A 144,179-nucleotide genomic window follows, 5' to 3' on the forward strand; every position below is an offset into this window, starting at 1 on the left:
ATTGTTTGGAGTGTATCCAAATTCATGATATATATATATATATATATATATATATATATATATATATATATATATATATATATTATTATAGCACTTTTATATCACAATTTTGTAGCCTATTATCCAAGTATACAATTATTCCTTTCCTCCATAATGGCAAGATTGCAAATTGCCATTTCAAACCCATCATCTGAAAACCATCAAACGTAGCTCTGGTTGAATGGAATCAAAATTATAAGAAAAGGAAATAAAAGGATGGAAACAACAACACAAACGACACCCAAGCAGAATGGATGCAGATCTGTTTTGTGTGTCATTCTGTGCCCCACAGAAACAGTGCAAGATGGCCTAGGTGCTTTGGCTCCTTGTCTCTCCCCTGTCAGTGTGCCAGGCCTGAGATGTGCTTGCCAGGCCTCAACAGCAGGCTTTAATTCATCCATCTGCGGCGAGCAGTTTGTAGCCCCTTTCCCTTGCAGCTCTCCGCTTGCACAAAACAGGCTCTCTAATTATACAAACTCAATCTGCAGGCTCTGGCCAGAATCTAATCTACCGTTTTTTAATCAAACAAATTTGTAACAGAAGATGGTGCCAGTACAGAGGCTACTAATTACCAGCCATTCTAGTGAATAAACACCTTCTCCCTCCATTTATCACCAAACCCTTTCAAAACACCCTCCACTTCCCATCAAAAGCACTGACAACACTTTCAATACTACTGAGATATAAAAGGCAGCTCTCATTTACACACGGTTTTGTTTGTTTCTTCTTAAAACAAAGATGAAAATAAATAAATAAATGAAAGCAAATGAGGTTGGGAAGCTTTTCCTTTCTGCCAGTGTGAGAATATAACTAGTTGTCTAATAGTGCAGTGAACATTTTTCAAGTTTAAATGTTTAAATGTCTCGGAATAAAATCAATGCTGTGAAATTCCAGTGAAATTGTTGTGTGTTTACTACTATGTTACTACAGTAGAATTGTAATAGAGTCATCAGAATATGGAGACAAACAATAGATGCATGCTTTTGTCAGTTTTCTCTGACCAAATATCCCAATCTTTACATTTGACTTGTCTTCATTCCGGTCTTACTGAAAACATTCACATTTTAGAACCCGCATGCCAGTATTATTAATAATAAACTTAAAAAAAAAGTCTTTACTGACTTTACTGTGTAGATATTGAATTTACATTCTTCCTTTTTGGTGAGAACCAGGTAATGTTTACATTGCAATTTAGTTAGCTATGCTGGTAACCATGAATGTGCCAGCAGGGCATTTAGTAATTTATAGTCTTCTTCACGCCTTTAATTTAACAGGTATATATTAAAATGCCAGCTGTACTAATACCAATTTTAAAAATATAACCATCATACCCTCTGGATACCTATAATGTTTTGTTGAGATGATAAACACGTCTGAGTTGATTAATTTGTAGCTTGTAACTTACCCTGTAATTAATTTGTACCCTGTAAAAAAACAATATATATATATATATATATATATATATATATATATATATATATATATATATATATATATAGAGAGAGAGAGAGAGAGAGAGAGAGAGAGATACAAATACATGTTTTTCATTAGTATTTCTTTAAACATATTGAGAGCTTTTATGATTCCATTATAAAATAGCTGATGAATTCTAATTGTGGCCATGACAGCAAGCTGCTTTAATAGACAAGTCTAACACCAGTACTTCTAGCCACTTCATGGTGCTAATTAGTTCCTACAATTAATGGAGAAAGGGTGGCAGTGATTGTGGTTTCCCTTTGAGACACATTTCACATTCCATTTCCACGGCCCACCGCCTTCCTGCACCTCACACAATATTCCAGGTGGATTCATTATATCGGCATGCCTGAGATCAGCTCCGTTTGCTTATTTCCTCCCAGCAGTGTCTTTTGTGTGTCGGAAGCGGTGGAGCCATGGTTAAATTCTTTTATATGTTTTGGGTTTGTTTTGTTATTTCTCTTTATTGCTTTTTCTTTTTCAACGCATCCCTCACACCATTCTCTTGACAGATTTCATCCCGCTGCTTCAATTTGTCATCTAGAGAAACAAATGAAGAAAGACAGCGAGCGGCATCTTTCTCATTAACTCTGATGCATTTAACTTGTGAAATCTGCACTGGGGAGGAATGCATTGACATACAGACATGCATATTATTATATCACACATCACAACATATCATAGAAACTGCCACAGAATAAAATTATTATCTTTAAATTCTTATGTATTGGATTATGTATCTTATTCTTCTTATTCTTTACAGTTATCAAATTAACTTTCAAATTTGGGTGGCACACCAAACCCTCTCCCCTTTTCTTAACTTGAGAATAACACATTGGTTGAATTATAGACTTTTTAAATGTTCTTTGTATAGAATTACTGACTTGATCACCCATGGACCCATAGGATCGCCTATGAATGTTAGTCTGTTCATTTATTTGTTTATGCCATTTGTATGAACCATAGAGTTAAACAATCAAACACAGCATGTACTCATAGTATTTTGTTACAGTAATTCACAACAACATCACAATATTTCTCATAGCTTTTGGGGTGTTTTGAAGATGGGCAGTCAAATGAGCTGCTTAAAGATAAAATCCCTTACTTACTGAACAGAACGGATGGAATAGAATGGTCTTCTCTATCAAACTCTTTGTTTTCTGAGCAAATCTGTAAATCTTGTTGGGCTCTTTCAATGATTTCTTACATGTTCGGTATCTAAATCAATAATTGTTGAGCTGGAAACTACGGCGGGGGATCTGTTATTATTAGTGAATTCAGGTGTACTGGCTGGTAGATTGCCATTTTCTATTTTTTTTTTCTTTTGCATGTGGTAATAATCATCATGGCTGTGAAAGATGTTTGATAAGGGGGCTTGTGTGAGCAGGCAAGATGCTGCTTGTGACTCTTTCAGTTTGACAATGTTATGATGTTGCCTTAATGACGAGGTGAGATCAGGAGCCACAAAGTCTGTTTTCTGACTGCAGACAACCCCAAACATGCTGCAGGTACAATGCTAGATACCAGCAGTGCACTCACACAGTAAAAAGAAATGGTTCCCAGAATGTAAAAGATCACAATTGACATCTCACGCAGATTTGAAAATAGATTTAGTATAATGTAGTTAATTGTTTTCCAAGTATTTTGTCATGGTCTTTCAAACTAAGCTTTTCATTTTTCTTTTTTTTTTTTTAATTCACACTTCATTTACTGTGGTTTCATTTACACTATACTGGAACATAAAACTTTCTGACCATATTGAACAGCTGATGATAGAAATACAGAGCAAAGCAGTTCGCATAGTGCAGCATTTCCTTTGCACATTGCTGTCCGTAGCTACACTTCGCTTCCTCTTTCTCACTAAAAAGTCACCTTTGTTTTCACAGTAATTTACCTTTATTGGCACACATCTCCTTTACATACCATTACCAAATGATGCATGCTGAAGCCCCGCCCCCACAGAATCTATTTCAATTGTTAAACTACACGTGTGTCATCCATTTTGTTCCTTGAGGAAAAGAAAGAATGGGATAATGTTTAGTAGTCAATCTAAAGGGAGATTGATAGGATACCTAAATAAATTGCCATAAGACAATGGCAGATGAATAAGTGCATATAAATGTTTAGAAATTGATAAAAAAAAATGCTCAGCTGCCACTTTACCTTGGACAAAACTCTCCTTAATCTTATTAGCATAATGAAACGTGTGCTCGGGCCTTTTTCTGTGTACCATTACCGCACTCCCCTAAATTGTTGGAAGGATACCACTTGTCCTTGAGCATTGGGAATGAGGAGCTTGGTTAGCTGCCACAGTTTCCATTAGCGAGGGCCTGCTGGTTAGGTCCCGGGAGTGTATCTCTATCAGCGAGGCGAGCTGTGAGAGCAGGGTGGGCCTTGTCTCCTCACAACAGCATTAGAAATGGGTTCACTTCTTAGCTGCTCCCTTTTCACAAGAACACCACCTGAACAAAACTACCAAACAATGGGAGACGAGAGAGCATCATCTGAAAAGTGGAGGGAATTAAGGTTGGCGATGGAGGGGGGAGACGCCAGCGATGACTCTCACATGCCACCTGCTGGCACAGTTCTTCCTGGCCAGCGCCATTGTTCTGCACCAATCGGAACAGCACAAAAATCACAACTACTACTGACTACATTCTGCATATCTATAACAGTAACAGTATAATCGGCTTGGGACCTCTTCTTAATCCCATGCATGGGAGAGGGAAAAGAGACGTGCGACATATTACCACTAACCTCCCTATCGCTCTGTGACCCCAACTGTGAAACAAAACAATAGCGACTGTAGTACTAAGAGCTCAGCTTCCCTGTTTGTTTTTAGTTTATTTTTTAAACTCAAATAGGAAGAGTTAACAAACAATATAAACACAGAAAGATGAGGAGACAAGTACATTTTATCATCAATATTCAGATGAGCTACTTCAGCGCAAATCTGTTTTGAAGTGATGTGAAAAAAACCTAAAACTGTATTCGTACAATACTCCAGTACAAAATGGAAGTATGCTATTATTACACTCATTGACATGACTGCGTTTTATTTTCTGCCTCTGTACTCCAGCAGGGAGACACAGCGAACACGCAGATCAGGGCAATTACACGTCTGTCTCTCAAAAACATGCCAGTGTCATCTGTTTGATTTTTTTGCACATGTAGTTCGGCCGTCACCTGTCACACAATCTGTCGGCACAAATGTCTGATCCTATTCAATTTGGTTTTTAATTAAAATATGTCAGTTTACTGTTGTGTGGGGCTTGTGTTCCAAACTGTTGGCTGTGCCTGACTTCTTTACTTATTCAAATCACAGGGGGTACCACTAGACACACACACACTCGACACTTCTATCCTGGCATGGTATTTTAACGAATGTTGATTATTTTGTGGTAGCATACTGTGTAGTGTCTTCCTTGAAGGAAAATGGGAATTCATCCATACAGAAAGTCGACTACCGTCAATGCCGATAGAATAGGTGGGTAAAGGGTAATCACAGCTTGTGAGACAATCTATTAGACAGTGCAGCGAAAACCTGCTAGTTGAACCAACCCTGTTTCGTCCCCTGTGAATAATGTGCAGAGGGAATTGGGATGAGTCGCTTCCAACGAACGCGTTGCGCGACTGGCGTGTGTGAGTTCAGTGTGTCACTCCTGTGCTGTCTGTCTCCAGATGTCAGGCATGCTGGCGTACCACTGATCGGAGGCCCACTCACTCCAACCTGTTTGACTGCTGTTTAATATGCAAATGGGGAGATGTTATCTTTTGCACTCATTATGTCGAGTGCTTCGTGCCATCTGTCAGCGTGGCAGTAACAAATATTCATCCACTAGATTAATAGTTTATTAGGAATTCTGTCCTTACTCATAGACATAGTGCATGCTGGGAGAGGAAGGCCGCCACAACGAGCACACTCCGAGCTCATGCAACTAGACTTTTTATTCTTGGATGGATTTACAGTAAAGTACTGTCTTGGGAAAACTCAGAAATAAATAATAAAAAAAAAGCAAAGAATAAGACAATCCCTGTCCAGGCTACACTATTGTCACTACATTTTGACTACCCTCCTTTGAATTCTGAATCCCATTGTTGTGCATATGAATACACTCAGAAAAGCCCCATTGCCCATTCTTTTTAGGCCACAACATGACAAAAGCGCATTTATCTCAGCACTGACAACAAATTAAGAACAATGCAACGCTGGGGAAATGCTAGATTCTATCTGTAATGTATAGCTGGGAATAATTTTGCATTTCCTCAATTTTCTAAACTTTGGCATGAGTAAGACCATGGATTTGACTAAGGATTTTATATATATATATATATATATATATATATATATATATATATATATATTACAAATTTAAAAAGGAAAACTGGGAAGGTGGAAGGGTGGAATTGTGGTTTATTTTCAGCTAAGCAGCCTGTTGCCTATACAGTCTCAACAGACTGCTTTGTAATTACTCTTTATGTCTATCTATTAACAGCGAAATAACTGATTGAGATAGCGACTAACAGACAGTTGTCTGGAGAGTTTTAATTTAGGTATAATCACAGAAGTGCTTTGGTGGCTTATACAAAGTAAGGACCAACTAAACGCCAGGCTCACATGCATGCTATAATTATGTCAGGGTAAAGCAGAGAAATCTTCGTATATCTTAGTCAAGGCCTTGGCGATTGTTCCTGAGTTGAACCAAAGATGAAGATGAAGATGAAGCTTTCCATAAAAAATAGACAGAATATCTCAAATTTTGTGATACCGTCTGTTGAAAAATCTCACTCTGCCAGCATTTTTCATAAATCTTTTGGAATGATGTCAAAATTGGCTGCACATATTTGATATGACATAAGGCTCTGGACAACTGAAATCTCAGGCAGCTTTACGATCTGTTTGGCTTGCGCTGACAGATTGCGACAGTGCGTTCTGGTAACTGTAAATGCTAGGTTAAGCCAGCGGCTCAAATGTTGTTAATGTGTTAACAATTTGTTTGTATCCAGATATCACAGCAGCACTCCCCCACCCCTCCGCTTCCTATCCCGTTGTCTCTAAAGCCTTGAAGCAGGTTCAGTGAATGCTATGCTTCTGGGTTTCATTTAAATCCACTTGATATGAAATGAAGTATCACTGTAGGGGTTGGCCTAAGAACTGTATTGCAACATGTCATCTCTAAAATGGTGAACACGGGAGCACACTGTAAACGTCGCAGTGAAACCATTCTTGGGACACAACGGTTTTCCCTTTTCTACTCCTTCTAAATCTGTCCTGCAGCCAATTTTCACACTATGCTATGCAAACCATTAAATCGCCGTAGAGCAGCTCCAACCAGATTCACTGCGGTTTGCATTCACATTTGCCTTACAATCTCCCATTGAGTTTCTCACCGGATTGAGCACTTCTTTCCTGGTCGATGTGAATGGAGCGACCAAGAGGACTCTGGGGTCACCCTGGGGTGAGGAACCCAGTGAAAAGCCCAGTAGATGAAGTGAATAATTATCATATTCCAACAGGCATTCATTGACGGTGGGCTTCCAAGCTGCTCTTGCCAAAATTGTGCAGAATATTCTCACCTATTATAATGCACTTGCTGTAACAGGATAACAGCTGGTTATCATTGCAGACTTTGAGGGGCCTTCCTATGTGAGGTTTGCTTCCCCCCCACCCTCCGCCAAGCTCCAGTCGTCTTGTTTTGTTAATAGCGAGTTTGTTCTGCACACTCTGATGTCAGCATATCCTACCCAGATGAGATCATATCCCTAAAGACTGCTTTTCTTTCTCATCCTATTCCCTGTGCAGATTACACCTTGCCCTGTCCTTTAGCACGGCAGCCCTGTGCCGATTCCCCGAGCATCACTGCATGGATAGGCAGCATGTGCTACTGCAGGAGAACGAGGATGTTTATTCAGGTATATCCTCCTGCAGGTCGTCGGCTAGTAAATTAGTGCAAGATCATCACAGGGATAGATATTTAATTTAATTCACTTCATAAAAGCCTGTAACTTGCTGACCTGTGAGTTTGTATTTTGATTTTAGAGCATATTCAGTTTGTAAGTGTAGCGAATGTGGACAGGAAAAAGGTATTGAAACGCCTTACTGAAAGTGAGACCTCAACCGAGCCATTAAAGTAGAACGATATCTAATACAAATGATCATATTATTACAAATGTCAGTTCAAGCAAAGGGATGTCGGTAAAGCGAGCTTCTGCTGATAGGGGCCAGACATGCTTGGCAGCGTGCAGTTTTTGTACACAAGGATATTAAACCAACAGAGTAGCTAGGAATTCATTGTAGTTGAAAAAATAAAAAAAGTAGTAATCTACCAATAATATGTTCCCTTGCTATACAAATTTGCAAGCTGTTGCTTATGTATAAAAGGCTCTCAATCTGTGTTGAATCAAAATTCCAAGGCAGAGAAATAAGCATGTTTATACAAGTTGGGTCCAAATCACGATGTGTTGATCTCCGGCGAGATTTTGCTCTTTCAAAGTCATTTTAGAATGTATTGTCAGTCACACAATCTGTAAAAGCACGAAGAAGTGTTTTGGGGGTTTTACGGTTTGCCATGTGTGTTTTCACTGACATTCCTGCCAGTCCCAGCTACTCCTATGTGTCTTATTTTGGTTGTTACACAATATTGGACTGAATAAATTACAGTTTACATAGACCAGCAGTTGCCAAAGTCGCACCATACTTCCAAAGCTCGGTTGATGGTGATTGGTTCATTTTAGAGGAGGCAGTTAAGGAAGATTCCTGACACCCAGATCATGTTTTCACTCATTCATATGGATGTGCCTGTGATGGTGAATAACATTTCCTGTCCTTTTCTCTCTGTGGGTCCTCCCCCTCGTTGTTATTCATTTTTCTCCTAGCTCCCTGTCACTTGTTTTTTTCTATTCATACTGCTTGGCTGTCGTCCTTTTTTTGTTTTTTTCTTTCTTTTTTTACAAAACTGAACAGTGGTTCTCAATGGCTGCCTAATGTTGATTGATGTCTTATTGTGCTATGGAGCCATTTACAACCATTCACTTATTTCATCTCTCTCTCTGCCTGTTGTCACTGTTATTAACATTACTTCATTTAATGCTTTTAGATACTGGTTCTAAGATTACTAAGATTAGTTTTACACAAGCTAGAGGAATGGTTAGTCCCTCAACATTTAATTGCTCTGCTCACCAATTTCCATCAGAGTACAAGCTGTCTTTGAGTAAGCAGTGAATCGTTCCCCATCTTTTTTCATTCATATGTCTCCTGATTAGTGGATGTACTTTCAGCATTCAATCATGTTCTTCAGACAAAGCACCCAGCTCTCAACAGCTCATATGTTGAAACAAATTGATATTCGTCTTCATGAGACAGTTGATTGAAGAGGTAGTCTCCATTTTATTTCCCCACTAATTGACCTTTCTAACATCTTGACCATAACTGTCTTCCAGCGGGTTAAATTATTTACCGAAATTAGCATTCAATAATCAAGGGATGACAAGCCTCTCATTTTATTGAAAGCCTTGTGCTTACTCACGAGGCTGTTCAATTTCTTCGGGCCTCATGAAACCCAACCTTTGGCATCTGCATTCGCAACAAGCATACCTTTACTTGTGCTTAATCAAATATTCATGGCTGTATTTTGTGCTAATTTTTTCGCTACCTGAATGGGGCCATCTGGACCCGTTAGTCTTGCTCCCATATTAAATATTAATACTCTGCTGAATATGACAAGCAGCGTATCGAACGCTAATCTCATTATAGCGCAGGGACAGGAGAGCTGGACAGAGGCGTTGTAAAAGCATGGTGGTAATTAATAGGTTATGAAAACAGATGGAAGATGTGGAAAGTTGGGGTCATTACACCACCCCACCACCCCCTTTAGTTTTCCCTAAATGCTTCTGAGAGGTAACAGGGCTACTACCTGTAGATTTGAATGCCAACAATGTGTACCTTTTGTTTGCTATTTAACCTGCCAAAACTGTGGAGAGAGAAACACTTTTTTTTAATGTTATCTGGTGCTGAATGATTTTTATAATTTCTTACAAACATATATATATATATATATATATATACACAGCATGTAATGGTGTGATGCAAACATTCTCAATTTTATAATGCCAACATTTTGATACATATAGACAATACTATACTAAAGTATACTAAAGTGCTATACTAAATTTGATAATCATAAGACCATAATATACAAATACATAAACTTATTTTTTGTCATTATTTGTTGCCACCTGTCCTATGTATTCTACTTTAAGAAGGATTTATTTAAATTTAGCCTATTGAAATTCAATTATTTTTTGTGTCATGTTACATAATTGATTATGGCACCATAATATCTACCACGTCGATGAACCTGAGACAAGGGAATTATTGAGGGTAAGTGGGGTTACGCTGATACAACGCAGGTTCCATTGTGTTTTAAGGGAAATTAAATTTCCGAGAACTATAGTGAAGCTCAGTTTTGTAACACTCTGAATGCTATCCTCCTATCGAGTTTCGAACCCCATCCTCCTCACACGTTCTTCTCTTCCTACACAGTCATCTCCACAACGCTGTTCACTTCAAGTGAACACGGCAGGGAAGTCGAATGTGTTTTTCCAGTGAAGTCCCCCGGATAGCTGTTGACCCCTGCTGGCAGAAAGCGGAACCAAAGTCAACAGAAAGGGGTCACTCAGTTTCACCTAAGCTGGTGTTATTAATGTTTCATCTGTCTTGTAAAAAGCAGAAACCGGATGCTAAAGAAAGACTTACACCCTGAGTCAGGCTGCCACAGGTTCTTCCTGTCACATTCTTTTGCAACTTGCAGCTCTAAACTTTTACCACCAGTGAAATATAAAGCGGGACACTGAAAACACCCTGGTAACATCACTGGGTGCCAAGGAGCTGAAGTCAGTTCTGTCAGAGATACAGAATTGGCTTATAGTTAGAATCTGACAATTAAATTATATCAAACTAATATAATATTAGTAGTAATAAATTTAATAAATTCTGCATAGATAATCTTGTGTTGATTGTACATGTTTTGTGGATTTAAATACATGCGGTATGACAGGATAAAATCAGGATATTTTCCTTAAGCCTTCAGTATCCACAGGCTGCACTACTTTGAATGATCCATATCACATTTGCCTTCTACCTGCTGTTGATTTGCAAACCAGAAAAACGGAGAGTAGAGCACACTTCAAATTATGGCAATTATTATTCCACTGTGGTAAGTGGGCAGCCTGTAAGGACGATGATCTGATTGCCCATAAGGCTCAGATAGATTTTATTTGTTTTAACAGTAGACACGGGCACAAACAAGTCTTTTGATTATTACAGGTTGATAACCCAAAATGTAACTACTCAAAACTGCAATCAGCGAGCTGTGCATTTTTTTTTCCCCCTTCTTCTTCTTCTGCTGCGCAATCAATTTAATGAGTTCTCACAACACAGACGAGAGCACAAGCGCATACCTCGCCAACTGGAGTGTGAATATTTATGATGATCCTTGCATAAATGCGTAGAAGAGTAAAACCCATGAACTGGATGGCAGTTGACACTGCTAATAAGGAGGGGACTCAGTGGTGCAAGCCATCCTTCTCTTTAATTAATAATTTATATCTTCCCATTAATTATAAACTGATCTGTAACCTAATACTGGTCAAGTAGGTTTCTGGTTGCTAGGGAACCATGACCCATTGTAAATGCCACCCCATGTGTTCAATTGTTGTTGGTAACTAGAGACCGCATCCCTCTGGGTGTCAGACTCTGGGTATTGTTGTAGAAAGTAAATAAACTGGGACCATATAATAACATTTGTTTTGGACTCGATCACAATGGATAAACAAGCTCGGCTGGTTAATAATGCAGTACTTCTCCTGTTGAGAGACTTTCTTTGTATAATAAATGCAAGTATTGGACATGAAGGGTACTCTAATGCTAATCAGCAATTGTATTACATTTCTGCAGCTGAAGGTGTTATCTGTGCAAACCTGTTGTCTTTCAAAAACATTTTTTTTTTGCAGATGAGACCACTGGCTTTGTTTTACTTGCATCTTTGTCACCACAGTATTACAGTTCTCTATGATATGCATTTCAAAAAGGAGACGGAAGCTTTCGTATTGAGAAGAGAAGTGACGTGTTTAAGGGTGACTCAGCGAAGAGGTTGGCTGTGCTGCTTCCTCACAGATCTAGGGTCCTGGGTTTGAGTCTCTGGTTCCACTGGTTTTCTCCCACCCCACAAAGGCATGCTGGGTAGGCAGACTGGCCACTCGAAATAATCCCTTTGCCCGTTGCTTAGCGAAGGCCTGGCTTCCCATCCAGTGTGGGAGCCATAGTGTGCTCCTGATCTCACTTTGTGGCCCAAGGTTCCCAGGATTTGGCTTCACCTCAAGCCCTATTGGGATACCATGCTCAGTGATGTTACCCTGGGTTTCTTCATGTACTTGCTTGTCTAGCAGTGCAGCGTGAGATATGCAATTTCGATGGTGTAGAAGAAAAATAAGCAAAGCTTTAATGCAGAGTGACTTTTGGAATGATTTGAAAAGATGTCTAGGCGTTTTGGAGGGCAGACAGCCCAGTAGCCTTGGCTATGCATGTACTTTTCAAGACCACAATGAGCTGAAGAATATCCTCTGGCCAAGAATGATCAGGTAGAAAGAGAATGATGTTCAGTCATCAGTCTCATTTTGTCAGTCGATAACTACATTTGAATTGGAGATTCCAGACAGACTCACAGCTAACCAAATAACTTGAATATAGATATATTGTAAACGCGGGGTGCACAATTACTCTCACTCAATTTGATTCAAAAAGGAGTACAGCCATTAAGAGCCAGTGATTACACAGTGCCTCTCATCAGCGTGCTTATGTGGGCTCTACACATCTTCTCTGCTGCTTTCACTGCAATGCAAACTGGCCACTCCAACTGCTTAGAAGAGCACTAGAGCGAAGCAATGGGTTAAAAAATAAATAAAGCAATACAATGTCATTGTGTCTCACGAAAATGACAAACATTAGAGAACCCTGATCTAAAATCGTATAATTTTAGAATTTTGTTTATTGTTTTGTATTATCTTCCGATTTCATGTATAAATACAAAATAATGCATCTGGGGCGTTTTTTCCGGCTGCATTCTAAAGGCTAAAGTAATCTTCCCACAGAACGACGCGGTGTGAGTTTATAGGGCTAAAGAGGTAGGAAGCGATGACTACCGTGTGACCAATCTTCTGTTCCTTCCTCGCCAGCCTGAGAAACAGGAAGCCGAGCTCATCGTGCATTATTGTGACTGACAGGAAATGCAAGGTCTTCAAAAAGAGACCCACTTAGCATCAGTCAACAAGCTTAACTGATCACAAACAAGGCGGTACAGCAAAATTAGATTCCTGGACACCTTTCAGTGCTCGTTGGTAGCAGGAAAACAGGGAACACTTTAAAAACAACAACAAGAAACAAACAAACATGATGTCAGTTTTCAACTATGAACCACTGAAATTTCAGTTGAAATGTGAATAGGAAACCCCCCATTGACTGAAAACACAAAATTACTGGCCTAGCGATGAGCAAGATGAGTGATGAGTTATAGTTTCATAACTTCTTTCATCATTATGTGCTGAAGATCATGCGTTTGAGAAATACTAGTACATTTTGAGTAACAGTGAAGCACTATGCTTTACATTTAAATATTATGTTCAATTCAATATCACAAGTCAGTTAAGGTCTCTGAATAGTGTTCAACAATGGTAACTTTGAAAAGCCTTCTTATCAGGTATTCTGTGGAACATGGAAATCTTAGAATGTATTAATTATTTTAAGAAAAATAAATACAATCAAGCCCACTGAATTATATATATACACTCACCTAAAGGATTATTAGGAACACCATACTAATACTGTGTTTGACCCCCTTTCGCCTTCAGAACTGCCTTAATTCTACGTGGCATTGATTCAACAAGGTGCTGAAAGCATTCTTTAGAAATGTTGGCCCATATTGATAGGATAGCATCTTGCAGTTGATGGAGATTTGTGGGATGCACATCCAGGGCACGAAGCTCCCGTTCCACCACATCCCAAAGATGCTCTATTGGGTTGAGATCTGGTGACTGTGGGGGCCAGTTTAGTACAGTGAACTCATTGTCATGTTCAAGAAACCAATTTGAAATGATTCGACCTTTGTGACATGGTGCATTATCCTGCTGGAAGTAGCCATCAGAGGATGGGTACATGGTGGTCATAAAGGGATGGACATGGTCAGAAACAATGCTCAGGTAGGCCGTGCCATTTAAACGATGCCCAATTGGCACTAAGGGGCCTAAAGTGTGCCAAGAAAACATCCCCCACACCATTACACCACCACCACCAGCCTGCACAGTGGTAACAAGGCATGATGGATCCATGTTCTCATTCTGTTTACGCCAAATTCTGACTCTACCATCTGAATGTCTCAACAGAAATCGAGACTCATCAGACCAGGCAACATTTTTCCAGTCTTCAACTGTCCAATTTTGGTGAGCTTGTGCAAATTGTAGCCTCTTTTTCCTATTTGTAGTGGAGATGAGTGGTACCCGGTGGGGTCTTCTGCTGTTGTAGCCCATCCGCCTCAAGGTTGTACGTGTTGTGGCTTCACAAATGCTTTGCTGCATACCTCGGTTGTAACGAGTGGTTATTTCAGTCAAAGTTGCTCTTCTATCAGCTTGAATCAGTCGGCCCATTCTCCTCTGACCTCTAGCATCAACAAGGCATTTTCGCCCACAGGACTGCCGCATACTGGATGTTTTTCCCTTTTCACACCATTCTTTGTAAACCCTAGAAATGGTTGTGCGTGAAAATCCCAGTAACTGAGCAGATTGTGAAATACTCAGACCGGCCCGTCTGGCACCAACAACCATGCCACGCTCAAAATTGCTTAAATCACCTTTCTTTCCCATTCAGACATTCAGTTTGGAGTTCAGGAGATTGTCTTGACCAGGACCACACCCCTAAATGCATTGAAGCAACTGCCATGTGATTGGTTGGTTAGATAATTGCATTAATGAGAAATTGAACAGGTGTTCCTAATAATCCTTTAGGTGAGTGTATATAGAAAAGCTGCCAGTTGCTAAGAAAGAGCTTTGTGGTAACCTCCTTCCTAGTTAATTAAAAACCTACTTTATCTATTTCATCCATTCAATTAATGAGACTGGCATTTACCCAACACATCATTCTCTAAACCTGAATATGCTTCTCTAAAGATCAAGATATCCATGGTGATAATATGTGGTAAATGTGGTCCTTCATTCATCTTGGCACGACTGTATTTTTCAGTAAAGGCACAGATCTTGTATTTTATTTTTCGATGCTCAAGATGTCTGATGTTTACGTACCGTGTCATTTGGGCTCGGGTATAATATCCATGTTTAACTTAGTAAATCGTAAAACCGCTGTGAATGTTTTGTTCGGGTCTTGCAAAGAGCATCATCTGTGAACTGGAAATGTACCTGTCTTAGAAGATGGATAAGATTTTAACAAGTGTATTTTTGCCAATCTTCTCAACTACCTATATATAGTTCAGTAGTAAACAGAATTCTCAGTCCATGCTTTTAATGATCTTTAACCAAACTGTATCCATAGCGATTACAACTCGAACCAATAATAAACCCCTCAACCCTCTCTCAGCCCCTCGCCACAGATGGCTCTTCTTCAGCTCATGCTAATGGTTCTTCAATCTTCAGTCTATGGCTTGATTTCAGTTGACTGAATTAATAATTGCCCCCAAAATGAATTGTGAAATGTAGTAGGCAAAGGAATATGCATGGACTTATCCTAATTAAGTTATAACGCCACAAAAAACAGGTTTTTAAAATCCTAAATAACACGACTGCTATAAAATCTTCACTTTTGGAAACTACAAATAGCTTTTACATTTCTCTGCTGTGTCCAGGCTGCTTTAGCTTTAATTATCTGTGTGAAAAATATTAAATTGATTTAACCAATCCAAAACCCATACAGACCATGCAGGATTTTGACCCATGGTGTCATCTGTCAGCCAGCAATATTAACTTAATTAAACCGAGCACTGAATCTCAGTCCCTGGCAGTTCGACACCATCTTATGCATTCGTAATAAAACCAGAGAGCGGCTTTGCGGAGCGCTGGGCGTGCATTAAAGAGAATGAGAGTACAATATGAGGACCTGGGTTTGAAATCAGCGCTATGAAAGCCTGTTGGTAATTTATTCAGAGTCTCATCATCAAGTTAAATTACAGCACTTAACACAGATCCAGTAGGAACAATTATCGTAAAAAACAACACACCTTTATAAGCAAGTGCTTATTGAACAAAAAGAGGAAATAAACATTAGTGAAATGTCAAAACTCATTTTAATTCACAATATTTGTCCGACAGCATTTGAACAGAGAACCTGAACCAAAACAAAGAAATCACAGGTGTGTCTCACTGGTAAGTTCTGAAGAAACCTTTAGGAAATCTGTAATTGAATCTCTTACTTTCTCAAATGTTAAATAAATACATCTGTAGTTTCTATGTTTTAGATCCCCCTTGGCAACAGCACAGAAGAGGAGTGGACCACCGACTGGCTTTCCCCTCCACTGACCAGTGATGGACCCGGATTTCAATTACAATCACCAAATAAGTCACCAGGCTGCTTCAAATCAGGGAGAAACATCAGGCAAAGAATCCACTTACATCTCATTCAAGTGGAAACAACTTGACAACTCCCATATATAAAATATAATGGATATGCATTTTAGAGCTTAACAAAGATCACTATAATAAAAATAATGATAAAGGCAAAAAGGAATTGTCACTATGTTCAAATAACCCCTGAACGACTTGTATCCTGGTCTCCTCATAAGCTTTTTTCAATTTGATGCTCCTTTAACGGAAGTATTTTTAACACTTTACTGCCACCTTCTGGCCACTGCTATGTTTTACACCACATTCACAGTATGAGAAAAGATCAATAGAAAGACAAACCAAGTATTGCAACCAAAATGTGTTCCATTAAGCAAATAAAGTAAACAAAGAAAGCTCTCTGCATCAACACAGAATAACTAAAGACTGCAGACACTAAAAGAAAAGGAAAAAGGCAGGCTTTTCTAGAATGCTTATTGAAGGTTTGATATTAACATTTCCTTAACTAAGAATAACTTATTAATTAATAGTGATGAAAATCCACTAAACGGGATCTAAAAACAAACTGCAGTCTTAGTACAAAACCTCACAGGAATGAGAAAGCTCATCTTTCTTAGGAATGAGCCAAAAAACGATAACGGTAACGGTAAAGAACTGTGTTACGGTTTCTGGAAAAAGAAGCCTCTTCCAAATGAGAGGATATTCGGAGACAAGGTGCCTCTCTCTGCCCCTCGAGGTTTACCTCCCCCTGCATGCTGATTATCTACCCCTTTTCCACTCTCCTCTCTGAGGGAGCCTGGCGCCCCAGCCTCTGCAGCCCCCCCCACCGACTGGGGCTTCCCGACTGCAGGAAATTCTGTAGAGACGCCTGTTGATTTCTGAAGAGATAAGCCTCTTCCTATTGTAAAGTAAGTGAGAGGTAATTTATCTCGCTCTAAAGTGCTTGCCTTCCCAATTTCAACCGGCCTGTCAACAGCAATCTCTATGGCTCGGCTTGCTTCTGAGCGAGAACCCAGACCCTCCTCTGTGTCTTTTTTCCCACGGTCCCCGCATGTCTTTGTTTCAGGGTTTCCTCCGGGAAGATCTGGTTTTGCAGAAGGAGAAATACGCTTCATCGGGTCTGCATTGTCCCTCGTGCTGGCTGCAGCCGGACCACTATCTCTCGCAGCCTGGGCTCCTACAGTCTTGGCATCTGTTTGCTCAGCTGCCTTGGAGATAAAACATCCTTCTCCGACCCGGGTGGACTTGCTCTCTTCCCGACAGCTATCCCTCCCGTCTCTGTTCTGCCGGTTGTTGGCTGACGTCTCCCAGTCTGTTTTGAGGTCCTTGGGCTTGCTCTCTCTGGGAGGCTGTGCGCTACATCCAGAAGGGTTGACAGTTGACTTTGGGCTGGACCTGAGCAGAAGGCCTTCCTCATTTACGTTGTATTTCTCCAGAGCCCGTTCCTGCCTCTCGTGCTGCATGTTTACCAGCTCTCGCAGCTCTTTGGGAAGCTCAGTGCCTGTATTCTGCACAAGGAGTATGTCGCAGTGTTACATTCCCACCCATATGTTGTCTGAAGACCAACACACTCGACTAATAAGTTCTAATATGCTTGGATCTATATGCTTTATATCTAATATGCTTTAGGCTAAATTAAACTGTCCTCACCTCACAGCCTATCTGTAAATCAACAGGTTCTTCTCGCCACAACGCCAGGTATGAGTTCACCAGAGTTACGTAGTCGGACATCAGCGCATCCAGCAGGACCAGGCGAAGGGGCTGCAGGTGGATCACTGACAAGGCCATGACTTTAAGGAAGGACACAGGGCACGGGCGCACATACCACACCTCGCTCTCCTCCTGCGGCCGCACATAGAATTGCAAGTGTGTCAGAACTGCAAGGGTGTGCCGTTCTTTACATTGATGATAATGTATATTATTTTATAACTGAATAACTGTAGAGATCGATTGTCTGTCTGTGTCCTTGCCCTCGCTCTCATACCTTGGTAAGATCCATTTTAATCTTCAGGGAGGCCAGGCGGGACGGGGGGATTTGCAGATGCAGGGCGATGCTCTCCTGAAGTGTGCTAACCTGGTCCGGGAGCATGCCGCCCATTTCTGTATAGAAGAACAAGACGTCTGCAACCTGGGAGGAAAACAGGTAACCACAGCGTAGGTATCCCAATGCTAAATGGAAATCATTTAAAGAATAAGAATAGAAATATATTACTGCTTAAACATGTAATTATTTTTACCTGGGTATCAAAGACATTGGCCAAGTTGACTCCAAACTGATGGTGCAAGGTGCCAGAGATGCCCCGACAATCATGAACAACCTGGGTAACAAATACAAATACAGTCTTCGTTTTAGATTTTCAGCGCTACTGTGGTGTGGGTGTGGTGTCTTTCTAATGATAGAACAAAGTTGCTCATAAGGGTGATTTCTAACCCATATACACATTTATACTCACTACAATGGGAACTGCTTAGAAATGTATTTATGTATTAAGTAGCATACACAGACTGTTTTATATTTTAAAAGAGCTTCACTACACAGAAAACTTAATATACTGTAAAGATTGTTATTGCTTCCAGATAGTATTACCTTTAATATGCGGTTATTTTCCATAATCATCGACAACCCGTTTTTAAACGCTCTCGCTCCAAGCAACAGGATGTCAAAGAGGTAAACCTTATTCTTTGTAGCGATCTGTAGGACATAAACGGTTTGAATCGGACAGAAAAGATTGCGTCTTTCTCTTATCCAACTGAAAAAGGATAGTGACAGTGTTGGACTGTGAACATTACAATGCAAAAAAAAAAAAACTGACAGGCGAAAATATGTAGTAATGTCAGTTACTAGTCCCCCTCCCTAGTATTGTCTTCCCTTTTTTATTTGTGTGGATTCATTGGTTCTCCTAATCTCTCCTAGCTTCTGAATAAGCATTTAGGATGGACTTTTGAGACCAAACCTATTCCGGTGTTTTACCTGCAGCCAACAGAGCCTTTCATGCTGAGAGATGCCGACTCCATCAGCGCCTAGTCCAATAACCTTCTGCGTCTGGATATGCATTATCTAGGGAGAGTGGAAAAGCACACGAGACAACCACACACACTACTTTAATGCTTTGGTGCACAATTGATGCACCACTGTGCTGTCCGCAGTCAGTCGAGCGTTATCTTAACAGACTACTTTTAAACACAAATGACTATTGGCTCTCAATGGGATTCCTTTAATTTGAATTACACAACAGCACACTGAGTTTTTAATTACTCAACAGGTGCAATAGTTCTGTATCAGCTGATTGCAGTTTAACAAGCATAATTTTAATGGAAACAGATTAAAATAAATGCATTATTCATCACCAGAGCTCTGGGATTTAAATGAAGAATGGAAATGGATTAATAACACTGATTACAGCTAGGTAGGGACAGGAGAAATTAGACTGAAAGAAAGCAAAGCCCTGTCTAAGAAACATTTCATTCTCTCAATAAGACCACAAGAAAAAGCTTAAATACTAACACTTAGGCCTACATTACATAGATTGCAACACCGCTATATTAGTGATGAATAAAGTAACTCACCGCAGGTCCGAATTTCTCATGAAACTGGTCGATTACAACATAGTCCACAAATTCACTGTCCTCCTCATCATCTGAGTAACCAAAATATAAAACATGACACTTGAATTCAATCGTATACGGTTTGAAGATTGTATACAGTCTGATATAAGTCAGCTGCTATCAAAATCATTTGGTGACTGTCTCACAAAGTTTCGCAGTAGGAACTGTAGGAGTGATTTTAACAGTGTGTTGTGCCGGGAGGCCAAAAACAAACCAATTACAGACTGTATGGGGTTGTAGCGCTACATGAGTTGATTTTTCAAGGCTAAAGGTTTTTGACTGGAGAGTTGATATCATTTTCCTGGGCAATAGTTATGGGTTATTCCAAGTTTCACAAGCAAGCGCCAAAGGTGACTGAGGTCAGTTTTGCAGATGATTATACAATGTGGGAACACCTGACGTGCGGAACACATTTCCTCTCACTGCTTTCAGGTGAATCAATCTTCTCTCACCGGGCTGATTAAAACAATACAAATTCTTTAAGCTGTTTTTCCATATTCCGCATTAATCATCGCAGCCAATCTAATCCCCTGCTGCAAAACATCCTCTGACTAATGTTTAGATACATCTGAAAACAGTATTACATACAAACACGTGCAAAAGTGTAGATGCGTACAGCATGCTGAGCACACTTACCTAACACCAGGCTCCTTCTGTAGGGCTGGAACTCGGCTACGGTCAACTGTCCTTTGGCTTTTTTGGGTTCCTCCAAATCGGAGCCCTTCTCTTCTGCACTCTCTCTGAACAACCACCGAAAATACAAGGGCATAGCAAGGTAGGTTTACTTTTCACACAATATGTAATCTGGGGTATATGTAAGCTGCCATTCAAAGCTGAAAGTCATGGATAAGACATAATTTGATAGAGCGCTTATACCACCCAGAATGCCATTATATCTCCAAGACAATTAAATCTTATTGAACAATACTTCTACCTGCTGCATCACTTACCCATGCCCACCTGCACTGCTTTGCTTGGCTAACAGGAACTCCACTGTACATAGAAAACACATAGGAGGGCATTAGAGACCTCTCTCTTTTGGTATATAAAGATTTAAAGTGCAATTCCTGGATGAAAGCAATGGAAGAATATAAATATATAATGACTAGATTCTCCTAAGGGCCTGGCAACCCTGATAATGCACCTTATTTTAATACAGCTATTAAAACGAAAAGACCTGCTTTGAAGCTGCATTGCATTAGGTCTCAGTACACCATCAAATGCACGTTAGTTTTGACATTGTGAGAATCAATCTAAAAAAAACAAGTTTAAACTGAAGTCTAGATGATCTTTTGCTTCTTGTTTTGATTATAGCGCCCTGATTATACTCACAAAACATGGCTGTTCCCAGGTATATGATTGTATGTGTAGTGCTTTTAGCAGTACTAGAAAACTTACCAGCCTGAATTTCATGTCCAAAAAACAGTTTGACTCCTGGCAGCTCCCTTCCAGTTTTAACATCTACAACTGAGTAATAATCATAATGAAGTATTATACACACACATCCTACTCAACCAAAGCAGTAGCATGTTTAGCTGTAAAATGTACTATATTTGAATTGATTGAGTTTTCCACAAAATAATGAAAATAATTAACTGAAACACGGTTGAGTGAGACTTGTTTTAGGCCTAGATATAACGAGGAGTAAAAATCACTCACCATCTTCTAAGAGTATGGTTTTGTTGAGGTTGACGCGCTGAATTGTCCCAAAATAAGATGCACACTTCAGAGCTATCTTGACTCGCTTCTTCTTAAAATGATCCAAGAACTGGTAATCACCCATTTCCAATATTAGTGAAGTGTCCGACCCTTATTGAAGGCTGACTGTTGGACCCACCTCTCTTGTCCCGGAGAGATTTTGCGAGTAAACGTGCGGAATCGCGGTGTGCGCAGGCGCTGTTTGGCAGAGACCCGGAAGTGATCGCACTTTGGTAGAACACACGTGGGTCCACACAGGCATTGATGGATGAACAGGTACGTTTGTGTTTTTCGAGATATCTATCGTCTCGATCTGGGTTTGTTGTGATTTCAAGTTTATTCATAATTGATTTGTCAGTAATGCAGTTGATTTTGCATTGGGTCTGTTGACGGACCGTTTCCGAAGTGCCAGTCAGAATAAGTTTGTATTGGGTAGGGACTTTCTTATGTCTGTAACCCGCCATAAAGTTGCGCTCTACAATTTGCTATTAGTTTTGATTTGGTCTAGTCATCATGCAGATGTTTTATATTTGTACATACTGGTAGGTCACCTAACAATATTTGCTGTATGTATGTCGTCTATGTAGATACAATAAGCCTATAGATACCAGATCAAATTATTTGATTTAATTTAAAAATCAGACTACTGGCTACTTGTGGGTTTGTTTAAATGTTTGGTAAATGTCCTTTCGTGTGGGGACAAAAAAAAAAAAAGGAACAACGTTTTCTGGGAATCAAAGTGACAAAGCAGAAGTAGAAACGGTTTAGGAACCGATGTTTAACCGTTTAAACCCCTTTTTGGGGGGAACTGACATATTATGCTCACATTCCTGGCATATTACACATACGGGAGTGATTTATTTTAAAGAAATCCCCATTGATTTCTAGTAAATGTTGTAACTGAAATATAATTGGACAGAATCGGGCGACTTAATAATATACAATGGAACTGATATACACTCACCTAAAGGATTATTAGGAACACCATACTAATACTGTGTTTGACCCCCTTTCGCCTTCAGAACTGCCTTAATTCTACGTGGCATTGATTCAACAAGGTGCTGAAAGCATTCTTTAGAAATGTTGGCCCATATTGATAGGATAGCATCTTGCAGTTGATGGAGATTTGTGGGATGCACATCCAGGGCACGAAGCTCCCGTTCCACCACATCCCAAAGATGCTCTATTGGGTTGAGATCTGGTGACTGTGGGGGCCAGTTTAGTACAGTGAACTCATTGTCATGTTCAAGAAACCAATTTGAAATGATTCGACCTTTGTGACATGGTGCATTATCCTGCTGGAAGTAGCCATCAGAGGATGGGTACATGGTGGTCATAAAGGGATGGACATGGTCAGAAACAATGCTCAGGTAGGCCGTGGCATTTAAACGATGCCCAATTGGCACTAAGGGGCCTAAAGTGTGCCAAGAAAACATCCCCCACACCATTACACCACCACCACCAGCCTGCACAGTGGTAACAAGGCATGATGGATCCATGTTCTCATTCTGTTTACGCCAAATTCTGACTCTACCATCTGAATGTCTCAACAGAAATCGAGACTCATCAGACCAGGCAACATTTTTCCAGTCTTCAGCTGTCCAATTTTGGTGAACTTTATTTCAGTCAAAGTTGCTCTTCTATCAGCTTGAATCAGTCGGCCCATTCTCCTCTGACCTCTAGCATCAACAAGGCATTTTTGCCCACAGGACTGCCGCATACTGGATGTTTTTCCCTTTTCACACCATTCTTTGTAAACCCTAGAAATGGTTGTGCGTGAAAATCCCAGTAACTGAGCAGATTGTGAAATACTCAGACCGGCCCGTCTGGCACCAACAACCATGCCACGCTCAAAATTGCTTAAATCACCTTTCTTTCCCATTCAGACATTGAGTTTGGAGTTCAGGAGATTGTCTTGACCAGGACCACACCCCTAAATGCATTGAAGCAACTGCCATGTGATTGGTTGGTTAGATAATTGCATTAATGAGAAAATGAACAGGTGTTCCTAATAATCCTTTAGGTGAGTTTATATCGAAATGTCATCGTCACACCCAAAAAAACTTCACCCATCCAGCCCTTTAAATGTAATGTAATTTCTTCATTAGGTTGCATTATTGTACTGTACATCATTATACAAGAAAGCTCCCAGTCCACTGACTCAGTTACTTCACCTCATTCACATAACCTTTCTCATGTCTTTATAATGCACTGCTATTGCAGATGACTGTGCAGTTTACAGTAGGTGATTCATAGGTCATAGCTTTGTGAGGTGTTGGGGATATAATCATATACTAACTTAGTTATTAATTGTAATTAAAATTGACTGAAGGTTTCATCTATAGGAAAGGTCAGTAAATAAAACTACTATTACAAATTCAGATTGAGCCTTTAAATATAAAGACAAATATTCATGACAGCCTGTAATGCAAATAACCACAAATATAATTGCCTTTACATGAGTCAGAGATATTCTGTTAAAGGTGCAACTGATGAAAACTAAAACAAACTATCGAGCTCTGTTAGTTATATATAAATGATCGGGTACCCAAGTTGAAGGTGTTCTTACTAAAAAAAAAAAGCCTACTGTGGTTAATGTATTTGCTTCCTTTCTCTTTCAAAGTCTGTATTTGAATGCAAAACATTAAGCTACTACTGTGAAAACAAAATGGCTTCAGCTGCTTGTTCGCTATGATTAAAATTAGAATCTTTAATCATGCTAAGCAAGTAACCTCAAGTAGGGTTTTTCATGCATAGAAAAGGTATGTGTTTTTTTAATCTGTAGAAGGGCTTTTTTTTGCTGACTGTGGTAAGGGAACCTGTGACCACCACTAATTTCCGGCAGCTTTGTAAGACAAGTGTTGTCATTTGACTGAATGGGGAAAGCTGATGTCAGCTTAACATCTGCTTGTTATTATTTATATATGTATATATGCATTTATTTATTTATTTATTTATTTGCCGATGCCCGTATCCAGTTTATTTACAGTTTATACTATCATTACAAAGGTGCAATAATACAATTCAATAACAAATTCAAATCAGTCATTAATACAAAGTACAAAAGTGCAGAAGTGCAAATAATATAAAATATAAAGCATACATCCTAGTTCAAAGAGGTAACAAATGTGGACATGATGCAGTGTGGTCCTGTGTATGAAATAAAGGGAGGTGTCATTGGAGAAATCACAGTGAACAATAGGAGATCTGACAATGTAAGCAGCAACATAATGAATCGTGGATATAGAAATTGAAATATTGTGATTAAGAGTTCAGACAGTCGGTTCAGAATAGGTGTAAAATGTAAACTTTTGTTTATACAGATGATAAAGTTAAACACCATTCCACTGTTAAAGGAATCCGTAAGTTATGGAGCAATAATAATAATAAAGAAAAGATAAAACATTTCATTACATCATACAAGCAAAACCTAAAACCTTGGTATGTTCTAAATATATATCTTGTGTGTTTATTACACAAGACACACAATCTGAAATCTCATACTTTACCTTGATTGCATTATGTAGAAATGCAGCAAGTGCATCATACAGAGGATGCCGCAGCAGAAGAGTTGTGCTGTGAGAAATTGCTCGTTAACAATTTAACTGCTTCAGCCCAATTGAACTGAAAGCCAGCCATTAACTTAGCACCGCCAGTAGTTACTCATATCAACCTACATGTTTCACGACTAGCTCTCCTGACTGTTTCTCTCTCCAGGCACATTTGCAACCCCTAGATCATTGTAAACACGCATGTGTGCATGGTTATGACAAATAAAATCCCACCCAGACAACCAGACAATGCAAGCCTTTACAGGAACAGGCTGCAGCTGCAACAGTGAGTGTCTGTGCTGAGCTTCCTTGTCGGTTCTTTGGAGTTACTCAACACGAGAAATTCGTGCCAAAACATGCCAGCCGTCTTACCTGATGCTTGCACTCAACTAATCTGATAGAGCTCCTTCTAAAACACTTCTGTTACAGGATGCTAGTAATTCATTTAATGTGAATAGGTGTTTTGTGTTTGTGTTCACTTAAGAATCTTAAGAGTTGTCACAAACTGGCATTGTACACTACTTTAGCCAGGCAGCAGGATTTGTTACAGATAAATGTTGACAGTGACGTTTGTACAGTCATATTTCTGTACCAGTAATAATTAAAATAAGAATGAAATAAAGTAATTCTTGTTTCCTGTCTTGGTCCCTAATAAGAATGTACTTTTCTTTTATGAGCATCATGTCTAGCTTCAGGCTACACTTTTGAACTGAATTCAGTGTTTACTGTTTTTGTTGAACTGTTTTTAGCATTTGTATCTGGGTTTCTGGCAGTGGAGAGAAAACAGTTACATGTATGAACTTGTTCAAGCATTACAAGAGTATCTTAGAAAGAGCTTGTTAATTAAATTGTGTGTGTTTTTCTTTCCTTTTTTTTCCCTTCCCCAACTAACACTGCAACATTCACAGACCAAACAGGAGATGGCTATGTTGCAATACGTTTGGCTGATAAATCCCCCGACTGTGCCACAGACTTCAAATAATATAATTTGAGAGGGACAGGAAAAGGTGACTGGGTAATTTCTGACAGGGAAAGGGAACTGCTGTAGCACTGGGGGAACTATTCAGTTTCAATACACTAATCGGGCAGTCACAAGTCTGCAACCGCTAAGCGAAACAGCTGAAAACCGCAGGCACTCCGTTTGCTTCATTGCATTGTGAAATAGTGTAATTGTTACGAGCCAGGTCTGCGAAAGAATGCTCGATGATCTGGAAGGTAAGACTACCATTTCTACGTTGGCTGGGTATGGGGAGCTCTGCAAATGTTGTGGGATCTTTTGATAGCTTGATATGTGATTGTTTTTCTACTAACAATGGTTGGAAGTTAGTATATATGTGAACTGTAAGTTAAACTTTCCTTTTGTTGTTGTTTTCTAGACAGATCAAAAGCCCTTCCAAAAAAAACTCTATGGGTTACTTTGATAGATAGCCAGGAACTTTTATTTTTCAGGTTTTTCACTGTCTTGGCTTTGAAAGTTGTACCCTGGCTTTTGTATTGAGAAAAATGGGTCCACGTTTGAATACAATATAGAATGTGTAAAAGAACTGAGGCAGGGGGTTGCTAACAGGCTTATTTTCCAACATGCTTCTTGTCTGTAAAAAATAGGAAATTATTTCATCTGACAACAATCTATTATTACAAATGCAGTACAAGTCTGAGTGTGAATGTCCAAATTTAACTTGGGAACGTCTGCATCACTTTAGTTGCTTTCTCTAAACTCTTTAATGTTAAAATGAGGAGAAAGAAAGGAGAAAGACGCTAATCAATTGTTTATTATGACTGCTTCATAGTGAACGAATAGTAACTTCCAAATTAGTGTTTCATACCCCCACACAGTTCAAAATTTTAGATGTGGTGAAATGGAAATGGTGCGCAGAAAAGGCTCCTATGATTCTTGTTTGCATCATTGTAAAGGATTATAACAGGAGATGGGTATCTGTTCAGGGAAATTAGTTCAGTAACCCAGGATATGTGTGTGGTGAAATGACAAGGCCAATTCTAATTGAGTTCTTCTGAACATCAGCTATTGCTTCCTATGTGTTAGTTTTGAGGTTTTTGGGTGTTCACTGTATGTGTAGCCAAACTGCTACATGCAGTGCAATATGTCTTTTCATCATAGGAGGGCAGGCTTGGCACAGTACACAATCGATCTGGAAAACCTGGAAACGTTATATCCCCTATACTTAACCCTTTGTATGGCATTTCTAAAGTAATAGATTTCTGAAATAAGCATTAACTACCTAGGCCTTAAAATATTCCTATTTTTAAGTTACAGGCAGGTTTAATCTCTCTCTATCTATCTATCTATCTATCTATATATATATATATATGCCTGACAGATGCTACTGTTTAAAATGGAAACTATTATGAAAACAGACAAATGATGATCACAGATTTGCTGCTTTACAATTGCTGCTTTAATAGACCAAATATTACTTTTAGGATTCATCCATGGTCTCCTCCCAAAGCACTTGCTACATATAAATGCTAGGAATTCAATGCTCATGAGGATTGTTTAGGTTTAACCCACAATGAAACCTCAGCCATGAATTTGTTGAAAATGGCAAGAAATGGAGAATCGGTTTCTACGTGGAAACTCCCCAGTATATATAGAAGTATCATGCTAGAGCGCTAGCTGGTCGATAAAATGGAAATTTTGTCATACAGTATATTACTCTCACTTAACTGTTATATGGTTTATAATATTGTGTGCATGCATTAAAAATATTTAGGAGAATGCAACCCTTTTCTCCACTTTGGGTCTGTGTGTTCTACATCTAATGGCTAATTTAAAGGCCGTGGCTTAGCTTTCTGTTTTCTTTTGCAGTTTTAATTCTAAATTCCGAAAAATGCCCCAGTGAAATTTATTTTTATTTACGTGGGAACACAAAGACAGAATATCAATAAATATGGAGTCTCGACTGATATCTTGCACCCCTCCTAAATGAAGTTACTGCAGCTTTTTGTTACATTATTTTCCTTCAGATGTGCTGAATTATGCATGATCTCAAAAACCTTTCACTTTAAACTCTTTAATTTTCTTTAAAAATCCATTAAGGGAAATTGAATCACACTGAGTAGCTTGCCTGAACTCTTGGCGATCACTTCTCTCCCTCAGACTGCACTTTGAATTTTAATGAGATGGGGTGGGGGGTTAATAGATGCTCTGTTGTATTCTCCTATTCACCTGTATTACTCAAGCTTTTTGGATGAAGAGTAATTTACTCTGTAGCTCCTTGAACGGGCTTAAAAACAGCTAGTGCTGTCCTAAACATCACACAGCACACCACTGGAACCAAATGCTTTCCCTATAGATTAAACGGTTGGCCTCCCATGTATGACAGGTAATCACTGCACATTCATTATCCCCCAGCCGCTGACTGAGGTCGATAAAATCAACCTTTCGCTAAAGTTAATTTGCTTTATCAGACAGTGTGATATTTAATGCTGAAGCGATGTCATTGTGTGTTTTTATTTTTTGCAAATAATTCCTTTCAATAGGGGCATTGTCTTTACATGATGACAAAGTAATCAAGACACTTTAACAAAGCTTTTCGGTGTGGGACTGAAAAGGTCTAATCAGAGAGTGCATGCGTGGGTGTGGTGGGGGTTGGAGGGTGTGTGCAAGTGACTTTTTTTTTTTTCTCTATTTCATGACTTGATTTTTCATTATCTTTCTCCACATGTAGATAACTGGAGTAGCTCTATCATCAGCAGGGTTTGTTTTTAGTTTCTGACAGTTAAAGAGGTTCAATTAATCACACACTGTTTCCAAGATTGTCCTCTGTCATGTGCTGAGCATTTGATATTGGGGAGTAGGGTGTTTTCCCCTGGTGTCCCCTGTAAGAATCAAGCAAACACTTTGGTCTTGATTTCCCTGAAACTTGTAATGACAATAATGACCACTTATTGGTGTTCAATTGAAAAGAAAACCCAAGAAAGTGTTTCATTATTGTTTTGATCTGTCTTCTGGAAAGGGTCAGAGGGGCACACAATGCCCCCAAAACAGAGGGAGGAGTGAGATAGATTCAGATTATGTAACAACAACAAGCATGTTACTGACCTGTAAAACATTGCTAATAATATATGTATTCGTTAAATCTGTTAGTTAATCTTTAATGCTTCAACTGCCATTGTCTAATCATCTAAATTACATAGAATGCTGATAATATGATGGTAAAACCAGCTAAAATATGTTGCCAGCAACAAGACTGATTTGTTTTTAATGTAGGATGGATGTAGCTACCCCCCAGGAAGACAGTCATTTAATCAATCACAACTTAGGTTAAGAAATACCTGACAGTATTCTTTAGGAATTTGTATGCAAAAAGGTGCTTTAAAAAACAAACCAAAAAAATCCCACCAGGGATACAAAGCTACACTTGTGAGTTCTGCCTGAGCATCATTTCGTGTGGAACAGGACAAGGGCCCTTTAAAGTAGAACATGCTGTTGAATAGCACTTTGAGTTAATGGGATTTTTTGTTCTTTCTGTACCAGACATTAAAATTAAAGGAAGGGGCCGATGTGACAGAAATAACAACTAAAATCAGTAGCTCTAGTCACCAGAATCAGGTTTCTAAAATGTAAGTTTTGGGTCTTCAGAAACTCACAAAACAATGTTAAATCTACAAAAGCAAAACCAAGACTGATGCTGGGAAATAAACTGAAGTATAATTGGATCACAGATTGAGATTGAGACATTGCTAGTTAAACAAAAATACCCATTTCCTGTTTGTCATTCCCAGTCCCATCTACATGCAGAGGCAAATACAACAAAGCACAATCTGTGAATGTGTTATTTTATTAGATTTATTTGTTTTTAAAAAAAAATCGAATTTGCTCATGCTAGCCTTGTCACTTTTGATTGAATGAACCCTGATTGGAATTAAACAGTTTTGAAAACCTAAATCGTGAAACCTTTCATTTGCACTGTCTGTCAATGCTGGAAAATGTTTAGTGTTTTTCTTGTGGGATGCTTTTTGCATGCTGGAAATGTCAAGTTGGGACTTGAGCGGTCTGGTCCAAGGAGACAGCGCTATCATGCTGGGCTTTATTTTCACATACTGGGGAACTGATTAACAGGAGGTCTCGAAGTTTTGAAGTGCATTAAAAACATCACTTCTTATGGAAAAGATTTGGAAGGGAAAACTCCACCTTTCCTGGCCTTAAGACTAAGCAATGCAAAGGGTAGTGATGACAGAGCTGATTAAAAACTGCCTGGGAAATCAGTTCTGGGCACTGGAAAAGAACCACACTTTATACTGTGCAGCCTGTGGGTTAAAGATATCAAACAACGCTGCTTTTTGGGGTTTGGTTTGGTTTGGTTAACTTTGCATAGGATGGTACAAATAATAGATCCAACAAATGAAGCTGAAAAACGACAAAGAGAGTCTCCATGGTTGGAAACAAATCAAATAGGGTGACCCAATTAAGCCCACTAAAATCTAAGTTTTACATGTTTTCTTATAGATGTGAATTGCTTCCCAATAAAGTGGGTATTAAATCAAAGATGAATCTCTCATCTAAACAAGATTTTGTCATACATTGACTATTTAAGTCCGGAGTGGGCTTATAAGGTACATATGTACCCTTTAAGCCCACATGTGTCCCAAATAAGCCCACAACAGTTTCAACAGTAAATACTTCAAATTGTAATGATTAAGCACTTCATACTTTATTGAATTCAGACCTCAAATAACCAACCTAACCAATTAAAATATAGTATTTTTATATTATCTGAGACTAGTTTCCATCACATGGACTTGTTGCACTTGTAGAGGCAGTTTGCTATGTTGGTGTGCTGGCTGTTGGGGTTGGGGCTGGGGCTGTTGGGGCTGTGGAAGTCTGCACAGGTGCTTCAGAAAAAGGAGCATGATTTGTGGACACTCGTCTGTCCACCCGGCTCTGGCCCACAGGGGAATATTCCAGTGCTCTCAAAGCCACCAATGATGTTTTCTGGCTTGAGAGCCTTGGAAGCCTTGGAGCCATCAAGTTTTGCAGGGAATTCCTCCTTTCAAATTGTGTCCCTGCTAACACGGGAATGGCAGCGCAGATCTTTCCTCCATTACCTCTTGACTAGGGATGCACCAAATAATCAGCCATCGATCAGTATCAGGCCGATGTGGCAAAAAATTACTATATCAGCCATTGGTAGTCCCATGTCAGAGATCAAAATACTCTTGAAAATTATTCTCTGTCCATCCATGATCTGCACAAACTATACATTTTCTCTGCCTACCCATTTTGTCCCCATAATGGAAATAAGGTAAGTAGTTAAGTTCATGAATGAAAAGGATGTATTCTGAGTAATATTAATTATTTTAAGGCTATTTTAATATGAGGTACAATGGGTTCTGGGCTTAGTGGGCTTATTAAGAATAACAGAGGTCCATGGGAAATTAACCTCAATTTTGTATATAGTTAATGTATACATGTAATATCTTTATACTAAATAAAATACATTATTGTTTACAACTTAGAACATGTTTATTATTGTTGGTAGAACAAATTCAATAATTATTCTGCTTTCAAGCCATGTGCTAATAGGCTTTTCAAGGGTGCTGTTCCTTTTAAGCCCATATGACAAAAACAATTACATTTTAACATAATAATTGATAGAACATGAAATATTGTTTTATCTGAAGAAGCTTATAAAATATTTTGATTTACTATGGTCATCAAAAGTTTCTACATTTTTGTTGTTCTACTGCATCTATCTGTGTGACCATCATTCTGACAGTGTCCCGCGCTCGCCCGGAAACTCATGACATCTATATTTTCATATACAAAATAGTGCTTTTAAATACAAAGCAAATTCATCATATAAGATTTCATTTAATTTATTAATTTCTTTAATTGTATCATTCTTACCAATATTCACCAAGTTTGGTCACCACATTCAAGAAAAATGTCTTCTTGGGAGGGCCCCTCATAAAGCAAAGTTTTGAGAACAAAAAATGTGATTGGCTCCAAATAAAAAGTAACATGACAGTAACAACTTTGTGCATTTGCTTTGTAACAGATCATCCTTCTAATATTTCTTGTCTTTTTTCATTTCAAAATTAGAGCAAGTGGGCTTATATGGTACGTGGGCTTAATTGGGTCACTTCTCATAGAGTAAATAAAGTCCTACTTAATTAAATATTTAGAAACAAAATCTTTTGTGCACAATTATTTATAAATATGCATTTTCCAAATATATATTTTTGTATAAAAAGGATGGTATGTATTATTTTAATAGTCAAGAGGACATACCCTGCAGTTAAATGTACCTTCTGCTATTCTTTCATATCCACATTATGCATTAACTCAATGGATTGACTTCAGGTGGTTGCAACCGCATTGTTATAATGTAAATTATACATTTGAATGCATTTAAAAGGGAACCTGTTTAGCATGATGTTAGGTTACATATTGAAAACCTATTCAGCCTCATTTGTAATACCAGAAGGTTGACAGTGGGGTGGCAGATCTTGGAAAAAGAAAAGGAAAAGAAACTTTGTAATCAAGCCTCCGCGTTTTGTTTTTTAATGATTCACTATACTGATTCATGCGTTGTGTTTTTTTTTCACTAAACCAATAAGTTCCCCTCTGCGCTTACAAAATGTGACATAAAACATAAGTGTGACTCACGTTCATTTTTCAATATAGTGCATTCCTTAAAGGCATGCATGTTAACATGGAAAAGCCGTGAATCAGGCACGGTGTCGTTTGCGCTGAAGAGCACACCGGAGCTACCGCTATATAGCGCAGCGCAGCCGCGTCCGCCCACTCCCCCGCTCGGCGGCTGCTGGCGCTGCTGAAGACGCGCTCAGAGATGAGGAGACGCCGCGGCTGTGCGATGATGTCCGCGGAGTAGCACAGCGCCATGGACAGTCTCGTCGGGCCGCTGGCTGCCCAGTATTTCACAATGGGGTACAAGCCCAAGGGCACCGGGCAGGGCGACCCTGGCAGCGGGGGCTCCGCCGGGAAGGAGAAAGACCATGCGTGAGTAACTAAGTTGTGCAAGCCGGGCTGAGGTGCGCTGTCGCCTCGCTGCACTGGGGTTGGGTTTCATCAGGCGTGTCGTGACGGTTCAAATACTAAAAATAAGTTAACGTGGTTGCCTGTGTTTTTAGAAGCGCTAACATAACGTGAGACTTAAGAAAACCGGATGAAATGATGAGGGTTATGGGCGCAGTGTGTTGTGTTGGTAGTTTGAAAACGCCAAACAAAGTAACACTGTTCAGGAAGAGAAACACTTTCTCAAACGAGCCCAAGCAGCTCACTTTTCACACTTCAAACATCTTAACTTTGTATGTGTCTAATGTTGTATATAATCAGCAGTTTAAAAAGCAGATGTTCACGTCTTCCTAGACCAGTCAGGTCTTCATTTCAGTCCAGATGCTTGAGAAGAAAAGCACCTGAGACACTGGTTAATCTATGTATTGTTGTAAACTATAATAATGCCATTCATAATAATAAAAAGCATTTGAGCCTGTTTATTGTGAGATTAAAACGCACTCTGAGACATGGACGTTGGTTGGACACTACAGTTGAAATGTGTTTGTTTAAGATCTTAAAACATGCGTTTTGAGCTAAATCTGTGCACAGAATAGGATGCATTTTAAAAGTGGATTTCAGAGGCTTGTCTGCTGAAGAAACAAGCTCTTGCAAAATCTTACAGATACTTGGTTTTCATGTTTTCATGTCTTTCCTGTGCACCTTGTTTTGTGTGTTTGAACTTGTAAACAATTATAACTTGAAGTTCGTTACCTCCAGACTAAAAACTCACAATGCACTTTTTTGTTGGTTTGGTTTTTTAACCGACTAACATGATGTATGGCTAACAATACAGTCCTATTGTCATTTCAAATATACTAGATATTAAAATAATAGTGACAGCCATTTCCAAAGTGATGTACCCCAAGGTGCAAAGGAAAACTTCTAGTGTGGGAGGAGTTGGGTACATATTTATATATAGTCCACATCCCTAATAATAAAAACACCAGGAATGCATACAGCTCTGGAAAAAAATTAAGAGACCACTTAACATTGATTTCTGGTCTCTTATTTTTTTCCAGAGCTGTATACTGTTTGAGAAACCATACAGCAAATGGAGTAGCCATACCAAACTAGTAGTTTAAATGCAGGATTTATATCATTAGTATGTAAACAGAGATGTAGGTTAATTAATTTAATTAGACCTCTTATTTTAACCAAGCAGACACTGTCTTCAGATGTTCACGTTGGTGTCCAGCCAACACATGACACTGCCTTACACTGCTGTGTTGTGTGCTTTCTCTAGTGCGGTATGTTGAAGCGTTCAGCTTGCATTGCTTTCCCTGCTGGATCATAAGGCCACAGGACAAGTGTATTTGGCTACCCCACATTTAAATAAAGAGTGAGGACGGGTGCGTACATGCCCTATGCCTGGAGACATCTGAATTTATAAATGGCTTGGCTTTCCTGCACACATTTGTTAACCCTTTCATTAATAAATAAATGAAAACATAAAACTAAGAGATGTTTACATTGGATAACACACACATACAGACCTTTATGTGTATGTGTATTTATTTTAATTGTATAGGTGAGGTGAGCTGAGTCTCACTGTTATGGAAACGTGTCGAAAAACAATTTGTATGAGTGTCGTTAACAAAGATAACACCTGTACATGCTTTTTTGTTGTTACATGAATGCCATGACACAGAAAAGCAATATAAGAACTAGAATAAAGTATTGTAGTCCAATTAATGAACAAATATTATACATTTATCTTAAAGTCTAGGAGTCAAGGCCATCTATTGGGATTAACCTGTCAAGATGTGAATGGGTCAGATTTTAATGTAGCACATGTGACTGCAGAGTAATTACTTTCATAAATACTGTCCTAAAAAAAACAGCAACAACAACACATCTACATATCACCTGTGTAAGTGTGTGTGAAACAGCAGTGTATCATTTCCTTTTGGTAAACTCGCCCGGCCTTACATTGGGTTTCTGTACTTTCCATCCCTGGCTGTATTTGCATAGACCGTGTCCCTTTAACAGAGTCGGTCTTGTGTAGTTGGCTTTGTAGTGGGAGGTGATGGCTCCCACCAGCCCCACTCCCACTGTCTGTTCCCTTTCATCTCCATTCCTGCGGCTGACCCGCCTGTGCTCTCGTGTGAGGCTGTGCCGAGGACCTGCTTTCTCCCTCGCCTCTGACCCATCTACTGCTGCTCTTTCAGGAGGCTCTCGCCAGGATGTCCTGCGATCTCTAAGTTCTCCCCTCACCTGAGGCCTATCCGGCACCGTGTCAATAGGCCCAGCCTGGCCCAGATCACCCAGGTCAAAGTCATGATGTCTCTGGGCCAGCTGGCAAAGGGGGCCAGCTTGGAGGAGCTCATTGAGTCCTGCATCCAGTCCTTTGGTAAGTCAAACGTTTACACCTGCTTTAGGAGGAGGCAATATCACGGACCAGCTCTTGCCTTGTTTGGTTCTCATTTATCTTTGCTTTTTTGGTATCTATTTATCAGTGTCATTAAAAGTTATACTTTTATACTTAATATCACTTTATCTATTTCTAAACAAAAAATATCACTAAAGCAATTTCCCCTCCAAGAGTAAAGCTGTTTGTGGGGCAATTGGATTAGTTATTTATTTACCTTATTTATGGATTAATTAATTTCAGTACAATTCATTACAAACAAAAATCATGTAAAATAAGAAGTTATAATATTAATGATATACAGTAAAATGTGCACAGGACATATTGGGCTCAATGTAACCATGGTTGTGAGTTATCTGGGGTCATTTTCACATTTAAAAACATGAAGTGTGAAGAATAGGTATTTTGCATTTTTAATATACTTGTTTATTCTTGTTCAGTAGTAATATATATAAAAGGCAGTGGGTATATAGGTATTTTAAGTATAGTTGTTTATAATGCAGCATGTATTTATTTTTTTAAGTGGGTAAAATGTAAGTATATTTAAATGTGATTTGATAGGTTAATTTCAGTGCAGCGGCTGAAGAGCTCAATAGGTAAGCAATACCGAAAGTATTTTCAGTAACTGCAGCTGGTATTCTCAGAAAAGACATGGGATTTTGAGATAATGGAGAAAGAGTATAAGCAACGTCACTCTTTATCTGGGTGTTGGTGTACATTGATGTATTTTTCAGTTTTTCAGGTTTTGTTTTCCATAGCTACTGCAACAAAGTGACATTGATGATGTGAACAGTCATTGAATAGGGTTTATTTTACAGTGTGATTCAGTTAGATTACTGTGTAATTATGGATATCATGTTTGGCTCAAAAATAAACAATGTTTTCCTTCTGTTTCTATGTTGGTGCGGCAGTGTTTTCCACAATGGAGCACTTCGTTCATGATGTTTGTGTTTTCTGATGTAGTAAACTAACTCATACTGCACATGGAAGGGTTAACATGGCAGTTTGCCTAGAGCAATGCAATTTGCAGAGAATTTCAAAGAGGAAGAAGCATGTCTGATGTGCAACAAAAGCATACGTTTAGAGAAAAGCAGAAGATAAGTGTGATATGTGTACAGAATCCTTAGCATTTAAAAATGCACAAAATTAACTCAGTTTTGCTATTGTAAACTCAATACACATTCCAGATCAACTAGAGTTGTTGTTGTTGTTGTTGTTGTTGTTTTTTTTTTTTTTTTTTTTAATTTGCTGTGAACTGTTGATCTGTTCCAGGAAACACCTGCAGTAGTTTAGTCATGCTCTTTAGGGCGGCCTCTTTTTGATTTTGTTTCTATTTTGTGCCCTTCAGAGGAAATTGCGACTAAGGTAGTAAAATGTGTATAAAATATTGAAAATATATCCTTCTGCGTCTAATACAAAATGCATCCAAGGGTTTCCAATTCCTTAGGATTTACAACTTGGTCCATTACAACAATGTTACATTATTTTTCTTTCAGTTTGTGAAGTGTGAGTGTCACAGTGTTGAACAAAACAAGCTTTCTACGCTTTTTCATACACAGACATAGTATAACATGGCTTCTGAGTGAAAGTGAGAAGTTATATTACCCAAATCTGCTTGATGTTTGTGGCTAGTCAGAGAAATAACAGAACAATAGTGTCCATGCCTCATGCTAGTTCATCATTTTTTTATTTACCTCGACACATACAAATATGCACGCTAATGCACAAGTGGATAAATCATCCGCTCCGTTATTGTCAAACTTCATTAGTCCACTCGCTCCCCACATTTCTCACAGAAATGTCCTTCTCTGGCAATTCACAGTCAACGCACTCCTTCCAAGTTTTTGATTTGATTTAATCTTTCCATCTTCCAGGAGGTCATTCTTTTGCTCATCGTTTTGTCTCCAGGGATCCGGATAAATCATTTGATCATAGTGCACACCATCCCCTGTTTGACACTGCTTGGGCAGTACAGTACAGTCATTTTGAAAGTAATATCATCTGACTTTTGTGTTGGCTATCTCTATTAGAAGCCTTAGGAATAATGGGGGATGAATGACAAATACATGATTTAATGGTACATTATGTGCCTCATGAAGTGTTGTCAAGAATACTCCTAAACTTAGGGTCTTTGAAAAGCCATGCATTACATTTATGTTGCTAGGAGACAGTAACTGAGTAAAAAGACTTATGAAAAAAGAACCACAAAGGATTAGGATTTGGCCATCAAATTTACAATAATCTCTTATAATTGGACTTATTTGTAAGGGGAGAAAAATATACAGATAATGGTTGTCTGTTCAGTGAGGTAAAAAAGATGGTTACTCAAGAGACTACCAGGTTTGTACCACAGAGTAATGATGCTGCATGTCTTATTGTGTTATTCTATAGATGTGAAATGCTCTGAATTGTGTGTGATATCACTGCTTTTAAAAACAATGCCGAATTATAGGAGAAGAAATGTAAACAAAATCAATGCAATATTATTATGCTATGCATTTAAGTTTACATGAATCCAAATCTCGCTTGAGTGTTGTGGCCTTTGGCCAGTCTCGTCACTTGAACATCTGTCAAATAGTTACAGGTGCTATTGGTAGACTGCTTTATCGAACCTTTATGAAAGCAAGAAATGAAATGAAAACCACCAGCGATTCGATGCTAAAAGAGAGCTCTCCAGCTGCTGCTCGGTACATCAGAGATGTACCTCAGAGGTCCTGGGGTTTAGCAGCTTTTAAATGTTAAAATGTACGCAGGGTCTATTTGAAGGATTATTCAGTGCCCAGTTCAATACATGCAGGGCTAAAATGTCAGATCTCCAAATGAGGTATCTCAGTAGATTGCTGCTCTTTGAAATACAAAATTCTCTAAGGCGTGGATCAATAGGGTTTGACATCACAACTCTTCGTTACATACGTTCTGAACTTTGCTCAGCTTGCATATCTATGGAAAAGGAGAGTGCTGTGTCCTAATATGTTATGTAAATGTGTTTGGTTGGGCAGAAACTCTGGATCTAAATGACAAAATCATCTGCTTATGATTTGTAAAATTGTTACATCATGAAAAAGTGTTTTTCTTCAAATGAATACATGTCAATTTACATGTTTCTTGTTGGAAAAAAGCTATGTTTTTAATAATCACAAGTGCTTTATTTAACACATTGAAACATGTTTGCAATACCTTTTGTATTTCTGGTTCCTCATGAACAAAATTTTCCCTTCTAGGTGCATACTTTATTTTTAGATGTACAGAATTAAACCTCATACTTCCTTTAAAAATGAAATAATAGTTGGAAAGTAATTTTGTGAACAGATATATTGAAAGTATAAATGCTTAAAGCAAAATTCCATTTAGAAAAGCACAAATCAGAAAGCTACCAAAGCGTTTTCCAGGATATGAATACAAACGAGCAAACTTAAATATTGTAAACATATTACTGGTATAAGTTTAAGACCCTTAGCCTAATTCCCCTTTAAAGTAATACTAAAATGATGGGAATCAATTTATGGGAGTCAAAGAAAATGAAAGAAAGAAAAGTTTCAATTAAAGGTTATAGTTGAAGAGCTGGCATCTCTTATGTTTATTGTATGAATTGGGGTGCTGTCTGTTAGTATAAGGTCATCACTATAAATAATTAGGAGAAAATTGTGTCTACCACCCCTATTAAAACCCCTATTAGTTTTGAAGGTGGGAGCTTTGTATTTTAGGTTTTGTATAGCCTATATTACAGTTTCAACTGCAGTTGTGATTTTCATAATGTGCATGAATTGGCAGCATTTTTCTGTTGTGTATTTTGGTTTCCTCTCTCTCTCTTAACATGCAGATGACACCATACTGTTCTACTTATAAGCACATCAAATATCTGGATTGTGGTTTCTAGTTCGTAGAGAATGTGGTTATTGCCAGGTATGGCAGTGAAGATGACATCAATGCTGCATATGTCTAAATTTAGTTGCACTTAGATGTAATTGATTATGTTTAAGGTAAAACTAAAAAATATATCAGCATTGTTACAGCAAATACATAAAGCTGCAAGATCTGATGGAACTTTGAAAAACATTCTTGCAAAATTTCACATGAATAACACTTAATTTCTTATTTTCTTTAACCTACTTTATCCAAAGAACATTATATTGTCTTCTACTCACTGAATTAAAAAAAGAAAACAGAAAAGAAAAAAAGGAATTAGAAAAGTTTATAATTCATGAATTGTAACAGTGTTGAGTTTTTTTCTACATCTTGTTAAGGGAGAAGCTAAACTAAATACTTACTTTGTATATTGGTGCCCCTCTGACCGCCTTTGAAATGAGACCCCACTCCAGAAGGGACCATCAGGTTTTGTGTTTTTACGTTGGATAGATTTGTTCATTACTGCAGTAATGCAATTTATTGTTGTATTATTTAGACTCCCAAAGGACAGTATCATCATGGCAGGATAACACATTTAGTTTATACCACTTTGCTGGTCTAGGCCAGAGGGAGGTAACAGTACCTCACCTCAATACATTTCTTTTTTTAATCCCAAATCAAGAATTAGTTTTTGTTTTGTTACCTTAAATTTGGGCTGAGTAATATCTGTTAAGCACATCCGAGAAGGAAGACTGCTGTTCTGCCTTTGCTAGGCCGCTGCTCTGTATGAGTTTATTTTTCCCTAAGAGCGCATGTGAAGCCCACATATCTCCCTTTGTCATCAAGACGTAGCAGTGGTCAAGAACCCTCATTGTGGTAAATGCTTCATCATTGAAACCATATGTTTATTATCTTTCCTTGCTTGTGGGAGGATATGCACTAGCCTCCAACTGTATTCATACCCGTCTGGAAGTGCAAGATGATTTGGCAAGACAGTGCCATTGCTGGTGCACACAGTTTATTTTTAAATCAAAAAGTAAAATACTGAATCTTTATGAATACTGCATAGAAAAAACATTGGCCATTTAGGGCTGTAAATCCTTTCAGTATTAGCTTTTCTTGTCAATTCTCAACTTCATATTGTTGAATTATATACAAAATTCCATTTGTTTTTTTATTTACATTTATAGGGGAGTATTTTCCCCCTGGTTTACTAGGTCCTGACGCCATGTCATGTCCAGTAATTTGCTTCTGTTCCGATTCCTTGTCATGTGAATTCAGTATTTGTTTCATACTCCCAGGATGCACTATGAAAGCCAACCAGAATGTGTGACTTTCCCAAGACGCCAACCACTGCATTCATGTTCGTGCTTCAGTGAACACTGAACATCCTGCTGAACTCAGGGGGCCTCTGGGGGTCTTTTGATTGGGGTCAGTTCCACTGGTCTGGTGAGGTGAACTTCATACATACGACAAGTAGTGTTTCCACCAGAATTAAATATGTATTTATTAGATTGTGTAATCCTCTTGTGTCCTCTTTGCTTCCAAAACTTAACTCCTCCCACTCCTAGTACAAGTGAGACTAACAAGCCATTTTCGTTCATGACGAGATCATTCTATATTTACTGTGTAGGTAAAGAGGCCCAAATACCTGCCATGACTTTATGTTCATTTCATCAGATTTGTTTAGTGACATAGCTCCACTTTACGATGTAGAAAAGCAGTGTATATTTTCATATTCGTACTTAAGTTACTTAATAAATATTTGATGAAGCTGCATCATAATAGTATTGTACACATTGTTTGTTGTGAAGAACAAAGACACTCCATTCCGAATTAAGATTATCTTTTGTCAGCTAACGCCTGGATTTTTTGGTTAAGTAAGCAGATAGTGTTACAAGCAATCATAGAGCATAAATTGACATTAAAGTACTTTAGACTTTTGTGATTCGCATGGCTTTTGTACTGTATGAATAGAGTGCATTGTGACAACTGATTAAGGTCTGTCGTCAGGATGAATGATTTTTTTCCTACACGCTGTTTACTACACAAACTCACCCTTGTTCTGACAGACTCTTGACAGGCTACAGTACAAGAATTCATCTGCAATTACGTTTAACTAGACAAAGCCTCTGTACAAAGTGTACAGTAATCTGCGTGCGTAATGGCGAGATTGTCTTTTTGAGACCGTCTCTTTGGTTCCCTCTGAAGCTGGATCATTACAGTAGAGATGCACTATCACAAAATAGACATCTGTATTTTTCCATTAGCTTATCTGCCTGCAGTGCTGGGTTGCTGTGCTGTTTGGCTTTGGGGTTGTGTGAATGGCTCAGACTAGTGTCCGTTGCTGAATCACAGAAAGGCTTTTATTTATGTGTGATGTGGTGTTGATAATTCATACTGAACTTATGATTGCTTCATTGCTTTCTCACATGTTCAGTGGTGGACAAAAAATGTCTGTCCTAATTTAGCTAGCCTAAGAAACTGAAGTCTCTTTCAATGTCAAAGTCTCAATAACTGTTCAAAACCAAAATGGGGGTTTGCATTATATAGATGAAATGTTTCAAGTGGAATGGGATAAATAGCAAGCCAAGGAAATGCATATAATGCTGTATTGTGAGATTACTGGACAATAACTTCACTGACAAATGTTTCCAAAATCCATTTAATTCCACTTTTACTCTTCTCGCAAAACATTGGCGACAAAACTTGACAGATTTATTTTTTTCTCCCACAAAAAAGGGACAGAGAAGAGTTGTATACTGACAGTTTTCTAACAGTTCACTCTTTTTTTTTTTTTGACTGGGAGTGTAAATGGAAAGGCTGACAGCTTTCTGTATCACAGTCTAGATTATCAGCCACTGTACTCTGGGGAGTCCCACTGCCAGGGGTGTGAAGAACAGAAAAGCCTTTTATCGCCACAGATAAAAATGGAACCCAGTGATTCACGTTTTCTTTTTGCTTCCTGGTAATTAGGGATTTTGTTGGAGATATATACACATACACACACACACACACACACACACACATATACACAGCTTTTGATTTTAATGACTTGATGTAGGGACTCTTCTATTCCTCGTGCTTCATCGTTCTACAAAGGTACAGATATATTTTTTTAACACACTCTATGCTCTCCAAATCTCCAGTCAGATGCTATAATACATGCACCTGATGGTCTGTATACAATCATTGAGTTCTGGTGGGGGTGACATGTTTGTGTGGCTGTAGCAGGGTGTGCGAGTTGAGTGGAGTTGTAAGGGAAGTGCTGCTCTGAAAGGGAACCTGCCCACTGGTTGGCATCTCAGATTGGTTCTTTGCAGCCTCACACACAATGGCAAGACAAGTGAAAGGTTTGCAGAGGCAGGCAACCTTTGCTCAGATCTGTGTTGTTACAGGATCTAATGTCAGCAGTGATTGAATTACTTTAATGAGACTGCCCAGGGTTTCCTGCAGAAATTGGCTTGCATGACGGTCTGTTTCAGATTTGTTGATGGGGAGCGGAGGGGTGTAGACAAATCGTTGACCAGGGAGGGGGGGGGAGGTGTTTGCAATAGTGGACAAGAGCAGGGGGCACAGCAGTAGCACTTGTATTTCAAAACAGGTTATTGTTGTTGGGTGGTACCATGCTCATCAATAGCACATTTCAGTTTGCACTGTGGTGGGGGGAGTTTTGTTAAATAAAAAATAAATAAATAATTGTTTATAGTTAAATATATAAAATACATTTTTGGATCCATTTTTGTAATTATTATTATTCAGAAAAAAAAAAAATGCTTCTGAGCTACAACGTTTTAGAGACATTTGGTCAGCATGTCAGAGCAAAGCCATTCACATTAATAAATGCCGAAGTAGACAGAATAAAATGCTACTTACTTGGCAGTTTACATGTGATATCTGGGACTTAGCCTATGCTTGTAATTGTAGTGATTTTCAATACAGAATTGTCTAATGCACATCGTATAGATGTTTTAACTGCTGTCCAATTGTTTGTTTCTGATTCCTTTCTGTATTATCTAGTCCAACTCCACTGTTGTAGCATTTAGCAAACTATTGTCAACTTTTAAAAATCTTTTAAAAACTCATCTTTTTAAGAAAGCCTACCTTCTATAGCCCTATGGCTAGATTTTAGCTGATGTTTCCTTTGTAACTGTCAGTCCCTATGTATTTCTCCATCGTAATCTATGTTTATTGTATTCATTTATATAGGTCAACTTTGTGTAAGATGTCCTTGAGTATCTAGAAAGGCGTCCCCCAAATAAAATGTATTATTATTATTATTATTATTATTATTTGGATGTAGAAATCGTTCTGCACTACAGCCAGCATAAGGAGGGTCTCACAAGCACAGTACTGCGCTGTGGACTCAGACAGAACCCACAACATGTTCTCATCTCGGCCTTTAGAAAAGTTGATCTATTCCCATTGATGGTTTTTTTTTTTTTTTTTTTACCAAATCCTTCCCACGCACACATGGCATGTTAATTTAGTTTGAAAGCACATTTGCATAAAAGACAAGGCTTGGCTTCACTGTGAATTCGCTTCTGAAACACTTTTTTTTTTAAGCTAAACATATAGCTTATCATTAAACTTTTATTAGAATATATGCAGTTGTGTCAGAAAATAATCAAAACCTTATATCTAACTGTTATCATATTTGGGTTCAGAATGTGTTTGGCTTTAGGTATATAAAGAGATTTGGCTATTTGATCTGCAGTGCTGAACGTATATATTTCATGCAACATATTTAGCAGTTTTGAGGAAGTAGGAAGCAGTGTGTTTGCGGTTGTTTAATTCCTGTGCTGCATTGATTGAGTGTGGAGATGAAGTTGCATGATTGATTAAAACAGGCTAGAAAGAGGAAATACTGTGTTGTTTTTTTATACTGGGCTGATCTTTTACTTGTTGACTGAAAAATATTTTCAAGTCACATTTTGGGATGTACAGCTGTTTGAATACTACAAACTTTGGACCACATCTGTACAAAAATGTCACATCACTTATATTGTAAGAGAAACACATTCTGTCTGTACCTTTATTGGAGAGTAATACTAAGGGTCTTTGCTATAGTGTTTGACACATGACATGCCTATTTGAAGTAGTGCAATAGGTTTGCTTCAGTAGTATGGTTGTATTGTATGTAAAAGAACCCTATTGTGATGAATTTCAGAGATAAACTCTAGGTAAATTAGGTGGATTATGACACCAAGGGGCTTTTTTTTTATTGTAGAGATGTCGTTACAAATAAAGTTTCCATTGTCAGAAGCATAAGCATTAATGTTCCTTTTCATTGCCACAAACTTCCCTTTGAGCCGGGCACACGCACACAGAATGGAACAATGTTTTAGGTACAAAGTTAGACTTTTCAAAATGATCACGGATTCTGTTCTCTTCCGGGTTCATGAAGGAGAATTGGTATGCGAACTAATAAGCCAGTTTCTACTAGAACTATAGAATCTCACGAGTGACAACCATTGTGCTCGTGTGGAAGAAGGATACTGGGGCAGTGGCCAGAACAAATAGACAGTTGCCTTTGAAATAGGTTCAGCCACTTCCTTTGCAAATTAGTTGTTGATTTGTTCTAAAATTAAATTCTAGAATCCATGCATTGATTCTACAGCCTCGGTCTTCCAAGTAGACTGAATTGTCATCTCTTGGGACAGAACAGCAGGTGCTTCAACCACAGGGTTTCTGATTTTGCTCACAGGTCGTTTTAATCAGCACGTCTCTCTGAAGCCCCTATTTCCTGTTTATGTAGCTAGTCCACTGGAGACCACTTTAAATTCATCCTCCCGTGTTTATCTGTGTTGAAAAACATGTCTCAGTGACCGTGTATCCAAATGGTACATTCCAGTCACTTTCTGGGTGTTTGGGATGGTTTCAAATGAACAACAGAAACCATTGCATCAGATGCCTCTCATTGTGTATTTACTGAAGAAAAAAGTACAAGCAGAACTATTTAAATTTTCAAAATAAACCACAAGCCATTCCATAAACACCAAGCTGAAACCATTTGTGTTAGTGATGCCTTCACAACTCATATTTTATTTTGTTATGTAGTCATTCATTTCAATGACTAGGGTGAGTTAATGCAGATGCCTAATAGATAAATAAGAATGTTTCATAGATGACAGATAATGATACATAGGTTATATTGTGCAATATTAAGTAGGGTGGTTTTAACAAACTGCAGGATACACAGACCTAATGCAGTTACACGGTGAAATGCAAGCATAGTGTAAACAGAATATGGGCAACCACAAAGATTATTATCGGATCTTCTGTAATGGTTGGTATCACGATGAACGTACCTGCTGATACCTGTTTAATGGTTGCACGCATGAGAGGTGGATTGTAGGATCTGAACAGACAGAACAAGTGAGTCTTGAGGATCAGTCGGAAGGTATTCAAAGAGTCTGAAGTAGAGGAGTTACATGGAAAAACAATGCATAGAAAAGACTGATGAGCTTATGACTGTGGTGTCCAGGAGTAATGGAGGGAGCATTTTTCTCATCCTGTGCCTTTTTGTTTCTTTACAGATGCAGAAGGAAGCTTGTGTCGAAGCAGTCACCTGCTCCAGATCACACTGACTATGCACAGGCTCCTCATGTCATCCTCTGAGCTCCTAGAGAAACTTATAACACTATATCCTTTTCCTTCTGAGGCCTACTGCTCAATCTACACTGCAACATGTCTCAGAATATGATTTATGCTCTGTTTTACCTATATATCAGAATGCACAAAATACTGCCTAATTAATAGAGAGTTTGCTTCACACCCAATCTGTTCTGTATAAACTAGACCTTCTTAATCTTAAAGCTGGTCTAGAGCACAGCAGTACAGCAAGATAAGTTGTTTATTGTTTTGTCTTGTTAGGAAAAACTCTAGTTGAAGGTGAGTTCTGGGCCAGGTCTCATCAGCTCTGTTAGTGCACAGTCTGCATTCATGAAGGAGGCATTTTAAGGAAGTCACGCATGCAAATCAAAGCTGCTTTTTTTTTTCTCCCAGTGTGGCTATTTTTATCTTGTTTATAAATAAGAAGTAAAGGGAAAACTGAATATTAAGTATGGTTGAGACGAACAGATAGCACTAAACCCATTAATACCTTGGTTTATTAATATACTTTGTGTCGGGGAGACTGTGGGATGGAGCCACTTCATGTCAGATTACGCAATTTGCCTCTTTATGTGCATCTCATCGTGCTGATTTCGAGCTGTGCGTTAGTGCCGAAAGACTGAAAGAGTGCTGTCATTATTATTTTCTGCTTATAAGATGGGTCAAAAATGTGTAATTCTAATGAGGCACTACAATGTGGGCGAACTCATAACCTTTCAGGTTATCTTTACATGAAATGTAATCCTCTCCTGCACCTCTCCTGCACTGAAGTGATAGCTGTTGATTCACCCTCTCAGTGCATATGAATGTATATTTCTTACACTGTTATTAATAGCTGTGGATTATGGGCACAGTGTTTTTTGAATGTCTATTGGTGTGTCACCCTTTATGTAAGAAATCCTTCAAGAAGATGAAGGCCTGTGAAATAATGGCATCATGGAGGAATGTTTGCTGTCGACATTGATTGAACTCTTTCTAATCAAACCAGAGAATTTATCTGGTTTTAAATTACATTACTTTTTTCTCAAGGATGATTTGCAGAATGTTTAATATTAACATTTTTGGAAGTTTTCACATGTTTCAGTGGAATTAAATTGTTAGCAATATCGATCAGGTAAAAAATCACCATAACAGGCTTATATAATAAACCTTGTGCAGTTAAGACAAGCCAAAAAAATAAGCCAAAGCAGGTTTTTAATATCTGTGCTTTATTTAGTTTTAGTTTTATTGCTATAGGATAAATATTAGCACAGATAAATTACAGAACATCTAAAGCTAGGCATTGTTAGCCATTTGTATTTAAAAATATATCCCAAAGGATACCCATATATTCCTAATATCCTGCCAATAATGAATTTGTCCACAGCACCTTATCTGTATCTTGTAATTTGTAATGTTTTAATATTATTAATCATGTTTCACTTAGATGCATTGGAATCGATAATGCAAATATCACTTCTCTTGGGGTATTAGTCATATTTTCAAATAAAAATGCTATTGGTACCAGAAACTCACAGTAGCTGTGTGTATGAGTCCAGGCTGGTTGTGAATGTGTGGTTTGTGCTGCACCGCCCTCTTCATAACCTGCTCTGTTAGGAACACCTGTATTTCATTCAAATGACCCGACTGATAGATTGACAGACAGAGTTTCTGCACATTTTAGTTTTTGTTTTGTTCTTTCCTCCCACGCCCTCGATGTTAGGTGCGTTTAGTTACTGCTTGTTTTCCTATCTGTGGAAATCCCCATGTTTTGAACCTCGTACGCTCTTTCTTTTTTGCATCTCTGAGGGATTTTTTTTTTGTTTGTTTTGGTGGAAAATGTATTTTTTGAAGGTGCTGCAAAATCCATGCTGCTGAATCAAAATAGTTTCTCTACTTCATCTCAACTGGTACCTTCAGCTCCCTTAAAATTAACAACCTTTTCACACGAGAAGTGTATTGACGAGAGCCAGTCTCCATAACACGATGTCAGTCATCTCCAGGCAGGTTATGTAGAGGTTTATAGCACTCACTGTTGCAGGACTAACAGGAGAACCATAGACCTCTATTATTAATTATTTACTATGTTTATGATCAGAGTATTGAAGTTAATTTAAGCCTTTCCGGAACGTTTTGAATTAACAGCTGAAATGTAATGGTACCATGCAAAGTAGGATTGTTTAAATACTACAGAAGCAAACCTACATTAAACTGCTTATACAAATTAACAAAAAAGAAAAACAAGAGCTTAGCCATTTTTATTACAAAATGCAGAATCGTGGAAAATCCAGACATTTTGATCCTGACAGAAACGGAACCCTGTACTGCAACGAAAGAAACAAAGCTATTTAAGAAATATAACAAGGCTGTCTCTAATTGTTTTGCCAATTAGTAAACGAAACTCTTCCTTAACAGCTGCCTACTTATAAAGATGCTCTAGAAAATGAGAGCTCTGCAGACTGTCTTAAGATCTGCTATCTAATCAGGTAAACATATTTTTTTCTAGTTTCATAGTTTAATCTCATGCACCTAAAACCCTTGAATGGTTCCCTAATTAAACTGCTCTGTAGGAACACTTTTCAGTGCTGAAAATGAAATCCATGGTAACAGTTTGAGTTACCATTTAATGCCCTCATATTTTCAGCTAGTAAGCTTCTGTCCTTCCTAGCAAGAGAGATTCCCACTTTTCAGGGTTAAAAAAATGAACTAAAAAAACGTATCCAATTAAAATGTAATCTAATAGTACTGTAGTTGTTGTTGTTAATAATAATACATGTGGTGTTGTCACTATAATGAAACATCATAATGTTTTTGGACATGAAGTACATTTTCTATTCTAGAAAATGTCACCTGTAATACATTTGAAAAAGCTGCTATGAGTCAGCGTTAGGTACTTGTTAGCTGTGAAGTATTCAAATTGAGCTCTATAGCATCTTGGGCTCTATGAGGACCTGTCCTTTGGACCACATTCGTCCTTCCTGCAATCAGTCATGATCAACAGCAGTTTATGTTCAAAGTTATTTTCAGAAAGCATCACCAAAGTTATCAACAACGGTGTCCTGAGATTTCTTTAAATTGTTGTTTCCAGACACTACAGGGCCCCTTCAGATTCAATTCAATCTATATTTCCCCTCAGTATTAATATGTGAACAGTCAATAGTCTATCCACATATAACCCTTCAGACACATTAATGAAGGTTCACGACAGCTGACAAAGATATATAAAATGTATGAAAAGGCTGATTACAGTGAACCAAAGAGGCTATGTATTGCTTAGGATTCTGTGATTTGAACTGTGTTTTGAAGTATAATTAAATATATTCCAACTCATGATACATGTTCATAGGACTTTTGTTTTAGTTTTTTGACTTTGACTCTTTATATTCAGGTTCTGGATCACAGAGTTGTGGATAATGTTTCGATTAGATACTAGCCTTGCGGACACTATGGAGCGGTTTCAAGAACTGGTGAGAGAGCGTGGACAGGAAAAACACTGCCGACTGGTAGATACAACACAGATGTGAGTATAGGCTTTTCCCCAGTGCACAGTACGGTATTGTGGAATTGAAACAAAGTATAGGAGTATGGTTTGAGAAACAAATATATTCACCATATATACACCTTTTTTTAAAATTATTGAATGTTTTGCATAGTTCTCTGTAGCTCCTGCACACCTGTATTACTGTTTATAATGGTTTATTAACTGGTAACCCAGACTGAGTCATGGAGACGGTGAGATCGCAGGCCCCTCTCTATGCAGGTGGAAGTGTGAATGGTGTAAAATAGGCTGCTATTATCTCACAGATACCCACCCCCCACCCCGTGTCCGTGCAAGTCTGCTGAGAAATGCGGTGAGCTGTGGAAATCACACTTCCCTATTCATTCAACGCACTTGTTTGTTGCTACATTAGTAATGGTGTGGTTAGGTTAGGACACAGCGAGTGAATATTCATCTGATGCTTTTTTAAATTGGTTAAGTCAAACCTGCCTCTTTTCCTGCATGATGAATTCTGCAAAGAAATTAAGTTCCCCCCTTTTAGATTGTCACCTCTTGTGTAATGTGCAGCAAGCTACTACAAGGTCCCAGTGTGGGCACGACTGCCATGCAATCACAGCCCTTAATTACAGCTTCGTTTGCAGGATGTGAATACTTAATGTTGCCCGTGAGTCATGACTATGGAAAGAGATTAATTCTCTCTTTTTTAAAGCTGCTTAAGGAGGAATTCATTTTACTAGCATGCTGTTATTTAGTTTTTTAATTTTTCTTTAACTAGTTTCTTGGCCTGATTAAAGTGTGTGTGTGTGTGTGTGTGTGTATGTGTATCTATTTTTAAAATCATCTGTGATGAGCACAGTGTGTTTTTCAAGTATTTATAACTGTTCAGAATAGCCTTCATCAAAATAATACTGGTTAATATTATTGTTTTACAAAAGACGACACCTGAAGATATCATTATGTCCATACTTTGATAGTAATTAATTTACATTATAATTGGTTAATTATGCAAATTAGTTATGTACTGTAGGGAAAATTTATTGTCTTTTTGTTGGTAATGGTTTACAGCACAATCATAACATATCTTTACTTAACATTTAATGAGATATATAGGGTTCACCCTTTTCAGGATTTCAGATCATCGACCACATTAGCGATTGTAATCTCAGTCTGTCCCAGACTAAAGTGATCAAGAGAAAGACGGACATCCATATTCTATGTCTGCTAGTACTGCAATGGGTCATGTGTGTTAATATTAACACATGCTACACCTAAATGAACAAGGCTTTAACAGATTTACCTATACCTCACTTCTAAACCTCACTATCACTTAATACCTAAAATCTTTCTAGAAAAGGTAACTCAATTTTCCTTGAGACGTTCTTCTTCAATATATTTTTAAGTACACCGCTTGTCAACAGCAGGTGCTCTTGTTATGAGCGACTCTGTGAATATCTTCTCACGCGTGCAGTTGCTTCTTTAGAAATGATCGAGAATGGTCCCGGAAGATCACTCAGAGAATAAAGGCCAACAGCAGTAAGAAGAGGAAAGTGTCCCTGCTCTTTGACCATTTAGAACCCGAGGAACTAGCCGAACATCTCACCTATCTGGAATTCAAGTCCTTCCGCAGGATTTCGGTGAGTACCACGGTGAAGAGAGTTGTCACAAGGTGTATTTAAGGTCTGGATTTCCAAGGATTGGACCGACCTCGGGTCTCGGCTCATTATTCACTCCTTGTTTTGATAGTTTTCAGACTACCAGAATTACATCGTCAACGGCTGCATGAAGGAGAACCCAACGATGGAGCGCTCCATAGCTCTGTGTAACGGCATCTCGCAGTGGGTCCAATTGATGGTTCTGAGCAGGCCTACCCCGCAGCTCCGGGCAGAGGTGTTCACCAAGTTTATCCATGTTGCGCAGGTGGGGAACTGTAATTAATTTCCTCCTTCACAAGCTTTTATTGTCCTAAAAAGTTGAATGGAATTTGAATGTGTTTTTATGTTAGGTTACAATGTTAATGTATGTTTAACCTGCTTATATTTAAAATTTCTCATTAATGCAATTATCTAATCAACCAATCACATGGCAGTTGCTTCAATGCATTTAGGGGTGTGGTCCTGGTCAAGACAATCTCCTGAACTCCAAACTGAATGTCTGAATGGGAAAGAAAGGTGATTTAAGCAATTTTGAGCGTGGCATGGTTGTTGGTGCCAGACGGGCCGGTCTGAGTATTTCACAATCTGCTCAGTTACTGGGATTTTCACGCACAACCATTTCTAGGGTTTACAAAGAATGGTGTGAAAAGGGAAAAACATCCAGTATGCGGCAGTCCTGTGGGCGAAAATGCCTTGTTGATGCTAGAGGTCAGAGGAGAATGGGCCGACTGATTCAAGCTGATAGAAGAGCAACTTTGACTGAAATAACCACTCGTTACAACCGAGGTATGCAGCAAAGCATTTGTGAAGCCACAACACATACAACCTTGAGGCAGATGGGCTACAACAGCAGAAGACCCCACCGGGTACCACTCATCTCCACTACAAATAGGAAAAAGAGGCTACAATTTGCACAAGCTCACCAAAATTGGACAGTTGAAGACTGGAAAAATGTTGCCTGGTCTGATGAGTCTCGATTTCTGTTGAGACATTCAGATGGTAGAGTCAGAATTTGGCGTAAACAGAATGAGAACATGGATCCATCATGCCTTGTTACCACTGTGCAGGCTGGTGGTGGTGGTGTAATGGTGTGGGGGATGTTTTCTTGGCACACTTTAGGCCCCTTAGTGCCAATTGGGCATCGTTTAAATGGCACGGCCTACCTGAGCATTGTTTCTGACCATGTCCATCCCTTTATGACCACCATGTACCCATCCTCTGATGGCTACTTCCAGCAGGATAATGCACCATGTCACAAAGGTCGAATCATTTCAAATTGGTTTCTTGAACATGACAATGAGTTCACTGTACTAAACTGGCCCCCACAGTCACCAGATCTCAACCCAATAGAGCATCTTTGGGATGTGGTGGAACGGGAGCTTCGTGCCCTGGATGTGCATCCCACAAATCTCCATCAACTGCAAGATGCTATCCTATCAATATGGGCCAACATTTCTAAAGAATGCTTTCAGCACCTTGTTGAATCAATGCCACGTAGAATGAAGGCAGTTCTGAAGGCGAAAGGGGGTCAAATACAGTATTAGTATGGTGTTCCTAATAATCCTTTAGGTGAGTGTATGTATATGTGTGTGTATATATATATATATATATATATTTATATTTCAGGTTTCATATATAATACAGCTGTACTATAGAGATTGTTTTTTGTATTGTTATATATTTTACAACGGTGATCTGGCAGTGTTTGTGGAATTGTACGAGGGCCTGATCATCTAAAATAAAAGATTGCCTCATATGTTGGTGCATTAATACTCAACTATTAACTTGGCTTTCAGAATCTAGAACTTTTGCTTTTTTGATAATGACTGTGGCTTGCTGAAAGTGACTCATGTTGTCTATAACAAAATGCAGTATTCAGCTGCTGAGCATTAAGAGCATGCAACACACTCCGAGTGCGACTCTAATGACTTTGAAGTGCTTAGTAATACCCTTTTACAGCATCAAAGAGATCTGTCAGAAGTGAGAGAAGGACAGAAACGGCTGCTGAGAATATTGACAAGGTCAAGACAAATGCTAATGGATGAGGTTGACAACAAAGATACCCAGATAAATGCAAGTTAGCCATGTTCTCCCAGCAGATGGAAAGATTAGAAACCTTTTAATGTTGCAGGTTTGCAAATCTGTATTCAAGTGCTGGAAAAATGCTATTTGTGTACATCTTGTGTCTGGTCTTGAAAGATTCCTGACTCTCAATCAAGAGGGTGTTAATTGTGTCTGCTGTCCTCAGTAGAACTAGCAGAGAGAACATCGTATCTTGAGAGGACCTCTTTCAATTACACTAATGTGTAGACCTGATTGAAAACCCACCAGTCTTTTCTCTCTTTGATCAACAGCCTAATTAGAAAGGAAGTATTTAAGCCTAATGGAACATTTAATTGTTTAGCCAGACATTGCATTAGGTCACAGACACCACTGGAGAGTCATAAGATTAACACCTTATGTCAAACACAAAAAGGTCTTTGGAAAAAGTCACCCACAGCTTCAGCCACAGTGACCCTGAACTGAGTCACAACATTTTAGATATAATTTATTTTGATATAGAACCATCTATATTTAAAGTAAAGCCCTATATAAAGTGAAATATTACAATAAGTTGCAACTCATAATTTAAATAATAGATGTTCTTGTGCACTTTGTGGCTGCTTGCCTTCCACAACAGGAGTAAGACCACATCCTGTAGAGGAGTTTTGTCCCCAAGGTTTTGCGTGCGTCACAGTTTTGTTGTTGTCTTCTCGCACAGAAACTCCTTCAGTTCCAGAACTTTAACACACTAATGGCGGTGGTCGGGGGACTCTGCCACAGCTCCATCTCCAGACTAAAGGAAACCAGCTCACACGTGCCCAGTGAGGTCACTAAGGTAAGTATAAAAAAAGACCTTTAAATTGTTTATTACCTTTTATTAGGAGTTATTTTAGAAGTGAGTGCTTGTGAGGTAAAACGTTCTCAGTCTCTAATTTCCCATTCATGGATTTACTTTTTCTCTGGCACGTCTTTCTGAAGGTACTTAATGAAATGACAGAGCTACTGTCATCATGTAGAAACTACGACAACTACCGACGCATGTACAACGAGTGCACAGGGTTCAAGATCCCTATCCTGGGCGTTCACCTCAAGGATCTTATCTCCGTGTACGAGGCCATGCCCGACTATGTGGAGGACAGGAAGATCAATGTCCAGAAACTGCAGGCACTTTACAACCACATCAATGAGCTCATCCAGCTCCAGCAGATGGCCCCGCGCTTAGACGCCAACAAAGACCTTGTCCATTTACTAACGGTAAGAGAGGGTTGTGGGGCACCAGTGCGGGGTGTCGGGATACATTCAGCTGGATGTATTTCCAGCCTCTTCCCCAGAAAACAACCACACAATGATACTCTCCTCTCCATTCATATTTGTGGTTCCTATGACAATAAAGAGTGGCTATTGTAGGATGGTCTTGCCAGTTATGTGTCTATCGATGCATATCATTCCTGCATTTTGTTACCTTTTCCCATTTTTTAACTGTTTTTAAAAAACACAAGGTTAAACACAATTATTCTTAACTGTATCCTTAAAACAAGTCATGTCCACAATGCAAATCTTCAGTTGTGCCGTCGTGTGTCCTGCAGCTATCTCTTGACCTTTACTACACTGAGGATGACATCTATGAGCTTTCCTATGCACGTGAACCCAGGAACAGTAAAGCACCGGTAAGTGCAATCTCCCTCTCAGGATATATGAAATTATAATTCAGGTGTTAAACTTTGAATACTTCAAAAGCAATAAACTAATCACGATCACACTTACAATTTAAAATGTCTATTAGTTACCTATATTTTTTGTTTTACATAAATATGATCTAGAAATATGTGCAATCAATGCAGATTTCCTGTTTCTTATTTAAAAGCTCTTTGTAAGACTTCATCAGTGAAATCCAGTACCTTTGAGTCTTCAATTTGTGTTTTAATCCCACAGTGTGTCAAATTTACCATAAATGTAACAAGATTAATATTTGAAGAAGAAAGTTGTAAGTTAAATTACATAAAATTTGAATTCTAATCGAAGCGTTGTGCACTTAAGCATGTAAAAAAGTTTCACTAAAATGTTCAGAATTAATTTGTTCTGATAGGTAAGTAGGTAGATTGTTTAATAAAGGCAAAGCATTGAATTGTTGGTTACAAGTTTATATTGTAACCAAGAAGGCACAAAAGTGGAAAAAATAGCACTACTTTTATATAAAGGACTGGTATACCATAGTTTTTTTTAATTTATTGATTAATATTTGGTATTATTTATCTCATATAGTCCATATCAAATGCTTTGACAAAGGTAGACACTTTTGAATTTCAAGTGCCTTGCTGAATATATGTTTCGTATATATTTCCGTGTGGGATTAATTTTCCGATGTTACATTATGCCCTGAACTGCACTGTATTATTGCACATTGTAAGTTTTGGACAAGGGCTTCTGCTAATAAATAAATAATAATAATAATAAATAATACATTGCCCTATGAGTGAGTCCATGTCTCTTTAATATTGTTCTCTCTGGTCTTTGGTCTTCCCATCAGCCAGCAACTCCTTCCCGGCCCCCTGTAGTTGTGGACTGGGCATCTGGGGTCGCCCCGAAACCCGACCCGAAGACCATCAGCAAACATGTTCAGAGGATGGTGGATGTAGGTGTTCTGATTTTTCTGGGTTTTTTTCTTTTTTCATTTTGAGCATTCTTGTTTCTTTGAAAGATATGCAAGTTCACTGTGCCATTTAAAAGCCTGCTGAAGTGATAAACATCTTTTTCACCACTGCTCTGACTGAAACACATCTTCTGAAGAAAGTAAAACCATGAAAAGTCTTACTAAAATCAACAGATATGTATCACTTGTGAAATGCAAATACAGATAAGCATTGTGTTATTCTTTTGTGTTCAATTGTATGCCCTTGTTCCGATCTTTTTCAGTCTGTGTTTAAGAACTACGACCATGACCAGAATGGATACATTTCTCAAGAGGACTTTGAGAAAATTGCTGCTAGCTTCCCATTCTCCTTCTGTGTCATGGATAAAGAGAAGTAAGAACATGTCACCAACTTGATTTCATTTGTGTTGGTTCAGTCCAGTTTGGGAATGTTTTGGGTTGTGAAACCATGCTGTGAACAGAAACACAATTGTGCCGTCATTGCATTTGCATACTTTGTGATCACCTTAAAACACTTTCACTTGTAAGCAAATACTATAAAATAAACTATTTTTAGCAACAAAATCTAAACGCAATCTCAAGATTGAAAGAAATGCAATTGACGTGTTATGAGCAAATGTACCAGAGCAGATTAATCCCAGAACATTAATTTCTGCCTGCACATCTAACTTAAAACAGGCACAGAATGGTGCATTTTATCAGTTATTTATTTTCACTGCTCATGTGTGTGTTCAGAATTGGTCGATGCGTTTGCCATTGCTCTTTGATTCTCGGTCAGTGTGCTAAAATAAAAGCATCTTCACACAGACACCTTAAATTTAGTTCCCACTTGCATATGTAATTCTGAAAACTGACAAATCTATACAAATCTGTACGTCATCAAGAGGTGGTATGATTTGCGTAAATGAATAGTGAGAAAATTAAATGACTTTCACTCCAGTGCATTCACAACATGATGTCAAACAGCGAACAGCCAGACCTGGCCCACACATTAGATGTCAGTCAGCTCACCACTTGTTGATAGCTCTTGCTTTTGGCTCAATATCAGATCACAGACCCAGGAAGCGGCACATGTCTTCACAAATGGTATCAGTCAGGCCTAACCATCATTTAGATTTCTCTAGAAGTCTGAATTTCATGAATTTCTACAAAAAAATTGTCCTTGGCAATGTCTTGAATGTCATATTTTAAGGGCACATATTTAATCTATTATATAAACATTAATTGACTGGAAATTATTCATTATATTATTTTTGTCATAAGTGTCATTGACAGAGTAACATGCTCCAAATATACACTGCTTTTTCAACCTTAATCTTCTCTTTTCTGTAGGGAAGGGCTAATAAGCAGAGAAGAAATCACTGCTTATTTCATGAGGGCCAGTGTCATCTGCTCCAAACTGGGCCTGGGCTTTATTCACAATTTCCAGGAGACGACTTACATGAAACCCACTTTCTGTGACAATTGTGCTGGATTTGTAAGTAGTCCGTGATGGACCTGTGCAATACACTGTACATGAGGCCGGCACGAAGCAGCAAAACATTAATTTCCAGAACTTAATCTCTGAGATTGTTCTTAAATTATGTATAGTTATTCAGACAAAAAAAAGAAACATTATGTATCCAAGAAATGTGCTTTGCATCTTCCTCCTGACCATTACAATGTATTAATCTCCTTTTGGTTTAATATAAAAGTCTTTTATTATGAACATGTAATTTTGATTCTTTTCTCTTTTAGTTGTGGGGAGTTATAAAGCAAGGATACAGATGCAGAGGTATTTATCACATTCATTTCAAGTTTATGAAAAATAAATATGTATAAGAAATAAGCAAGTTTCTTTCAACATACAAACCTGTGTAGAAGGTTTTAATTTCTACAGAAGAAATGTCATGTTTTATGTTCACATTTAATCTGTTAATTATTATTATTATTTTTTTTTTTTTTCTCTTCTCAGATTTGTGGGGGGGGGTTGGTTTTGCTTTCTAAATCTCAAAATTGTCTGGGTAGTGGGGGGGCATTTTCAGTTTACCGAAATTAGCAGCACAATGTGTGTAATCTGGTAGTAGTGACTGTGCTTTACTCACTGGTTACATTAACCCCGCTTAGTGTTTTACACCTTTATCCAGAGTGTAAAGGTAAGTTGTCTTGGGGACACAGCCTGTGGTTTTTGTAGTAGAGACTGCAAGCTGAGCTCTGCAGCGCATGAAAGAGCTGTTCAAAGTGCAAGCCAGTGTGAGCGCCTGCATTTAAAACAGCACACCGAAACCACAGTGATGCAGCCGCCTTTCTCTCTCTCTCTCTCTCAACCGGTTTACAGACTGTGGGATGAACTGTCACAAGCAGTGCAAAGACCAGGTAGCATTCGAGTGTAAGAAGAATGCCAAGAGCAACACCGCAGACAACAGCCCCACGTCAAGCTCCACCCCCACAGCCCTGTGTCCGCCCGGGGTCAGAGGTTACAACCACGGTGAGGGAACTTCACACGTCTCTACTGTTGATGGATGTGTGTGTGGGGGGGGTCTTCGAAAATATACATTAAATGTGAGTAAAGGATGCAGGCTGTGATTATATCTACACTATGAATGAGGAACGCTTGTTTACATGTCTATGCATGTGGATTTCACACAGTGCAAATAAGTGTCTTGTAAGTCCCTTAAGATTGTCTTACTATTTTTATTTCACTAAAGGGTTTAAAACCAATCTTAATGTCAATTTAAACCTCAGGAGAAAAACACCCATTGGTTTGCCTGAGAGTTACTGTAATTGATCTGCAGCAGCAGGCAGAGACTCGCTGGGTAGTTTCCCAGTGTGGGTGGAAGTTAAAGGTCACCAGTACTTCCAGCAAGTTGCCCCAGTCATGCATCTAGGAACTGATTTACTTACCGGACACGCTGTATTCTAAGAACATCTGAGACAGGCTGTTGTAATTGAGGTTGTTCCGCTTGATTGGACCAATTAAGAACGGGTAAAGTGTGTGGCAGGCAAATGTTTACACCCCCAACTGGAATCTTCCCTTAAGAGAGATTGATTTGCTCAACTACACGTGCTTGTTCCATCATAGGCTGTAAATAATAGGTCTTACTTTTAACATCGGCTGCTAAAACACAATTAACTTCTTATTATTTGAAGTGTACATTTAAAATAATACAGAATGGAATAAATGCAGCCCAGCATCTTCTTGAGTGCTGTTCACCGGTGTGTTCCAGGTCCTGAACCTCAGTTCACATACCCGACTGATGACATTCATGAGGACAAGAGCAAGGACTGGGAGCCGGCCACTCCCACCATCTCTCAGCTCATTCTCCCCGGGGAGCTGCGCACGAGGGGGGTGCATAAAAACACTCAGACCGAGTGGCCCCCAACCCCGACCGCGGAGACGACGCTGTCGCTGCCCTCCACGCTTTCGCCCTGCCCCTCTCCTCTCACCCCCTGCCCCAGCCCGGTGCCGGTGCGCAAACGTGCCTACGCCAAGTGGGAGAACCGGGCCTCCACGGTGCAGAAACCAAAGGAACAGGACGAACTGCACAAGCCGACCTACCAGCAGCTGGAGACAGTAAGTCCATGTTGTGTGTGTGTTTGTGTGCAGTTGAAAAGAACTGTGTCACGTGTTACATGCATGTCAGTTGGCAGTAGCAGCGAAGTTCTCATCTGATGTATATTGCTCTTTTTAAATGAAAGTGTAGCATTTGTGGCTTGTGATTGTGGTAAAGGGGTCTTGTGGCCCAGGCAGTAATCTGACAGCCGGACTGGCAGCCCACTTGTTAATTAGGTTACCCACCACTGCTGTATAAGAACTGCATGCTGTTGAACAGGAGGGAAATGTAATCGAATGTTTTAACTCGTGTTGGTGTGTATTTGAATGTGCTCACAGTGTGTCTCTGGCCCTTCCCAGGAGAAGCTAAATCTTCAGAAGACCAACGAGACATTGCGGCGGAAGCTGAAGGAGGCGGAGCGTGAGGTTGACTTCTTGAAGACCCTCCTGAAGAGGCACAGCCTGCATCCCGTGGAGGAGGACTCGTCCTGATGGGCCGCTGGAGCTGCGGTGCTCCCTCAGACACTTGCAGCCGCCTGAAGGTCAGCCTCCGCAGCACTCATTCGCAATGCTGTCTGTAGAGCCAGCGCTCTGTGTCTGTTTACAGTCCTGTAGCGCACGTATGAGCAGCTGTCTTTAAAGTGACATTCATTCATCCCCAGCTCTACTGCAGCAAAGTACAGTTACATCAGGATGACAAATCACTCACACCCTGCGCGGTGCATTTTGTTGTGTCACATAAGCTATATACAGTATGTATATACATATGTAAATCCATAGGGATTTCCGACTGCTGATATTTGCATTCTGTAAGTGTTTTCTTCATGGTAACGACCGACAGAACTGACAGAGAGGAAACGATCGCAAATGACTGGAGGTGATACTTCATTCATGCAAAACAATAGAGCCATCTGGTGGAGAGACGGGATTCAAATATTAACTCAGAATGTACCTTTTCAGTTGAAAAAATGAATCACAGTAAATATACATGAATTCACTGTAAAGTCTCTCTCTCACATCGAGCAAAACAAAGGTGTCAGGAGCGTGTTCATGTCATTCACAGAATACAGCTGGTAACATTGCAGTAACATCTCCTTTCACCCAGAATAAAATCACTTCTGTTTCTACCTTACACTTCAGTGTAATATCTAGCTCTCAGACACTTATTTATTTAAAACTCAACTCATGTAGCAGTCTATGATCTCCCTCTGACTCCTGCAGTAATGGCCAACGATCACCTCACACCCTCCCTGCATTACTTCTGTAAACTGGTGAGAAATGTAACCATGTCATTACTTTATTATCCATATATAAATAGCACCTGTATAAATGTAAAGTTTGTTTGTTCTGAGATGGTGTAATTTATGCTACTGATAACTGTGGTACAGTATGTAAAATATATTGTATGCCATGTAACCAGTGAACCCCCAAACCATCACTGTAAAGTCTTAAATGTATTTTGTATTATTAATATAATGTATATATGTAAATATCTGTATATAGGTTTTATTGTAACGTGTTACAGTTCAGTCCATCTTGTCAATACTGTTCTTGAATTGTATCCTAGCTGTTGAATATCTAAAAATAAAACATTTGAATTATACATTCTGGCTTCAATTAAATAGTTTATTTTCTGTACAACAATCTGCTCATAATTGTGTGAAAGAGGTACAAGTAGAGTGTCTGCTCAGTGTCAGGCCCTCTGGTGGATACAGACTGCATATGCACCCAACAAGAGGGGAAGTGATTTTAGCAGCAGTATATTACAACAAATGTATGTAAATTAACAATACAAACCATCCTTTCCTAATAGTCATGTTAGTCTGTTTGCATTTTAACTTAAACAGCAGCCCTTCTTAAGCCATTCAGAAACATACATACTCTTTCAGCACTTGTTCTTAGACAAGAAAATGAGACATTATCAAGATGCATTTACTCTAAATAGACACTGTCATCAAAATCAGTGCAAGAGCTGCAAAATAGCCCAACTAAGATCAGGGCCTGGGCCATCACTGAGCAGAGTCGAGTACGAATCCAGACACAGCTGGGATTTCATACACAAATTGGCACAATAAGTAACAAAAGATTTACGCCAAACATTTCACCAAGCGGAGGACTAAAGACTGTTTATTAACTTCATCTAAGAAATAACTGAATTCAATAATATTGAAAAGAAAATTCATTGAACAAAATTGAGTTCAGAAACATTTCAAACTCAAATTTCTGTTTTGTTTTGTTTTACACCACATAGGATCAATACAACTGCAGGCTCTTCTGCTAAATGTACACTAGAGATCAGCAAACTCAATGCAATGGAGCTGTTCATTAAATAACAAAAAATCACTGGCCTTACATCATCACTGGACTTTCCAATGTAGTTTTTTTTTGCATATAAACAATGTATCATCCTCAGATTCCAAAAACTAAACCTAGGCTACTGATCCAGATCAAGGACACATACAGGTGAAGAAAGAAGGTATTAAATAACGCTCTACCGGGTGGATAATATAAAAAAGATTCAGTAACGCTTATACCCACCCTTTCCGCCATAGTTCCTTCCTCCCCCTCGGCTCCCTCCGCCACCTCCCCAGTGTCCCCCTCTTCCTCCGCCTCGGCCGCCCCAGCCTCCTCTTCCTCCCCCATCCTGCCTTTTCTGCCAGGGAGGCATTTCTGGAGGCGGGGCGTCGATCTCGGATGGTCGGCCGCCACGATCGGGAACGTGACCCATCAGAATCTGTAAGAGAGAGATTTGAGAGTCTGAAAAGCACCCCCCATAACCAGGCCTAGAAGCAGCACTTTACAGACCGGACTCTGAACAGTAAGACACATCCGGGCGAACGCTCATACCTTATTAACAGCGCACACAGTCTTCTCTCTGGAGGAGCCGCTGCTCGTCTTCACAATGTTACACAGGTCTTCTCTCGCCGCCAGCAGCTGAGCTATACCGACACTTGTCTTATAGGACAGTGAGTGTCTCAGGGGCTGATACGCTTTGGCCATGTTGTCCATTTGTTCCTACGAAACCAAGAAACAGACCTGAACATCATCAAGACCTATTCTGGCCAAGAGCACCTACACACTTCCATTATTCCTGGTATGTATGCTCATAAATCTGTCTTTAAGCTCAAAATAATCAAATTAAAACTCATCCAATACTTTCACTGCATTCCTTCTGAATAAATGACATTAGAAATAAAATTCCATGGGGAAAAATGACATTTATTTTTCTCTATATGAAACTGATTAGTTATGGGGCACTGTTTTATACAGGATGTTTTATAGGTGTCAACAGAAGAACTGAATGGATCATTGATCTACATCTGAGCTGATTAGGCTGAAAACAGAGCAGATCAGATGTTAATTACCCCTCCTTAGCACCACTTTAAAGTAACACACCAATCTCGCCATCCAATAAGAGACCTCAGCCCTGCCTGGGTTGTTCTGAGCAGGCACAGAAACGAGAGACCCTCACCTTGGCGCGCTCAGACCAGCTGAAGGACTGCACAGTGACGTCCAGCCGCTTCACCAGCATCCTGCGGCGACACGCGTACTCCTCCGACAGCGCCGCATTCACCTGCTCGAGCCTCGCCTGCACATTCGGGGTATTGAACCAATCGTATGAAAGCGAGAAACCACAGCAGGCCTCTACAACACAGTTTGGCTTCATAGATAAGTTCTTTAAATAGTAATCCATACAGACCCAAGTCGTCTCACAAAACACGTGTTCAGTCTAAGGCTGCATAGCTCACCCACTGATCAGAGCTGAGGGTCGCCTTCAGCAGCGGCTTGCCCATGTGGCCCTTTGGAAGTTGGACAAGAAAACCTTGTATCTGCAAGAAAGAATGAATGAAACGGTTCTAAAAGATCAGACTTCTACCTTCCCACTGTCACAGTATGTGTGTATTGTGAAATTAGTAACACATTAAATTGTGCTCTGTCTCGGGTGATGGAAGATACAGTACAGTGACTAGTTCAGCCACTTCAATGCCCAGTGTGGAAGGATTGTGTCTCTGTGCATCTCAACTGTGAACATCAATATAGCCGTTAGTTTACTAACCTTTGTCTCAATGCTGGAGAACAGCTCTGAAGCCTGAACTCCATTCGGCTCAGACAGCTGCAGGGCTTTACAGATGGCCTTCAGATCGGGCAAGGCTGCGCTTTCCCGCTCAGGCAAGCAGCTCTGTGGACGTTTGCTTTGGATTATCCTTGCAGACTGAAGCTCTGAGCTCAGATACACTGAAAAAACAAAACCACCGATTTTTTTTTTTTTGATCACTGTAAACAACATTCACGTACATCATTACAGTGCCTACAGGAAGTGCTCGCCCCCCTTGGTTTTTTTTCACATTCGGTTGTGTTACACCCTGAAATCGTGATGCATTTAAAATTGATGTGTTTCTTCTCATCTACACAACCTACTCCACACTTTCACACTAGTGGGTAAAAATGTGGGGGTGAAAAATCAACAATTAAAAATATAAACCTGACAAGTCTATTAGCTCTTCACTCCCTTTGTTGTAACACTCCTAAATAATCTCAGGTACACACAATTTCCTTCAAAATTCACACAATAGATCTTTGTGCTGTAAGAGTGGTTCACATGATTTCAAATTCAATGCACCCATCTTTGTGAGCTCCCACAGGTGGGTAGGGCATTCAGAGCAAAGATACTACCATGAGGACCAAGGAGCTTTCAGAACAACTCCAGGATAAAGTTGTGGGAAAGCACAGATCAGGGGAGGGTATAAAGAGAAGTCACTGAATATCCCTTGTAGCACAATCAAGCTGATCATGAAGAAGTGGAAGGTATACGGCACCACCCACACACTGCCTAGAGCAGCCGTCCTCTAAAACTGAGCTGCCGAGTACGAAGGGCACTGGTCAGAGACACCCAGAGGCCAAAGACAACTGAGACCTACAGCGCCCCGTGGCTGAGATGGGAGATACTGCTCATGTGTCAACTACAGCTCAGGTACTCCACAAATCTGGTCTGTATGGAAGAGTGGCAATAAGAAAGCCATTTCTGAAAAAATAAATGGCATGTGGGAGACTACAAAAAGATGATGTGATCCAATTAAACAAAAACTGAACTATTTGGCCTAAATGCAAAGTGTTCTGTCTGGCAGAAACCCAGCACAGCACATCACCCAGGTAGCACAGGATTACTGTGAAGCATGGGGGGGCAACATCATGATACGGGGGTGCTTTGCATCAGCAGGGACTGGGAAGCTTGTCGGGGCAGAGGGAAAAATGGATTGAGCTAAATAGAGGACAATCTGCTTCTGTCTGCAGAAGACAGATTGGTAGATTGTGTAAATCACAATTTCAGGTTCAAACAACAAAATGCAAAAACGTCCAAGGGAACACTTCCTATAGCCACTGTATCTGCTCTGGCAGGTATGTGAAACACTGAAAGGTGCTTCAAGCTGAGAGAGGAAAGCACCTTCCGAAATAAAACCACAGTTTAATTCCTGATTGTAACGAATTCCAGTCACAAGTACATTGAGTTTCAATTACTGTTCTTTTTTAGAGAATCAACTTGGGGCTCTCCCCAGTTCCCTCAAACACTCAAAGATGTGTGTGACTTGACAACATTGAACACTAAATAAAAATCAATAACAATAACAACTGTGAAAAAGGAAATTCAAACCTAAATTAACTAATGTACCTGGATCAGTAACAGTAGCTCTGATCATTTAAGAGAGAACATAAAATACCAATGGCTGGAACAGTTTAAGTTTTAATTTTGATCACAAATCAGCTGTATAAAGACATTAAAGAAGTTTAAATTCTATGAATCAAGGTCAAACATAACCCAAATGAATCACACATCAACACACGTACAATCTCTCTCAAACTGCATATCAACCCATGACTGGTACACTATGTACACATACACGATTGCCCAGGCCTGGTTTATTTACTGAACCCGGTTTCCTCAGAGAGACATGATATTGCAGCAATGCGTAGTAACGAGGACCAGCTACAACAACAGCGTGTCACGAGATGCTGTGCTGTACCCCTCGGAGAAGCACTCCTGACTCGTGCCAAGGATGAACACGCATCAGAGCTGTTCACAGAGGTGGAGGATCTGCTTCTAATAACTGTGGTTTCATGAACACTTAAGCCTCATTAAGGATGTGCTGTATTCAACTTCTAAACGACTTTCAGCAATCAAGTGAACTCCTTTCCAGAACAGTCCTCCGAGAGGCCCAGTCGGGGCACCGAGATGTGGAGGAGAATCAGAGTTTAAGATACAGCAGTAAGTGATAATAAATGCAGTATGCATACCTAAACAGGAGACACAAATAAGATGCGTCAGCTCCAATCTGCATTCACAATTGGGGTGCATTCAATCATTAAACTGTGGACAGTGATTGAATGCAGATGCACCTTTAATTTAAACCATCACAAGCTGTACCCCTAGCTCTGACAGTGCCCTCACACAGGGCCATCCTGCACTGAATAAACGTGGCACTTACAGATGAGCTGGAGACAGCTGTCCTTGGTCTTCAGCCTGCCTCGGATGTCCCCGGTGACCAGGGCCGGGTAGGGGCAGAGCATTTCCTTCAGGAAGCCGCTGATCTCAAGCTGGAGACCCTCGCTATCATCTATTCAGAGACAAGGCATGGGGGGGTTAAAGTCAGAGCATCTGCACAGCGGGGCCCGGCGGCTGTAGTCCTACCCACACTGCCCTGCTTACCCGCAGCCGAGGCCGAGATGTCCTCCTCCAGGCGGCACAGCGCCTTCAGCCGGGCACCGAGCCACACACACAGGCTGACGTACTCGGCCGAAGATAAGCCACTTTCGGACGCCTTTGCCAGCGCCTCTTCTTCCAGTAAAGGCCCGGTATAACTGCAAAGCACCGTGCATTACCGTCACCATACACAGTAGTAGTCAAACGTGCATTTTTCTCGCTATATAAAATGATCTACTTTATCCGCACATGCCCTACTGTTCATACGATAATAAACAAGCGGGCAGAGGTTTATTAGTGATTTCCGTGATGTAAAGAAACATTGTTGCACCGAAACAACGCAGCTGCCAAGCCTGACCCGTTGGCACACTCACCCGAGCTGCTCTAAGCTGTCCAAGATATCACTCTCCATGTCTGGAAATGTATTCGCCGTTAAGGGATGTGAACCGAAATGTTTTGCTCCATGCAGACCAATCGGTTTGTCATTTTAAATTACAGCCACAATGTGCGGCAAAAGCCCTGCGTGTTACACAGAACAGCGTCCGGAGGGAAGCGACGCGCACACGGGCAGTTCCGCCACAACTCGCCGGATACAGTTTTCATTTTCATTGGTTCATTTCAGTAGCACGGAGTTTACTTTAAAATATAAGTAAATATACACCGATCAGCCGTAACATTATGACCACTGACAGGTGAAGTGAATAACACTGATAATCTCGCTATCATGGCACCTGCTTCTAACACATCAACTTTGAGGACAAAATGTTCACTTGCTGCCTAATATATCCCACCCACTGACAAGGATCTGAGCGACTTTGACAAGGGCCAAATTGTGATGGCTAGACGACTGGGTCAGAGCATCTCCAAAACTGCAGCTCTTGTGGGGTGTTCCCGGTCTGCAGTGGTCAGTGCCTATCAAAAGTGGCCAAGGAAGGAAAAAAGGTGAACCGGCGACAGGGTCATGGGCGGCCAAGGCTCACTGATGCACGTGGGGAGCGAAGGCTGGCCCGTGTGGTCCGATCCAACAGATGAGCTACTGTAGCTCAAATTGCTGAAAAAGTTAATGCTGGTTCTGATAGAAAGGTGTCGGAACACACAGTGCATCGCAGTTTGTTGCGTATGGGGCTTCGTAGCCGCAGACCAGTCAGGGTGCCCATGCTGACCCCTGTCCACTGCCGAAAGCGCCTACAATGGGCACGTGAACATCAGAACTGGACCACGGAGCAATGGAAGAAGGTGTCCTGGTCTGATGAATGACGAGTTCAAGGTGTTGACTTGGCCTCCAAATTCCCCAGATCTCAATCCAATCGAGCGTCTGTGGGATGTGCTGGACAAACAAGTCCGATCCATGGAGGCCCCACCTCGCAACTTACAGGACTTAAAGGATCTGCTGCTAACGTCTTGGTGCCAGATACCACAGCACACCTTCAGAGGTCTAGGGGAGTCCATGCCTCGACGGGTCAGGGCTGTTTTGGCGGCAAAAGGGGGACCTACACAATATTAGGCAGGTGGTCATGATGTTATGGCTGATCGGTGTATGTTTCTGTGACACCAGGAATATATATAATTTGTACTGATTGTTTATTTAGCCTCATGTTAAAAGTCTGTTACATTTGCATTTTAAGATGTGCCTGGGATGCTTAGCTGAGCTGGATATTTCTTGTTTGATTAACTGTATCATAAGCAACACCTAAAAACTATTTTATTTTCTTTTATTTTCTTTTAAGGACAAAGGGTCACACTGACACATGCAAATATATTCAACGAACAAAAAATGCAAACTTAAATGTACAAACTTAATTTAATCCACAAATAGGAGGTTTAACCTGGTTGACATTATCTACATTTTGGAATATATATAATCTGAAGGTATATGATTTGCCTCAGTATATACTTGTATACCAGGAATGAGTCGGGCCATATCAATGCAGATGACTAAACACTTAGTTAACACATGAATGATTCAAAACAGCAACAGATGTGCGATACTTAAGAGTGATGATGTGTTCATGTTTATGGGGAAATATATCAAATGAGGTGGCTAGCGGTCTGTGAAAAGTGATTTATTGTATTAAAATATGGCCTATTAATGAAATGTTGTCCTCAGAGTGCAGCACTGTGCACTGTCCTGTCTAACAGTTCATTCACCTTCCAGTGTTGTTCACAACCGTCTTCTCACACTGAACATGAAAACGAGAACAGCAGCCTCACTCAGAAGAGTGATAATGTGCATGATGAGGGAAAATGAAACTAGGAAAATGGCAGCCATGACAAGAATGCAGACAAAGTATTTTCTTTTAAAGAGGACACTGGGTTGGTGTATTTTATACAGCTCTAAAGGCAGTCATTAATTTAATTTCATAGTACAGGAATGAAGGAGGTGGATATTGCCTTATTTGCCTTATTACAAATTTCAGAATGCATGATATGGAAATGTCTGGTTTGAAAATGTTGAAGTTTCATTTTTAAGTGAAGTAAGTAAATGGCACGGGCATTGTGGCTCTTGAATAAAACTCCTGATTGGCAAATCCATGCAGTCATCCTAAATCTGTTAGTATTTCCAGTTTTATTTAAAAAACTTTAAACAGCTGATCTAAAAGATCTAATGGCAGGAAAAATAAATACAAAAATGGTTCTCTTCCAATAGTATACATCTGTAAAAGTAAAAACAACCATGCTTAACACATTTAAACTGATTAGACCTATTCATTTTTATAATGCTGTACTTTGTGGTCCCATAATCCATTGAGACAAAGCAAGTTTTACAGTTTCCCCTGGACTGAAGAAAATAAGTCTAAGTTTATGTTGAGCATTTGACTACTCTGATATTGTAAATTATTGCCAAGCACCATTCAAATACAAGTCTTCTATGACACAAATGCATCTTGAATAATTACATATTATTCCTGTCATTATTTTTTCCAGACCTTATTATTATGGCAGCACTATTAATTAAATCTGTCCAAAAGGGGAGCATTTAATATCATGAAACATGAAAACGTGAATTTAATAGCAATAATCAAATTGTTAAAACAACAAGGCATCACAGAAATGGTTTAAGTACTCAGAGTAGACCACACATTAAAACTCACTGTTTTATTATGATAATGTTATTTGATATGTCAAATTACAAGTGTATGATGTAACATAAAAACAGTTACAAACTTATATATATGCATATTTACATTATATACTTATGAAAGTAACAAGCTACATCTGTATATGTATAAAGAAAATACAACTACGGCATGAGTTATTGAACTAAAAATTGTACATCATATACTTGGTATTTTTAATCCAGAATAAAAATACCTAAAACGTATATAAACAAATATAACCAGAACAAGAACTGTTAAGGTTTAAATGGAAACTATAATCGATGTGAGGCACTTTTTTGAGGTTGTCAGGGTGTGAAGCAAATGGCACTAAGCAAAAAACAAACATAAAAACAAACAAAAAAAGAGAACAGGCAGTGTTTACAAAATAATCATTGGAGTACCATTTATACTGCAGTTTCAAACACAAATGTTTCCCACTATTGAATGCTTTAGAACTCTTAGAACTAATCACATAAAAGTTACATCATCAAAAGCTGTAAGAATAAAAAGCTTACATATATCAGTGCACCAAAGCAATGGAGGATTAGTGTAACCACTTGGCTGCTGGATAAAGTAATACATTGTACAATACATTTAAGGAAAACAAGTTTATATAGGCATTTGTTTTAAACCTAGACAAAGTTGAGAATGTACACCTTTATGCATTCCAAAAGTATGCACTGATTCTTATCATAAAAATAAAATACTAGGAGCAAAGTGGTTAAGAACTGAAGTCATACATATGCAAGTAAACAGACAGGTAAAAAAATATATTAAAGCAGACACACGTTGCATATAAAATACAGTACATAACCAGGTGTTGCACTGTGCTGGTTAATACAGAAAGAAACTGGTTAGTTCGGTATTTGTCCAAAAATTATGTACAAATCTTCCAAGATTTTGCTTTACAGCCAGCAAGTTTTATTAGGTTAATCAAACCTTGGTTCAGCTCACAATATGCAAAGCAATCAAATTCCTGACTTTCAGAGAAAAAAAAAAAAAAAAAACACAAATAAAACAAAAACAAGAACCTACAACAAAACAAAATTCTTTCTACAACTTGGTTTAAAACCATCTGAGAATTAGGTAATGTATTAACAGTCTTTTGTAAGTTACAAAGCAGTATTCTTTTTTTTTCTTTAATTTTTTTTTAAATTTTACATAATGAAATTAGTGATTGTTTCTAGCAGCTTTAGATATCAAACGTTTAAAAATAATAAGTACTGCCACTACTGTACCGCATAACCTTTCTCTGTCCTTTTTATTCAATACAAAACTAGAAAGAAACTCTTTATTAAAACCTCTATTATCATTTCTAATATGTAGCCCCTCTACTTTTCAATGTGAAATAATACTCAAAGGTGACCTATGTACAGAATGCTGTCAGTTCAGGCTATATACTGACAGCTGTGATAAAATGCTTTTTTAATTTAAAATGGGATATTCATTATTATTATTATTATTATTATTATTATTATTATTATTATTATTATTATTTAAATATAGTGTTATTTATTTACAATGGTTTAGAGTTTGGTACCTGGGCTAATATCTTAAATATTATATTAAAGTGTCAAATCTGTTACTTTATGTAGACAGACATAAGCCTTAGTATTTCCCAAGGTAAAAGTTGCATAGAAAGTAAAGGAATACTTAGTGTCAAAATGTTGCCCCCCTCCCCCCCATGCAGAGCTTCTATCGGCCCCCTCCTCGTATCGTGTCACCTTCAATCGTTCAATTGTAAGCCTCACGATTTTCAGACAAGAAGAGCCAAAAGAAGCCGTCTATGGTCAATGCACGTTTCCTATCATAATGTCCTTAATATGAAAAATAAACTTTCAACATGGAATATGTCTAGACCTTTCCTATAAGGGGATTTCTTGCTCATTTGTCTTTTTGATCTCACAACAGTGTACATCATTAAAATATCTGGTATATCAACATACACAATAAATGAGAAAACTATGGAGAATACTGGTGGCAAATTTAAATACTAATGTAGTATTAATTTGAGGGATTATCACATACCAGGCTTAAATTCACGGTACGTAGTATGTAAATAATAATAAGCACTACTTAAAGTGACCAATATAAAAGGGGGGTTTGTGGATTACAGAGTGCTATTGACATGGTTTAATATATATCTATTAACACATACACACACACAAACACATATAGCTATATGTGAATGTATATATATTTATATAGGTATACATATATACATACTTACACACGTGCTGTAGAACGTAAGATTTCACGCTAAACAGGAAGTTTACACAAAGCAGCTGGAAACAGGGTTACTGCGCTGTAACCAAAGCTTGGAAACCAGATTCTAGCATCTGATCGTGTGGGAGTGAACAGGTGATTTGTTGCAAAGCAATACTACCTCAGGAGTGGTCAGTAAGCGTACCTCAAATTGAACAGCTTCAATTCGCTGTTCTTCTTAGAAAGGGATTTAAAGACCAGAAACAAACAAACAAACAAAAAAACTTGCTGGTTGAGCAAAATTTTAGTTTGGAAAAAAATAATATAATTATAATACAGTTTCATTCAAAGGCAGAAACAAAAAGGGGAGAGAGTGTCTGGAATAAAAGTTGTTTATATTGGTCACGAAGTTGCATAAAGAAAATAAAAACCAAAAAGATGTTATGTATTCACAAAAAAAAAAGTATAAATTTAACCAGAAAAGGGGGAGAGTATTGCAAATACATACGTTTTATCCTACCTATGGAATTAATTTCTTTAAGGCGGAATGCAATAATATGGTCCACTCTCCTCGTTAAGGATTGGGGGAGCGAAGTGGAACTCAATTTAAGTGAAAAGCAATAACAAATTGTACCTTAATGTCTATGGCACTGTTCTTTTCACAAATCACAAAAAAACTAACAAAAAATCCACCACAGAATAACATCTCAGCACTGCTAAGCAAGGATTAAGTTGCACTCACAACTGTTAATTTACCATTAATGAAAGACTCGTCTTTCAGATGTTTTTTAAACCGTCTTGTTATCTAGTGTATATTAGTCTAATAATTACACTCTCAGCAAACGCTTTAATAATGAATGAGAGGCCCGTTACCCAACTGCAAATTTACCAGAAAAACAAAAAAAGCGCAAGAACATGTCCCTTTTAGCTCAGACTCATACAGTATATTCTCTGTACTCAGCTTCGAATGCCACATATTGCCTTCTATACAAAAACAAACTCCTTCACAAGTTACACTATGTGTATGAAAAAGTCAGGCGTGGTGGCCTTGTTTAGTAACCGCCGTGTCTGTAATCTCATCGTCCTCCTCTGATTGAGCTTTGTAACATGGCTCCATAATGCAGACGGTAATCCTGTTCTGCTAGCCAAAACAAATCTCCAAAGATCCAGCAGAGATGCTGCCTGGAGATAAAAAAAAAAAGGATGTTAAGCTTCCACTTCCTGGTACGCAGGCGTGTCTCATCCGGCGGCTTTGTGCTTCCCCCCGCAGCACCGGCACGCTTCCCCGCACTGGTGGCAGGCCCTCAGGGGCAGGTAGCAGCACATACAGGGCGCGATGAACGACAGGGCTATAAGTGCTAGCCATCGCAGGCAGAACTTGTCGTCGCTTGTGTCGCACGAACAGGGGTCAGAAAAATCGCCCTCCGAATCCGACATGCAGTGGTAGAGCATGCTCTCCGCACAAAGCATGCAGCTCACTTGGTAAATGCATCGTTTAATGGGGTCGGGGGCGTCCTGACACTGTCCTCTCCAGTTGTCCTCGTGGTTGAACATCTCCCGGCAGTAGATGCAGCGAGAGCGCTCCCCATCCTCCTTCCTCCGCCGCGACTTCTTTGACTTGAGCAGTGGGGAGGGCTGCGTTTTGAACACTACCGAGGTCTTGGAGTCCTTGATGGGGTTGGATTCGGGCCCATCGCTACACGGGTAAAGGTACTCTGACTTCTTCGAGTCCGGTTTGGAAAACGAGGGAGTGGAGTCCACGTCCTCTCTTTCCAAGTCATTTTTCCACATGATGGGATGTCGGTAGTCCTCATACCCCCGGATCAGAACGTCCTTTCGAGGGTTTATCCGCACAATCTCATCTTCGTCCTGAAAGCTCACATGGCGCGTTGACTTAAACGAGACCTGTGATGAAAAAAAGTGGTTTGAAAACAGGGCAGGAAATCATTGATAATGAAGACGTTATGGGGAACAAGTTCTTGTCTATTAGTGCTTTTAAACTATTTTGTTTGGATCAACCTTTTGATTAATCAAGTCCAAACTTTCATCAGAAAGTTAAGTTTCCTTTAGTACACCCCTTTCTGGTAATGATACTGATTTCACTACCTCATCTTAGTATTCCTTCTACTTTAAGTGAACAAATACTAAATAGATTTAATAAATATATACTGTACTGTGCAAAAGTTTTAGGCAGGTGTGAAAAAATGCAGTAAAGCAAGAATGCGTTCAAAAATAGACATGTTAATAGATTATATTTGTCAATTAACTAAATGCAAAGTGAGTGAACTGAAGAAAAATCTCCATCAAATCCATATTTGGTGTGACCACCCTTTTCCTTCAAAACAGCATCAGTTCTTCTAGGTACACTTGCACACAGTTTTTGAAGGAAATCGGCAGGTAGGTCGGCCCAAACATCTTGGAGAACTAACCACAGTACTGTGGATTTAGGGAGCCTCAGTTGCTTCTCTCTCTTCATGTAATCCCAGACAGACTCGATGTTGAGATCAGGGCTCTGTGGGGGCCATACCATCACTTCCAGGATTCCTTGTTCTTCTTTACACTGAAGATAGTTCTTAATGACTTTCACTGTATGTTTGGGGTCGTTGTCAAGCTGCAGAATAAATGTGGGGCCAATCAGATGCCTCCTCAATGCTAAGAAGTACAGGCAGATACTTATCCATCATGCAATACCATCAGGGAGGCCATTAATTCTGACCAAATCCCCAACTCCATTTGCAGCAATGCAGCCCCAAACTTGCAAGGAACCTCCACGATGCTTCACTGTTGCCTGCAGACGCTCATTCGTGTACCGCTCTCCAGCAAACAAACTGCCTTCTGCTACAGCCAAATATTTCAAATTTTGACTCATCAGCCCAGAGCACCTGCTGCCATTTTTCTGCACCCCAGTTCCTGTGTTTTCATGCATAGTTGAGTCGCTTGGCCTTGTTGCCACGTCAGAGGTATGTTTTTTTGGCCACAAGTCTTCCATGAAGGACACTTCTGACCAGACTTCTCCAGACAGTAGATGGGTCTACCAGGGTCCCACGGTTTTCTGCCAATTCTGAGCTGATGGCACTGCTGGACATCTTCCGATTGCGAAGGGAAGTAAGCATGATGTGTCTTTCATTTGCTGCAGTAAGTTTCCTTGGCTAACCACTGCGTCTACGGTCCTCAACGTTGCCCGTTTCATTGTGCTTCTTCAAAAGAGCTTGGACAGCACATCTGGAACCCCCTGTCTGCCTTGAAATGTCTGCCTGGGGGAGACCTTTCTGATGCAGTATAACTACCTTGTGTCTTGTTGCTGTGCTCAGTCTTGCCATGGTGTCTGACTTTTGACAGTAAACTGTCTTCAGCAGCCTCACACCTTGTTAGCTGAGTTTGGCTGTTCCTCACCCAGTTTTATTCCTCCTATACAGCCGTTTCTGTTTCAGTTAATGATTGTGTTTCAACCTACATATTGCATTGATGATCATTAGCACCTGTTTGGTTTAATTGTTTAATCATACACCTGACTATATGCCTACAAAATCCCTGACTTTGTGCAAGTGTACCTAGAAGAACTGATGCTGTTTTGAAGGCAAAGGGTGGTCACACCAAATATGGATTTGATGGAGATTTTTCTTCTGTTCACTCACTTTGCATTTAGTTAATTGACAAATATAATCTATTAACATGTCTATTTTTGAAAGCATACTTACTTTACAACATTTTATCACACCTGCCTAAAACTTTTGCACAATACTGTATATACAGACAAAAACTGCTTGAAAAGAACAACCAAATAAAAGGAGGAGTGACCTGGTTTTGCTGCGGAGGGAAGTAGAGCCTGCGAGAAGTGGGGAACTCTGGGAAGGGCTGGGCACGGACGTAGCATCCCCGGGGGCATGGCTCGCTGGTCACCACGCTGTTGTGTCGGGAGAAGAGCTCTTTTGTTGGGGTGCAAATGGAAGTTGTTTCTGGATTTGCCTGAGAGTAAAGAAAATGGTCAGAATCACTATTTCATAATGAAAACGTACACGATCTCTCTCCCTTCTGCACAATGAAAAACCAGTGTAGTCTCAGATTATCATAAATCTGATGAGGAATCCAAGGATACTAAATTGTTACAACTGCACCACAATATCTCTAATTCATATGAAAATGGATATATGTGTAATGATAACAATAGCAAAAACATTTTCAGAATAACATTAGAATTCACTAAGGGGGAGGTTTTATCCATCGATGATTCAATGTGAGGTCACAGCATTGAAAAAGATAAACAGGATTGCTTCCATCCACCAGGGGGCGCACTACGGTCTGTCTTGAATTTATGAAGCATCAAACAACATACCTACTGTTCACGACACAGGGATCCTATCTGTTCACAGATTCCCAAAGGCATTTGTATTGTTATAGAAACTGAATACTTAAGCTTAATACTGAAATCTCTCTAACCCCAAGCCAGAGGATGAATGCATTATTTACAAAATGTATTTATTTTCAATAGTAGAAAGTAGAAAAATTCCATAAAGAATACTTCCGATTAAGTGATTAAAATACAAAGTACAATAAAACAAAAGGAGGTTTTCCAGCCGACAAAATAATGGACTCTTTTTATGTTAATACACTTATATTTAAAGAAAATGTTTTTGAAGATCTTTTCGATTTAACTTAATTTGCATTTTTAAACCGATTTTATATTATGATTCAGATTTTCAGCAATAGATATCCACCCCTTATGTTGCTAGTGTGCTGACAGAATGACTAAATCACAAATTAAAAGAAAGATGACTACAAAAGATAGACGGATACAAAAATAAATATAAAAATAAATAAGGCGCAGTGAATCACAGCCATGGACGAGTCACGACCCATGCGGTTGCAAAGCTTGATATCCAGTGTGGGCTGGAGACTGCAGCTCCTCACCACACTCAATCGGGTAACTCGCAGCATGGCAACATACAGAGACCAGCCAGGAACAGATGCACAGAAAACACAGAACAGAGATCTAATACCCCTCATGTCATGTTTTATTGCTGTACTATTAATTGGGCTTACCTACAATCTTGAGCAATTCAGTCTTTTGTAAGCTCAGTTTTGGCAGCACAGATGAATGCTTGCGTTTGGCCTTTCATCCTGTGCGACTTCCTAAACCCCCTGAGGAAGAGCATTTCGTCTCCCCAGTCCCGCTGGGAAGAGACGCAGGCCTGTAACCGGATGATACTTGCAAAAACTTGTAGGGGTGGTTTAACTGAAACTCAGACTGGCAGCACATTTGAGCTGAAAGCCCATTTGAGACAGGTAAGCAGTGCTGCTTAAATCCACACAATGCAGACATGTTTGAGACCCTGCCCATCAAAATATACCCATCGACTGCAACCAAAAAAAAAAACACATTAAACCACTGAATTCAAAACCAGTCTATAATAAACAATGATCTTATAGCTTCAATGATTTTTTTTTTTTATTCACCAAATGGATGGCTTAAACGCATGCAAGCACACTCATACACACACACACACGTATACCGCCCACGTTCAATCTCCTCTACCCACAGTGTGTGAAGTAGACTGCTGGCACTGGTTACGCTGCACCGTTTGTAAAGTAACCCACGCCAGCTTTTTAATGCACAACGGAAATCTGGTTTGCTCCCAGCTGCTGGTATAGTAATTACTGTCCTATGGTTGCTAAGAGATGCTTCCTTTGACTTTTTTTTTTTTTTTTTTTTTCAGACTACTAAAACAGTTCTGTATGCTCGGCCAATAGGGTCTGATGGGTAAAGTAATAAAACAGCTCCAGCTGTAGAAATGCAGCAGAAACTTAAAAGCCATATGACAGCTGCAGGGAAAATGGGAACCAGACTGAGCCCTCCTCTTCAAAGCTTCCCTCTGATCTCTCACGTCACGATGGCTGAACCGTGGCGATCCGTGCGAAGGTTAAAGTTTATACCTGGTTACTGCTGACAATTTTCGCAGTTAACGGCTAAAATGGAACAGTTTTCCTTGGTGTTCACTATTCGGCCATTTTTCCATATTGCTGAAAAAAGTTGATGAACTGGTGACTTTTTCAGTAATGATCCAACAAGAGGATTGAAACCTAAAGAGCACCGGAAGAGAAGAGGCTGATTATCTTGTTTCATCTTCAGCATTATAAGGTGGTTTGGTTGTGTTTTTATTTGATAAAAATCTACTGAAAAATCTGATCACGGCTCCAGGTGCTTTTTATAGTATATACATTTACTTATTGTTTCTCTCTGGAACTAGATGTTAGAAATACACTGTATAAATGGATACTAGAAATCCACCCAGAACATGCGGTTATTTGTACATATGAAAAATGTAGCCAGATTTGATACTCAGACATTTCAATTTAAAAAATAAGTTATTAGAAATATCTGTATATACACATACCTTTATTTAAATGCATATTTTACCAAGTTCTACCAACCCTTCACAATACAACTACAATGTGCGTATCTATTCAATATCTATACAACATGTAATAATGTGGAGATAGGGAAACCAATGACAGGAAAAGCTCGACCTGCCCTTCCCCATTTCAGGAAATAATCAACCCAGGCTAGCATTACAGAAGCATTGGGCAGCCCCATGCCCCTTGAAGAGAGAGCACCTTCTCCTCCCTGCAAACAGAGCTGCCAAGTCTGAAGGCAGCTGTTGCCGGGCTCTCACATAATTCTACTGTAGCTCACCCATCTGTTTCTTGTTGCTTGGGAGTTTTTCTCCAGTATGTATAAAAAAAGGTCATTTTTACTTTCCAATATCAATAAGGACACTATGACTGGCGGTGAATGGTGCAGCAGAGTCTCCTGCTTTTACAAGACTCCCCACTCTGTGCAAACCCTTGGAAAGGGATGATTTAACGCGGGCAGCTCTGTAGCTCAGTTCCAGCTAAAATGGCTGTATCCACAGATGCAAAGATGAAAAAGACCACATCTCCCATAAGCACTCTCCCTCCTGGCACATCAGTCCCCACGAGACATCCGACTGTTGCTTGGGCATCCCCCAACAGAGGCAATTTTAACGAGCTGGGCCTGTAGTCTCTAATTCATATCGGCAAGGGGCCCCTGAAGTTTTAGTCTCTTCTGCTATTTCTTCCTCTGAGGTAGCATTTATGTTTTCAAAGTAAATCACAAACTATTTTATGACTCTGTAGGCTTAAAATCTAGGCAAAACAGCTCACTGGCCTATTGAGATAAAATGTGGGCCCTTCAGTCCAAATCTGAAGCACAGTACAGAAAGGGGCTTGCTGGTTATCTTACAGCAGCAAAGGGGAATTTGTGGTCTGGGTGTAGCATGACACAAGTGTGTGGTCAGGCATCACAGGGGAGGGATGTGGGTGCCGGGCTGCATTGGTCAGGAAGTGGGTGATAGGGTGAAGTGTGGATTCAGTGTTTTTAAACGGAGCAAGTCTGAAATAAAAGTAAAATCAACTGGAAGTAATATAAACTCAGGTTACAGAGAGAACCTCATACTGCACATCTAGGACTGTTAATGATTTTACCATATGAAATTATCAGAGATAATCTTTATATACCAATAATAATATATAAAAAGGTTCAGCTGGAAAAAGAACAAACCTCATTCACCCTATCCCATCAGTCGAGGTATGTTTAACACAAGGTTCAATACATGTAAAATGTAGCAGCGAATAGTAGATACATTGATACAAATCTAAACAATACCCCAGCATCTAGAGAAGATTCAAATCATAATGTGTGTGAACCGAAGTTAGTAATGTGACTATTATTTAAGAAAATAAAAAGGTGTTTACAAAATGAGGCAAATCCTGAATTTCCCTCTCCAAGCTTCATTTATTATCAAGAAACAAAAATATTTTAAAAACTGCATCCAGCCTGCTGAAAGCAAAACCACTTCAGACGATATCTAAATCACAGACCATTTTTTTCCTTCTTACCAGTTTGGCAAAACGCTGGGCTGCCTAGTCCCAACAAAGAACTAGTCAGTCAAGCGCTTGCCTGAAGCCACTGACGAGATGACATTTATTTATTTTATTTTATTTTTTCTAGCCAAATGTATTACTCATCTTTCCTTACCCTGGGGATAGTAAGCAGAGAGGTACTTTTCAACCTGCCAATAAAGACTGTTTTGTGGCCTGATAATCCTGCCAATACACCTGCTTGGAAATTACTCATTAAGTGACAAGCTGTAAAGCACAAGCCTGATGTTCGCTTTGTACACATTGCATATAAACCGCAGGTAAATCTGAGACTGACAAAGGTAACTTTCAATTAAAAGCTGCAGAGCATGACCTCCAAAGGACTGCACACATCGTATTAAAAAAAAAAAAAACATACTTAAAATTAGACACACTTTGCTGTTTCAGCTGCAGAGCTTCAACCAAACAAGTGTACAGTGGAAAAAAAAATGTGCGCACAATAAAACTCTCAGCAAGCGAGGAATCCATGTAGACATTTTTAGAGGATTTAAATTTTATTTAAAATAAAAATAAACATTTTAAAATAATACCTATGAGATGCATCACTTATATTATAATAGGTTTGACAGAGCTGACGAGTCTGACAGGGATGAGAAAAATCACTAATAACTGGATTAATCATCACTGGTCCACACCCATCTGTGTGGTTTCCATTAGAAAGACTTCAAACAGCCTGCAGCGCCGTGCGTTTCCTCTTACCTTTGCACTACAGACGGCTCCGTTTCTAATTCCAGCTCTCGAGCGCTTTGTGGTTAATTGGTTAGACACTTGTGATCCTAAAAAAAAAAACTGTCAGCTGATATGAGGACTTAACCATGATGTTTAAAAAGGCTGTCGCTATCAGACCAAGGCCTCCAAGACAACAGCGCACCCACACCTCTCCTCTCCCCGTCTCTCTCCATTAGACGTGAGAAACTGAAGCCATTGAGCTTAAATTTCGACACATCAGCGGAGTCAGGCCACACACATGTACTAGTTGGGGGAATTTCTTAGGTCCTCTAACTTAATAGCTTTGATTGATAGATGGGTTTATAGCAATGCACAAATTAATATATGATGTGCGCTGTAATGATCAGACATTGCCACTTTATTAGGTACACCACCCTAATAGCAAGTTGCTCCCACTTTGGCCCTCAGAACAGCCCGAATGTGTCGGGAGATGGACTCAACAAGCTGTCGAAAACGCGGCACAGGAATGCTGGTCCATGCGGACTCCATTGCTTAGTTGTTGCAAACTGGCTGGTGGTGGATTTCTACTCTGAATAGCTCATTCCACCTCATCCCACAGATGCTCGACTGGATTGAGATCTAGTGACTATGGCCATAGCAGTTAGCTGAATTCACTGTAAAGTTCATGGAACCATTCCTTCACAATCCTAGCTTGATTGGCATTATCCTGCTGAAAGAACCCATTCGCTGAGGGATACAGTGCAGCCATGAAGGTATGCACCTGACTGGCATCAATGTTCAGATATCCTGTGGTATTCAAATGTTGCTCCACTCATATCAAGGGACCCAATGCGTGCCATGAAAACACACCATCACACTGATACCACCACCAAACTGCTTACAACCACAGGACTACCGTAAGCTGCATGTTTTTTGGGTAGTGGTGAAAACCCACATACACTAATTTGTCATAAATTAAAATATTTATTCTGAGCATGCACAATACAAAGCTATGAGCAATGCACTAAAATGACGTAAAAGATATCTGCCCCTGGCCCAAATAGGAAATAGGGCAAAGTTATTTTGCCTGCTCTGCGTTGTTCTTCAATAAATAGTGACCTACGTGCTGGGAGCTGCAATGCAGTTGCGTTGCGTTGCGGTGCCCCGGAGTGTATTGATTGAACCAAGCCCACAGTGTGTAACAGGGAATCATTACTGCACTATTAACCATCACGCTAGTCACACAAAGAAGGCTTTACTTACTTGTAATCCATCTTCAGCGACATCTGGTTCGCTGTATGAAGATGGGCAACCTGCAACAAAAACACAAGTTTCATCAGAGTTTCATTTTGCTGAAGATAGTATACTTGATATCATAGTTAATGGAAACTACTGGATCCAATCATCTGCATTTCTATGTCATTTAATGTCTTTCTTGTAGAAGACCCTTTGGATGCGTCTTCTGCAATTCAGTTTGCCCTGACACAGCTCTTTTGTCTATTACAGAAAACACAGCTCCATAAAGTCATATATATGGACTGTAACAGAACAGTCATGCCAGACCAGTGGACAAGCCTGCTCTTCCCCACAACATAATTTCTCACATTCACAACCACATTAAAGCTCGTCTCAAACAATGTGTACAGACATGCACAGAATGGAAAATAAATAAGAATGACATCAAATAAAAGGAAAAACTACAACTACCACTGAGTCAGACTTGTCGCAACTATACAGGGATTATCTTCATCTCCTTTGGCTTCCAAATATTGAAGACATATGTTGTCGTTTTGTTTTTGTTGTGAATTTCAATTTTGTGAAATTCAACCCCCCTCCTCCCCCTTTATAATAGATTGTCTCTCTATTAGAGTGTATTAATTTGTTTGTCAAACATTTTGAATGTGTAACACACAGCTTTCACGGTATTGTTTACATTACAAAAATAATTATAATGCATAACAAAACACTGCCAATTCAACTTGAACATTTAACACGCATGCCTCCAATTTATGTGAACAGTGTTTTTCTGTGGGGTGTTTTTCCCCACTCAGATTTAGCATTTTGTCCAGCTGTTAAATCCCTCAGTTTAACTGCATGTAGCATGTATGGCTGTGCGAGCGAAGGCTGAATGACGGCAGGGTAGTGTATGAAGTAGCCATGGAAACAGGCAACTGCGAAGTTGACACACTTGCAGGCCAGACCGCTATGCACAGAAATGTAAAGAACTGTGTACCTCATTTTACAGTGTTACACAACAGCACAAAAACCCTGTAAATGTGAAGCCAGGTTTTCCAGTTGCATTTTAGCCTTACAATCACAATTGATATATTAGATATTCAAGTTTCAAATACATTTTTGTTTTTAAAGATCAATGTTCAAGATTTATTCCAGGAATGCTGAAAGGCTGAAATCATTATGAAGTGATGGCACTTGCAATTAGCTTTACAAGCAAAATGTCTGTACTCTCAGACACTCAAGTTCCTGTGGTTGAATGTATTATATAACTTTAAGGGTGTCTGTCATTTGTGGCATGAACTCCCTAATTGTACCTTATAGATTATGAGGACATCAAAACTTGTGGTGTAAAACATTACAAGGACGTGACCCATGGCTGCTGCAGGAAGTGACAGTATCTTACTCATGCTTCGAGTGATAAGATTAAGGGGGGGGGTTGGTACAGGTCAGTACAAAGAAAAACAGATTAAGGAATGTCAGCGGTCATAAAGATAGGATCTAGAAAAAGGTCCAACAGTTCAGTTAAACATACACAAACTAGGAAAGAAATACAATCTATAGCGGTTTACTAAAACCAGCAAAGCTTAAATTCTTTAATATTTCAGAATCATTTCATAACTGTCCAAAAATTCAGAAACGTGTATTGCCTTGTATTTACAGGTTCACATTTAAAAACCATATTTTTTACATTTCATTTTAACTCCCTAAATTCGGTAAGCTGTCTGCTGCTGGCTATTTCGTTTGCTGCCCGAGTCTTCAGTTGATCAGAATAGTCAATAATGGCTAAAAACGATATGCTATATTTATGTAAAATAAATAAATAAATACATAAAATTCAGTACAAATATAACAATGTCCTAATAAAAAATGAAGCAATGTTTTACTTTTTCATGAATCTATTTAAAAATTATCTACCTACAGACCTTATATAAAAATAATTAAGGAAAACAGTTCGGAAGTTTATAAAATCTGTCAATTATTAATCCTAGTTTATCTCCCATTAACACACAATTTATGGCTGGAAGTATTATTGCAGGTCATGCATCTCATGGAGTCCATACGGCATACGGCAGGTAAATATTATAACAAACGGGAGCCATATTAAACCTTGTTTAAACCATTATAGTGGTCAATATAGTCACACCTTTCTAGAACAAATACTTGCCACAGTCATGAGTCTTTGAAAGCCTTATGTTTTATACTGCTGCAATAACAGACAATTATCTTAGAGGCAATTCTTGGTAAGGGGCCTACTGAGATATTAGGCTGAGCCAGGATTAGAAATACTTTGGAAAGTAGTCATCAGGTACTTAGAGTTTATTGTATTGCTTTCCGTTAAATATATTCATGGCAGCTTTTATGATATATATTAAAAAAAAAAAAAAAAAGATACCTTGGTTGATGTCCTCGACAGCTCGGCGAATGCCCCTATCAAAGGCTCGTGCATCTGCCGGACTCTGAAAAGTTAACCCAAACTTCTTGTCATTGATTCTCCAGTGGTGAAATATCGGGTTTACTTTGTTGTACACCAAATCCTTCTTCAAAACACACTCCAAGACCACCTAAAGAGAAAAAAGAACTGCATTTAACAATTATACTAAATAATACTTAACACTCCTTTACAACAGATCTCTACAATAAAACTTGAAAGCAATCATCAGATTTTCTGAAGAACATATTAATGGTTGGACAGGACAACCGGAGAACTGATTTGCACATGGATTGGGAATAAAGCTCAGAGTAGCACTTCTGAAGCTACAGAGAACACCTTTGTACAAAAGAAAGCAAATATCCAGCATTGAGGGAAATTGTTTTAAAAAAAAAATACAAAGTGTAGATCCACATTCCTGCTTCAGACAGGATAAGTGAAAATATTGGCTTGTGAATTTTTCTGAAAGGTGGAAACGAAGTACATGTAGAGTATGGTTTGGCAGTAACAGTTTTACGAAGCCCATTATTAAATCAGCCCATTGACTTAACTCCAGCACAGCTTCTTAGCAGATTAAATGAAATCTGAGACGGGCATTGTTGGCTTTGTGCTACTTGTGAAGCAACTGAAAGTGTCCTGTGTGGCTATTTGTACTAATGAAAATAAGACTCTTATCCTCAACAACAACAACAAGGAAAAAACTTAAAAAGGCAAAACAGACAGATTGGGGATTTATATATAACATGCAGTGCTGTAATAAAACATGTTTATCCAAAAGACAATTAATAAAATATAAAAAAAACAAAATAACACTGTAGCTGAGAGGATTAAGTTTATATATGTAACACTTTTTCTTCTGACTACAACTGTGTTCAAACAATTTATTAGGATATCATTCCTCTCTCATTAATCAATGCAAATATATAATTATTCAGGAAGATGTATAGAGAGAAAAAAATCTTGTCAAAATAATATGCTAGATGGAAGTGTCCTTTTCATAATTTAAATAAAACTTCAATTATGAAAATAATAAGGTTGTGGTAAGAAAAACTACACCAAACCTATGTTTCAAACGGCTGCTCTTTGTAGACATACAGGATTGAAATTCTGAAGGAATTGGTTATTACTTTATTCAAATATTTCCTCACAGGCTTTTAAAAAGATTACTTTTAATTTTGAGGAATCAGGGCAGAGCGTGGCAGGACAGGAACATGCAGCGTGTCCATGTCAGAAGCGCGAACCCCCGTGTGTACACAATCCATGGGCCGGGAGGAGGCCGGAGCAGACTGATTGTTGAGGCGAGACTGGTTGGAGCCAGCATTAGTAAGGTGAGTACAAATAAAGAAGAGGTGGAGGAAGTATTATTATCCCAGGGAAGGACAGAACCTAACACCACATTCCACAACAAATGTAAAAAAAAAAAAAGATGAATGGAATTCCACGTCTCAACAGAATCTCAGTTTAAGTTCTAGCACTAGACTCCCCCACCCTCCACCTTGTGAAGCCCACATTCCCTTACCTGACCGAGGAAAAGTATTCAGCAGCTCTAAGGCTTGTGCCCTTATGAAAGGACTGAAGTGAATTTGTACAGATATTAAAAGTCTTTACATTCAAATACTATTTTAATTCCTGTAATTCCATTGGTGACTGTTCTGTTCATATAGTGGCTAGTATTATCATGATAATGTTACCCAAGGGTGTGATGGTTATATCAGTCATAATTACTAATACCAAGTAATGCGCACACAACACAGTATAATTTTAGCCTCAATATATTCCTACTTTTCTGATACAAAGTCACATTGCCATAATTTGTTAATTGACTATTTGCAAAACAAGGTTTAAGAAGAGCATCTAAAAAGCTGTTTAAAGGAATAAAAATAAAGCATTCTAGTACACTCTAGAATATAATCTATGAATGGCCAAACAGGCTATAAATGTTATAAACATTAAAGACAACAAGTGGTACAGAAATGACAGCTGTAAATTAACCTGCTATATGGAAGATGAAGCTATACAGATATAGACAGATACGTTCCTTTAAGGTTTAACAATGGTAATCTTCATTCTAACTAATAATCAAGCCTGTAAGATGAAAATGCATCATGCGTCTATGGCTGTATCCAGACACGTCTGACTCAGCAGTACGTTCTGTACTATATTAAACACTAGAAACACTCTCAAGCACACTGGAACCATTTTCTCTCTGTGTACATGAAGTTTTCATTTTGTCCTTGATTTTAAATGGAATAAATTACAGAATCTAGCTGGTAACACATATGTAATCTTCTGTCTATTGAAGTCAGTCTGTTGGCCAATAACTACATACAGCTTTCACAAATTAGTAAAATAATAATGACTTATGTTTTGGATTAATCCGATAAACCGAAGCAATCTACGTCAAATAAAATGCAAGCAGAAGCCGTGTATGACTTGGAAATAATCTTACTTTTACAATTCATCTACTAGAGGCCTAATATTTGAAATACAAAGAAAAACTTACGAAAAAAAAATACCAAAACTAAACCGTGGACCATATTCACTAAGGAAGTTTCAATACAACATTTTAAATGATTATTCAAAGATGCAAATCAGATTGAAAATAAAGTCAAATTAAGAAATTGCTTAACACAGGTTATTAAAACAATTGAGATCACACACAGCATCAAAAGTAGCCTATTACTTTATTGATTACAAAAATGTATTTTCCAAACTCCTTCCGGAGGAATTTTGAAACATATATTCCTTAGTAGCTTGAGTTTCAATTAATGTTATAAAAATATTTCTAAGTTACATAAAAATGTAGACATTTTAGTGTAAACATACGGCTCAATTGATTAAATATATATATTAAAAAAAAAAAAAAAAAAGTGTGCAGGCCTATTTCCTAGAAATCCCTGAAAATGATCAGATCGACAATTTCAGGAAAATATTTATGAATAAAAAAAATAAAAATTAAAAATATGAAAGGTGAATTGTGCTTAGCCTTGGAGGGCAGAGGGACTGTGTATCGGTACTGGTCTTTAACTGTAAGCAAGGACATTATAGTAAATTAAATCAACTCTTTCTAATGGGTGTAAATTGGGAACACTCATTAATCCCTTCATGTCAAAGGTGAAAGACATTCAGCCGAGATCTGCGCACATGTAAAAACTGTGGTGAACATGGCGTGATATTTCCAGTTCTAAATGTAGATGCTACAAGTGAACAGGACAAATATACCCACATCTCTTACTGTATCTACTTTAATAATCTGCCCTTGTGTGGAAGCAGCAGCGATTTTAGATTCCTGATGTCCATCTCACAGCTGTTCCTGTGGGAATACAGTGAATCTTCAAGATATTCTTCCTATCCTTAGGCTACAGCAGGAAGGAGGTGGTTTTAAGCGTCTTCCAAAATGAGCCGAGTGCTTTGATGCAGATCACTTTGAAAATCTCCACAGACTTGAAGACTTCCTCTATATATCCTGCACATTTCCCCTTTGAGCACTCCTGTGTCCTTCACAAATGTCAGTTCTGGGCTTAAGCAAATACAAACCGGTCTTTGACACTCCTGTGCTACGCATGTGGAAATGCGGTTCGCTCTTAACTTCCCAAAATGTGCTGGGCTCCAGGTGAAGAAAAAAAAAAAAATGTATTCTTTACACTCCAACCACACTTCAATACATCACATTATTTTTGAATTATACCTGTATGCTATTCTGATTATCTTGTGTGTAATGAGTGAATAATTCTCTCTTTATAGTGGTGTTACACCCTTATATTGTTGTGTGTATGTAATACACTGTATGTTAGAATTTGAAAAAACTACTTTTACGTCACCTAGGATAAAGGTATCTGCTAAATTAAATTAAACTCAAGTTCCTAAGAGATACTTAATGGAAAAAGAAACTACAAGGGAAGTGTTGACGTTGGCACATCCTAATTTGAAACTCATGCAAATTTTTCATGCACACTTATCAGTTTTGCCTAGAGATGATTAGTGTAGGATGACCTGCCTGTCAAATACTGAAAAACATGTTGTACAGCCAATTAAAGGAAAACAGTAAAAGCACTGCCCCCCTTTCACTTCACTTTGCGTATTATGACTCAATGTTTAACATGACGCACACTCCCATTTCAGCATACTGCAACACAAAGAACAGACATGTCAAGTATATCTCCCAAATAAACTGTCCTTCTGATTTCCCGTTTCGAGAAGGAAACTTGGACAACAGTGTATTGAAGATGATGTACAATATTACAAATTAAAACATCCTGAACACAAAGCATTCGTACAGAATCAAGCAAGAGTGGCGTCAATAAAAACGTAGCTTTATTGCATCACCTAAATCGTCCCAGCGCGTACGAGCAATTTTAAGACTGATCGCTGAGTATAAATGTAATCGACTGCACCTCACAAAAACTCAGGAACAGAATTAATTTATTTGTTTGGTCACGATGAGGTGTTGACAGTGAAAACAAGAACTTACTGTTTTGTCTTTAAGTCTTTCTCCTTGGACGAGGAAATCGGTGCAGCCATTTTCCTCCTGCCGGCTGACTTTGTAGACCGTAACACAGCTGAGACCGCCCCCTCCCAATGGCAGCCATCCACCACTGGAGTCATCCCGGGTCATCACCACTGCTCGCACGCGTGCATAACTGTCACTGCAACACAAGAGGGGAGAGCCGTCAGAAACAACCCCAAATACCACAACACGGAGCTCACCTTTCATTGTTCTGTGAAACGGTATGTACCAGAAGCTCAAAGACAACCTACTCAAATGAAGCTCATATGAATCTGTAGGCCTACAGCAGCCCACAGAGTGATGGACAACGTGGCACCAGCAAAGTAAATAGGTGAAGTGTTTCTTCTGATAGGAGACGAAGATGGTGACTTTTAAATGAGGTGAACAGTAAACATACTATACAAAACTAGGTCTAAATGTGTTTAGGAAAGTGTTAAGTGTAAACCAAATACAATGGTCTCATTAATTTGCAGAAATTTCAATGTAAACTTCTAAAATATCAGGGAAATGGGAAAACAGAAATAAATGATCCTCGGAGGGATTTCTTTTTTTTTATTTGTACTTTCTAATGTTTCTTCTTGCAGGTAAAAATATTTAAAACATTAGAAGGTTCAAGGAAATAAACTGGATCTACCCATCCCAGTGCTTTAATAACCCAATTAAAGGCTCATATCATTTGTAAATGATTACCATTTCTGAGCCCTGCTCTACATGTTCAGCTACAGTCTGTTCAAACTTCAGTCCCTTCTACCAATTAAACAGAGTCTAATAGAGGTTTGATAAGCAAGACATTCCGATCTGCAAGTGGAAATTACAAGGGTCAAAGTTCACTCAAGGCTGTTCTTTATCAACCATGTTCACTTTATATAACACACACACACACATACATACATATATACATATACACATTATATATACATATACACATAAGTAGTTGTTCATTGTTACACTATCCCCTAATTTTGAAATTTATTGTATTTATTAATATTGTGTATCAGAATCCTAGAAACCTTGCTGGCCGGGACATAGTCAGTTCAGATCATCGTGCTCTCGGTCTGCTACAGGTGAAAAAAAAAAGTTCATTTTTAGCTTTAACCTCAGGGGAAAAACAAAGCAGCTACAGTATGGTTTTGCTTGAATTAATCTTAAAGACATACAACTAACTTACTGTAAATTACAAATATTAAAACAGCCATTTGTGGCAAAAAATAAATAAATTCCGAACAGAATTTACAAGAAATATGAATGCTGATGTGAATTTACCAAGAAACAGATTCACTTGTGAGGTTCTAGTGCAGAGACAAAGTTCAGTGATTAACCTCCCCAAACAGGAAAAACACGCTCACTTTCATGTTCCCTCTTTCAAAAATAAACCATGACAAAAATCTCAACCAGCAAAACACAGGGACAAAAATGAACACACAAAACACGGGAAAGCAATTAAAACACTTGTACGTTATGTGGTACATTGTTATTCAGTGTCTGTGAATAATCAAAACTAAACAGGACATTTCAAAAGCTTTCAGGTAGAATACTAGAATAGCGAGTTATATCAAGTAAAATAAAATATATATTTTTTAATCTAGGAATCACAATGTTATTGGGCAAAATAACAGACAAACCTATTATCGTGAAAACATCTCAGCAGAAACTTCATTATAGGAAAAATGTGTTATAGTCCCTGAAGATTTACAGTAACAATATTTGTTCGTTGTATGTATTAATTCAGAATCGTTGTGAATAAATTCTCCACAATGCTGGTTATTGTTTATTCTGTTAATGTAAAGTCGACGTTTTTCAATTGGACATTAACTTTTCAAAATTAAACAGCGTGTTCATCTTCAATGAGATTTCTTTCAAGTAAATTAAGTGAAAATAAATCTATTACTGCTTGCATTGCATGGTTTATTTTAGTTTTATATTTTCAAAAGAAAATGACCCTTTAGTGAACAGCAAGATATTTTAAGAATAATTTTTAGACTGCAGACTTTCCTGATGTTTGACAGGTCCAATGTTTCCAAATGCACCCTTAATCTCACACCTTCACTCCCCGGCACAGCAGGGTCTGTCTGGAGAGGCCCAGTCCTTCAGGTCGTTAAAGACCCCAGTGCTACCAGAGCACCCCCAGGGAATCACTGGAGCGAAGGGGGAGGAGAGGGAAAAAAAAAAAAAAAAAAAAGCTCCTTTTCTTATTCACTTTCTTTGTCTTCTCTAAGTAGCAAGCAAAGTAAATGTTTGCTGTTCCTTGTGATGAGGGCCTGGGGAGGGGCAATGCCACATGCATCAGTTGCACAATTAGCACCCCTCCTACTATAATAGCCCCCCCATAAAACACACACACATACAACCTAACTCTTATTGACAGGAAGGAAATGCCAAGAAAGCAGGAGCCATGTCACTCACACCAGCAGGCCAGAAGGCAGGCAGCTGTCCCCCCAGAGCAGTGACCACTGCATGACCTGCACATGCCATTGTGTAGTCCACCGTCAACCTGAGGACGGAGGGGGCTGACTGCTAACTCACTGGACGCCTGGCGTTAAGAACAAATAACCCAAAATGGGATACGATTATCGTCAAATTCTTTATGGACCAAATAAATGTGTTAGAAGAGCTGTTGCTTTGTAATCAAGGGGGTAAAGGGAAAAAAAAGGATAAAACCGCCTGTAATGGCTGCTTATTCTCACTTTGCAATCTGCCTACAATATGGGACGTGGAAAATCAAAGGGGTGAAGAATATTAATGCTGGATCTCAGTGAAAATCACACTATGCGTTCCAGTGTTACAATAACGACAACTGTTATGCCTTCATTTTATTTAAAAAGTACAAAATTGTAAATTGCTGACCGTCTGACTTTTTTCTTTTTTCACCGTTAAGTTTTTAAATGAATCAGCAGACTACAAAAATAAGTCTTATCTGCTAAAACGGATGTGGTATGTGTGTCCCTTTTAATTGCTTCAACTTCAGTGATTAAAGCAGGACTTGATACCATTAGATTATTTTATGGTGCCGTTAAGATGCTCACTAGCCCATTCAAGCAGCAACCCTCTGTGTCTGACATCCCAGTCCCGTTAGACAATTCACTTTGTGAAATATAAAGATACCGATCAATACAAACACTTCCTGCTCCCACAGACGCATCACAACACCCTGGAGGAGAGCGAGCAGCCCGATTTGTTATACAAATACTAGACTACACTTTAGTTCCTAACAATGTAAATTTCTTTTCTTTCTGGAGGACAATGATTGCATATTCACTAAAGACAGTTTAAAGCCCTGGAAACCACTGAGAAGGGAAGAAATCACTGACTGAATGTGTGGGGAAGCATTTCTTTTATTCATATTTCCACCCCTCCCAACTTGAAGAGGGGTGCTGAGCAGACACAATGGGCCGTTAGCCTGCCCCTCGCTGTGAGAGCACAGTCCAGTGGACACACAATGAGGGCGGAAGCGGATCAGTTGGCAGTGAAGTGAGAACGTGATTTAAAATTATTCCAAGTTATTCTGCTGGATGACTGACTTCATTTCCGAAAACTAAGGTCACGGCAGCCAGAGATCGGACACTCAAGTTCATCATTCAACTTCAGTTTGGTGTGCTTTTTCCTTTTGGTTTACTACATTATATTCATTATAAAAAATAAGTAAATTGTGTTGATTATAATTTGTATCCAAAGTCGGTTTGTGGAAGGTGGCAATGTGCAAAAAGTCTAAAACCTCAAAATGTTTGGAGACTGGGAGAACAAACATTTGAGTGCACTTCTGAGGAAGATACCTTCAACATCGCAGAAAAATAAATTCATGTTTTAATGTGAGTTTAATTTGTTTGTATATGATCTGCAGTCATGTATAGATGTAGTTGGAGCTAAAAGAAAAGCTAGATGAATACGTTCCTACTTACCTTGTATTTGCAGTAAAAACCCTAAATAATGCATTTTCCAAGTCAATAATTCCAGAGGCATTTATTATTTTCAGCACAATAAAGTTGAACTTGCTGGAAATAAAATATTACAATTGTGTACAATTTTAGGATGCATTTCTGAAGTGCATTAACATTCACGTCTGGATGATGCAAATTAAGACTTCCTGTCTAAGAGACTAGAGTAACTATAGAAAGTGGTAGTGTACTCTTGTTTTCTAGCAGCCTATATTTTAGTTAGGTAAGCCATAGCATGAAAGAAGAAAAACTGTTGGCACTAAGTGGAATCATTGCAGTCCTTTACAATATTGCTATCTTAAACCCACAATATAGATCATAGAGTAACATTTATACAATCAATTAAGTTAACACAAATTAATAGTCCTATTTAGCTCTGCCAAAGAGATCATTAAAACTGACTGAAAATATATATGGTTGTTTAAATTCTAAAATGAACAGAAAATAATGAACATTTATTATTCATTGACATAAAAAATAAAATGCAATAAATTCCCAGCATTTTATAAATGTATTTTTACATGCAAATGCTTCAGATACAAGATGTACTACGGTAGAGAATGAATAATATACAAGGTGCGATCATGTTTAGCATCATGTGTCACAGTGCAGGGGGACAGCTATTTCCTGGACTTATAAGTGACCATTTGTCTGGGCGGCAGCTCTAGCTGAAAATGCCATCATGCTGGATCAGCCCCTGGGCTTCCCATCTCTGGGGGATGTGGCTAGAGCCCTGGCTGCAGGCCAAGCCCCTCCGCCTCGCTCGGCTCCACACAATGGCTGCTTCTCTGCTGAAATTTCACGTTATTAGATCCTGGGCTGGAGGTTTTGTGCTCGCACAATATACAGTCACTGGAGCATGCTGCAGGAGAGACACGCTCTGCAAGTTAAGACTGGAAATTTCCTCATTTCATTAGCATTAGAAAGAGAAAAATGTCACCCTTCACAGCCCCAACAGGAGAATGCTGCTCAGGTTTCCTCAACTCACTTTATCCAGCAAAAATGGAACAAAAATAATTAAAGGCTTTATATCTTTAAATATATCTTTAAATAATTCCCTACAAGCTTTTTTTTTTTTTTAAAGGAAATGAGGAGTTGGAATGCAGATTTAAACTTGTTTGTATTTTGCAAGTACATGTATTCAAAATAAAAGTCACTACAGATGTGTGCCTAGTGTAACTGTGTTTGCAACTGAAGTATATTATCACACACTTTGAAATGTTATTCACCTATAGAAACTAAAATACAAAAACAAACAGGACAAACAGTAAGGACTTGAACAATTAATAATCTGATGATTATTTTCAAACTGAAGGAGAAAACAAAAAGCATAGTTTTTGGATTAGTGCAACTATCTCACCTGTTATTTCACTAAAATTCCCTTAATATGATGCAGCATGTAAGTTTAATACAGAGAACATACTGTATTCACATTGGCCTATTTAATTCCCAAATGCACGAGTTGACATTGATGGTATGACATTCATTGTAACCAAGTGAAGACCAACAAACTAATGACCAAAGTGTCTGTAGCAAATCTCAACATGCAGAATTGGTAGAAAACAAAATATATATATGGTTTGCAAAAGTATACTAATTAATTACACAGCACATCATAGTGTGTATGCAGATAATGTTTCAAATACAGTGTTCATTTTGCTTTCACCCTTATTCCAATATAATTAAAAAATAACTGCATTAGAAAAATACAGGGAACTGAAAAAAAATTAGAAGTACAGCAGTTTAACTTTATATGAGGAATTTAAAAATGTAATAAGACCGTAAAACAAAACAATGACTGAATAAACAGCCTAATTTAATCTAAATTTTACAGATTTCTTTTGCATTCCAATAGTCTTAATATTCTGTCAGAACTATATTTAAGTACTACTTATTTAGAATTTTACAAAGGAATACCTACTTTTTAAATTTAATAATGAATTCAATAAAACAGAAGCCTAATTTAATACAATGACAATTATGCTATATGTTCAATTACAATACTTTCCAAATGCATGCACTTAATAATAATAATAATAATAATAATAATAATAATAATAAATTATTATTATTAATAATAAATCATAAAAACACAAAACCATAAATCTAGGAAACATATTCCATGTTTGTAACAATAGATTTAGTAATTGTAATTTTAAATTCCTCCAGTTATAAGATTGTAAACATCCAGGGATTGCACTAGAGGCCAAGCGATTCCAGTATTATACACCAGTACCCAATCTCTAGAATAGTTCACAGCCACAGTGACGTCTGCCTCGTTTGCACGCGATTGTGGCTGACCCATGTAAAACAGTGACTCGGGTTTTAATTGCAGGGAATATGCAGTAATTGCTCTGCTGCCAGTGTGTGACTGAGTGTCTGGCCCTGTGATGCAGCCAGCATGCAGTCCCACTTCTATTTGGTGCAAACGCGGCCTGGAAGTGGGTGGAGAACTGAGGCTGCTGGAAAAGGAGTGCATTAGTTAAGGGGTGGAGTGGGGGGTTGCTTCTATTAAAACACTGCATAGTAAAATCTTTCGTCTTTATTTTTAAATCCTACTCCATACCAGGATATCTAGCCACCCTGCTTTCAAATGGGTCCATTACCTGCTGTACTAGGACACAAATGTATTAATCCTGGATTTCTAACAAATAGCTTAGACTTCAAATATGTCTTCTGCATTACTGTTTGCACTCAACTGCTTTTTGGCCAGATTCTTCAGGGCATTGCGACTGATCTACTATGCTTTGAACTTGCTCTCGAAGGATCCAATGTGTTCCCATTCAAACCAAAACCAGAATCTGAGAAAGTGAAACCTAGAGGCTGGCAAATTTGAGAACATGTTCAATATGATTTAAACAGACATCCAAAAAAATGAAATAAAACCTGATTGCCATAATCATATTCTCACTTTTCTTGCTCTAATTAGGCCAAGTTCAACACAGCAGCATTAATGATCAGGCTTTACTGGTTCTCAAACCAAACTCCACCTGCAAACATGTCCACATGTCTAACAGTCATCCACACGACACAGAAGTGCACAGCCCAGGAATGGGGCTATTAGTCAGTAACGAGTTGAGTACACATCGTTCTTTCAAATATTTCACAATCATTATCAATAGTAATAGGGAGAGCAATTATTATTATTTTTTTATTTTTTTACACACAAATGTTAAACAAATGTAAATGGCTATAACCCTTCTCTCATACAACATTCAAATGTAAACTATCTGACTTTGCGATCTTAAGACATATTTAGGACTGGTTAACCAAGATGACAGTTTTAAAAGAACTGCACCCTGAAACCGAGTGTTTACTCATCTCCTCTACTGGACTTGCACAATGGTTTTATGAATTAAAATATCACAAAGATATTTATGTGGTACAGAAAATGTCATGTGTGCACAGATAAATTATATTAAAAAACATTGGATAAATCATTTTATTTCTTGGAAGTCTTTATCCACTTATTAATGGAGAGGCCTGCAATTCACACAGATGTGTTATGCTCAATGTTTTTAACTCCCTCAGGGAATTTACAGCTCAATAATTATTGTATTTAACAAATATTGTATTGTGAACTCAGACATAAGCACAATTTCTACTTTTGTGTGTTATTTTGTCAAGTTAAAATTCCAACCCTTTGTGTTTTAATTGTATATCATACTTATTACATTGCCAGACATGACCTTTAATAGCATGCTTTTGTTTTATGGGGATAAGTTTGTTCTGAATATCTGGCAGACTCCACTATATCATTACCAGCTTTAAACCTTTGAAGATCTGAAAAGCCCCTTTGTTTATATTTTTCCTTGGTCGTTTCTTATTTCTTATTAAAATGCTTATTTTGGACATTTTGTTTTTTAAATGTTACTCTTCAGCAATATCACCTGAAGAAGACAAGTCAAAATGGAAATAATGACTAATAAATACAACTGTCATTCATGGAAGAAATATGAATTATATCATATTATATCATCCCTTCATTATTTGCATGTGAAAACATCAGCAAGTTCTAGTAGTAAATAAACTGGGATAACCCATGTAATACAATTACCAACACCAAATTTAACCCAACTTTCATGACTTAATTCAGGACATTTCACATACTACTATGTTCCTGTATCCTGCATTGTTGGTGCATTATAAATTAAAGTATCCCATATGTGTATCAAAAGCAAACTATTCTGAAACATCAATCACACCACATATTAAGATGATCTTAATTTGAACCACAAGCATTTGGCAAATTAAAAACTTGAGCAGCGATTACAGAAAAAGGGGACCACAAATTTGGACTGTAGTGGAGTTTGTCTGCTTTGAAGTAAAATGAGTCCACAGAGATTTGATTTAAATTGCCAAAGTTGATGCATACACTGAGACTGAAAAAGGAACAAAACTACTGACACAGGAGGCTACAAATGCAAAGTAACATCACAGCCAAGTATATACCGTGGTCTAATCTTTTGATTAGTGCCTTTGACTAATTCAGATACAATTGCTAGCCTCAATTTACTGAACATTGCTGAACGTACTATACTTCTGTATCACCTGCTGTGCATATTCCTTTCACTAACTTATTAACTACAGCATTTTAACTTGTTTCATTATTATTTAAAAATTATTAAGAGCAAACACAGTGGACCATAAACCCACCTTCCTGGCTTCAGACACTGGCAAGTTAAATTAACCTGATCTTACCTTATTTTTCTACTCACCACAACAAGTCTTTTACTGCACCTCCATTAAGCGTGCATAACGTTGGTGTTCAAAAGCCAGAGAATTATGGGAAGTGCTATTGGGGGCTAGGAGGACATGAAGTGTGCCAGAAACCCCTCTGCCTGCAGCAAACCGAAGCCCTCTGGCTTTCCAGGCACATTTGGGCCCACTGTGTTTTCAGTGATAACTGCATTAAAATCCCAAACAATAGTAGCTCTGTGTGAAAAGCTGATGGACTGACAGAAGAGAACTGAAAACTGTGTGCATCTTTCCAGTGTAAGTCAATTGATTAACAATTGGCAAGTTCAAGCTGTAAGGGTATTATAAATAGAAAGATTACATTTTTTCCCCACTATGTAGTTGCAGTTCAAGCCCACAGTGATGTCATAGTCCCAGTAAAGAAATGTGTCATTTCAAGGGGTGGGAATTTAAAATACATAGTAATTCTACCTAGCAGTACCACAAATTTGACCTTTTAACTACAGCCTAAACACAAGCAAGTTCCTATTATTAACAAATAGCACGCACGAAAGGTCAAGAAAATAAAGTGAAAAACGTCTAAAACTAATATACAAGAAAACACAAAACAGGGTTAACTTCATACCTGCTATTTCCAGGAACGCCATGTATACACTGTGGGACCAGTGTGGAGCCAAAAAGAAGGGGAGGAGAAAAAAAAAAAAAAAGTGACCAGCAAACTAAATAAACACTTTCCTTCCATTTGCAGTAAAAAGCGCCAACACATTATATACGTGTAGGAATATTTCAAGTGTTCTACTGCTATGAATAAGTAAGCTTCTACTAGCCTTCAAAATAGACAACTAGGTATTTCAATGCAAATGCTCATTTTAATTCAAATGCTCATTTTAATTCATGCAAAACGTCTTATAAATAATTAGTTTTCACAGGTCAGTTAGTGTAATGCTGACTTTAACCTCAAGGTAGAGCTGGGTGTTGAAGCCAGAGTACCTCCGCCACTAGTTTTGGCTGCCTTTGACATAGTGTAGAATAAGGACTGGAATACCAAATATCAAGACAGCATAAATCATCACAAGTTTGACAGTGATGTAAAACTACAGTGCAACACACAGCGTACATCATCAACTATGAGTGGGGTGCAGGGTGGGAGGTGAGAGGACAGAAACAACTAGAGTACTGAAGAAGGAGAGTACACATCAGAGCCAAACACAGGAGAGGGGGGGGGGGGAAATGAGAAAGAGGGTTGTTGTGGAGAAACAAACCTTCACTTTTCTCAGAACACAGAGCTGCTGGGTTGTGATTCTTGGAATGTGTTGGAGGGATTCAAAATGCCTGCCTTCAATGAACATCCAAGCATGGTTTAACATACTGAATGTACACAGTGTCCATCTCAATGTGGTTCTGATCAGAGGACCTCAAAAGCCAACCATTAGTGACAAGGCCTTTATTTCGAAAGAAGTTTGGCACCTTGGGTCAACGAGAAGGAGCTTTTTTCAGACACAATATGGACTACTTGCTGCTGCAAATGGCAGAACGACGTGAAGGGCATGGTTACTGTATGCCACAGCATTGACACTGCTTCTGAGAAGCCTGGACAACACAGAGGCGCGGCCAGAGGACACTTGCTCACACAGACTGCACTGTTAATCAGTGAAAGGAAAAGGAGCACATTCCATAGCACCCAAGTGTAGAAAGGACTGCAAGTTATCCCTATGGGAATGTAACATCCTGTGGCTGTTATGAAATGCCAACATTGACCCACTGGTTTTGCTTTCCTCCGAGGACCACTTGAGAGTCATCTGCTGCTGTGGTTGCATACAACCATGCGCGACAATCTTGTATAAACTCTGTGTCATGGTTTGGCCAAAATCAAGGCCTATGAGAATGCCCTACCTACATCATTCCAGTTGCCTCCATTTCAATTCACTCCCTCATAGTTACATTTTCCTAGCCTACACCTAATTTTGAGGCAAGATTTATTAGTAAGCAAATTAAGTGCATTAGGCACAGATGGAAACCTTATTGTGTAGCAGACCTTGTTATTCTTCAATCACTTTATTCACAGACTTCATTGAGGTTTGTAGTCTTGTTGCCCTGTTGTTGCATGTAAAACTAATACATAAATAAAAATACACATGCATACACACACATTAACTCCAGATCAAGATGCTTGTTTCTCCTAACTCCCCCCCCCCCCCCCGATTTGTTCACTTGTAGAGCATCTGACCTGTTTAAGACAGACATAAGCCCTAAAACCCTTTTGCTTTTCAAAGAGTTTAAAAACTCAATCAAAGGCACAAGGTCTCAGTCTTTACATCTGCACCCTTTTAGGGCCTGCAGCTTCAAAGGAAAGAACAGCCCTATCCCAGCTGCAACTACAAATAAGGCCAGCCTTCATTCCCCGCTCACACAATTGTAAACAATATTTAAGTTGCAGAGGTTTGTGTTCAAAGGAATGTGAGAACTATACAAAAATCAGTTTTCCAGGAAATAAGATTACCATACACTGTATATTGAAATCATAGTGAAAAAGAACAGCACAGAATTATAATATTTTAACTTGTATGGTAAAGAAGAAAAAAAAAAGACTAATTTTAGCATCTTAAAAAAAAAATATTTTTTATTCCAACTATCAGTTTCACATCTAAAAGGAATGTTACTATCTTGCAAAGTAAGGCATTGTCATATTGACACATAGGTCAAAACAAGTTCATCAAGATAAATGTAAGTATTCAAAAATAAGTTAATAAAACGATAGGTTACTAATTTAGTCTCATAAAGCTTTACTTTTCAATAATACCATAACACATAATACCATTTTAATATAGGCTATTTATCAATTTAAACCTTATGTCTAATATTAAACTAATTTTATTTTTTTAAATGGAAAAGGAATCCGAGATATGAAATTGCTTATTTAAACTGGGCAGTTCTCAGTGACATTTAAACTAGTTTCACAGTGTGGTCCTGAAATACTCAGAGGAAGCGAAAATGGCTATTAAAAGGAAGTGGGTTAAGTTTAAATTTAAACAATGTTACTCCACCATGGGAAGAAAATTAACAGCACTTATTCTGTTGCAAAAATTTCTGAAGATTAAAAAACAAACACACATATATATATATAAATTCACACACACAGACATATATATATATATATATATATACACACAAACACATATACACATGTGTGTGTGTGTGTGTATATATATATATATATATATATATATATATATATATATATTGACCTGCAGCTTTACTGAAGCAAGACATTTGATTTGTAAAAACAAAATCTCAAAAAGGTTTTAAAAAAAAATACTTTAGAAATCCTCATCATATCACTCCCATTAATACCCAGCTCTTCAACCCTCTGTAGACTGTCTTGTACTCCACAAAGTGGAATGCTGGGGGGGTGTTGAAGGGAAGTAAAATGCTTCCCACTGGAAGTGCTTAGCTATGCAAGATCCTGATGTTAATGACCTCAAAATTGAACACAAAGCTTACCATCTTCCTATAACTTGTTTTAAATCAAGCATGCTTTTAAAAGTATTTTGTGCATTAATTTATGTTTTTAATAGGGGGGGTGATAGTTATAAATACATATTTTTCCCTCAAATGGACATTGTTTTTGTCTCCACTAAACACTTCATGTTTGTACTCAGTACTCTGCTTCCAAACAACGGTTGGAGAAAGCTGTCCCAGAAGGCCGCCTAATTTTTCAGTGATCAAATCACGACAACACTCACATGGCCAAGAACCAAAAAAAAGCAGTAAGAAAAAAATGTGTATATGTATTACATAATGCTGAGTGTTGTTAATGTAGCAGGCATTCATGGGTTACAACAGTAAAATGGTGAAGCACGAAAACTGCAAACGTGTGCTTGCCAGGCATTTCACACTAACACACGATCCTACCCTTTGTAAAGATTTACCACAAAATGTTTAACTCCATACAAATGCTAAATAAAGAAAATCAACACTTATGTAAAGCAGAATTAAAAGGAGCACGTGTAACACATCCCTTCAACATATACATTTTAATAAATATTCTCCGCCATTAAGCATTTCTCTTAATGAACAGCAATAACACTCCTCAGCATCCACAACATGCTATATTAGGTTAATGGTGCCGATACCCAAAAATCTGCTTCAATCGCTTTTACTGCACATAAGTTTAACCAATTGCTTAAGAAGAATGACTGTGGGAACCTGAGCACCAAGTATTTGCAACATTGATTTAGTAGATACTAATTTTATGATTTTAATACTAAAAGCAGAATATACTTTTTCTAATTCTGAGATCCTAAACATAAAAATGCAGTTCAATAATTACACACCCAAGTGGAACTAGAGTCATAAAAATAATGCTGTGTGGTACCCAATTCCTCATAGTTGACAACTATTAACACAAATCATCTTTTTGACACTACGAATGTCTTGCAAGACATAATTTCAATCAATTTGATTAATTCTGTACAAATCTAGAAGAAAACTAAACTGTGTACAAACAATTATTTTATGTTGATTGTTATATTTTTCTTTATGCATTTTGGAGCTAGAATTAACAAAACTAATACAACAGTAACACCCTCACCAGATTTCTACCTTTTTAGCTACACAAACACCATGGCAGTATGTTTGGTTCCACTTCCCAAGTAAGCTACATACCACACCAAGACCAAATACGACTTGCCCCTTTCTTAAGCATAGCACAAAAAAAATGAATGAAATCAGCTCAAACTTAAACAAATTTAAAAAATAAATGACTTTGAAAGAATTAATTATCAAAACGTGTGAGATAAATAAAAGACCAAAACATATTTTGTCAGGCTTTGCCATTGTTACTAAACTGACCATTGAAAAACAACAAATAGACAAATCATGTGAATGTGTTGAACAATTATGCCTTATCGGTGTTATTTTAGGTGTTGCTCTGCTTTTTAAGAAGCAGTGTACCTGTTTATAAGCTCAGCATCAATATTACCAGGATACACAAAATTAATTCTGACACACAATGAGTGCCAAAACAATGATTTACAGCTACACTCACAACACAGGAAATTATTTTCCACTCATAAATCAAGTGTAAGAATTTTTTTTTTCATCTTTCCCTATACACACACAATATACATAAAAAATTATAAAATGTTAAGCACTTCACAAGAAAATCTGATCTATATATATATTTACAAATATTACAAAAATTCGAAACAATATTGTACAACCATGACTCCACATGCTTAACAAATTGTATTTTCTTCACATGAATGTTTAAAAAACACAAACAAACAAAAAAAAAAATGAACGTAAATTCTGTTAGCTTAGAAATGAATGAAGGGGGAAAAATAGGATTTATTATTTTTAAGCCTTTAGAAAATGTTAATGTAAACCCGATTTAAGCCAATTTAGTCTTAGCACAGCATGTCTGTAAAATAAAAAAATTACGCGGATTTTGAAGACCACTGTTGAATACATGCATAAAGAACAAGCCATGTCTTTACAGGCAAGAAAACAGGCGCTGACATGCCTCGATCCGCCATGAATTAAAGAAGATCCCTAAAAATCATCTCTGTACTGTATAGGCCTAATATGACTCAATCCTTCTAACTGGACAGCAGCTTTGAAAATTGCTTTTTTGATAACGTATATATATATATATATATATATATATATATATATATATGATGTACATTTATCTTATAAATAAATTAATCAAAATGGCATCCTCACAAACCACTGAAACATCTTGATTCTTTGTGCCTCCATCTGCCTTCAGGAATATGTGCGTATGCTGTTGTGCACGAGAGAAAAATGGGTTTCTTTTAAACCAACATTTTATTTAAGTCGAAAATGATTGGATGTGATTCTTTTAGAGACAAAGATCTCAAATTTGATAAAGGTTTGCTTTTTAAACCAATTACCGTGCAGCAATGTCAATAGGGGGAACTTGAGTATTAAATGTTTTCATGGTCACAGATTTTAAAAATGTGAAACCATATACACTTCTTGTATAAAATAAAGTGTTAGTAAATATATACATTATAGAATCATACACACACATTCATATATACAAGATACATGTATATAGGGCCTATGTATATATTATATATATATATATATTCATATTCAAATGCTACATACAATTATAGTGAGCCTGCCTTTAAGGGAGAATGTAAATTAAACTAAAAAAACAACACGTCTATACGTCTATAAAACCTTGACATGATTTCCATTAAAGAGCCATTTTGACTGGCTTAGCAAATGTGAAAGTCCTTTGCTAAAATATCAGTTTCAAAATAGTCTAAATGGGGATGCGGTACAGTATGTGCATCAACAATGTACGGTAAGCTGTCTATTCAAGGAGTGGCAGCCGATCACGTTTGCACCCCTTGCTGAAGCCCTGGCTGCTCCTCAATGCAGATCGGATCTGTGTGCTCTGTGCTGCACAGCGCGATGTGAATGGGCAGCCAGGTACTTTATGAATGGAGTGGTCATGTGACCGCAGCACCTCCCTGAGCCGATACTTCTCACTGACTGTCAACAAGCGCACGCACAGATCTGCCCGTTTCGCCACCCGCATTTGCACCGGGAGACACGCAAAACCTCACCAACACGCGTTTACCCGCACGCTTCTCCCACATTTTGTTCACAAACGGGGTACATTGTGGGTGCCGTTACCGTCTTTAAACATTTTTTTTTATGAATGAAGATCGTGGTATGCAAATGAGCGTGATTGAGAAAAAAAAATATGGCGTCTTCAGCTTTTTTGAGTCACTGACATTGCAGCAACCAACCAGTTTCCAATTGATAAAGACTCGCTGCAAAACGGGGCATAAAAAACAGGTTCATTCTATTTGAAATGATCAATAAAATAAAAAATATGTAAAGACCAAGGTCATATACACACACACACATATTTACAACAAAATCCAACAAATACACAAACTGAATTAGATTATAATAAATATTTAATTTTAAATACCCGATCTAATGAATGGTAGAGGGAAGTCTGTCACCGCAGTTAAATGTCACTGAATAGATGCTTGAGAACAACGCATTGCCCACATTTCCTTAAAACACTTAATTAATTAATTGACCAAATCCTCAGATGATGCATCATTCTCCTGCCAACACTAATTGTTATGGGATAATTAAGCATATATATATATATATATATATATATATAGAGAGAGAGAGAGAGAGAGAGAGAGAGAGAGGCATGAGATGAGATTCAGAGCTCTGCAAAGATGTAAATACAGATACACACAGAACTGTTAATGGTCTCCTGTCAATTAAGTGATTATTCAAATTCAACTCTGTCAAGAGCAAGAGCCATTCTGGAACATGACATCCACCGATCGCCCGACTGACACAACTGGTGTCATTGTATCAGAAATGTGACATTTTGCCGTCTGTCATTTCCATGTGTTTTGTTTTAATCACACTCGCCATCAAGGAAGTTTTTTTTTTTTCCCCAGATATGTAGCATGCACCCCCCCAACACACCCCCCTTCCACACACACACACACACACACACAAACACACAAAAAAATAGACTAGACTTAGCAAAGACAGCACGTCCTTTTTTTTTCTTTTTAATAAAACAGAAAAACAGATCAACTTACTCGTGGTTTGGATTTGCCGACTCTTCGCTCATTTTTTCTCACCGGGATCCGACTCCGAGCAGCAGCACCGACGACGCAGCCACGGCGGGGAAACGAACCGCAAATATCACCATTTTCTTTTGCACCAAAATTGCCCAGTTTAATGTGGAGGATATAAAAGAGGTGGCGGGGGGGGGGGGGGTGTCTACGATTTAAAAAGCATCGCAGCTCTCAGTGATGGAAACCAAAAACGCACTACAGCAAGCGGGGGCTCCTGGTTTGTTTTCCTGCAGCAGATCCCGACCCCCACAACAGCACCATGTTCAGCAGCGCCCTCGGCACCGAGCAGCGCAGTCCGGCGCGTCCATACAGCCGCCGAGCACAGGTCGGGCACGTTGTTATTCGGGGCTCTTCCCTGGGCAGCTTGGGAAGCCCGGCACAGTGCAGGGCTGTGGGCTTGAGCTCCGTCAGTGTGTGCTGCCAGCCTCCGCCGCCGAGGAAGAATGGGCTCTGGTGGTGTTTTGTGACAGGGAGGGGGGGGAAAAAGGGCAAAAGCAGCGTTCAAATGCAACGAGAAGTCGCGACGCATCCGCCTTCCTCGAACTCCATTTTCAACTCGACGGCGCACATAGGAAAACTGGGCGGAAGCGTCGACCTCAGCGCTCTCTCCGGATCCTTCCGCGGCTGTTGGAGAAAAAACGCAAGATAACGCGCCTTTCTCGCACCTACCCCCCACGCCTGCGCCTCGCTGCCCGCACAGACGTGCTCTTGAAAGCCGGGTGTCTAACGCGGGGCAGGGGGGTGGGTCGAGCGGGGTTGTTTTCCCAAAGTTGCCTGGAAATAGTCCGCGCACTTCCCAAAAGAAGTTGTCTCTCTCGGGCGCACAGGAGTGCAGTGATACGCGGGGAGGGGAGAGTCTGCGAGGCGGAGTGTGGCAGTGTAGCGATGCATTGCATTACAATGGACATGGCATAGCTGCATGGTCTGAAAGCGCATCCAGCCAGCGTTTGGGTTATAGGACAGCTTTCGATTTAGTGTGGCGAGAAGGGGGGTGCGTTTCTGACCAGCGTGCTCTTTAGTGGGTAACGGCAAAACATTTTGCAGAGAAACATGCATGCACATTGCTTCAGCACGTGGGATTACATCATGATAGCACATGCAAGCGAAGAAGGTATAATCATGAAAAGCGACCCGAGCCCCAGTTTCTTACTAAATGTTCTCTGATACATGCATCAGTAAATAAACAACCCCTCCTCCTGAGTCTCGGCTTCATTTCGATGCCATAATTCCTATATTATCTATAACCAATCACTGGTTTAAAAAGCACACGTCATTTACTCATCAACATCATATGAAGGTTCTATTCATATTTTATGAAGTTTTCAGACTTTTGAATGTTTGTTTTAAAGATCGGACTAATATTAATTGAGCACAGGGACAAACGATAATTATATGGACAATATTGTATTTCTTTATAACCATTATAAAACATTCAAATCTGACCGGAGTCTCTTTACTTACAAGAAGCTTTTTTAGATATGCAGAACAACCGAAAAGATCCAATCAGGCAGTTTGACGACTGGGAATAATTCAAACAGGACAAATCTAGGAAACTGATATTTACAAATAAACAAACTGGAATTTACAAATACATATTTACAAAATGGTTAGTATACGGTGTTAAACAACCCTCCAGAAAATAACTAATTTCTCTAAACCCTCAGGCACCATTACTATTAGTAGTAGTAGTAGTAGTAGTAGTGGTAGTAGTATTTAAAACTGAACACTAAATCAGCAATATGAATCTAGATGCATGATAATCCCAACATCCTGAGCACTGCAGTATCTGCAATGACTAATGCTGAAGTAATACTATTTGGAGAGAAATTGAACCGTAGGGATATGCGCCAACATGATCATGTGGTTTGTGGTTTAATAATAGTTTTCATTACAGTGACATCTTACTTACCTCTAATCTGAACACCTGAAATCAGTTTCTACTTGAACACTTCCTGTCATCATTCAGTGTCCATTTTCAGATGCAGAAATAACCTGGTTTGTGACATTGTAACACTTCACTGAAAAAGTCTATTTAAGATTAATGACTATTATTTACCACAGTTGCACGTTGCAAATATTTTCTGTTATGCATGTGTTTTCCCTGAAAGACTGATTGCTCCTTCAACATATCATAACGAACAGAAGTCACAAAAATAGATTTCCTAAATGCCATTAATAGCGTTCTTAAAAGAGATACTCAAATTGATTAAATAACGCTAATGTTTCTTAATTAAATGTCCAAATATCAAATTTATTTAGAACAGACATTTGATTGCCTATAAGAAGGTTAGTTAACTTTAAGTGAAACTGATAAAACTGACCCTTAATTGGACGTTTTGATGTGGGTGGGAAAAGGGGTGGACTTCTGGTTAAATATTTTATACTTTCTAGCTACTTTCTAGATAATTTCTGCATGAATTCGACAGCAACTTAAGATAGATGGATTTAAACAGATTCAAATAATAAAAATAAAAAAACAGCTCAAATCCGTTGCCTCTGCATTTGTTTCCATGGCAACTATTGTAAGCCTAATGGTTACAGTATTGACAAGAAAGTAATAAGCCTTGAAAAAAAGAACATGTATTCCTGATGATGCAAAGTATTAAATATTAAATGAAATAAATAAATGTTTAAAGGCGGTGTGGGGAGGACTCTGCTTGTCTGACATGTCACCAGAACTTTAGTCAAATCTGCCAACAAACACAGATGGTGCCCACCTGATGCTCACTTAAAAATGACCCTGGAAATGTGCTTTGAAAGGGTAAATATCTGCAATGCTTTTAGCAGGAGGAATTCATATCAGGGCCTAAGGTAACCATGTGGGTATTAAGCTGTTTCTCATACTGAGCATTATACACTCAGTACGAGAAGCAAAGGTGGGTGGTGCCCACCTACTATTGCTCTATGAAATCATGCATGGGTCAAGCTTTCAGAGATATAACATGCCAGGAACAGTAGTTTAGTGCTTTCAGCAAATATATCACATTTTAAAATACAGAGTGTGTAACGATAAAACACACACACACACACACACACATATATATATATATTGGTGTGTATGTGTGCGAAAACATGTTTAATACTTGATATTTCGGATCCTTTACAATTACAAACACATTTTTAACCTGTCTCAAATCTGAAATCTGGTGGCCTTTCACTGTTTTTCCTGATGTAAAACGGTAGCTATTGCAGCATTATCCCCCAGGGATTCTGATAAAATGTAAAGTACAGAACCAACAATTAACTACATGAAAATGGAAAAAGAATGATCACTTGACGTGCAGTGGCTAGAATATTAAAGGCACTATTATTGTGTTCAATTAAGATATTAATTTGCACATGCACAACATATACAGAAATCCAGAACATTACAGAACATTACATAAGCATAGAATGATATTGGAATTCTTAAGTGTGCAAAATGGCAAGATCAGACTGAATGGTTCTCCTCGGTTGTCATAGTGACAGTAGTGTTTTGTGTGAAAAGTTTTTTAGTCTCTTACTGGTGTTGATACTATCTTAGCCATTGCCTTTGACTTATAGAACTAAAATATTCTCTGCCATTATTTAGTGAAAACATTATAGTCTTTGGCACCAACAAACTCTCCTTTTCCAGGTGTTCATTTGCAGGGGAGTTTTTCAAAACTGTTCCATACTTCATGTCAAATGGGAAACACAGCGATTACAAATTTCCCAGTCAAAATTACTAGGAAATGTGAGCCCATTTTCCAGTTGAATTAGAAGTATTCAATTTTAATGAAGTGCTGATATCATGCCCTACATTAAGGGAATATCTTGAGCATCTATGCATACTTAGAATGTAAGAATGCAAGAACAAAATAAATGCTGTGTGGTGTATCTCATTAATATTGATTCATTTCTTGGTAGACTTCTAGTACCTTGCTGTAACCTAGTTTTCAAGCAAATAAAACTTAACAGGGGATAACTTACCAAAAACTCCTAGATAATATCTGCCACCAAAAGATCAATATACAATTCCCTAGTTCATCATTATGTATGTCTCTGCTTTTGTGGTCAGTTCTTCCCTGAGCAAAATATCTTCCATATTTGTTTCCATCTTGGTTTCTGTACAAAGCAATTTCATATCAATTAACCTGGAAGTGAAGCTAATACGGTTGACTTATAATGGTTCTCTCTCTGCTGCATGTGGAAAAGTTACGTTAAGTTTACATTATGTAAAGTATCATACATATTATCAAAAAAAAATAAAAAATTACCGATTTCTGTTTTTCCTTAAGCACTTTTTGCAAAGTATGTATTATGAGATTAGGGCAGAATACTGGTTTATTTTATTTTTTAAACCCAATTTCTGTCTTGCAAAAAACTTGCATTCCTGTCATTTTACATACCCCAAGCCTCCCATCTTGGACTTTGTAGGCTTTATTCCTTCAACATGTTTTCAAAGCATATTCTTTTTGCCTCAGGATTAGCCTTCTTGTCCCTCTCTGAACTCCTAAGCAGTCAATGCCCTTTTTGTTGTGAGGAGACCTAATTGAACATGGTTATCAAGGTGGGGTGTCCGCACAGCATTGTGAAACCATGTGCTCTTTTGTGGGTTTTCAGTTTCCACAATTAAGTGTATTTATCCCTTATAGCTTAAAGTGTTGGACTTGGGTTACCACAATTCTCTGATTACATTTGAAGACCTGTCTCATATTTAAAAACAAGACTTAACTTTGCAACAGTTTTCAAAATATTGAAAAATAAACTTTATTAAACCTCAAAAAGCATTTTTACATGGAAAGCAAGTGTGAGGCAATATCATTATGATGGGATGAATACAGGTGGCTGCATTTTGGACACATTAATGAATCACTTTAGGGTTTGTGTAAGGCGTCCTTTAGGCCTTTTATGAAATGTTAAGTTTGCTTTTGTGAAGGCCTTTGTCTGAGTTTCTTTTAAGAAAGGTATTCTAATGCTGGTGAAAGAAAAGCATCATTTTTAATGGCTGTTTTATTAAACTGAGGGAACTGTTGCAGCCTGACTGTCTCAGACCCTTGGTTAAAATCACAAAAGAATGATCCAAATGGAAAAGGGTTTGTCCAGGCATTTATTTTGTCACTTGCCCTGATAGTGACCACATTACTGACTAACTCTATAGTATGGAGCATAGATGTTAGTTTATCTTTACAAGTTTGATAGTGACTAAGATGCATATCAGTCAGTAGGCTTTGATGTGGTAAATCTAGTTTCTGATACACGGATTACATTACACCCACTTTATACAAACAGAAACAAGAAAAAAGGTCCGCTAAGATTTTCTGCAAATTATGATTTTACTCATCCATATCAAAGTTAGTATTTTATTTGTTTCATTCTTTAGAATAACAAAATCCTCTGCATGTTACCTAGTGGCCTCTGGATAGCAGTCAAATGGTGCCGTGATCATCACAGGTGGCGAACGTTCTCATCTCATGTTAGCTTGATTTTGTAAATGTCTACCAGTGGTATTTTAATCTTCAATTCATAATGCTGGTTGGACAGTCTCTGGAGAGAGTTGAAATGGTGTCTTTATCTAACATTTTAGACAGTTCACTGAATAAAGAGTGAGTTTTTAAAATCAAAGAATGAAGCATCACAGTAACTTCAGTCTTATCTTTCGATGCAGACCTGCTAGCTCTTACCCTCTTGTCTACAGGGCAAGGGAGATACCAAGGAGACCTTTGGCTACTGTATTTTCCACAAGATCAAGGGGTCTGGAAACTGTCCCAATCATGAGCCTGCCTGATGGATAGGCAAATTGACTAGTGTTTGTGTTGACAAAGGGAGTGGGTTGAATTTCAGGTTGTACATATTTTTAGGCTTTTCTATCTGTATTATGTTTGTTTTGTTTGCTACTTTCTTTTTTCCTTTCTTGTAACAGAGAACCACATATATATATATATATAGATCTATCTCCATTTCTCATTATCTTTCAACATAATTTGACCTTCAACTAACAAAACACTTATTTTTTTACATTTAAAACGTGTCAAAATCAAGCATGCTTTACATGAGCTCTAATGTAAGAAATGAAACCATTTTCCGAGAGAGATTTCCTGCTGTTCTGCTAGTGGCTAAACATCTCCTGATCACACGGGGAAGTGGCCATATGATTTAGTGAACACGTGGACAGTGTCCACAGTGGCCACAGTTAAACCAACTCATTCACTCAACCCCCATCTCTATTTTCTAAAATAAAGCTGTATATATATATATATATATATATATATATATATATATATATATATATATATATATATACACTCACCTAAAGGATTATTAGGAACACCTGTTCAATTTCTCATTAATGCAATTATCTAACCAACCAATCACATGGCAGTTGCTTCAATGCATTTAGGGGTGTGGTCCTGGTCAAGACAATCTCCTGAACTCCAAACTCAATGTCTGAATGGGAAAGAAAGGTGATTTAAGCAATTTTGAGCGTGGCATGGTTGTTGGTGCCAGACGGGCCGGTCTGAGTATTTCACAATCTGCTCAGTTACTGGGATTTTCACGCACAACCATTTCTAGGGTTTACAAAGAATGGTGTGAAAAGGGAAAAACATCCAGTATGCGGCAGTCCTGTGGGCGAAAATGCCTTGTTGATGCTTGAGGTCAGAGGAGAATGGGCCGACTGATTCAAGCTGATAGAAGAGCAACTTTGACTGAAATAACCACTCGTTACAACTGAGGTATGCAGCAAAGCATTTGTGAAGCCACAACACGTACAACCTTGTGGCGGATGGGCTACAACAGCAGAAGACCCCACCGGGTACCACTCATCTCCACTACAAATAGGAAAAAGAGGCTACAATTTGCACAAGCTCACCAATATTGGACAGTTGAAGACTGGAAAAATGTTGCCTGGTCTGATGAGTCTCGATTTCTGTTGAGACATTCAGATGGTAGAGTCAGAATTTGGCGTAAACAGAATGAGAACATGGATCCATCATGCCTTGTTACCACTGTGCAGGCTGGTGGTGGTGGTGTAATGGTGTGGGGGATGTTTTCTTGGCACACTTTAGGCCTCTTAGTGCCAACTGGGCATCGTTTAAATGCCACGGCCTACCTGAGCATTGTTTCTGACCATGTCCATCCCTTTATGACCACCATGTACCCATCCTCTGATGGCTACTTCCAGCAGGATAATGCACCATGTCACAAAGGTCGAATCATTTCAAATTGGTTTCTTGAACATGACAATGAGTTCACTGTACTAAACTGGCCCCCACAGTCACCAGATCTCAACCCAATAGAGCATCTTTGGGATGTGGTGGAACGGGAGCTTCGTGCCCTGGATGTGCATCCCACTAATCTCCATCAACTGCAAGATGCTATCCTATCAATATGGGCCAACATTTCTAAAGAATGCTTTCAGCACCTTGTTGAATCAATGCCACGTAGAATGAAGGCAGTTCTGAAGGCGAAAGGGGGTCAAACACAGTATTAGTATGGTGTTCCTAATAATCCTTTAGGTGAGTGTATATATATATATATATAATTCCTTTATTTATGATAGAAGCGGGAAGCCGTATTGCTTAATTTAGCCTTCCCGTCCTTAAAAGATAAAATAACCCAAATAATAATAACCATAATATCGCATGACAAATCATTGGATGCAGGATCTTTGCTGTTTGCGATCAGTCAGGCCTTTTAGTGTTGACTTTGATGCAACTAATATTCGTAGTCATATGTAAAGTGCTATAATCAAATCCATTAGATTATGAAGATATACAGTAATGTGCAAAAGTTTTAGGCAGGTGTGAAAAAATGTTGTAAAGTTGAATGCTTTCAAAAACAAACATGTTAATAGATTATATGTATCAATCAACTAAATGCAAAGTGAGTGAACAGAAGAAAAATCTACATCAAATCCATGTGGTGTGACCACCCTTTGCCTTCAAAACAGCATCAGTTCTTCTAGGTACACTTGCACAAAGTCAGGGATTTTGTAGGCATATAGTCAGGTGTATGATGAAACAATTATACCAAACAGGTGCTAATGATCATCATTTCAATATGTAGGTTGAAACACAATCATTAACTGAAACAGAAACAGCTGTATAGGAGGAATAAAACTGGGTGAGGAACAGCTAAACTCAGATAACAAGGTGAGGCTGCTGAAGACAGTTTACTGTCAAAAGTCATACACCATGGCAAGACTGAGCACAGCAACAAGACACAAGCTAGTTATACTGCATCAGCAAGGTCTCTCCCAGGCAGACATTTCAAGGCAGACAGGGGTTTCCAGATGTGCTGTACAAGCTCTTTTGAAGAAGCACAAAGAAACCGGCAACGCTGAGGACCGTAGACGCAGTGGTTAGCCAAGGAAACTTACTGCAGCAGATGAAAGACACATCATGCTTACTTCCCTTCGCAATTGGAAGATGTCCAGCAGTGCAATCAAATCAGAATTGGCAGAAAACAGTGGGACCCTGGTACTCCCATCTACTGTCCGGAGAAGTCTGGTCAGAAGTGGCCTTCATGGAAGACTTGTGGCCATGGAGTTGGGGATTTGGTCAGAATTAATGGTCTCAATGCTGAGAAGTACAGGCAGATACTTATCTATCATGCAATACCATCAGGGAGGCATCTGATTGGCCCCAATTTCTATCTGCAGCATGATAACGACCCCAAACATACAGCAAAAGTCATTAAGAACTATCTTCAGAGTATAGAAGAACTTCCTGGAAGTGATGATATGGCCCCCACAGAGCCCTGATCTCAATATCATCCAGTCTGTCTGGGATTACATGAAGAGAGAGAAGCAACTGAGGCTGCCCAAATCCACAGAAGAACTGTGGTTAGTTCTCCAAGATGTTTGGGCCAACCTAACTGCCGAGTTCCTTCAAAAACTGTGTGCAAGTGTACCTAGAAGAATTGATGCTGTTTTGAAGGCAAAGGGTGGTCACACCAAATATGGATTTGATGTAGATTTTTCTTCTGTTCACTCACTTTGCATTTAGTTAATTGATAAATATAATCTATTTACATGTCTATTTTTGAAAGCATTCTTACTTTACAGCATTTTTTCACACCTGGCTAAACTGTTGTACAGTACTGTATTTTTATAAAGCCAGTAAATGAATGTAACAGCACAACAGCAAAGCAATAAAAATATAAGGACAACATTCCCAATGGAGCCTAAAACAGTCTCATCAATATAAATGAATGGCAGAGTTGTCCCTTTTCGAAGTTAAGACATTATTTCAAACATATTTCACTGTAGTTAGCACAGTGCTGGAAGTGCATCCGGCTGTTTGTGAGGTAGAAAGGCTTATGAATATATGTGGCTTTGACCCCGCAAGATTTAAGAATATCTTTTAGGAAGTATAAACAAAAATACTGAGTTTGCATAAAATGGAGAAGCTGTAAATATATTGAGCCCTGTGTGTAAGTGAAACCTCAACTCTGGCCATTGACTAAGCAACAGTATCTTAGTAATGTTCTTTAAAATAATATCTTCCCCAGATGTATGAATCATGTACTTCCTGCTTGTCTCTGAGTTGCTGTCTGTAAACCCTCCTTCCCGTACCATATTTCTTTTGTACCTTTGGGGAATTTAAAGTTGGAATTAACAATATCCCTGAAAATCATCATGTATTCAGCACTTAAAAAACAACAACTTAAAAACCTAAACAACCCCGCCACCCCCCCAAAAAAAAGAATTCAAAGGACAATGTTTTGGTTATGTTGGTTATGAGAGACACACATACACACACCTAATCTCTACAATCGTATGTATGTATTTGTCATAGCACAAAATGTTTGCTAATTATAATACACCAAATCTGGGTCATTAATAATAAATCAATAAATAAATGTATTTGCTCAGTGGGTAATCACACTTTACCTGGTCTTTAATATAAAAACAGTCAAGACTTAGTGATTCAATATATGATAGGATACTATACAGTCTAGGCTCTAAAAGACAAAAAGAAGTGTCAATGTATTTTTTTTTTTTTTTTCAGAAAATGCCTTTATCCTTTAGCGTATACAAATATTCAGGAAGTCAGCACAATTTCTCATGTCAGAAATATGAAAGCTTTCAGTGCATTTCCTCTCAGGATCAGGACAGCGCTTATTTATCATGCAGGGAACAGGATGTTTAAATTAGAGTGCTCAGACTACCCTCTTAAACATTTAATAACACAGGAGATGGACAGCTGTCCTCTCTAATAACGGGTCATATTAGCGGCAGTCCACCTTCTAGGAGTCTAGGAGTCTGAGAATCACAATTTACTCTATGTGTTGGCATGATTAAATCACATCAACTCAAGAGCCATAGATAGTTACACGCATGCATATCCTGTAAGCCAAGTTCACAGGAACTACAATTAATTAAAACTATATACAGTGAGGGAAAAAAGTATTTGATCCCCTGCTGATTTTGTACGTTTGCCCACTGACAAAGAAATGATCAGTCTATAATTTTAATGGTAGGTGTATTTTAACAGTGAGAGACAGAATAACAACAAAAAAATCCAGAAAAACGCATTTCAAAAAAGTTATTAATTGATTTGCATGTTAATGAGGGAAATAAGTATTTGATCCCCTATCAATCAGCAAGATTTCTGGCTCCCAGGTGTCTTGTATACAGGTAACGAGCTGAGATTAGGAGCACTCTCTTAAAGGGACTGCTCCTAATCTCAGCTCGTTACCTGTATACTAGACACCTGTCCACAGAAGCAATCAATCAATCAGATTCCAAACTCTCCACCATGGCCAAGACCAAAGAGCTGTCCAAGGATGTCAGGGACAAGATTGTAGACCTACACAAGGCTGGAATGGGCTACAAGACCATCGCCAAGCAACTTGGTGAGAAGGTGACAACAGTTGGTGCGATTATTCGCAAATGGAAGAAACACAAAATAACTGTCAGTCTCCCTCGGTCTGGGGCTCCATGCAAGATCTCACCTCGTGGAGTTTCAATGATCATGAGAACGGTGAGGAATCAGCCCAGAACTACACGGGAGGATCTTGTTAATGATCTCAAGGCAGCTGGGACCATAGTCACCAAGAAAACAATTGGTAACACACTATGCCGTGAAGGACTGAAAAATCCTGCAGCACCCGCAAGGTCCCCCTGCTCAAGAAAGCACATGTACAGGCCCGTCTGAAGTTTGCCAATGAACATCTGAATGATTCAGAGGAGAACTGGGTGAAAGTGTTGTGGTCAGATGAGACCAAAATCGAGCTCTTTGGCATCAACTCAACTCACCGTGTTTGGAGGAGGAGGAATGACCCCAAGAACACCATCCCCACCGTCAAACATGAAGGTGGAAACATTATGCTTTGGGGGTGTTTTTCTGCTAAGGGGACAGGACAACTGCACCGCATCAAAGGGACGATGGACGGGGCCATGTACCATCAAATCTTGGGTGAGAACCTCCTTCCCTCAGCCAGGGCATTGAAAATGGGTCGTGGATGGGTATTGCATCATGACAATGACCCAAAACACACAGCCAAGGCAACAAAGGAGTGGCTCAAGAAGAACCACATTAAGGTCCTGGAGTGGCCTAGCCAGTCTCCAGACCTTAATCCCATAGAAAATCTGTGGAGGGAGCTGAAGGTTCGAGTTGCCAAACGTCAGCCTCGAAACCTTAATGACTTGGAGAGGATCTGCAAAGAGGAGTGGGACAAAATCCCTCCTGAGATGTGTGCAAACCTGGTGACCAACTACAAGAAACGTCTGACCTCTGTGATTGCCAACAAGGATTTTGCCACCAAGTACTAAGTCGAAGGGGTCAAATACTTATTTCCCTAATTACATGCAAATCAATTAATAACTTTTTTGAAATGCGTTTTTCTGGATTTTTTTGTTGTTATTCTGTCTCTCACTGTTAAAATACACCTACCATTAAAATTATAGACTGATCATTTCTTTGTCAGTGGGCAAACGTACAAAATCAGTAGGGGATCAAATACTTTTTTCCCTCACTGTATATATATGTATATATTTGTAAAAACAGTGTTGTAACTTACTGTAGTATAAAAGCAAGATGTGTTTTTTGTTGAATGCTAAGAATGCAAGAAATTCAAGAAACTACTGTAAACCTGTTAATAAGATGTATTTCATGTAAATACAGATGTCGCTAAATTAAAAATGTTGACAATAGAGTTGAAATGAAACTATAGTACATTAATATTGGCTATAGGGTTTCTAATTTTTCATAAAAGACGCCATGGCCAATATTTGCTTTTGGGCATTTTGGAGTAAACATCTCAGTGAAAAAAAAACATGATCCAAAAACATAATTGCCATCATTGACAGGCATCAGTGCCTGGGGCAGAGGAAGCTTCAAAAGGTACAATAAACTGTGAAAAAAGGCTCATATTTAACAAAAAACAAATCAGCACTGTAGCCCTAAAAAAACCCGGCAAAAACAAAAGAACACTTCAAAGAATAGAGGCACAATAGCCCTGGAAATAATCAGGAAAAACAACCTCAAAAGACATTCAAACACAATAACCCCCTCCCCTCCAAACAAAAGCCTTATATAAGACTGAAAGTGTCTGCCAGGTGTTAGATCAGCTGATTGACCAGCTAATGAGAGCCCAGAATTCAACTGCAGGCTCATGCCGGTCAATCAGCCAATCAGACCAGGCCCACAAACAACATTCCGGCCCTGTCAGTCAATTAGGGGTGGAGTTAGTTTTGTTTTTATCACTTTTAACAATAGATAAGCAAGTGAAAGAGTTAAACAAAAATACAAAACCAATAACTCATTTTAGGCCAGATTGGGAATATTACATAAAGACGAAAAAAAGATGATGTCCTTTAATTGGCAAATATAGTTGGAATTTCATCAGTGAAACAAACAAACAAAAAACAATATTTCATATAATTTCATCTAAAAAGGCATGATGGGACATTATTAAGCATTTGCACAGTAATTTCACACATAACAGGACATAACCTCGGCAACAGATGTTCACCCAGCACACAGAAAAAAAAAATCATGACAAATATCCTGCAGGACTCTAACTGTTTCAGGCCCGTCTTTACTGAAAAAATAGATCCTGCATGAGATTTTGGTACAAAGAAATAGATACGAAAGCAGGAAAAATGTATCCTAATAGGGACATTTCTCATTTTTACATATATATTTACATAGATGTTTCAGGCCTGATATGGGTTGGAGTGAAGCAGACAGATGAAATAGGACGTTCCAGTAAAATTTTAAATGTCTTTACCAATTAAAACTTGGTTTACCAAAATGAATATTCAGCTTCTACATCAGTCCAGATATTGCTGATATTATTCAATTCCACTCACTTCCAACTGCTCTGCAACCAGGGCTGAAACTCTTATATAGCTTTTTGAGCGATCTTGAGTTATCGCCCTTCCACTAAGCCCCGCCCTTATGCCAGTATTAAGAGTCATTCAAGCTTTTTCTTTAAAGTCAATGGAGCTAAAGTCAAACCCACTTGCTGAATATGGATGAGATCTAGAAACTTCTATAATAGAAAGCAACAGACCACAATGGAAACCCATTGAAAAAAGTATGAAAGGACAATCTTGAACATTATATTACTGAGATAATAAGGTTGTAGAATATCCAGAAGCTTCTATAATCGCAAAACAACTCTTCATTTGAATACTCACGTCTTGAACATCCTCATATCGAGAAAAACACTAAAGTGCACATATACACCACAACCTGTGAAGAGCATGCAGTATTTTTTCTCACAAATTGTGCAAGAACCACTTCCCCTCACCTCTGATATTTGAATTTGAGTCGAGGCGTCATCTGTCCCTCCATTCTGCATTCAGACACAGATTCCCGTTTCACCTTGTAACTCTCATCAATGGAAATTTGCTGAGCTACTCGAAGTCTATGCTTGGCTATTCAAGTCAAAAATCAGAAGGGGCTGGCTATGGGCCAAAGGTAAAAGGATTCTGTGCTGCAGTGCTTGAGTGGAGTCAACTTCTAGAAATATATTTTCCTACGTTGTGATGCATAAATTATAAACTACACCATCAGGAAATGCAGCTATATAAGTTAGCTTACCTCAGAGAAATCACAAATATATTTTGTTCTTGGTACCAGGTTAATAGATTTGAGGTTTAAATCTGAGGGTATAATAATGTTTGTTGTCATTTTGTTGATATCTTTCTCTCCGGTTACAAAACAAATGTCTGCTTTTCAATCCCGTGATTGCTGAGAATTATGAAATTAACAATTCTGGGGATTTCAACAGAGTGTTTGTTTGTGCCTGAGAGACCGTACTTCCCCAATAGTATGCTGAGGCTTCCAGAATGCTTTTGTGTGAGACAGCATTTTTGCCATTTTTTATAATTGAAGCAAAGATATATATATTTTTTATTATTATTTTTGTTAATGAAAGGAATCAAGCTGAATGGCTATTTAATTTCATGAATGTAACTAATATTCACTATAGAAGTATACACATCTTTCATTCATTGTGGTTTAAAATATGAATTGCTAGTTTTCTATTTATTTATCTTTTTTAGTCTTGGTAGGGTTCTACTAAGAGAAGGTAAAGCTTTGACCTTTTGTTCCCATTTCCAGTGCTGTAATGGGCCTAATATTCAAAGATAATGTGTGTAACAAAGCCGCGCTGAATCATTTTTAAAGGCTACAGCATCGGACACATCGCAGCACTTTAATTTAGGGTACTTTAAATCAAGAGCTGTGACCTTTATTCTGAATTCAGCAACAGACACATGACTAAAATCAGGCTCAGTCCTGAAATTTGGATGACTAATCGGCTGAATAAAACCAGATTTGTTTCAATCTTGCCTAACAGATGTAAAGTGGCGGACTGACAAAAAGCGCTTCAAGGAACAGGCTACGATTCTGTAATAGCCCTACTGCTTTGGCTGAAGAGACGTCTAATATTTAGTGAAGTATTTTCACTTTTTTGCATGATAGTGTTCCCCTAATCTGCCGGTACTGTATTCGTGTCAGTGAACCAAACGTTTGACTCTTTGCTGTTGAACCTGGTGAACAATACTAGGGATGGGCCAACGCAACAATGAATTGTGGAAATGACAGAGCATATTTATAGCTCGATGTGTTTAAGAAAACAATGCATACCTCCGATTTGTGCAGGTCTGCCTTTTAAACTCATTGGCTGGTAGTTATTTTAATTGCAGGCTGGCAGATGGAAAATAGCACCTTGTTCAAAAGAGGAGCACCTCCCTCAATCAGTTCACAGTATGGTATTACTACATCGAGCCAGCCTGGCATGTCACTTGCTTTGTGCCTGGCTGACTGGAGGAAAGGTGACGAGGGCTGGCTCTCTTCACTTTGAGTAGTCTAGGGAAATACATGATCTAGTGAACCACAAACGTTTTGGCTGAGATTGGACGTAATATTATTTTTTAACTTTTTAAAGGAGTTATTCAATGAATTTATGCTTACCAATGTATGTCACTTTTGCAGATTTTGTTTGGATACCGTTAAGAAGTAACAAACCCTGCACTTTTGCTACAATAGTTAGATGTTAATGAAAAACTTCTAAACCAGATTAGATTAGATAAAAAATTAAACAGGGTTTAGAGTTTCTATGAATTTCATTATTACAGTTAACACTTCATCTTTCCATTTCCATGTCTTGTGAGGGGCCTTCCCTGTCACCACAACTAATGATGTCTCAGTTTCATGTTCTGGCCTTTTATTTAGAGACGAAGGCGTTATTAAAAATGAGGTGCAGTTGTGGTAGGTCCTGAAGTGGAAGGGATCATTTTGGACAGCTAAGAAGGATCACTGAAGACATACCTCCGAAGACACCCCCTCAACGTCCAAAATAATGTGGAAAAACCCTGGAGAGTTTGACCGTGATCCCTTCCCACCCCATTTCTGTGAGTTTTTTTTTTTTGAGCCACTGCATCCTCACTGTGGGTATACTGTTTTTTCAGGAGGTGGAAGTGAGGCTCCACTCAACTGTAATTAGTAAATCCCATGAGGTGCATGGGATTAATTAGTGCACAGGGGAGGAAGTTACAGATTAAGTTTACTCCCCTTCTGGGTATGACTCAAGTGGAGACAGAAAGAGTAAGACAGAGAAGGAATGGGAGAAACAGACAAGGAGGGAGAGACACAGGAAGACGGCGATGATTGCGCTACCTTCAATTTGAAGTAAAAATATATCATTAACCCTCACTGCCCACACACACACCATAAAAAATAAAAATAGAGGTAGGTAGGAGACTCTTAATTACTAGTATGACAAACTCTTTATTGGGAAACACAGGCATGCTGCAGATTGCAAGGGTATTTGGGAGCATGACTTAGTTAACACAATTTCCTGCTCATTACACATGAGGGTCATTGAACTAATGTGTTTAGAAACTGCTGGTTGTACTGTGTTGCTAAAGCAGAATTAGTTCTGCCTTGTTTCCACCTCCCAATGCACGAGTATCAAGGGCAGATGGAAATCTCCCCTTTGGATTCCTTGACCAACACATTTATGTGCTGAGAAACATTGGCTTTGGCACAGGAGAGGAAAGAGATAGAATAAAGGTCTGTTAAAATACTTCTCTTTGTCTTGGTGTTGAATGTCCATCTCTCCCCATGAGACACTTCTCACAAAGGACCACATAAATGCCTTCTAGCTTTTGTTTAAAGCTCATAAGCAGCTAATCAGGTAGACTTACATGATTCTTACACCAGTTAGGTCAGGGGGTGTTTAATAACTTCCCAAAGCAGAAGAGTGCAGCCTCAGCAGAAATTCATCTGAACAGGGGAATTTGTAGAGTGAAAAACCAACAAAACCACTGTATATGTAACATTTTCTGGTCGCTCTCCACTTGCTTCACATGGAGTAGCGTTGCCGGGCTTTTGCAGGAATGGACATCAATAACACAATGTTTGAGAAATTCCACTTTTGAGGTTGATTGAGGTTTCTGTCTTGACACGACAATGAAATTAAATAAAATGTTTTGGATGTAGCCACCAATGGAAAGATTTTATTGTATTTTGATTCCAATGATGACTTTTTAAAGCCCTAAATGAATGTTTAATGGATTATAATGTCGTGAAGAGGCTCAAGTGCTGTCTAATGTTATTTTGCAATATGTTTTTTTTTTTTACCCCAGGATAAGTAAAGTTCTGCCATCTTTCAACAGATTATCCCCATCAAGTTTTCATTTTCTCCCTTTGCACTTTAGTATGAACATTGAGATGACAGACTACTGATGTTCGTCTTAAAAACTTGTGATAACAAAACACCAGGACAACATGTTATTGAATTATCTAAAAAATTGTATGTCAGTTATCTAACCTCAGCATCCATCAGCACTTAATCCTTTGCCTTTTGACACTGTCATGTAAAGAGCACCATTGTGCAAAGAGCATTTTATTGTTTTCAGATGTTCGGACTTCCTACACGTGGGGATAGGAGTGCCGCTCGCAATCTTAAAAACAGCAAGCCGCTGGGGTATGGGAATTTTCTAAGGACTAGAGAAATGGACACAAAAGTCAGGAAATGACCCCTGTGATGAGGGATTACAGACAATGTCCTCTCACAACTTCTGCAGCTCTGGAATGTACCACCAACAAAACAGCTGAGGGGTGTGCGTGTGTGTGTCTGTGTGGGTTGGAGGGGGGGGATTGCAACTGATTAAAGGATAATTTTTAAAGGCAACAGCAGCATCCAAACAGCAAAGGTGAACTGATCTAGTTGGGGCGTGCGTTGCCTGCTCTGCGGACGGGAGAGAAGGAGCTTGTGTTTTTGTTTTTTTACGCCTTGGCACTAGAAGGGAAGATTTGCAGCCAAGCACACATAAAATAATGAGGCCGATTCCTTTGTCAGGCTTCTCTGCCATGGAATCCCGTGTCTGTCAGATAGCATGTACCAGCAGACTTTTTTGTGGTCGCAGAGTGGTGCGGAAGGGAAGCTGCTCTCCGTGCTGAATAGCGTCTTTGTTCTTGGCGCTGCAGCTTTTTACATTCTGCAGGCCCTGCAGATACAACAGTGATTGCATGAGAAGAGAATCAAAATGAGCTGCCACCACCGCCCCCCACCACCCCTCATTGCCCGTCACGGCCGTCCCAAACCCCACCCCCCACCACCGCCGCCCTCCCACCACCCCCCGGCAACTCAGAAAAAAAATAAAAAAGATATCAATTAGCCTCATACAACAATGCATTTATTTTATCAGCTGGGCTGTGATGTGTTTAATCATCCGTGGCTTTCTGTTGCACTTTGTTTATGAAATTGGGAATGTGGACAGGTTATAAAGTGTTTATAGTTGTTTGTACATCAAAGCCCAACTCAGATGCTTTCCATGGCCATGGATCTTAGAAGATTATGGCATAAACAACATAGAGTACGGCTTGTGTTTAACATCCAGGCGGAGTTTAGGCCGTGAAAGTATTAAAGTTTTCTTTCCATGTTAAGAAAAACTGTACACAGATCTTCAGGGTGCACATTAATGTACCAACATTGATCTATGCATTAAAACACACAAGTAGGAGACGGACATGAATAGACAAACCCTTACGTATGTCAGGAAACAATGTTATTCTCACATTTGTTTTTAAGAAGCTATTTTCACTTTATAAAATGCATTCATTATGTATCTATAACAATTGCTGTGAAAGGCACATCTGATATGGCTCCTAACAAGGATTTAAGTAGGACTGAAATTGTACCAGACTATTCTTCTTGATGCATGAACAGCCCTTTACGTCAAAATCACCTCTTGCAAATCCTTTACACCTCCTACCCGATGTGTGTGGGGTGTAAAAGGCACGTAACACTACCTGCATCATTCATCTCGACTGCAAATGTTCATATCCCCAGTTTGTATTCGCTTTGAGGTTTAACAATATAATCGACTACCAGTTCTGTCATTTCACAATGAAGAATTGTACATTTTCAAAGTAGCCTTGTTTAAGTTTAGAGAATATGGTAGTGCAGAAAACTTCATAAAAAAATTATAATCGAATGTTAAGTTTCATGTTCAGTATTTCATTTTATCATGTTCTTTCCTGCCATAAACTTTTTTTTTCTAATACATGTAAATTAATTTTACATTATATCAATACAGATCCCAAACAACAAATTTTGATCAAACCACTGTCAGAATGTCATGCACTTATCAAGCTGATGCAAACATGACAACAATAGGTCTGCTTTCTCTTTCTGATATGTTCTGGTGCATCTCTGTGTTATTATATGACCCCGCCAAGTTCTTTGACAATGTGAAGAATGTACCTAAGCTACAATTAAAGTCAAGAGTGGTACGCTGCCTGTCAAAGGGAGCCCAAGGAATGCAGTTGACAGAAAGCCTGGTCGGTAAAATGTACAGGAATGTGGTTCAGGCTTAAATTGACATTTGTCAGGGAAGGAAGCAGTAGAATCAGGTGCACATACTTTAGCTTCCGAAAGGCCTTTGGCACAAGGTCAGCCAAAAGCCAAGACACATGGAAGAAAGAGAGCAGGAAGTGAACTGCGCTAGCACTGACAGAGATGGCTGCTTGTGCTGTAACTCCGAGGTTCGGGGAACAACATGAGATAGCTGTACTGACAATAATGAATTTAAAACAATGCAAATCATTTAAAAAGCAAAAGATAAAAGTCAAACAATCATTCACTGCATAGGAATTGCTTCATTTTCATGTTTCCATGTATTTATATTGAATATGCTGTAAAACATTCCACATAACAAAGCTGGCCGTTGACTCGTATTCAAACCACTCCCTATATACGTTCGCTCTAGCTATCTACATTCAACCCCTATCTCTCTAAATGAAGTTTTTGTTCTGATTGCAGGCCTGCTGAAATCAGTACCTAATGCGAAACATGCAACGTTCAAAATATCTTACAAATCAAGAGTTCAAAGCTGGTGTGGTCAGGGCTTTTATAAAGCGGAATTAAGACACCGTGTCATTTTTAAAAACATGAGTTTATTTCGTGTCTACCGCTGTTGCACACACAAACCAAAGTCCTTCCCCAGTTCCTGACCCGACAACGCTGACAAAGATCAAAGATAATGAGAAAATGTAGGAAGTGAGAAGAAGCCGGTTTGTCACAGTTTAAATCTATGGCGAAAAATGTCCAAACATTAGGGGTTTTAGTTGATTGGGGGTTATTAGTGTGCTTCCACAAACTGGGCCTAGGTTTGACTTTTCTGACGTGATGGATTACCAGAACGCAGTGCAGCACCAAAGTCAAGTTCAGTCCTCTTAGATCCTCACTTCTCAGCTTATATAACTGTGTATCAGGAAGTATGCTTTTTGTAATAGTCTTTTTTAGATACCAATGTTTTTGTTCTAGCAATTACAGCATGCCAAAGTCTTGAGACTTGCACAGCTAATTGATTTTGTTTGATCTTGGCAAACCAAGGTTTTATGCTTTGTTTTTTAAGACTCGACAAATAAACAAATACGACTTTATTCTCGGTGAAGGCAGTAATTACCCCATTGCCTTGCAGACCTCGAGCAATTTGAATGTGCATCACTAAAATGACTAGTTTCCAGACCTGTTGTTTTAGTCTCTCTCATGGCCAAGAAGCAAAACAAAACTTCCTCTTTCATATTTAAAATAGGTATTTACTCAGAACAGTAGTGGTTATAATGCTGAAAGAGACATTATGTCATGGTGTTCACAAACAGCAGTTTTATTTAGGTTAGTCCTGTTCAAGAAAGTTCTGTTTTCTGCTTATTAAGTGCAGCAAGGACTTTGTCTCCTCCCTCTTCCCTTTTTTTCTTTTCTTTTTCTTCCAAACTGTCGATCCTGCATCATTCCCAAACAAAATTATACACACTGCGTCTGCTCTGTCTCTGACTTACTTGTGTTATAACTGTGTTTTGTATGGTCTAAAATCCACTGAAAACGCACACTAAACTTATTTCTTTAGTGTTAGAGAACGACTTGGCCTAGGAATTTTGTCATTTCGCAATTAAGTGAAATTGACACATGCTACGAAATGGGTGGTTTCTTTAGCTGCAGGTTGAGGTGATTAGATAGGAGAAGGTGGGGTATTTACTCAGGGTCAGTGTCTCGTACACCGCACAGATCCATTTCCCCCCCATCCAGTGAATGAGCCATGTTTAAAGCAGGCCCTTTTGGAAGTTCAAAGCTATTTCAAATTTCCCCCACATCCAACTTGTGCAAAGAAAAATCATATAAATTAATGTGAACAACTGGATTTCAGTCTGTCGATTAGTTTCTGAAAAAAAAACATTCATGCAGATATGAACCATTGGAGGAGTTCTGCATTTAAACGTTGAATAGCTACTAATATAATGGTTAAAGGCCTGCATAGAGAAACAGAAGTTAAGTTCCTGCTTAGTGTTCCTTGATAATACACAAAGTACAAAACACTAGTTCATTTTAAAGATTGAATACTCAAGTCACTCAGGGCTGGAGTGATTTTATGCATATTGCCTTGTCTGTTGGCAACCTGTTCAAAGTTTAAATACTCCAGGTAAGTGTTCAGACTCTTATAAGTTCTCCTGTAGGATTTTTTCTCATAGTCATCCAACTTATCCTCTGTTTGACTGTTACGAGGTATGTGGCCGTGTTTGTGTTTGTTTTTACTTTTTGAAAGGCCCACGTTGCCTGTGAACATTCTTGTGCAGCACGGTGAAAAAGAGAAAGCATTCCAGGCTTTTACCTGAAATCCACCATCTGTGATATCAAATAGCTGGCTAACTAAGGTGTGGCTGGGTAAACAGGATGACTTGGGATTGAGAGTAGGTGAGGGTGTGCTCTCCACCCTGCTAAACAAGCAATACCGAGCCAGTATAGTGACCCACCAGAGCCGCCACTGATAAGCATGACACACTTCCACAGACTTACCTGTGTCAGGATACAGGTGTGGCCCCTCCCCCGTTGGCCCCTTTTGCATCTTTCCTTTTTCTAGCAGTAATAGAGTCCCCTTAACTGTTTTGTTTCTCATTTTGTGATTTAGAATAGGAGACTGGACTCAACAATTGCCATAAATGAACAACAGACGCTGCCAAAGAATTCAGCAAAGAGAAGAAACGTGCTTTTCCTTTCCTCCTGAACGCTAAGTTGAGATTTATGTCTTCCTCGAGTTCAACTTTAAAGCGGTCATGTTTCCTTAAGAAATTCTATGGATCCCACCCCCCCCCGCCCCCACCCCCACCCCCACCCTCACCCCACTGAGCTGATGATCACACACACATCCACATGGTGGGCTTTTCTTCTAATGCTTTTCTTATGGTTTCTGCTACCACCATCTGGACAGAATGTATATTACAATTCGTTTGGGATTTTATTTTATTTTCATTTGTGAAGTTAGAACAGGGGTGTCAGACTCCAGTCCTGGGGGGCCGGCAGTGTCTGCTGCTTTTTGTCCCAACTGGAGATCCCAATTACTTAATGTAATTATTTACTCAGGGAGGCTTTTTATAGTTGATACCTTTACAATTTGTTGATGACTCAAAACATTGAACCCACATAACCTAGTCTGAAGAGAAGTGTTAAATTCATCCGGTTAATTGTTTTATAAGACCAAGAGCTGGGCTGGAACAAAATCCTCCAGGACTGGAGTCTGATACCCCTGAGTTAAATAAGAAAGTTAAATAAACCTAAAAGCAAACAAACAAAACAAACTCTTGTTACAATATACACCAATCAGCCATAACAATATGACCTTGTCAGTGGGTGGGATATATTAGGCAGCAAGTGAACATTTTGTCCTCAAAGTTGATGTGTTAGAAGCAGGAAAAATGGGCAGCATAAGGATCTGAGTGACTTTGACAAGGGCCAAATTGTGATGGCTAGACGACTGGGTCAGAGCATCTCCAAAACTGCAGCTCTTGTGGGGTGTTCCCGGTCTGCAGTGATCAGTACCTATCAAAAGTGGTCCAAGGAAGGAAAAGCGGTGAACCGGCGACAGGGTCATGGGTCGGCCAAGGCTCACTGATGCACGTGGGGAGAGAAGGCTGGCCCATGTGGTCCGATCCAACAGACGAGCTACTGTAGCTCAAACTTCTGAAAAAGTGAATGCTGGTTCTGATAGAAAGGTGTCAGAACACAGTGCATCGCAGTTTGTTGCATATGGGGCTGCGTAGCCGCAGACCAGTCAGGGTGCCCATGCTGACCGCTGTCCACTGCCGAAAGCGCCTACAATGGACACGTGAGCATCAGAACTGGACCACGGAGCAATGGAAGAAGGTGGCCTGGTCTGATGAATCACGGGTTCAAGGTGTTGACTTGGCCTCCAAATTCCCCAGATCTCAAGCCAATCAAGCATCTGTGGGATGTGCTGGACAAACAAGTCCGATCCATGGAGGCCCCACCTCGCAACTTACAGGACTTAAAGGATCTGCTGCTAACGTCTTGGTGCCAGATACCACAGCACACCTTCAGAGGTCTAGTGGAGTCCATGCCTCGACGGGTCAGGGCTGTTTTTGGATCTACAAAATATTAAGCAGGTGGTCAAAATGTTATGGCTGATCGATGTAAAATGTTTTCCCAATGCAATTACTAGTTATACTACAACACTTATACCAGTTACCCACACTGTATACAAATGGGGTGTGTGCTTTCATTTAAATATTTGATATATACAATATGTACTACTTTTGTTTTTACACTTTATAATACCTCTAGGGATGATACACACATATGATATTTGGAGATCATGTAATTAATCTGTTAACAAGAAAGCAAAACAAAGCAAAACAATCAAAATAAATCCAAACAGGAAACAATTATACAACTGAACTATTCATTGTTATTTTAGAACTTAATGAGAAATGTAAATAATTTTCAACACTCAATTAATAATAATCTACATTTACTGAAGTGTTCTGTAGTTATACCAATTGCCACAAGAGGGTAGAAGCAGCTCACTTAGATCAACAGCTTTCTGATTTTCAGACTCAATGTAAGATTGAGTTCCCCAAAACAAAATCATCATCATCGTTATTATTATAATTCTTATTTTGATTACTGATGTTGTGTGTAAACGCTCTGTGGTGCTCTGTGGCCTGCACTGCATATTGGTTTTCATTCTATCTGAGCTTTTCCTTTCCTAATAATCCACAATGATTTGTTTCATTAAACTGGTTTCTGTCCGTTCCCTCTTCACTTGCTGCCCTGCAGAGTTTTAACGTGTGTTGCCCCATTGTCACCAAAACTCTAAACTGTGAAGGTGCTCCAACACCCAGTCCAGCACACACACAGAGGGGCAGTGTGCGCATACACCGGGGGGCTGGGGTCAGTGCTCCTGGGCTGGGGGGCTGCAGCCTGCTTGTAGCTAGCAATGCTGTGCTGAACATGTGACTGAACTGACTATTTTAACAGGGGCTGTTTACATCTATAATAGCAGCATAGATTATATAAAAACCTGGATATTAAAGTTTTACATAAGAACATAAGAAAGTTTACAAACGAGGGGGCCATTCGACCCATCGTGCTTGTTTGGTGTTCATTAATATCTAAGTGATCCAAGGATCCTATCCAGTCTATTTTTAAATGTTCCCAAACTTTCAGCTTCAACCACATCGCTGGGTAGTTTATTCCAGATTGTGACTACTCTCTGTGTAAAGAAGTGTCTCCTGTTCTCCGTTTTGAATGCCTTGAAGCCCAATTTCCATTTGTGTCCCCGGGTGCGTGTGTCCCTGCTGATCTGGAAAAGCTCCTCTGGTTTGATGTGGTTGATGCCTTTCATGATTTTGAAGACTTGGATTAAATCCCCACGTAGTCTCCTCTGTTCCAGGGTGAAAAGGTTCAGTTCCTCAGTCTCTCACTAGGACATTCCCTTCAGACCTGGAATAAGTCTGGTTGCTCTCCTCTGAACTGCCTCTAAAGTAGCAATATCCTTCTTGAAGTGTGGTGCACAGAACTGTACACAGTATCCAGATGAGGTCTAACTAGTGCATTGTACAGTCGTAACATTACTGTTTTTGTTTTAAATTCTACACTTTTTACAATATACCCTAGCATTCTGTTTGCCTTTTTCATTGCTTCCCCACATTGCTTGGATGGAGAAAGTGAGGAGTCCACATAGACACCTAGGTCTTTCTCATGTGTTACTTCATCTAGATCTGTACCTCCCATAGTGTAATTATAGTGGACATTTTTGTTACCTGCATGTAATACCTTGCACTTGTCCACATTGAATTTCATTTGCCAGGTGTTGGCCCACAACTGAATATTATCTAAGTCCCTTTGAATAGCCTGTGCTGCCAAGATTGTATCTGCTGAGCCACCTATTTTAGTATCATCTGCAAATTTGACAAGTTTGCTAACTACCACAGAGTCCAGATCATTAATATAGATTAGAAAAAGCACAGGCCCTAGTACTGATCCCTGTGGAACTCCACTAACAACCTCACTCCAGTTAGAAGCAACTCCTCTAATCGACACCCTCTGTTTCCTAGACATCAACCAGTTCATAATCCATCTACTTACATTACCCTGAATGCCTACAGCTTCCAATTTGAGGATCAGTCTTTGGTGTGGAACCATATCAAAAGCTTTTTGGAAATCTAAGTATATCATATCATATGCTTTCACATGATCTACAGCTGCAGTTGCATGTTTAAAACATTTTAATAAATTAGTAAGACATGATCTGCCTTGTCTAAACCCATGTTGACTATCTCCAAGAATATGGTTTTCATTGAGATGCTCCTCTATTTTCTGTCTAATCATTTTTTCCAACATTTTGCAGGTGATGCAGGTGAGACTGATTGGTCTGTAATTTCCTGGCTCAGTTTTGTCCCCTTTCTTGTGGATTGGTATGACATTTGCTGTCTTCCTGTCAGTGGGCATATCCCCTGTTCTAAGTGTCATTTGGCCTATAAATAATTTCCCTTGTTTTTTAAATTACTGTTGGAAATATACCATCTGGCCCAGGTGATTTGTTTGTTTTTAATTCTGCTCGTCCCTTTAGTACCTCCTCCTCATTTATCCTGATCTCTCTTAGGGTTTGACTGGACTGATTGTTAACCTGTGGCATGTTATCCGTTTTTTCTTTTGTAAAAACCTCTGTGAAATACTCATTTAGAACATTTGCCACATCTTGTTCATTTTCCAAGATACTTCCATTATTGCCCTTTAGCTGTTTCACTTCCTCCTTTATTGACCTCTTGCTGTTGTAGTATTGATAAAAAGCTCTTTGCATTGGTTTTAGCTCCAAGAGCTATGATTCTTTCTATTTCCCTCTTTGCTTTCCTGATCCCTTTCTTAAGATCTCTTTGCAGCTCAACATATTCTATGTATTTTGTTTCGTCACCATCCCTTTTGTATGTGCTATACAACGTTTTATTCCTCTTTCTATTTTTTTGCATACATCTATTAAACCATTTTGGCCAATGTTTTTTGTTCCTCAATTTGCTAAGTTTTGGTACAAATTGCTCCTGAGCCTCAAGTAGTATATTCTTAAAATATACCCATCCATTTTCAACTGACTCTGTATCCAATGTGCTCCAGTCTACCTCTTCTAAGTGCCGTCTCATACCTTCAAGGTTTGCTTTTCTAAAATTGTAGACCATTGTTTTAGACTTGGACCTTGTTTTTTGAAAGAATGCCTCAAAGCTAACCATATTGTGATCACAATTTGCCATTGGTTCTCTAACTACTGTCCCCCTGACTCTATCTTGGTCATTTGAAAAGATCAAGTCAATGCATGCACTCTCTCTGGTTGGTTCCCTGACAAATTGAGTTAGAAAGCAGTCATTTACCATCTCAACCATTTCTATTTCTGCTTCTGTAATCCCCACTGGGCTTTCCCAGTCTAAGTTTGGGAAATTGAAATCCCACATTATAACAGCCACATCCTTGCTACATGCAGTCCTGATTATACTGTACAATGCAACATCTTTCTGAATATCTGAGTTTGGTGGCCTGTAACACACTCCTACCACTAATCCTCCAGATCTCTTGTTCAAAAGTTTCACCCACAAAGATTCTGTTCCATTACTGGGATCTAAGTTTTTCTGCCTGAATGTAATTTTTCACATATAATGCTACCCCCACCCCCTCTTGATTTTGCCTGTCTCTCCTAAACTGTGTGTATCCTTCCAACTTGTATTCATCCCCATCATTTTCTGTAAGCCATGTTTCTGTCACTCCTACAACATCATAGTCACACGCCAGCACTGTGGCTTCCAAGTCTAACATCTTGTTCCTTATACTCCTGGCATTGAGGTACAAACATTTCAGGACTTTCCTACTGGCAGTTTCCCTTGGTTTTCTTTCCTTAGTGGAACATCTCCCATTGTCAGAGCTCCCTGCCCCCCTGGTTCCTAGTTTAAATGATTCTCAATTTCACTGCACATACGTCTCCCAATGCATTAGCCCCCCTTCTGTTTAGATGTAGACTGTCCGGTTTGTACAGGTCCCATCTATCCCAGAAGAAAGACCAATGCTCCATAAACCTAAACCCCTCTTCCCTACACCAAGCTTTCAACCATGTGTTAAACTTTCTAATCTCTGCCTGTCTCCCTGGCCTGGCACGTGGTACCAGAAGTATTTCAGAAAAAACTACCATGGAGGTTCTGTTCTTTAGTTTTGTTGCTAACTCTTTAAATTTGTCTTGCAGAACCTCTGTCCTACCTTTTCCTATGTCATTGGTTCCAATGTGGACACTGACCAGTGGATTCCCCCCGGCTTTGGCCAGTAGCCCGTCTACTAGTTTAGGGAGATCTGCAACCTGAGCACCAGGCAGGCAAGATACCATGCGGGTCTCCTTATCACTAGAACACACTGTGTGATCTACGTCTCTAAGAATTGAGTCTCCTACTATAACTACCTCCCTCTTCTGGGGGGGGAGTGGGCACCATGGTGATCTGTTGCTCAACTGCCCCCCATCACCCTCTGAGCTGTCATTGTCCAACTCTGTGTCCAGCAGATGGAACCTGTTGGGCAATTCTATCTCTTGGGGTGTTTCTAGGGGTTGTGCACGCCCTGTTCTGCGGTTACGACCTACTGTAAACCAGCAGTTCTCTATATGCTGTCCTGCTCTGAGGTCTCAACTCTCCTAGGTTTTGACGTGCACACCATCTCTCTCATGGGCTGATTGACCAGTTCTTCTATATACCTAATACAGCGCAGATCGACAAGCTGAGCCTCAAGATCACGAATCTTGATCTCTAGGATTTCAACATTCACAAATGAAGCCTTCTTGGATGAGTTCATCCAGGAAGGCAATAATTCTGCAAACCTGACACTGTAGTGGCCACATGCTTCTAAATGTTTGTTTCTTTATACTTCTCTTGGTTCCTGCTGCTAGTCAACTGCCTAACTTTTGTCAGCGAGAAACAGCACAGCTCTTTCTCAACAGCTGCTTTAAGTAGCTTTTGTCTACCTGCCCCCAATTCACACCTAACTGGCCCCACCTGGCTCCTCCTGCAACAGAATTCCTGCTAGTCCTAGACAGAAACTCCCTTCTCCAACCTGTGTACTTTCTCCAACTCAGCAGCTGAACTGAATTGACTTCAATTTAGGCAAACTACAGACAATGCTAACGTCAATTTAAGGCAAACTTAAAACAAAATGAGCAATGCTAAGACTGGTCTGAAACTAGTCAAACAACAAGATGGCTGCCTCTCACCTGTACTCTCCTGTCTCTCTCTATACAGATGTGTTTCTTATAACATATACCTACTGATTACAAGAAACTTTACTAACTTTACTCAAACACATCTTGTTTCAGTCTCACTCTGCTTTTTTCATGCTTGTGAGTAAAGTTTTGAAAGTGACTGGTGGGCGCTTGTATTCTGTATTCTTCAGTGTGCATGAGTGTGTTCTCACTGGACTCAATGACTAAGGTTTTTGATTGAATGTACGTTTTTCATCACATAAAATTGAGAAATACATTCCAGTCCTTTTAGTGTTACCTGTATTTATGAGTAAATGAGTCCATTCTCTTTCAGGAATTTAGTCCAATGAGATCTTTGTTGCTTGACTGGTTAATCGACTGTACAATGCAGAGAATTGGTTGGGCCAACATCATGTGATAAAATGAAACAGAAGGTATTTCACTATCTCTTCTTTCATTAAGAAATAGATAAAGCAGTTTTTTTTTTTTTTTTAATAAGTTGAATACATTGTTCTCTTGTCCTGCTATGAGCTGCACAGTGTTAAGACAAGCATGTAGGCCCAAAAGTCTAACCATACTGGAAAGCTCTGCTCACCACTGGTATGTATCTGTCCTCTATATTTGCAATATTCAAGTGGCACAACAGCAAAGACCCTTTTCATAATGTTTGCATTGTTCCAGCTACGTTACAATCCAATAGTGACATCCAGTACCAGTGGTTTGTGCTCCAGTACTGAGATACTCCGCCCTTATAACACCTCGGACAGTATTGCAGACAGTAAAAGGAATGAGCAAGTATTGTCCGCTCCCCGTTTACTATGTCAGTTAAATAACAGTTTAAGCAGACATGCCCATCTTCTGAAATTGCGGTGGGTCTCCGACTGTAACAAAATGACAACGGTTCAAACCATGGGCTGGATCCATCTCGCCTGGCGCTTCTGTAATAGAAATGTGACTCTGAGGGTCAACGCTTCCATTGAGCTGTGGGAGGAAAAAGCTGACTTCTCCCCCAGCCAATGTGCAACCGATTGAGTTTATATAGCCATGTAATTTCATCTGAAGTGACACAAAGAGTTCATCCGAGCATGGAGGGTGATGTGAGCATTGCAAAGCGGGATTAGCCTGTTAAACAGCACCGTTTCTGCCTTCAGACTCAATGCGTTTTACTGGTTTTTCGATTAAATATCTTTCCTTATATCGCAGTGGCACCGCTTCTCCCAGCCGATCTGTCACTTGCGATCTGATTGTGCCTTATCTTGGCAGTGGTTGCTGACAGCACAAATTTAACTGTGGTATTTGCCATTGCTTGAGCAGTTCAGAAAAATATGTCATTTTTGTTTCTCTCTGCTCGTGGTACAGTGTTTGGGACCCCACCATCAACAGTGACTGGGCTTGTATGGCTGGATAATGATTACATGTTTCTTATAGGGGCCTATGTCAATAATAAAAAGGTAAAAATATGTCTGAAAAAGTGTATCCTCGAATCTAAAATATTTGGATTCTTTAAAGATGAAGACTCGGTTGTATTCATTTTATAACAGTAAACCATAAACTATCATCTATAAAAATACATTTTACACGCTAGTCATATATATGAATTAAAATCAAATCGCATTTCGATGACTCATAATATCTGATCCAGACAAACTGGCTGACACAAATGATTGGAGCATCTCTAAAAAGGTTCAGCGATTTAATTGTTGAAAGCCACATTGTGTCAGTAAACACCTGAAGGACACGCATGCCTGTGTTGTAGTATATTAGCTAAGCAAGCACAATCAGGGTGATTGAAAATGTTGGGATTGTAGTTGTAGAAATATGTTTCACAGTGTGTTTCCGTAAAGGAGTGGGACACCAGTCCACTCAGATTGGTCACTAATTTTGAATAGATCCTCTCACAAAATCTTGTTGGTATATCCTCTAAATGTACATTTATATTATACAGTGGTCAATTATACAATGACTGCAAGTTAAAACTAACAATGATTTTTCTTTTCTTCCTATCACCACCTGTGAAACAGTGACATCTAGCAGTGAAACATTATAATGCCGGTAACTACTTCATGTACCACTAACTAAACTATCTTTCATGTCGGGGACAGGAAATCATTCTTTCTTTGCCAGGAAAATACTCTTCTGCCATGTAGGAGTCAGTGAGATGGAAGACAGAGTGGGGGTGCAGCTTCATGTGATTCATACTGACTATGACAGGAGCCCTTCTGCAGTCTAAAACACTCATGTTGTGCATGTGAACGATGCAAATGGAAAATGGTTCAATTTCACAGAGCAAAAAGGCAACACTTTTGCAAAGCAACTGAAATACTTTTAACAACAGATCTATAAGCGTAGTTTACGTCAAACAATCAAACAAAACACAAACATCATAATCAAAGACACCCATTTTGTGTGCTGTTAAGAAGAAAGAATACAATTACAGGTTTTAAAGCCCAAACCTACTAGCAAGGCCTTCAAAACAAAAATAAGAAATGTCCAAAGTGAACAAGGGTCAAATTCAGAGCTGTGGATACTACCAGCATGTTAGGCTAAGTGTTAAGTTCATGATCTTGATATTGTGGAAATGCCACAGAAGCACAACAATAAGCAAATTATGTGCTTATACTTCTTTAAAAAGCTTATCCTCACTTGTATTGTGCTTATACATGACAGTGCAGCCTGCATTACAAGCATTTCCAAGTACCGGGAAAGGGGAAAGGAAATACATCAAATATCTGCTGTTATTCAGTTTCCAGACCCTTGATAAAGAATGCACACTTAATTTGACCCACATTATGCTCCTGGTTCTAGTCAGCACAACAATTTTCAGTGTTAAAGACAAAGTCTGTCCTATATTTTTGTGTGGGTTCGTTTCCAGGGTGCCACTGATGTCTCCTCCCAAAAGCATGCACATGAATTGTATTTATACTCTTAAAGCTAAAGCAGACTACTTGTTCTCTCTCTAACCCAAAACAGTACTCAAAATCAAGTCAAATCGATTCAAGCTCCATATTAATAGTAAAACGGGGTAGCTCAAATATTCAACACTGGAATCCCAGGTGTCATAGTCATTAAGAGTAAAATAAAATGTGGGAAAGAAGTTTCAATGCATGAGTTTCTACTCTTATATTATTTTTGTATCCTCTGTGAGTTCAATGTACAGTGTGTGTACTGAAGATGCTGGAAAAAGCTCACTTTAAACAAATGTAACTACTTTTTAAAATAATGTGGTAGTTTTTGATAATAATAAGAAAAGTAAGGGCAAATTTTGCTTATCAAGTTTTTAGTTGTGTGGTTTTGGAAAAGATGTTGTGTCTATATATATATTGCATTCCTGTCCTTGAAAAATGTGTTGCACCCAGCCAAGCTCAAATTAACATGTTTGTTTCCCAACAGAAAAAATAACACCAATTGAACATTTCCAAGAAAGTTAGTAGTGGAAAAAATAAAAAATGACCAAAAGCTTGGATAGCTTTAAAACCTGTTTGTTTATTCAAAATGAATTTAGTCTCCTAATTTGCTCATGATGGTCTATTTTAATCCTATAATACTTAATGTGATCAAAATGAAAACCCTTTTGCCCCTTTATTTCATAGCTCACGGACTTTGCTTGCTTCCATGCCTCTCCTCCACATAGCTCCAGGCCTTGCTTAATTCCATGAAACGTTAGGAGCTCCGACTTGTCATTCCTGAAACACAGGGTCCTACAGTCTCATCTCATGCTTGAAACAGGATGTCAGCTTGTTCTTGGAGGTTCTCTTCCCGTCCTCGAAATCACAGCGTGACATTGCCAGGCATGGTTAGAACAGGCGATTGCGAAACACATTTCTGCCCTATGAACTGGAATAATGTTTCAGGTTAGGACAACTGTGGGCTCAAGACAGGGCTTACAGAAGCTACCAGGTTTCAGCTTAGCTTAAAAGGGTGTGACAAATGCTTTTTCTTGTCAGGAATGTTTTTCTCTCGTTTTGTTTTGCGGTTCTACAAGTGAGAACAGAACTCCTCGAGAGGAACAAATTCCAGGATTCACTTGTTGGATGAAAGCAAAGGAGACAGAATAACACACATGCACTCCCACTTTAATCTATTCAGGGGGTGATTCGCCCATGAGGTTGCTCTAGGGAGTGCCCTACCACTGTGAACATTGTTCTGGGGGCAGCCCCTGGGGTAAATCTCACTCCAGCTCACCCCTGCTCTTGATGTAGGGCACCACACATCCTATAAGAGAAGCCGTCATCCTACAGGATTAGTCACTCCTGGCCTTTTCATTTAATTTATTTTCATTTTCGAGCTCTGCTTCAGAAAAGTGTGTCAAGAACCGGGGCCTACACCAGCATATGTTTAATTTCACAGTACTAGTTTACTAGTTTGGGTGTAGGAAGTTAAAAATGAACCTTGTCACTTCTGATTTTCTGTCCTCAGAGTATTATTTAATCTGTGCTCCACTGCACTCCCATATTATTGGCAAATCTCAGTCAGTTCTGGTTTAATTCAGATTAAGATTAAGATTTCCATGAATCAGGAATCCCTCGATAATAACTTGAGGTGAATGCAGACAAAATTAATTGAGAAGTTTATGACCACATTAACAATACACACCTGGAATTGTGTCTGGCTTGTTAAGACAAAATATTAGCAACAACAACAAACATTCTAGTGAAAAGCCACTTTCAAAATGAGCATCAATACCTAGGATTCAGGCCTGGAAAGTTGCTAAGCTTTTATTTACCAGCACGCCTTTCCTTATCTCCTCTCAACCCCATAGCTTCCCCTTTGCCTGCGTCTTTGGGGGTTTATTTTTCGAAAACTGAAATAACATTTGCTACAGAAGCTTATCTCAGATCACTCTTATAAACTGCCATCACGAAATAGCACAAACGAGAGAGACGAGAGGTGCTCCCGGACCTGCAGGCAGCTCGGTCTAGATCTCAGGCCTTCACCCCAGAACAAGGTCTAAAAGTGCTGCCAAGACCGGACATCATGGGATCATGCTCTGGCAGCAGAAGAGAGAACGGAGGGGATGTCGGACTATATGTGGTGTAATTTTAAGACAACTTAGAACCATAAAGCTTACACAACAGGCTAACAAAGACTTGGCTTTGACTTCATAAATCGTATCAAATAAATCAATTGGTTTCATAATCACTTATGAAATGTGGTCTTTTAAGAATACAAGGTCATGCGTTTTGATGTCTTGCGCCACTTTGATGCTTTTTCAATATGTACTATGAGACAAATTGCTTAATTTGAAATAGGACCTAATTTAGTAACACTATTCACTAAATATAGAGAATGGAACCAAAAGACATTATATATATATATATATATATATATATATATATAAATAAATTTATATTTTTTGGGTAACCCTTTTTATGAATAAGCCTTCCGTGGGGAAAATAAGTAAATAAACATAAATTAATCAACACAATTAACTCCAGAGTAAATTGGAAAGTGAATATACAGATACATCATGAAATATTGTTGAAAAATAAAGATGTTTTTCAGAAACAGGAAGAAATAAAACTAAAGCATAAGTAGGCGACTCCTTCAACTACATAAATACATTTTGAGGGTGAAAAAGGAAAATAATTATAATTATTTAGCAAATGAAGTACATGATTATTATTAAATCTAGGGTGAGGTACTACATATGCATATTATGAAGGATTGCGACATTATAAAAAAATAATGATCAGCCATAACATTATGAACACTGACAGGTGAAGTGAATAACACTGATAATCTCGTTATCATGTCAGTGGGGGTGGGTATATTAGGCAGCAAGTGAAAATTTTGTCCTCAAATTTGATGTGTTAAAAGTAGGAAAAATGGGCAAGCGTTAAGGATCTCAGCGACTTTGACAAGGGCCAAATTGTGATGGCTAGACGACTGGGTCAGAGCATCTCCAAAACTGCAGCTCTTGTGGGGTGTTCCCGGTCTGCACTGGTCAGTACCTATCAAAAGTGGTCCAAGGAAGAAAAAGTGGTGAATCGGCGACAGGGTCATGGGCGGCCAAGGCTCACTGATGCACGTGGGGAGCGAAGACTGGCCCGTGTGGTCCGATCCAACAGACGAGCTACTGTAGCTCAAATTGCTGAAAAAGTGAATGCTGGTTCTGATAGAAAGGTGTCAGAACACCCAGTGCATCGCAGTTTGTTGCGTATGGGGCTGTGTAGCCACAGACCAGTCAGGGTGCCCATGCTGACCCCTGTCCACTGCCGAAAGCGCCTACAATGGACACGTGAGCATCAGAACTGGACCACGGAGCAATGGAAGAAGGTGGCCTGGTCTGATGAATCACGAGTTCAAGGTGTTGACTTGGCCTCCAAATTCCCCAGATCTCAATCCAATCGAGCATCTGTGGGATGTGCTGGACAAACAAGTCCAATCCATGGAGGCCCCACCTCGCAACTTACAGGACTTAAAGGATCTGCTGCTAACGTCTTGGTGCCAGATACCACAGCACACCTTCAGAGGTCTAGTGGAGTCCATGCCTCGACGGGTCAGGGCTGTTTTGGTGGTCATAATGTTATGGCTGATCAGTGTGTGTGTGTATGTGTATATATATATATATATATATATATATATATATATATACACACACACACACACTTATATATAGCAATACAATTTATTATGACAGGGAGTGGTCAATTGAAGTGGCATTCCCCTTGTAATATTTATCTTTATTTATGCTTTATTTTTTTTTTTTTGTATTATTTTTTGGTAGGTCAAAGTATGGCCCTCCTTTTTAAGAAAAATAAGAAGAAACTGAGAAAGAACTTGTGAAAGTTAGTTATGTAGCTTACAGGAAAAAAATTATACTTACATTTCATTAAGTCAACTAAGGTATATTAGCCATAGGACAAGCATTATACCAAATAGGTCAAGAGGAATGTTGACTGCGAGCGGTTTTCCTCACAAGAGGAACAATTTATTCACCACCACAGAGAAACACTTTCTCTCCTTACATCAGGAGCTCTTCGGAGTTTGGTATAATTTTTTTCTGTAGGCTTTTTCTTCTTCTTCTGGTTCCTCTCCTTTTTATTTCCCTTGTCATGCCGAAAGAATAAATTATTTTATACAAGTGTTCTGTTTCGGAGGAATCACTGAGGAAGGTAAAAGTACCCAGGGCTAAAGTTCTTCACAGACTACTTCAGAGGAAGCTTAATAAAGCACCATAGGATTTGTGTGGTTTTGACTTTTAACTGTAGCTTAACTTTAACAAGGCAAACACAGAGTGTGCTCTGAAAATAGGAAACATTAACGGAAATATCTGCTCATATTTAGGTTAATGTTTGCAGAATCTCTTGTCTCCTTTGTTAATGAACATCTATGTGATAACTGAACACTTGAGACCTCTTATTCAAATGCTATTTAGCTTCAAATCAGTGTTTAAACCACAAACACTGTTACAGTATGTGCTTTGAATATACTAGCATCGCAGATCTTGTTTTCTCTTAACACTAAAACATGACATTTCTGCTCCGATATTTATGCCAACCAGCCATTAACAAACATAAACAAGTGCTAATGTTATCTGAGTTCAATATTTTATTACTCTTTCTTTGTGCGTTTACTCAAAAGTACCACATGAGCTGCAGGATGCATTGAAGGCTGGAAACATTTACATTTTCATACCGGTAAAAGAAAGATAAAGCCCAAGCTGGTATAGAGCTGACAAACAAATAAATAAATAAATCAAACAAAAGCAAAACACAAAGTTCAATTCAAATGCAATAACGGCTGAGCTAGCCAGCAGTCTACAGATTTATCCTAACTTGTAATAAATTGTAACATTTTAGCTTGATTTTGAAGTATATCATTTTAACTGCAGGAGGGCAGCAGTCCAGTAAACCACAATTCTCATTTTGACCAGGAAATGAGCTAGAAGAAAAATAGAGAGATACTATTACCATTATTAAAAAAATACTCAAGCATTTAAAAAACAAATGTCTGTTCAAGCATTCTGGCTATGTAGCAAAACTGTCACTCACTGATGATAACTCATTGGAGCTATTTATAGACTGTGGATGTAAATGTTAAGTGCTTGTTGGTAACTTTGATATGACTTTGAAGTTTGATTGTTTCACGTCTGCTTCCAATAAGGCATCTCTGTAGCCCTTAAGAAATACTTCGCACATATACTTCCAGCTCATATTTTCTTTTTAAATGAAAGATAAATAGTAAAAAAAAGACAAAACTGGTTTGGTGTTCTGAAATTCACAGCAACAGTCATTTTATGTGTCTTCCATTCAGCTTCGTGGCCTCTGATTTGTGTCAACGTTTACAAAGTTTGATTGGCTTTCAGGGAATGTTCTTAATCTCTTTAAAATGATATTCAGAGCAAAGAAATACAGTGCCAGGTGTTTTTATCTGCTCCTGGACTTCTAAGTGATATGGGGGATATGGGAAAATACATTTATTTTATCTTCCATATTAATACTCTATATTACATCTGGGGCAGAAACCCATGAAATACCAAAGAATGCCATTTATGATATGCTTTATTGTTTCTAATATTGTCAGTTTTAATCTATACACCTCTAAGATTAAAAAAAATAATAATAATAGTGACATTTTGAATGTTAAATGTGTGGAATTCATCAATGAGTTTTCTTGCTTATCTTGTTTAACATCACATTCTGAAGAAAAGAAGGGTATTCTAAAGGGTTTTAATATACCATTCATATTTATTCAAATAGGCACAATTTGAGTTAAAAGCTGCACAACAAAATCTTGTAGACACTATAGCCCAAATCTGACACTCTTTGTACTTTCTGTCATCAGTCAAATGTTTTTGATAATTAGTCAGCCGTTTAAAGTTTTCAGTAGATCTCATAGACACCTAATACTGTAAATGAAAGTGTGCCGAATTGTAAAACATGAAATTCCCACTATCAGAACTTTCATTTTAAAAGTTTTTTTCCCCTTTTTAGAGAAATGCACAGATATAGCCACCTGAGGGCGCCATGGACCTTCCTATCCACCTCATATTATTGGGTTTCTGATACATTTTAATTTTATGGACCAGTGATTTCACAATAAAGGACAGAAGTAGTGCAGAGTAAAGGATGCATAGATAAACCTAAAAGTCACTTTTTTCAGTTGCTTTGCTTCGATGTTGATAATGGTTAACTTTAGCTTTTAACTTCTTCATTGATAGAAGTGCAACATATACCAGTTGTAGTCAGGGGAAAACCGTGACTAATAAATGATGAATCTTAATAAATAAATGAACTCACAGGACACATCTAGGGTACCAAAAATAAACATGAAATCACAAGTATAACTGAGATCATGCATATTGTTGTGAAAACTGCATCAGACTGAAGACTGCTCCTCTTGAACGATTCGAAACAAAGTGAAAACTTATCAATCTAACATCACAACGGCAAAAAAGTACTGTCTAATGCGACTACATTCACACAGCAGAAGAGCAGGAGAGAATGAAGGGGGGATGAGGGTCCCTAGATTATTCTGTTGACGCTGTAAAAGGTTTTAAAAGAACATGCCTTGCAGTTTTCATTAAAACAAACTTCATATGAGCCATTCTACACAGTTTGATGTTTAAAGCCAGACAAGAAAGACACGCTGTTCAACAAAGTAACATACACATATGGCATCCGCTCGTCTTCCTTTAAGGTATCCTTTTGGGTGTTGATAGTTTCCATTTTGTTTTCCAGTTTGATTTCCTAGTTGTTACATGCAAAAGAAGCAGAAACACTTCAGCACTTCAAAGCCAGCCTAATCCCACACAGACCCCATATCTGAGGAAGACAAAGCACATCACACCGCACCGCCCAAATGAAGGGGAAATACGCCACACAGACACGGCACAGGGTTTCAGAAGGAGATAGCGTGTTTTCTCATTAAGAAGTTCCCTTTTAATGAACCAATTTTTATGTATTTATTCGTGTGGAAAGAAAACAACAACAAAAAAAAACACCCTTACAAGGACCTATGCTTCAGATGTTCATAGGTACTGCAGAACTCAAGGGATGAAAGTCATCCGAATCCAGGGTGTCCTCTTGGACATTGAAGACTCAACATACAAGGTTGTTTTGAAATGAATATGGAATGATGCGGCTGAGTACAAATATCTCTGTTGTGCATGATATAAAAGTGTCATTTGATATGTAGGCATTTGAGAACCCTGCCTGTCACACAACGACGCATTTGTAATGTAGACCATGAGCTCCTTTTATGAAGGAAATGTAAAAAATAGCATTTGGGATTTATCCAGTTAAGAGAAATCTGGTCAAATAATACATGAAAATGCCTATAATGTTAGATTTAGGAAAAATATGATGTGGTATTTCAGGACCAGCATTCCAAACTGGAAGTCTGCAGTACTTAAGTGTTCATAAGGACTAGAAAAGTAATATGACACTGCAGGGTGCCTGGTGCCTGGACAGAATGTTACAATGTTGAAGACTATCACTCCAGAATTAAAGCACCCTGACCCTCTATCAGTTTCTGTATTTACCTTGCTCTACAAACTAAACTCTCTCCGGGTTTAGGCCTGGTGGCTTTGTGCGCAAGAATAATGTAGTTCACCTCTCGCTTTTACATGTTTTGATAAAGCTTAGATTACAAACAGAATAACAGATCTGATAAGGAGCTGTGTTACTCTTTTGCGTTAGTGGGATTACTTTATTAGCAGGGCCAGGGGTAGCAGAGCTTCATTTGGTCAGGCTAATGGAGAGGATTTCTACAAGTTCGCCCAGACATAACGCAGATTTATGTCTGAAATGTTCTCCTGCGGGGTACACAGGTAGGAGTAAGCAGTTAGAACCTATTGCTTTATTTTGTAGCAGGGAAACATTATTTGGCAAAGAAGAGCAAAAATAAAACTTGTTTGCTGTGTAGAATAACATACAGCAAGTAATTGTAACATGCAAACACAAAACCATTTCTTAACCCTACAGAGCTAACATAGGTGGGAGATTTTTCTTTGCCAGCTATATACATTTGTTTCCTGCTTAGTGTTATTGGTATCCCTGCGGGCTTCTCATGTGTGAAATAATAATGTTCGACCTAAACTGGCCACACACTGTGTCAAAATCCACAGTTTTCCTCTTGTGGTTAACGCCTTTTAAGGAAAATCTTCCTCATAAAAACAAACAACTGAGGAATTACAGATCTCTCCCGGATAACACCCTTTGTAAATTAATTCCTTTGATTTTGAATGTGAGGTATGAGTTGATGCAATATTTCATAATGGGAAGGATTTCTACATTAATTTACGATATCCTGTTAAATTATGTTTCTTGGTGGGTGCGCATGTGAAGGTGTGTTTGGCTGGGACAGAGGTTTATATTCATAACTTTATGGACTGAAAAGAAACAGCAGTCTGTGTGTTTAACAACTT

The 144,179-nt window shown here is 38.8% G+C and overlaps 4 protein-coding genes across 5 annotated transcripts; 1 reads left to right on the forward strand and 3 right to left on the reverse strand.

Moving 5' to 3' along the window:
* Positions 1-15,838: 15,838 nt before the first annotated feature.
* Positions 15,839-22,502, reverse strand: exd1 (exonuclease 3'-5' domain containing 1). Its single transcript, XM_066694027.1, has 11 exons — positions 21,397-22,502; positions 21,136-21,204; positions 20,688-20,730; positions 20,374-20,477; positions 19,699-19,769; positions 19,103-19,189; positions 18,719-18,823; positions 18,369-18,449; positions 18,116-18,259; positions 17,782-17,973; positions 15,839-17,639 (listed from the first exon to the last, which is right to left on the reverse strand). The coding sequence occupies exons 1-11, from the start codon at positions 21,518-21,520 to the stop codon at positions 16,791-16,793; spliced, it is 1,869 nt and encodes a 622-aa protein (XP_066550124.1). The 5' UTR covers positions 21,521-22,502; the 3' UTR covers positions 15,839-16,790.
* A 3,540-nt stretch (positions 22,503-26,042) lies between these two features.
* Positions 26,043-60,817, forward strand: LOC136716691 (RAS guanyl-releasing protein 1). 2 transcript variants are annotated; one of them, XM_066694029.1, is made up of 17 exons: positions 26,043-26,201; positions 35,199-35,380; positions 45,784-45,889; positions 48,262-48,324; positions 49,227-49,358; positions 50,818-50,971; positions 51,081-51,254; positions 53,751-53,867; positions 54,011-54,286; positions 54,619-54,699; positions 55,560-55,664; positions 55,946-56,055; positions 57,015-57,159; positions 57,420-57,456; positions 58,000-58,149; positions 58,889-59,235; positions 59,575-60,817. In XM_066694029.1, exons 2-17 carry the CDS (start codon positions 35,308-35,310, stop codon positions 59,704-59,706), a joined length of 2,202 nt encoding a protein of 733 aa, XP_066550126.1. In that variant the 5' UTR covers positions 26,043-26,201; positions 35,199-35,307; the 3' UTR covers positions 59,707-60,817. The 2 variants fall into 2 exon arrangements, with proteins under 2 accessions (XP_066550126.1, XP_066550125.1); XM_066694028.1 differs by lacking the exon at positions 26,043-26,201 and adding an exon at positions 32,789-32,973.
* Positions 60,818-61,324: 507 nt separating this feature from the next.
* Positions 61,325-66,469, reverse strand: fam98b (family with sequence similarity 98 member B). Its single transcript, XM_066694030.1, has 8 exons — positions 66,286-66,469; positions 65,918-66,069; positions 65,697-65,825; positions 63,272-63,450; positions 62,964-63,044; positions 62,687-62,803; positions 62,062-62,229; positions 61,325-61,948 (listed from the first exon to the last, which is right to left on the reverse strand). The coding sequence occupies exons 1-8, from the start codon at positions 66,321-66,323 to the stop codon at positions 61,733-61,735; spliced, it is 1,080 nt and encodes a 359-aa protein (XP_066550127.1). The 5' UTR covers positions 66,324-66,469; the 3' UTR covers positions 61,325-61,732.
* Positions 66,470-68,899: 2,430 nt separating this feature from the next.
* Positions 68,900-104,887, reverse strand: spred1 (sprouty related EVH1 domain containing 1). Its single transcript, XM_066693978.1, has 6 exons — positions 104,266-104,887; positions 87,978-88,152; positions 83,471-83,639; positions 81,106-81,155; positions 75,013-75,180; positions 68,900-73,119 (listed from the first exon to the last, which is right to left on the reverse strand). Exons 1-6 carry the CDS (start codon positions 104,295-104,297, stop codon positions 72,454-72,456), a joined length of 1,260 nt encoding a protein of 419 aa, XP_066550075.1. The 5' UTR covers positions 104,298-104,887; the 3' UTR covers positions 68,900-72,453.
* Positions 104,888-144,179: the final 39,292 nt, after the last annotated feature.

Source organism: Amia ocellicauda, chromosome 21, assembly GCF_036373705.1.
Source record: "Amia ocellicauda isolate fAmiCal2 chromosome 21, fAmiCal2.hap1, whole genome shotgun sequence".
NCBI classification, from domain to species: Eukaryota; Metazoa; Chordata; class Actinopteri; order Amiiformes; family Amiidae; genus Amia; species Amia ocellicauda.

What these genes read in the sequence shown, in the direction of transcription:
- exd1 (XM_066694027.1), bottom strand. Translation starts at nt 21,520, where the DNA reads ATGGGTGATTACCAGTTCTTGGATCATTTTAAGAAGAAGCGAGTCAAG. An exon ending in AAAATAACCGCATATTAAAG is followed by an intron (nt 18,450 to 18,718) that starts GTAATACTATCT and finishes TTTGTTACCCAG; the next exon opens with GTTGTTCATGATTGTCGGGG. An exon ending in CCAATGTCTTTGATACCCAG is followed by an intron (nt 18,260 to 18,368) that starts GTAAAAATAATT and finishes TTTTCCTCCCAG; the next exon opens with GTTGCAGACGTCTTGTTCTT.
- LOC136716691 (XM_066694028.1), top strand. Translation starts at nt 32,855, where the DNA reads ATGGACAGTCTCGTCGGGCCGCTGGCTGCCCAGTATTTCACAATGGGG. An exon ending in CTGGTAGATACAACACAGAT is followed by an intron (nt 49,359 to 50,817) that starts GTGAGTATAGGC and finishes TTGCTTCTTTAG; the next exon opens with AAATGATCGAGAATGGTCCC. An exon ending in AGTTTATCCATGTTGCGCAG is followed by an intron (nt 51,255 to 53,750) that starts GTGGGGAACTGT and finishes CTTCTCGCACAG; the next exon opens with AAACTCCTTCAGTTCCAGAA.
- fam98b (XM_066694030.1), bottom strand. Translation starts at nt 66,323, where the DNA reads ATGGAGAGTGATATCTTGGACAGCTTAGAGCAGCTCGG. An exon ending in GACAGCTTAGAGCAGCTCGG is followed by an intron (nt 66,070 to 66,285) that starts GTGAGTGTGCCA and finishes GGTGCTTTGCAG; the next exon opens with TTATACCGGGCCTTTACTGG. An exon ending in CTGTGTGCGCTGTTAATAAG is followed by an intron (nt 61,949 to 62,061) that starts GTATGAGCGTTC and finishes TCTCTCTTACAG; the next exon opens with ATTCTGATGGGTCACGTTCC.
- spred1 (XM_066693978.1), bottom strand. Translation starts at nt 104,297, where the DNA reads ATGAGCGAAGAGTCGGCAAATCCAAACCACGA. An exon ending in TGTCGAGGACATCAACCAAG is followed by an intron (nt 81,156 to 83,470) that starts GTATCTTTTTTT and finishes TTTTTGTTGCAG; the next exon opens with GTTGCCCATCTTCATACAGC. An exon ending in TCCCTCCGCAGCAAAACCAG is followed by an intron (nt 73,120 to 75,012) that starts GTCACTCCTCCT and finishes TTTTCATCACAG; the next exon opens with GTCTCGTTTAAGTCAACGCG.